A 130,596-nucleotide genomic window follows, 5' to 3' on the forward strand; every position below is an offset into this window, starting at 1 on the left:
GAGGCGGGATCTGAGCGGACTTGAAACGGATCCCGCCTCCTTCACTGACTGGCTGAGCAGACCTGAGACGTCACGTCTCGGGCCCACGTCAGACACCAGGGAGCAGCCAGCATCGGAGCGCCGCGATGTGGGACCCGCCACTGGAACCAGGGAGGTGAGTGGACGTCTTTTCCCTCAGCCACCTCCTCCCCGGTCCCAGCGAAAAAGTGCCCCCCCCCCGATGGAGTACCCCTTTAACTGTTAAATTCTGCAGAGCTGAACCAGGATGGGATTCGAGAAATGTGGTTCTATGGAGTGGAGTAATGCTTGACAAACAATGTTTTCCTGGGACACTTTCACTGTGTTAAATGGATGTAACATTGTAATGGCTTGTAATAACGTACATTTTAAAGAATTACGGTAAGTCCACTTAATTTCCGCAGTGTACATCTGGATGCAATTCTAGAGACATTTGCTTAATGTACATTGCAATGGTTAACAGTTCCACACCCCGGTACCATGACATCATCAGTGGATATGATCACAGTACAATGGCATTTTATAGTTTAAAACGTTTAACAAAATAGGAACAGATACTTTCTGTGTATGTGGGAAATTCTCAAGAAGAAATACTTCCAAGACAAATATTTTAGACATGAAACTATGCCTGTTCCTGGGAATGAGTCAGTTGCATTAAATTATACGGCCTGTGGTTTAAAGTATGACATTGATAGACTGGGGGGCATTATGTGTCCACATTTATCACTGTACAATAAAATTGGGCAACCTTCCAACATACCTTAAATCATTCAGTTTGTTGCTACTTCCTAGAAATCTACTTACTGTCAGAGAATGGAAATTATCTTATTTATTTGGTGGCTGAGAAACCTATTCTGACTGTTGTAGTTTGTTATAGTGAATCAGTCTGGGTAAGTAGTCTGGAGTCCCTAACAGGAGAGATAGACTTGTATTGCTATTGTGTTTGGCACGCAGTAGACTGGCTAGATATGTGTGAGCAGCACTAAGAATAGGTTCTTAAGATGGATTCACATTGCGTTTTTGCAATTTAGTTTTTTTCTATCCATTTTATGAAAATAGATTAAAAAAAACGGATGACAAAAACTCATGCATTTAGATATATTTTTCCATTGGATCAGTTTTTATCTTCAGGAAAACATCAGAAAATGCCTTCAGGAAATTACTTTAGGATTTTAAATTTAGTCTAGTATGTCAACATACATCACATGTACCCACATCGCCCCTTGTGTACCTCACCACTGTCTCCCCCTAGTGTACCATGCCACCCTCTCCCCTTCATGTACTGTGTCATCGTCTTATCTGTTGCAGAACCTCCCATTAGGAGGTGTAGCCCTGCATATTACCACACACCATGCTGGAAGATGTAGTTCTACAGCTTACTCTATACGCCATGCTGGGAGATGTAGTTCTACAGCTTACCCTATACGCCATGCTGGAAGATGTAGTTCTACAGCTTACTCTATACTCCATGCTGGGAGATGTAGTTCTACAGCTTGCTTGCCCTATATGACATGCTGGGAGATGTAGTTCTACAGCTTGCCCTATATGTCGGTGTACAGATTCCAGCAACATTCAAAAAGGGAAATAAATAAAAACTGTAGCACTCCAAAGGGTTGTAAAATAACAGTAGAGGTACTTTTATTCACCACCTACATGTGAAGTTTTAACCCTTAAAGGAGTTATCCAGGATTAGAAAAAGCACAGCTAAACTACCGTTCAAAAGTTTGGGGGTCACCCAAACAATTTTGTGTTTTCCATGAAAAGTCACACTTATTCACCACCATACGTTGTGAAATGAATAGAAAATAGAGTCCAGACATTGACAAGGTTAGAAATAATGATTCGTATTTGAAATAACATTGTTTTTACATCAAACTTTGCTTTCGTCAAAGAATCCTCCTTTTGCAGCAATTACAGCATTGCACACCTTTGGCATTCTAGCTATTAATCTGTTGAGGTAAGCTGGAGAAATTGCACCCCACGCTTCTAGAAGCAGCTCCCACTAGTTGGATTGGTTTGATGGGCACTTCTGGCGTACCATACGGTCAAGCTGCTCCCACAACAGCTCAATGGGGTTCAGATCTGGTGACTGCGCTGGCCACTCCATCCGATAGAATACCAGCTGCCTGCTTCTGCTGTAAATAGTTTTTGCACAATTTGGAGGTGTGTTTAGGGTCGTTGTCCTGTTGTAGGATGAAATTGGCTCCAATCAAACGCTGTCCACTGGGTATGGCATGGCGTTGCAAAATTGAGTGATAGCCTTCCTTATCCCTTTTACCCTGTACAAATCTCGCACCTTACCAGCACCAAAGCAACCCCAGACCATCACATTACCTCCACCATGCTTATCTTCTTGCTTAGTTGTGCAACGCGGCCTCCCACTTCTTTTTCTACTCTGGTTAGAGCCTGTTTGTGCTGTCCTCTGAAGGGAGTAGTACACACTGTTGTAGGAAATCTTCAATTTCTTAGCAATTTCTCGCATGGAATAGACTTCATTTCTAAGAACAAGAATAGACTGTCGAGTTTCAGATGAAAGTTCTCTTTTTCTGGCCATTTTGAGCATTTAATTGACCCCACAAATGTGATGCTCCAGAAACACAATCTGCTCAAAGGAAGGTCAGTTTTGTAGCTTCTGTAACGAGCTAGACCGTTTTCAGATGTGTGAACATGATTGCACAAGGGTTTTCTAATCATCAATTAGCCTTCTGAGCCAATGAGCAAACACATTGTACCATTAGAACACTGGAGTGATAGTTGCTGGAAATGGACCTCTATACACCTATGTAGATATTGCACCAAAAACCAGACATTTGCAGCTAGAATAGTCATTTACCACATTAGCAATGTATAGAGTGTATTTGTTTAAAGTTAAGACTAGTTTAAAGTTATCTTCATTGAAAATTACAGTGCTTTTCCTTCAAAAATAAGGACATTTCAATGTGACCCCAAACTTTTGAACGGTAGTGTATGTTCTTGCAAAAACAGCACCACCCCTGTGCCTAGGTTGTATGTGGTATCGCAATATCGCAAGTCTAGCGAAAATTATTATTAAAGTATTGTATTGCCCCTTAAAATGTAAAAAAAATCACTTAATACACTTTTTACGGGAAATGCACATAAAGTGCTTTTTTCCCTGCACTTACTACTGCATCAAGGCTTCACTTCCTGGATAACATGGTGATGTCACGACCCGACTCCCAGAGCTGTGCGGGCTGTGGGCGCTGGAGAGGATGATGGCAGAGGGATGCTCAGTGTCCCTCCAGTGCCCTGTGTCCCTCAGTGTCCCCCTGCCATCATCCTTTCCAGCAGCCACAGGCCGCACAGCTCTTGGAGTCGGGTCGTGACATCACCATTTTATCCAGAAAGTGAAGCCTTGATGCAGTAGTAAGTGCAGGGAAAAAAGCACTTTATAAGCATTTCCCGCAATAACTGTATATTGGTGATTTGTAAAACTTTTAGGAGGCAATACAATACTTTAAAAAAAACTTTTGCCAGACTTCTCCTTTAACTTTTAATGGAGCCACACCCAAACTGAGGACAGGAGAGTTTCTGATTCTGAAAGAAAGTGGACATGTTTTTCTAAGACTGGACAACACATTAATGTTTAAAAAGACCTTTAAGGGGTTAAAAGGTCACACATGTGGTGGTTAATAAAAGCACTGCACCAGCTCTTTTATAAATCATTATTCAGATTTGTGTAGATATTTTGACATGTAACACCTACCAAAACAATGGCCCAGATTTACTAAGGATGTTTGGTTTACAAAATCATGCCACAGTAGTCTTGTGCTATGCATATCTGTTTATTGTTGGGCTGGACATTCTGCGAGTGTAGGGCTAAACCTAAACTATCCATTGATTCTAAAGGTGGCTGATTCAAGCACAATCAGTTGGCAAACTTCAGAAGAGAAGGATTTAGGGGTAGTGGTTTCTAACAGTCTTTACCCCTTCAAGACCGGGCTAATTTTCGATTTTACGTTTTCATTTTTTCTTCCGCTTGCATTTTTCCCATACAATATGCTGTGAAACCAGAAAAAAATTATTTGTGCAGTAAAAAATTTTTAAAAAAAGGAATTTGTTTTAATTTTGGGGGGGTTGAATGTTAACGCCACTCGTTCCATTGTAAAACTGACATGTTATATAAGTTCTTCAAGTCAATATGATTACAATCAGGGATGAGTGAACCGAACTTTTATGAACCAGATTCGTTACGAACTTTGCAAAAGTTCGCAAACCGAACTTTGAGAAAGTTTGTTACGAATCTGGTAAAAATAACAACGGCGAAGCAAAATTGTACTTTTTTCACAGAATAGACCAGGATACAAGGGATTATTACTCCTATAATGCCTTGTATCCTGGTTTTCTGTGAATATCAAGATGTGTGCCCTTACCCCTGTTAGGGTGAGACCTTAAATTAGTCTCCTCAGATATACCTGGGTGCTGCCTAATCAAAAATGTCATGTGACAGCTGTCTGTGAGTATGAACCAAGACACATGAAAGCAACTTCAGTGTTCAACCTTATCGAATTTATTAAGGGAAAATCTCAGTTCATATCTTTACAATAAAGGATCAAAAAATAGGAGAACCCCGTTTTGCCGCAGCAAAAAAGTAAAAAAAAAATAACAGTCCAAAATAAACTCTCATCACTTTCCCAGAAAAAAAAAGTCCCATCACTGCACAGTTTTGAAGAAAAATGTTGGCAACTCATTGGGATTCTTGGTGTACAAGACCGTGCACCCCAGTGCTGATTTCTGGTCCTTTAATTATGGGCAAGGGCAGTACATGTCACCATTCCCCCAGAAGACCATCAGAAAGTAAGCCCATTCTTGCCCACTGTCACTTCCCCAGTGCTTTAGGGGGCCAGTTCTGCAAAAGTTATGCCTCCACCAGCTTGCAACCATCCACCGCTTTGACTGCAGTCCAACCTGCCCCGGTGTCTTACCAGCAATGTCAGGCCCGTCGCTCTCAGGCTGTCCTCTATTTTGTGAGCCTGGGTGAACGGAGCCACAGTGGGCAGGAACTCATCCGGACCATCAGGGAGGAGAGAAGATATATGAATGGCTGACCCCAGGTCAACTAACGGTGGGAAGTGTTGTACCCCACAAAGGGAGGAACATTGTCTCTGCAGTGCAGCAGGGAGGGCTGAGTCATATACCTTGTATGGCACATGTGATAAACCTCATAGTGCACAGGTTTGTTCGAACAGGTCCTGCCAATTGTTGATCCCTTTTGAGGACGCGACGCAGGCATGACTATGGGATCAAGACATCATCCCACTCGTCCGTGTTCTTGAAAGTGCGGTGAACGACATCATCAGCAAGGATTCCCAGGCCACCACTCCAAGGCTGAACATCCTCCTCCTCCTCTGTTCTCAACCATACTGGCCTGGGTGCAATCAGGTACTGCCTCCTCCTGCTTCTCAAATAGTCTGTTCTCAATCATACTGGGCTGGGTGCAATCAAGTGGTGCCGCCTCCTCCAATAGTCTCTTTTCAACCATACTGGGCTGGGTGCAATCAAGTGCTGCTGCCTCCTCCTCCTCTGTCAATTGTCTGTTCTCAACCACACTGGGTCCAATACAGTACTATTACTGCTGCTGGTTCCACTGTCAAATGTCTGTTTTCCACCCTACTTGGTCCAAGGATATTTGTGTCCTATGTCCCTTGTAATCACTTACACCTTGGCTAATTTTTTTTCACTATTTTTGTATTTTGATTTTTTCCACTTTTTTCATTGTAATAGCAACTGCAACTAAACAAAACTATACCCTATCAGACTCCCACTATTGTAGCTGCAATTATTCAGCCGTTATAGCAAGGTTCGTTTTAGGTTCAAAAGTTCACTCATCCCTAATTACAATGATATGTAATTTATATGACTTTTATTTTACATGACTGCTGTTAAAAAATTAAAACCTTTAAAAAAAAACTAAACATGTTTAAAATTGCCCTATTCTAATTCTTATAACGCTTTTATCCTTTTGTCTATGGGGCTGTGTGAGGTGTCATTTTTTTGCGTCATGTTCTGTTCTTTCTATAGGTACCTTTTTGATCCCTTTTTATTACAATTTTTCTGGATTTAATGTGGCAAGAAATCTGCAATTTTGCACTTTGGCTGGTTTTTCAGCTTACGCCGTTTACCGTCTGAGATCAGTAATGTGATAATTTAATAGTTTGGGAGATTACGCACACAGCAATACAAAATATGGTTTGTTTACTCATTTATTTATTTTTATTTATAAAATTGGAAAAGGGGGGTGATTTAAACTTTTATTAGGGGAGTTTTTTTTAATTAATAAAAACACTTTTTTTTAACTTTTAGTTTTTTTAGTTTTTTTTTTTAATTAATAAAAAAACTTTTTTTTTTAACTTTTAGTCTCTCTGGGGGACTTTTATTATTACTGCAGTGATCTCCCATAGAGATCACTGCAGTATACTTAATATTTAGAGATGAGTGAACCTCAAGCATGCTCGAGTCGATCTGAACCCAAACTTTCGGCATTTGATTAGCGGTGGCTGCTGAACTTGGATAAAGCCCTAAGGCTATGTGGAAATCATGGATATAGTCATTGACTATATCCATGTTTTCCAGACAACCTTAGAGCTTTATCCAAGTTCTGCAGCCCCCGCTAATCAAATACCGAACGTTCGAGTTTGGATCGACTCGAACCCTAACCCGGTTCGCTTATCTCTATTAATAATGCAGTATACTGTATTACTCTGGTCTGCAGAAGACCAGATATACAGATTGCTGAGCTGGAATCATCGTCAGTGCGACGCTGAGCCCTGACCTGGTAAGGAGAAGGAATCTCCCCTCTGCAATCGCATCGCTGGAGGGAGATCCCCCCACTAGACACCAGGGATAGGGGGAAATGATACATTTAAATGCAGCTCTCAGTTTTGACAGTTGCATTTAAATGTATAATTAGCGGGCTAAGTGATTGGGCCTCCGCCTGCTAATAGCCACAGTCCCGGGCTACAGATAGATCTAGTGGTCTAGTGGGACCACTTCTGGAATACTGTGTCCAGTTCTGGAGTACCCCCTACAAAAAGATATTGATAAAATAGAACAGGTCCAAAGACGGGCTACAAAAATGGTGAATGGTGTGAGGCAGAAAACATACCAGGAAAGAAAAACTAACTTGTTCCCTATCCACCGGATAGGGGAAAAGTAAGGGATTGCGGGGGTCTGGAATCTGTACCCTGTGGCGATCCCTATTTAGGCCCGCGGCTCCTTTGTTTTGAATAGAGTCGCAGGTACAGCTTGTGCTGTATTTAGTCCTCTTCAGTGGCTCCATTTATACTCCAAGGAGCCGCAGGAGAGCACCGAATCCAGCACTTGGCTCTTTCCGACTGCTCTATACGAATGAATAGAGCCACGGGTCATGTGGCGTTCCTGTGGCTCTATTCAAAACAAAGGAGGAGCGGGGTGCTATAAGGATCACAGGGAGGTACAGCGGCACAGAGGTCGGATCCCCTGCAATCTCTTAATTGGAATACCCCTTGAAGGTTCTAAATCTGTATAGTTTGGAGAAAAGAAGGGAAAAGGGGTCGCATGATTGAAACATTTAAATATGTTAAAGGGCTAAATAATGTTCAAGAGGAAAATGTTTTTAATAATAAAAAAAACTGAACACAAGAACAAGGGGGCACACTTTGAGATCAGAAATAGCACAATAAAATATTAATTTACTGAAAGAGTAGTAGATGCTTGGAACAAACTTCCAGGAGATGTGGTACGTAAATCCACAATAACTCAATGTAAACCTGCCTGGGATAAACATATATCTATTTACATATATATCCTAAGAAAGGAAATACTAAAAGGGCAGACAAGAAGGACCAAGTGGTCTTTTTCTGCCAACAATTTTCTATGTTTCTACCTCCAGAAGCAAATATTGTGAGGTTTATTTATTCATCACTGCATTACTCATACAAATCATATGTATTTGTTTGTGCTTGTACAGGTACTTAGTGCTTCTATCTTGCATCTACTGCTACAGCTTTATTTCTACTCCACCTTTACCTCAAGCTACTGTTGAGATTTCTACTGTTCCGTTTTTGTATTGCACTCAATATATTTTTCAAGTAAAGTTTAAGCTTCTTTAAGTAGGACACTGTCACCACACCCTGCACTTCTCACTAGTTCTAAAAAAGGCCTAGTGGCCTGTTCGGGGATGGCTATTATCACTCCTGGCCACTGTGACAAGTCTCCCCAAAGCACCAGAGCCCACCGGCTGGTTTAATACCAGTATCCAGCGCCATGGGCTACGGCACCCCGATCTCCAACACAGACACCTGATAACAAACACACTAACTGACTAGAGACCCACCAGTCACAGAAACACAAAGCCAAAACAAAGTAACTCTGAACCTGCCAGAGAACAAAGCTGGAGGACACTGTGTGGTGAAAACCTCTTAGTCACCACACATGAAGTGCTGGAATCAGTATTCAGACAAGGTTCAGACAAAATGCAAATAAAACATTTAAGTACAGATTCATGGAAAAAGCACAGCCTTGGTCATACCTTACAAACCAAAAACTGCGCCAAGGTCCCAACAGGCAATTCATAACGCAGTCCCTGCAAAGCAAAGTACAACACACTCTCCCCAGAACACTTACAGTATCAAGGTCTCCTCCAGTTTGCTGAGCCATAAATCAAGCCTTACACCTAAACATTTTCCAGTAGCATGCCAATAAGTCTACACTTCCTGTGAGAGAGCATCAAGCCCCTGGAAGAGCATTTTTGCCCTCTTCAAAACCTCTGAACCAATTTTTTTCCCTTTTTTTTAATTATTCGTACCAAATATAAACAACAATTTAAAATAATATACATTGTGATTGTTGCAGCTCAATTACTATTTCACAGTAATACTCAATTTGTAACAACTGAACCATACCATCAACATATATATTGAGAAAACAAAACAAAACAAGGGGCTTACAAAAAGAGAGGTCTCCGTTCACCTCCCCCCCCCTCCCTATTATCCTCTTTCTGATAGGGCGGGCGCGGGCAAGCAGGACACCATTACTAATTGCTATATTAAGGTAGACCCCACTCCACTACTAAACATTATCTTCTCCCTTAAACCTCTTCTAACCTCTTTCAACAACTAAGAGTACTATTACACGGAACGATAATCGATTTTATCGCCCCATGTAATAAAGACAACGATCAGCCGATGATCGTTGTCATCAGCTGATCCTTGATATAGGTTAGAACCTATATTTGTCAGGCGCTGACCGCGCACTGCTACGTGTAGTAGTGGTGCCCGGCCGGCGACTGACGATCTACATTACCTATCCATGCTCCTGGGCTGCTGCTGCGGTCCGCTTCTCTCCGGGTCCCGCAAGCTCTAGCCTCAGAGCGGCCTGTCAGCTGACAAGCCACTCAGCCAATCACAGGCCGAGACTGCCGCGGACCGCAGCAGCAGCCTTGGAGCATGGAGAGGTAATGTATACCATCTAAGCAAGGGCTGCAAGGACATCGGTAACGATGTCCTTGCAGCCCTTGTTAAACGATTATCGGGCCGTGTAATAGGCCCAGTAAAGTTTACAGTTGTTATCGGGCCCCCATCGGCCCGTCTAATAGTACCCTAAGGACGCCATCCCACACTGGATAACAACTCTTTAGACCTATATCCTCTCTGTTATACCTGGACCACCTCCCACTTCTTCCTTTACCTTCACTATCACCCCTAAGGTTTTCTCCCATATCCTATCAAGGATCAGGGGGAGAGAGAAGGCATCTAACTTGGTCGTCTTTAACTATTGTCTGCCCCCGTTGAGGCCATTTCCCCCTCTTGGCTCCCCCTTTTTAGGAAGATACCCTCAGGGTCACTACCCTCATCCGGGTTCAAACTCTTCTATCTTATAACATGAAAACCCTGAGGCCACCACCGAGCATGCAGTAGCCTTATATAAAGGTCACTCACACACTTCTCTGGTAGCCCCCGGTCACCCCTAAAAAACCCCCCAAATAAACAAAACTTTTTTTCTTTATTTTCTTAATTTTTTATTTTAAAAAGAAATCTAATACCCTTCATCTTTTCCTTCTCCATCTTTCCCCCTTCCATTCTCTTTCTATTTTGGGGGGCACACATAAAGTTCTTATTAATTATCGACCAAGGTACATCTGTCCATCCATACCACTTTATGCCCTATTCTCTCTCCATCCCAGAACCTGACAGGTCTTCCGTCCCATTAACTCTCTTTCCTATACAGAGGGAGATGACGTCCACTCCCTTTAAATTACTCCACCTTTACACCTCACACTAAATCCTGCCCGTCCGAACCCACCCTCCGGTTACATAAGGGGCAGGGGTCACCAGTTCAAAACCCCCCTCTTCCTTCCTCCATTCCATGGTCCTTTTCAAAATTAGCTGCTTAACCTTACTCCAGTTTGCCTCCCACCTAGTACAATACACCCTACTTTACTCCTATTACTACTGCCCCAAACCTCCCCCTACTCTACCCCCTGCCCCGTCCCCCAAAAAAACAAACAAAACAAAACCCTACTCCCCCCTCCCCCAGGGATCCCCTACCTCCTAAACACTTTGCCGATACAACCACTTGAGCTCATATTCCCTAATCTTATTTACAGAGCTTTAAAGTAACCCATCGATTTAGGACTCTTTATTTCCTTGCTCCAGTCTTCCACCGATGGTTCCTCCGGGGATATCCACTTTTTCAAAACACAAAGTCTGGCTGCAAACATTACACTACTTTTGTGCCCTTGTAAGCCCCACTCCACCTACTACACCCAACAATGCAAAGGCCGGGTCCATTTTCATATCTACCTTTACTCTATCCTTGATTTCCCCCAAAACTTTCCCCCAATGTCTCTTTATTTTGGGGCACCTCCACATCAAGTGAATCAAATCCCCTTTACTCCAACTACATCTAACACATAAATCTGTTGTGCGTAGTTTCATCTTAAATAACTTAACAGGTGAAGTGTAGCCTTCTTATTATAAAAATCTGTGACATTCTATGACTTATTCGCAAACGACATACTTTTATATTACTTGTGACCTTATCCCACTCAGTTTCCCTTGTACCCAAATCCTCTTCCTATTTAAAAGAGAATTTCCCCTCAAGTGTCTCATTTACTTTGTTCAATAATTTGTATAATTTACCCACTGTTCCTTTCTTTGATTTTAGTATACAGTGGTACCTTGGTTTAAGAGTAACTTGGTTTAAGAGCATTTTGGTTTAAGAGCTCACAGTTTTTCAAAATTGTGACTTGCTTTACGAGCATAGCTTTGGTTTAAGAGCTTCCTGTGCTGGGTGGGAGCGGGAGTGGGGGAGGGGCATGGCCTGCATAGCGGGGTCTACAGCCCTGTACTCTGACCTCGGAAGTCTCCCTCACCTTAGAAATCACAGCAGATCCACTTCAGGCTGGGGCTTACATCAGGGGACAGGACTGTGGAGGTGATTTCTCCATAGCTGTAACCCCTCTCTCCCCGGACAGAGCGCTGCTATACTGTGCCCACATCTGCCCTGCTCATTCCTTCATCCCATGTGTTTCCCATCCTCTCCATTACTGTACAGTAATTTATAATATCACATATTCAGCTGTGTCTATCTGTTTGTTTCGTTTGTTTTACATGTTATTCAAAATATAAAATCATTATTTTTGGGGTGTGGAACCAATTGTCTGAATTTCTATGATTTCTTATGGAAAACTTTGCTTTGGTATTAGAGTGGATTTGGATTACAAGCACGTAATGCTCGTAATCCAAGGCACCACTGTATTGTCATTAAATACAAAAAAATTTCTTCTACAAAAATATCCCTATCTTTTACTTCCATTACCACGTGTTTTAACTGAAAATACCGTAAAACATCTTATTCAACTAGCCCCCACTCATTAGCAAGAGTCTCAAAATCTTTTAGGTTACCTCCTTGGTCAAATAAATTACCTATTTTAGTAACCCCATGTTTGGCCCAAAACAACCAGTCTTGTATTTTACTAAAATGGGCAAGGTTTTTATTTTACCATACTGGTGTCAGTTGATTACCCTTCTTTAACCCCATCATTTTTTTACTGTTTGTCCATACCCTTCGATAGACACTATTAAGAGGTTTATTTCTCTCCCTTATTCTGCCCGCTTCACGCAATGATGGTAAGTCTGGACAACTAATATCTGTTTGCTCTTGCCAGCCCCCCAAAAAGCAAACTCCCTCGATCTCACTATATATAACAGCTGTGCTGCCAAAAAATACAGCTTGAAATTGGGGAGATTAATGCCTCCTTCCTCTCATTTTTTCGTCAACAGCTCATATTTCGTTCTTGGGGCTTTTTCCCCCAAATTAAGTTGTTACAGAAACCCCTTATCTCCCCAAGAGCTTTTTTCCCTAGCCACATTGGGCTGTTAGCCAGGATGTACAGGACCTGAGGCAATACAATCATCTTTACTAATGGTCCTTCTACATGGAACGATTTATCGTTCGAATTTGCACGATAACGATCGAATTCGAATGATAATCGTACATGTAAACGCAGCGAACAATCAAACGACGAGCGATAAATCGTTCATTTTGATCTTTAAACATGTTCTCAAATTATCGTTGGTCGTTTGCAAAAAATTCGCAGATCGTTCTGTGTAAACATTTTATGTGTGAGATAGGCTTAAGCGATCGCAAAACGATTGCATAACGATTTTTCCGTACGATGTATTGTTTCAGCTAAACGCTGATCGTTATAAAACAAACATTGTTCATTCAAAATCGTTAATCGTGCGAATCGGGCGAATTATTGCTCCATGTAAAAGTACCATAAGCCAATTCTATCTGCCACACTGAGGGGGAGTTTATAAGCCTCTGAACCTAATTTACTTCAACTACAAAAGTACCTACAAAAAGGTATAGAGAAGTATAGAGAATTATTAGCATCTTTATTGCCTCTGAACCTGATCGAGCACCAGCTACTCTACTACTAAGTTACCAAGTTACTCAACATCCCCTCCTGTACTATTTCTTAAAGAGAACCAACCACTTGGCTTTTTTATTCTTTCATTTAATTACTTATTACATATTTGTTTTTTTATAATTTTGATCATTTTTGTGGGACTGTTCAGTAGCCATATCAATTTTTCTATTTTTCTTTATGGGCCTGCGCTGGCTCTATTCAAAAGAGTTGTCGCGAGTCCGGAACTTCCCAGCATGTAGAGCGGTGGGAAGGCCTCCCATGATCCTTTTTCCCGACGATCCGTCAATACAAGATGATCTTGTGCTATGCAGTGCGAGATTGCTGTGTATTACTAAAACTAAAAGTCCCTGTACTTGTCCCTAAGTCTATTTATGAAGCTACAGACTGCCTTTGCAGTAACCCTGTGTCCTGGTGCTATAACATCGGGCACCAATGCTGGAATGCAGTGACATCACCAAGATGTTGCCACCCACTGTTACTGTTACGACATGAGACGTGCGTTCAGCTCGGCGTCCATAGCAGTCAGACTGCTTTTCATGTTTTTCTCAGCTCTGCTATCCCTGGATGTAGCAGTGTCCAGTGTTGCACTCCCTCTGCTGATCAGCACTAGGTGGTTGTTATCTCAGTGGTTTAAGCCTATTTTCGTTTTTGCGCTTTTGCTTATTCCATTTTAAGTTTAAAATTCCATAGCGCTTGCATTTTTTCACCTAGAGACGTATATGAGCGCTAATTTTTTGCGAAACCAATTGTACTTTGCAATGACAGGCATTATTTTTCCATAACATATGCTGCGAAACCGGAAAAAAATCATTTGCGCTGTCAAATTGAAAAAAAAAAGAATTTGTTTTGATTTCGGGGAGTTTTGCATTTACGCCGTCCGTCCTATGGTAAAACTGACTTGTTATGCATGTTCCTCAAGTCGTTACGATTACTATGATATATAACATGTATAACTTATATTGTATCGGATGGCCTGTAAAAAAATTCAAACCATTGTTAACAAATATACGTTCCTTAAAATCGCTCCATTCCCAGGCTTATAGCGCTTTTATCCTTTGGTCTATGGGGCTGTGTGAGGTGTCAGTTTTTGCGCCATGATGTGTTCTTTCTATCGGTACCTTGATTGCGCATATACGACTTTTTGATCGTTTTTTATTACATTTTTTCTGGATTTGATGCGACCAAAAATGCGCAATTTAGCACTTTGGAATTTTTTTGCGCTGACGCCGTTTACCGTGCGAGATCAGGAATGTGATTAATTAATAGTTCGGGTGATTACGCGCGCGGCGATACTAAATATGTTTATTTATTTATTTATTTATATTTATAAAATGGGAAAAGGGGGGTGATTTGGACTTTTATTAGGGGAGGGGATTTTTTATTAATAAAAACACTTTTTTACTTTTTTTTTTACTGTAACTAGAAGTCCCCCTGGGGGACTTGTATATAGACAGCACTGATCTCTCATAGAGATCAATGCTGTGTATATACACAGCAAAGATCGATTAGATCGGTCATAGATTACTATGGCCTGCTGCAGGCAATAGCAATCTATTGCCGAGCCGGGATCAGCGTCATTCCGACACTGAGGCCCGGCACGGGCAGAAGAACGGATCTCCCCCCCGCGATCGCTTCGCGGGGGGGAGATCCGTCCCACTAGACACCAGGGACGTGAGGTCTGAAGCCTCTAAGTGCAGCTGTCAGGTTTGACAGCTGCACTTAGAGGCTTAATTAGCCGGCGCGGCAACGGGACCCGCGCCGGCTAATAGAGGCACTGCCCGGCTGCACGTGTCAGCCGGGATCAGCGCCGCTCTGAACACCCCGAGCGGCACCATGACGTATCAGATACGTCATGGGTCGCTAAGGGGTTAACTGAGAGCCGACTCTCCCAGTCAGCTGTCGGTATCTGGGCTGAGCCTTCTAGTCCTCTAAGTACTCTCACTTGTCTCAAGTTCTTTGCCTGTGAAAGAGCCTAGTAACTCTAGTGTATGTTGAGCTAGCATTCCTCTGACCTCTGGACTGCTGACTACCTTTATTGTGTGTATTAGTCTTGTCTTGTGTGTCTCACTTTACTGCAGGTGAGGGAACGCCACCAAGTTGTCCGCTGCCACCTAGGGCAGAGTGTGGCAAGTAGGTAGGGACAGCTGGGCGTTGTCAGCAACAGGGACTGCACCATCTATTGTCTTCCCAGTCCCCGTCCTAACAGTTACAGCACTGGTACAGAGGATTAGGTAAAATATTAAATATAGACTGCAAAGGCAGTCTGTAGCTTCATAAATAGACTTAGGGACAAGTTAGAATTAGATGATAGGTTCTCTTTAAGGACAGATATGGTCTGTGTATGCAGTCAATCAAAGCAATGTGTAGAGCTCACTCCCCACCAAAATTGGCAAAGTCAGGTATCAGATCTTCCAAGGCTTTCTTGCAACATCTGAGATATGAATCTTTGTTGACTTAAGTTGGAGCGCCTTGTGGCGATATGTCACAACCATCTTTTCTGTATACAACCTTCATGGAACTTGACTGTGAGTAATGTCTTTTTCAGTACCTAAATCGTAGTTTGCTAAATCTGTGTTAATCCTTTACAGCAGGGTTTCTTAACCTGCGGTACACGTGTCACAGGGGGTAGGTGCCGCAGGTTGAAGGGGTATGCAGGAGGGCTGTCTAACTAGCTTCCTGCAGTAACAAACCTCCGAGACCCGCAACCTGCCAGCAGCCTCAGAGTAGAAGCCGTAGCTTATTAGGCACAGATGTCCTATATTTTGGTCTTTAACCTTATTGGCTCCTGTACTGATAACCTACCACCTCCATTCTGAGGCTGCTGGCAAGTTTGGGACTCAGGTGTGGGTCAAAGGTTTGTCAGTGCAAGACGTTAGAAAAATAGAATGTCCTGTGTTCTGGTCCTTAACCTTAACCCTTGCAGTACTGCAGCATGTAAGTGTCTCACAGCTGCAGGACAGAAAGTTAAAGACCAGGACACCTGAGCAGGGACATTTTAGGCACCTCACTAAGCAGTGATTGCACACAGAGCAGCTAACACAGACAAGGAGGGCAGACAGCTATTCCTGCTGGATGAGGACCGCTCTCCCTGGAGACTGGAGCTGCCAGTGAGCTGACAACACACTGAGCCCTGACACCGCAGCCTCAGGAGCCATATGGCTATATGTGAGGCTATATATGGCTGCAGGGCGACATTTATCTGGCCACAAGGGGGGTATAAGGCTAGAAGGGGACATATTTTTGGCTAAGCATGGGGGGAGGTATATGACTGACTATGGGGGGATTATTATTTGTCATTACTGACTGGGTTCTGCAGATCAGACACATTGTTATGGGAGGATCTGATCTGGGACTCAATTGCTGACAAAGATTTTATACGGAGTCTATGGCAGTAGTTTGATCGGCTGTGTTTCTAATCGACAAGCTGTCATATCTGAATTGCTGAGACTGTCAGTAAAGAATTCAATTTGTGTACGGGAATCATAGTGTCCAGATGCATCATTTCTGCACTTTGTATCAAGAGAATAGGCATCTTAAATGAGAAAATAATAAAGTAAACGTACCCATTCTTGTGCCACCGTATTGCCACTTCCGGGTCTTACTGCGGTTTGCCGGATGTTATTTTCACCTGGAATCCAGGTAGGTCACTGATTGGATGAGCAGGCAATCGATCACCGGGCAAAGAGCTATATGTGGTTCACGGGTGTCAACAGGACCTGGTAGCGGCGCTACGTTGCACAGAAACGGGTGACAATACTTAGTTTATCATTTTCTTGGACTTCTCCTTTAACAAAGAGTGTGGGTTACACAATGGCCCCCTTGTTTAACCTCCTGCTAGCCTGCAACATACCATCTGTTACCCTTCTCGGTTACGATATAGATAGATAGAGAGAGAGAGAGAGAGAGAAAGAGAGAGAGAGAGAGAGAGAGAGAGAAAACACACAACATACATATATGCAGTGGTACCTTGGTTTAAGAGTAACTTGGTTTAAGAGCGTTTTGGTTTAAGAGCTCACAGTTTTTCAAAATTGTGACTTGGTTTAAGAGCATTGCTTTGGTTTAAGAGCTCCCTGTACTGGGTGGGAGCGCAAGTGGTGGAGGGACATGGTCTGTATAGCGGGGTCTACAGCACTGTACTCTGACCCAGGAAGTCTCCCTCACCTTCAAATCATAGCAGATCAACTTCAGGCTGGGGCTTGCATCAGGGGACAGGACTGTGAAGGTAATCTCTTCATAGCTGTAACCCCTCTCTTCCCGGACAGTGAGTGCTGCATGTATGTGCCCACATCTGCCCTGCTCATTCCTTCATGCTCCCTGCAGTCTCTGTCAGTCCTTGTGTGCCCCATCCTCTCCATTCCTGTACAGTAACTTATAATATCACATATTCTGCTGTTTCTGAATGTTTGTTTAATTTGTTTTACATGTTATTCAGAATAATAAATCATTATTTTTGGGGTGTGGAACCAATTGTTTGCATTTGAATGATTTCTTATGGGAAAATTTGCTTTGGTTTAAGAGTGGATTTGGATTACAAGCACGGTCCCGGAACGAATTATGCTCGTAATCCAAGGCACCACTGTATAGGTAAATACAGTACACCACAACATACAGCCACATTTCATCTGTGTCTGCTTTTCTTCTTTGCTCCCTGCAGGCTACTGTCACCATGGCTTCATTTTCCAGGTCTGTCTTTTATGCTGGGTTTACACGGAATAATTATCGCTCAAATTTTCGCTATAACGATCGCATTTGAGCGATAATCGTTCCGTGTAAACACAGCAAACGATCAAGCGATGAGCGAAAAATCGTTCATTTTGATCTTTGAACATGTTCTCAAATCGTTGTACGTCGTTCTCTAAATATTCGCAGATCGCTTCGTGTAAACAGTCTTTCACCGATTCACCCTATGTAAAAGACGGGCTTAAACGATCTTAAAAACGATCGCAATAACGATTTTTCTTAAGAATCTTCTAATGATTTTTCTCCGTCTAAACACTGATCGTTATAAAAACCAAATTGTTGCTTCAAAATCGTTAATTGTTCGATTGGGCGAATTATCGTTCCGTGTAAACCCAGCATTAGTTCTACTTGTATCAGGGTATTGCAAGTTACTAGAGATGAGTGTAAAGAACTTCCCAAACTGAGATACATTCCATATTTTGTGAAAAAATTGATTTGGGAACTAACCAAATTTTTCGAATGACCGTCCTGAAGTTTGTCCAAAATGGTGGCTGCAAATAGTACATTACAATACAGAAAAAGCACAGGCGCAATGGTTATCCATAATCCCTTGCAGCCAGACCATGGGCTGCAAAGCCCCCTACCCTGCGACAGCACACTTTCTTCTTCACAATGTTTATAGTGTCAAGTAGCTCCTGTGCACTGATGAACTGAACAAATACATTTACACTAGCTAGAGAGAGATAGGTAGAGACATGGTTAGAGAGGCAGGCTTGGAGTTGTTTTAGAAAGTTCATTATATTTTAGGGACAAATGGAGGAAAAGTATGAGGGTAGTATTGTAAGCCATGTAGCCAGGGCCGATTCTAGGTTTTCTGCTGCCTGAGGCGAAACGTGAAATGGCATCCCCCCTCCCCAGCCTATTGAAAATCATAAAAATCTGCAGCTTATAGTAATAAGTGCCCACTGTATACACAATCCAGCTCCACAATAAATCACTCTGTGCCAGCATTACCTTCCATGCTTGGTGAGGGCAAGACAGAAAAAGTTCCAAAGTTTCCAATTCCCCCAGAGTGTAACCAATTCTTCAGGGGTTCTGACGTGTGAAGCATATAACAATACCTGCACAATGTCTGTAGTCCTGACTTCTTTGCATTCTACCTCTGTGTCCCGCTATCATCCGTGGGTCATGGGGTCAGTGAAGTCAGTGGTGTGTAGAAGACAGTATAATTTATGGCCACTCCATAAAATCTGACGCCCCTACAAACAACTGCAAAGCTGCCGCCCTGAGCAATAAACTCACTTTGCCTCATGGCAGAAGCAGCTCTGCATGTAGCTGTCAAATTGCTCCTGTCCTGTCACTTTGTGTGTCACTACACACTGTCCACAGCTCTCTTAGGCGAAGTTATCCCAGTGAGTCACTTGTCAAATTATCTCAGGTGGCCTGTTTAAAAATTGTGTCTGACAGCAGTGTAAATATAATTGCCAATTAATTATGCTGCTACCAGATAGGACTTTAGAACAGGCCACCCAGGAGAGCTTAGGCCAGCGATGTAACACTGGAGTACATTGACACCCTGATGAGGGTGAGAAAAACAGCTAGCAGGGAGACTAGGCATTACTAGGCATTATCATGCAACAGTGACTTTACAGGAACATCAGATACATTGGTTTACAGTCTGTTATTTGTGGAGTTCCTTCAAAATGGCCACTGGCCAGAGATGGGTCACTTCAGATGAGTCAATAAGTGCAAATTTCTCTCTTAAATACAACACATATACCTCATATTCAATATAACAGCATCATAGGTGAATATTCACAAATACTACATATCACAATAAAGATAAACATAACTTATAAAATAGGATGGACTTCTGCCCAATAGCAAACACTCTCAAAGTAATTAATAAGGCACATGTAAACAGCACTTGTAATCAGCGTCCATCAGGGTACAGAGTACACCTTTAATTTTTAAGAGTCACTTGACACAGCGTCCATATTAAAGTTATCCTATAGACACCTGTAAACAAAAGAGTCTGGTTACTGCTGTAGTGGGGACGACATGACAAAACACTTCTGCCACTGTAAATCTGTATAGTTTCCTTTGAAATAGAAGTCCCTGTTCATAGCTAGAGGTTATCTAGCACATAGGAAATAGTGTCCATTAGCGTCTCAGCATAAAATAGTCACCAAACATCATCAACACATCAACCCCCAGCAAAACTAACCCCCCCCCCCCCCATAACAATAGGCAGTATTCCTGTCACATACATGGTATAATGATCAGGCACTTTTCTTAAACAATACATGAAGAAGCCAACATGGCACAACTTAAATACTTTGCCTAACTAGGCATACATAACATAAACAACAACTGCCCAAAGGAGGAGCTGGTGAGGTGATACTGGCCACTGTGGAGATGTTATCTGCTCCTGTGGTCTGGGGAAGATGATTTCGAAGCAGTTGTGAATCATCCTCCGAGGGTTCTTTTAGGAAGCTCAAGCTACCATAACAGCCTCAGTGGGACTGCTGCATGCTCAGGAAAGCCAGATGTCCTCAGTATAACGGCTGCCCTGGTTCCATGGAGCGTCACTTACATTAGTGTCTGTGCTTCATGTTGACCCCGAGTATGATGATAGTGGTGGCAGATGTGGATGTTAAGTAATGCACTTCATGCCCATAGTTTTTACTACAAAAGAGTCCAATAGTCCCACTAGTGTAGCTGCCATAGTTCAGCTGTTTTAGTTCGGTTTGTTTAAAGAGTCACTGTCGTATTTTTTTTTTTTGTTGCAGAAATCAATAGTCCAGGCGATTTTAAGAAACTTTGTAATTGGGTTTATTAGCCAAATCTGCCATTATCTGCATGTAAAAAGCCTTTTCCCAGGTCCCCCCCTCCTTCCTCTTTTTCATCCACTCTGAAAAATCTGAAAATTGTGACTTGTTGCAGGAGTCGTACCCTGTCTGTTCTAGGGAGAGGGGAGGGGGGAGGAGGAGGGAGTTAGCCGGCAGCAGAAAGCAGATAACAGAGGATTACAGGCACAGAGCTGGGTGACAGCTGTAATCGGAGCTCAGACAGGTCACTGGTGACTGTCACAGGAGATATCCCGTGAGGGATTTGTAGATTAACTCTTTGTTGTCCTGTTTTGGTCTTTTCTTTAGCTCTCTCCATAGGAGAACAATGAAGACAGGGGGGAGAGCTTCAAACTGCTTTTTCATGATAAAAATGCATTTTTCGGATAATAAACCCAATTACAAAGTTTCTTAAAATCGCCTGGACTATTGATTTCTGCAAAAAAAAATTTCACGACAGTGACACTTTAAGGTTCAGTTCTGACAAACTCAAATTTTATGCCGAAAAAAATCACGAACCAACCGAACTTTTGAAAAGTTCCCTCATTTCTACAAATGACCATTTGTAAGACTGCAAAGCATCGGCTATCTAGAGAGTCATGACCTGAAGGTTTACTGCCACTGGGAAAGGCACAGTAGATGGTGGATAACAGGTGATGCTTTCTCATTGCAGGTAATTACCTAGTAAGGGGAAACGCTTATTAGTTAGGTGCATAGTACAAGTTTAAAAGCCCTAGACCTGAAGCTTTGAACAAAAGCACCATCACCACTTCCTGGACAACAAGCAGCCTCAGCACCACAGAGAAGATCAGACAACAGGCTCATAAGTATTATACTTTATTTCCCTTCACTATACTCTCTTCACTATCCTATAAGTAGATAGTGAAGGGAAGAGGGACTACTCCATGTGAGGGTGGGCCCAGATGTATGTGTATAAAAAAAGATTTTGAGGTTAGAACCTGAGTAGTGCCTGGTTTGGTAACTATTGAATTGCTTATCTGCTGAAACAAAACATGGTTAAAGAAACTAATAGAATACTATTCTCATGATTACTTTTTTTTTCTAACAGGACACTGTAATATACATTCTTATTTAGGAGAAAAACTCTTCCCCTTCAGTGTGTACAGCTGTAACCCTGAAATCTCCCTCTGCTCAGGGCCATGTGTTTAATTCTCCTCCTTGTGTCCTTCATGTTTTCTACAGCTCTATAAGAGAAGCCCCCTTGCCCTATGACCAACAGACACCATGTTGCTCTCTCGAAGGCTGTTTGTTCTTTCTTCTGCCTCTGGGCTGCACAACTACCACTCGGTGGTAAGTGAAGGCTCTGCAGTGGCCACTTCTCAGACATCAGCAGCTCCTTTGCCTTATGACCAACTACCTGGTGACTGGAAGAAAGGATTGAGTGGCTTGTACCACTTGTGGAAGAAGGGCGGATTCAACAATATTCATCATATCATGGCGGAAAATTACCAGCGCTTTGGACCTATATACAGGTATGAGGGAAAGATACCCGCTTTGGCCATTGCACCCTAAATTTGATACCAGTAAATTACAGGTAAAGAGCCTATAGATTTGCATGTTGTACATAACAGGAAAGCAAAACAAAAAAATTAACTTCAGCACATTTGTATTTGGGTATTTTGTAAATTGTGAAGAAACGGAACTTAAACTTGCATTAACTGGAAACATTAATACAAATTGAGATCATGTTGCTTACATAAAAAGCACGTCTAATATAAAAATTAACAAATGCTTTCACAGGAGGTTATGAAATATAGAAGATGATCAGGGATAATTTCTTTAGTGCTAGAAATGTGTGACAAAGGCAAAGAAGAACTGTTACGTATCACAAAGCACAATGACACATAACTCAGTATCTTATAGTGAAGGATATACAGATAGTGGGTAACTGTTTATATTACAGATGTCAGTGAAGAAAAGGGAGAGCTAGCTGTCCAGTTGATTTAAAAAAATCATTAGTTTATTTTGCATGACTAAAACTGCACAGGATATTCCACTTACTAAGAAGACTAAACCATCACAGTAATTGTACATGGAGTTTGCTTAATGCAACTTACATGTAACTACACAAAATTTGGTGCTGAAGCTTGGCCTTATTCCTGTAAATGACACAGCCGTAATAGTAAACTTGTTTCTACTATCTTACACTCCTATTTACTATATTAAAGATGGTCCTCCGAATTCGCATTGAATAGTATTCAAGCTTTCATAGTTTTCCTGAATGTTATACGAGGAAACCTATGGTTACACTTCAACGGTATAAATCCATGTCAATTCTGAGATTAGGAGTGCAGTGGTTAATCCTTATCAATGACTAATGCTGCGATAATACGCCCAATCGATAGTTTACCGATTTTGAAGCATTTGGTTTTTATAACAATCAGCATTTAGACGAATAAATCGTTATAAAAATCTTTAGAAAATTCGTAAGAAAAATCGTTATTGTGATCGTTTTTAAGATTGCTTAAGCCCATCTTTTACATAGGGTGAATCTTTAAAACACTGTTGATAGATCAAAATGAACAATTTTTCGCTCATCGCTTGATCGTTTGCTGTGTTTACACGGAACGATTATCGCTCAAATGCCATCCTTATTGCGAAAATTTGAACGATAATCGTTCTGTGTAAACGCAGCATATTAGGTATCTATTTATGCATGCTGTCATTGAGTGAGCCCATCCACTGGACTCCTAACCCCAGAATAAGCAGGGGCTTCAGTCAATAGTTTACTAGTGATACTGATTATTTTTACACAAAATAATAAATCAATTGTAGCTTCTCCTGTTCTTTAAGCTGATGCTGATAGATTGGGCTGCATGTCCTTTGTGTTAGGTGCCCCCTTAATATGATGAGCTTATATGTTCTGTGTTGTCTTTGTCCTCATTTTCTTTTCATCCTGTTTTTGTTACCGTTTTCTTGTCAGTGATTAAACCTGTGTCTCTCTGCTCAGTATGTGGTTGGTTTAGTATGTTTTATATATTTCACATAACAGTCAATTATCGTATATATCTGTAATTTCATTATTTTTCCCATAGGTATTACAGCTGTATATTGTTGTTTACTACTTGTGTTTTTCCTACAGAGAATCTCTGGGAACGTATGATAGTGTGTATATTCAGTATCCAGAGGATGCTGCTACATTATTTCTTGTGGAAGGAACATATCCTGAGCGCCTTCGGGTTCAGCCATGGTATGAGTATCGTGATTACCGCAATAAAAAATATGGAGTTCTTCTAAAGTGAGTTTTTTTTATAAGCTAATATTATATTACTTATATTAACATTAGTTTATTAGTATTTTCCATTCTCCACTATTACATAAGATAATTATTAGCAATGGGCATTGTGGACACCAACAAAGGCTGATGTCGCCAAGCAGTCAGTTGGACGGTCAGGGATCAAGTCACAGTCAATAAATTAAGCAATAATGGTCCGTGTAACCAAGTCCGCCAAGATAAGGCTTTTATGCCTAGCAAGTGATCACATCAAAACCTCTATTACTGTACCAACATCCAAGCTTGGTAAAGTAATAGAGGTTTTGATGTGGCCATCTGCTAGGCATAATAGCCTTATTTTGGCGGACTTGGTTACATGGACCATTATTGCTTAATTTATTGACTGTGACTTGATCCCTGACCGTCCAACTGACTGCTTGGCGACATCAGCCTTTTTTGGTGGTCTGGGGCTGTCTTTCATAACTGGTGCGAGTTTGCAGCGAAATCTGCTACGAATCCTAGTGTGAAATTCTATGGGATTACATATCTGCAGCGGAATTTTCATTCTGCTGCAGATATGTAACCCGGCCCCTTTAACACCCCCCCCCCCCGCCCCCCAGCCCCTGGCCCGGAGCATACATTACCTGCTTGGCGCCATGGCTGTGTGTGCGGCTTCCAGCTCCCCTTGGTCCCCATCAGCCAATCAGTGCACAGCAGCACTGATTGGCTGAAGGGGACCGACGTAAGCCTCACAAACAGCTGCGGTGCTGAGCAGGTAATGTATGCTCCGGGCCGGGGGCTGGGTTACATATCCGCAGCAGAATGAAATTAATTAACCCCATAGAACTTCAAACTACCAGGATTCGCAGCAGATTTTGTTGCAAACTCGCAGCGTGAAATCCGCTGCAAATCCGGTACGTGTAAATTTACCCGAAAGTATTTTTCTTCTTTATTATTTGTAAATAAAAGCTATGTTTTAAGCCTATCCTTTTCCTATACTTTATCTGTTTATGCAAAGGTATTTGTTGACCAAGGGGGTTTGTGTACTTGACCTACACTATCTTATATATAAAGATTCAATTTACAGCAAAGCCAACATTTTATGGTGATTTTTAAACTGGAACCAGGTACTTTTTGCTAAGAACCATAGACATAGGGGGAGATTTATCAAACTGGTGTAAAGTAGAATTGTCATAGTTCCCTTTAGTAACCAGTCAGATTCCACCTTTCATTCCTCACAGATTCTTTGAAAAATGATAGGTGGAATCTGATTGGTTGCTAGGGGCAACTAAGACTATTCTACTTTACACTATTTTGATAAATCCTCCCCCTAGTCTTCAAAAGGCTGTAACTTAGAGGGGGGATTTATTAAGGGTACGCCAGAGCCGTACGCCAGGGAGAAGGTGCAGATTCGCCCCTTCTCCCTGGCGTACGCCTCCCGTATGCCCGGCTTGCCTGATGCGCGGGCTGGCGGAGCTTGGGGGGCATGACAAGGCGGGGAGGAGGCGTGGCCTCCTCCCGCAACTCATTCATCATGATTTACGCCTGCTTGCAAGCTGGAAGCAGGTGTAGATTTGGTACGCCGGGCACAGATTCGGGCGCCCGGAGTCACTAAGAGGCGTACGCCACTTAGCGAATCCTGCCTGGAAAAAGGTGGGGGGGGGGGGGATTCATATAAGAAGGGTGTACTTGTATGCTGGTCTTCGTTAATCCCCCCCAGTGTGTTTACATTGTAAAGATGCAGTTGCAAATCAAAATGCATATAAATGCAAAGAGACATAAAACAATTTGTCATTTAAACCACATCAGGACTCATGTCTGTTGGTGTCACTGTGGATTAAATATTATAGAACAGTTTTTAGAATCTAGCTGCTACAGATATCACAGGTCCTTTTGACTAGTCTTGCCTTTATGCCAACTTTTGAATAGTATTAGAAACAAATACGCAACTCTTTAACCCAATATGGTGTGTGTACTCAGGAAGAAGGTCATTCCCATTTTGGCCTTACCTATAGGAGCCCTTTGTTGCCAGACCGAACCTATCACACTCATATTTAATCCACTGTGCCTCAAGACTGAACCAACCAGACCACATCACTGGCCCCAGGGCAGCTATCCTGACAATACACACAAAACAGCAACACTGTCAAGCTGATTTCTCTGTGCTACCTACTTCAAGAATAAACAGCAGAATCTGGGCAACTATATAACCACCATATAATTCATAAAATATCTGGATATTTCATGCCATGATAAGACATTGTGAATTCTTTCAGGATCATGTTGCAAATTTTGCTTCTCGATCCAGACAAAATCCACAACAAATCCTTGATTAGCTTTCCCTATTGCCTGGCTGTACTGGTGCATTTTGAGGCTATGTTTACATAACATCTTTTTTTTTTTTGTAAAATAATGGCCGTTGTTTGATGATGACACCCATAAATAATGTTCATGTATTTTTAAAACAACAGTGGTTATTTTGCAAAAAAAGAAGTGTGAACATAGCAAAGGGCCCATTCACACTACAGAATCGGCGCGAGATTCCGCAAATTCTGCCTTCTATCTGTCTGAATGGGAGAGCTAGGGCATCTCTGCTTTCCGCGCCTCTCTGCTCAAAGAATTGGCATGTCAGCTCTTTGAGTGGAGAAGCACGAAGAGCGGAGGTGCGCAAGCCCTCTCATTCAAACAGATAGAAGGCAGGATTCAGCGAGGGTCCCGCATGGAATCCTGGTGCCGATTCTGGAGTGTGAATGGGGCCTTAGAGTGTCAGAAATCATTACCCCTAAATCTTTCTCTTCTAAAGTCTTCACTAACAAAAAACTGCCAATTCCATACTTGGATAGGGGATTGATGGCAATCTGCAAAAAAAATCAGAATTTCAGTTGATGAGTTGCAGAAAGTTTGCCAAGTGCAAATCTTTACAATGCTTTATGCTTTAATGAACTCAAACAGGTACCTCGGCACTACTTGTGCTGATTCGTGCAGTGTTAGTGTTACTCCTAGAATGACCCGTGGATCATGTGGTGCTTTAAACATCCGTGATCATCAACTCCAAAAGAATACACTTGCAAACAGAAGTATAAAGGATGAAGCACTCACCAGTCCATATAATCCTTGATTTTTATTTCATATTCCACGGGTGGTTTAGGACGCGGTCAGAAAATGGTGAACGGGCGACAGCCTGTTTCGCGTGATGACGTACACGCTTCCTCTCGGCCCTGACGTCACCTCGTAACCTTGCCCTCTTAAGCTACGTGCTCATTAACATTAACACACTTAAAACATGTTATTAAAAACACAAAAAGGTACAAGTACGTTTCTTATCCAAGCTGCAAGTACACTACATTAGCATATTTCTACTTTGTTTTATATCCATGCAGATCTGAGCGATCATTTAACCCTAAAGGTCCTAATGCATCCGTTCTAATAATTATCTCTGTTTCTCATGCCTGGCATGATAGACTGTTGAAAAGAGAAACAGAGATAATTATTAGAACGGATGCATTAGGACCTTTAGGGTTAAATGATCGCTCAGATCTGCATGGATATAAAACAAAGTAGAAATATGCTAATGTAGTGTACTTGCAGCTTGGATAAGAAACGTACTTGTACCTTTTTGTGTTTTTAATAACATGTTTTAAGTGTGTTAATGTTAATGAGCACGTAGCTTAAGAGGGCAAGGTTACGAGGTGACGTCAGGGCCGAGAGGAAGCGTGTACGTCATCACGCGAAACAGGCTGTAGCCCGTTCACCATTTTCTGACCGCGTCCTAAACCACCCGTGGAATATGAAATAAAAATCAAGGATTATATGGACTGGTGAGTGCTTCATCCTTTATACTTCTGTTTGCAAGTGTATTCTTTATGCTTTAATCTTTACATAGCTTTATGGAGGCAGAAATTAAAGGAAGTCATAATTTGGACAGGAACTTCTTACTTAATGTAGTTATAGTCTATGTCTGTGGGGTGGGGGTCAATGTAACCTAAATGATGCTGCTGCAGGAGGAAGTGAGATGGAGCTGAGCCCTACATCATAGTGTTATTAGGTAGGGAGGGGATAGTAGTGGGACCTGGGAAAAGACAGGAGGAATGTGAAGTGCAGTAGTTACCACTTGTAGTGCCAACATGGCTTGCTTAAGGTGTCAATGAGTAGCCTGCCTGCTTGCAGCTGCCATGAGACAAGATATTGAGCTGATAGCAAGAGACTTCTACATTTGTAGTTAAGATCTGTAAATGATAGTGGTGTAGGTGCCACAAGGAGCCATAGAGGTATGAAGCAAATTCAATAACATGTGATTGGTGTAACCATATGTTGTGCCCATATAACCTCTCCCATCTAGGTGAAGAGACTGCCCAGGAAGGCAGTGCCACTTGTTAATAAGGTTCTTATATAGCTCACTAATTGCCACCTATATAATATCACTGTTACATAGAACCTGTTAGGAACTGGTCGCTCAGACAGACAAGATGGCGGACACAAACAGTGGACCCTAAGCTCAGCCCCGCCCACTGTTCCTACCTACTTGCCACAATCCGCCCTGAGATGGTGGCAAGCAACTGGGCGGCGGTCCATGCACTGGCTAGGTGGGACACAAAGACAAGACAGACATACAAAACATAATAAAGAATGGTCGTCAATCCGGGTAAACAACAATCGGGCAGCGCAGTACAAAAACACAATCCAAAAAGCAAGGTAAATAAACAGCCAATATGGTCAGGGGCAGGCAGCAAGCAGGGATAGTCAGAATACAAGGCAAAATATTTAGAATAACACAGAGCTTAACAGAGGCAGAAGCAGGCTGAGACAAGCTCAATAACCGGCACCAGAAAGAGCCTCAGGCAAATAATTATAGGCTACCAGGAGACAGTTCCAGACCCCTATTGGCCAGGGCTCCTGGCTCCAAACCAAATCACCTGTGGATCAGAACTGGCAGCAGTGTAACTCCTTAATAGCCAAAGCACACAGCAGACGGGTGGGGCTGAACATGATGCTAGAAATAGGCCAGTGTTCAGGATACTGCACAAGACATACAAAAACACTGAATATCAGCGCCATCTAAGCCGCGCAGCACGAGCTGAGGGGCGCATGGAGTTCATCCCAGGCACATTCATGACAGAACCTCTATTACACAACACCCAGCCACAGAAGGACATACACCAACGAACAGATGTACAGTCAGGAATGTATTTAAATGTGGAGAGCCGTTACTCTACCAGTGGTCAGTTTTCTCAGCCGCTGTGGATTCACTCACCACCACTAGTCCTTCAGGCCTTCGGGTCTGGCCTAATGGAGCAGCTTGAAACATGGAGTGCAGATTTGGCACCTAAAAGGGGTTTGCGTGAGCAGGGGGACACTGAGGGACACAGGGCACTGGAGGGACACTGAGCATCCCTCTGCCATCATCCTCTCCAGCAGCCACAGCCTGCACAGCTCTGGGAGTCGGGTCGTGACATCACCATTTTATCCAGGAAGTGAAGCCTTGATGCAGTAGTAAGTGCAGGGAAAAAAAAGCACTTTATAAGCATTTCCCATAAAATAAGTGTATTGGTAATTAGTATAACTTTTGAAGTGCAATACAATACTTTCATTAAAATTTTTGCTGGACTTCTCCTTTACATACAACATTTGTAAAGAACTATTTAAATTATAGGGAAACCTTGAATTATGGGCATAATTCATTCTTGTAATGTGCTTGTAATCCAAACCACTGGTATATCAAAGCAAATTTTCCCATAAGAAATAATTGGAAATGCAGATAATTTGTTTTACAACCCAAAATAAGGTAGGTTCTGTACTAATAAAGAACACTGTGTCAGTAAAGAAGGGGTTAATCAGTTAGCTCGCTCCCCACAGACAACTCCCCAGGTTTCTTCAAACCTGTTGGTACTAGTGCTGGCTGCCTGAAGCAGATATTGGTGAAGGTGTTAATTCCGGGGTCAGACACTACCCAGCCCCACATGTAGGCAAGATGGCAGGGACAGTGGTGGGAGATGTCTGGTCGAGGCAGTGGTAGTTGAAGCACTCAACTCTTAGGTTGTGTCTGTGCACGCAGAAGCTAGGCTGCTGAAATACCAGCCTCACTCATACTCAGTCCTTTGGCAGCAGGGAGAGGAGATAAGGACGAACTGTTAGCTTCCACAGGAGGATCTCTACAGTTCTACAGGGTCCCTGATGGGGATGGGCACTGGAGAAAAGCAGAGTAGCAGTGGGTTAAAATGAGAAGGCTTTCTACCCAGTACAGTGTCAGGATGGGGACACAAGGGGGAGGGGGCTCATATTATGAAATCTTGCTCGTTTACCGAGTTACATTTGTAAAAAAATTGTTAGTTTATCTTGGAATGCAAGCAGTGGCGGTCTTTGGCACCAAGCACCCCAAGCGATCGCTTGGGGCCCCCAACATCCAAGGGGGCCCCCACGCCCCGCTCTTGTGGACAGGGCCGCTGCCCCGCTCGCTGCTGCCATCTGAACTGTAACTATGAGCACTCGTAATGAGCGCTCACAGTTACATGCAGCAGCACTGACAGGGCGGGAGCCATTGGCTCCCTACCTGTCAGTCACTCTTGTGGCTGCAGAAAGTGTTTTTCCTGCGGTCACAAGTGGCCGCTTTGTCCTTGTGGTGCCGGCGCTCCAGTGACATCACTGGAGCATCGGCACCAGGACAAGGGGAGTGCGGCCTCTTGTGATCGCAGGGAAACTGGAGGAGCACACAGGAGGTCTATATCCAAGTGGGGGAGCACACAGGAGGTCTATATCCAAGTGGGGGAGCACACAGGGGGCTAAATACCCCTGAAGGAGCACACAGGGGGGCTATATACTAGTGGGGGAGCACACAGGGGGTATATACAACTGAGGGCAGCACACAGTGGGTATATACGACTAAGGGCAGCACACAGGGGGTCTATATACAACTGGGGCAGCACACAGTTCTATATACTTCTGGGGGAGCACACGGGGGGCTATATATAACTGAGGGAAAACACAGGGGGCTATATACTACTGGGGGAAGCACACAAGGAGTATATACTACTGGGGGGCAGGACACAAGAGGTATATACTATTGGGGGCAGCACATGAAGAGTATATATTACTGGCAGTAGTGCACAAGGGGTATATACTACTGGGGGCAGCACACAGCGGTCTTTTGTTGTGGAGCGCGTGTTGAGGGGGGGGCCAAGACATAACTTCGCTTGGGGCCCCCAGAAATGCCAAGACCGCCCCTGAATGCAAGCTATAGATTCATAGATATAGTGCTAACCTTACAACCCAATAGTTAATAGTAACATTTTGTTAAATCCAGCATGACAGTACATGGACGGGGGTTTACATGGACTGGCATATAAAATTTCCCCCAATAAGTTCAGTAAGTTGTAGTAACACTTCAGAAAATTCGTAGCAGGAATTGTTTGACATGTGTCTGTATTAATATTTGTTGTGATTAGGGATATATTGTATATAACTATATACTACTATATAGCTTATATGCTTTTTTCTTATCACAAGTGTTACTGTGTTCTGTGTTATGTTTCCTCTTGAATACAGTGTCTTGCAATGTTATTTTTAGTTCACTGGGTCTGATCATTGCTTTCCAAATGACATTGGATAGAGATGTTGAGTTGAATGATAGTTAATATCGTAATTGAACTAAATGAATTTGTTGCACTACTATGCCTTAATATTGTTACAACCTAGTTTAAAGATCTCATTTCATGCCACTGAGTGTCACTGTTTCCTTCCGCATTTCTTTGTGACTCAGGTTATGTAGTAAGCTTTCCACATGGCATACTTTCAGAATCAGTTATGAAGACCCATTTTACAACCTGACCTTGCCAGACATATACAGCACTTACTTGTCATTGTTTTCTGTTATCAGCCATTCCCACAACCTGTCCTTTATAGGCATCCAATCTATGAAGAGTTTGGCCTTAAATTTGCAGCATAAAAGAAATTTTTGACCTTCTATTATCAGCCATTATCACAGGTTTGTATGCAGATGATCTGTACTGTATCTAAAGCTTACAGATTTATCAAAAGTGTCCAGAATAAAAACTGGCTGGCAGAAAGCTGAGGCAGGAGACAGTACAAGACAGTGGGCCCTGAAGCTAGACCCACTCACTGTCCCCGTCTACTTGCCACAGACGGCCCTAAACGGCCACAGACAACCACAGCGATGGTCCCTACTCTATGTATGTGCAACACAAAACGCAAACAAACAAACACAATATAGAGAAGTAAACAAGCCAAGTCAGCAACAACAATCAGCAAGGTACAAAATCAGAAAGAGAATGGATAGTCAGTGGTCAGGCAAGAGGTCAGGTAACAGGCAGAACAACAGCAGGGGAGGCTAGGGCAGGAAACGTTGGGATAGAGACAAGGGGAGCTGGGACTAGTATACACTAATAGCCAGCAAGGAAAAATTGGCTCTGCTTTCAAGTATGAGGATCACGAGCCCGGTCCGGATCCCCATTGGACCGGCGCTCTGATCCTCAAGGTTCCGGAAAGGCAGAGGCATCTGTCAATTAAAAAACACAGCTCAGCTGCAGCGATCAAGGCTAGCAGTGAGCAGTGTAAGGGCCCTATTACACCAACAGATTATCTGACATATGTTTTTAAGCCAAAGCCAGGAATGAATTTGAAAAGGGGAGGAATCTCAGTCCTTCCTTTATGACCTGTTCTCTGTTTATAGTCCATTCCTGGCTTTGGTTTAAAAAAATCAGTCAGATAATCTGTTGGTGTAATAGGGCCCTAACTCCTGCATTGCCAGGAGGCTGAAAGGAAAATGGGTGCGTCAGACAAAAGGTAAAAACAGGCCCAGTTCACACCAGGCTCACTGCATATTCCTGACAGGTTGCAAAGGGCAAAAAATAATTTAGTCTCAGACCGGTTTAATAAATCTACCGTGAGTAACTACTTGCGTAGATGGGCATGGATTGGCACACAGTCAGACTGACACTTATATATGTGGCAAGCACTGGTTGATTCTTGTATTTTCTTTAGGGAATTCTCATCTGCCAGATATACCACTTTTCATTCTCCAACTCTGCTTTCACTTCCAGTCATTGGCAGTTCTGGCCAGCAGCACTGTGCTCTGCATTCTGCTGTTCTGTTCAACTCTGCTATTCCAGGTCCCATTCTAACAGCTCCACAGGCTGGGAGCTATCAGTTTGAAGATGGATTACTACAAATAAGGTGATTGAGCAGGGGAGCCGTGTTTCAAAATCCCGACCACCCCGCCCTTCAGAGCAGAGCAGTGAGGGAGTGAGTCATCAGCCCGGTCAACCCTGATAACCTTGAGAGGTGGTGGCCTAATGAGACTGGATACAATTGTAGAAAACTGTTTTATGTTTGTATGGGTTGTGGTCAGTGTTACAGGTCAACTGTAAACATACTGTTCAAAAGCTTAGTTATGGTTCTGTATGTTTGTTTCTTTTTTTCTGCCACTTCCTCAAATCATAAACAGACTATGGGTAACAAAACCTAGAAGCCATGTACCGTTAAGAATTTATTTGTGTTTAAAAATACTTTTTGTCTTTATGTAATTATGAATATGACAAACTATTTAAAAGCACTTTATGTATCAATTTTGTATGTGAAATTTCCCTGGCATAGGTCCTGTTATTTTGCCAAGCTCCAAGGTCCGTCCATCATGATAATAATTACTCATTGCATATTCAATGTCATGTTGCCTCATTTCTCCTTGGTCCTTTAGTTGGGGCAAGGGCATCACAAACATGACATTACAAAGCATAATGCTTTGTGCTACATGCCCAGTGCTCTTAAAAGTGCTTTTAAAGTGGTATTATTATTTTAGAAATTTAGCCCCTACTTACCAGATAGGGGATAACTAGCAGATTGGGAGGGGAAGAGCACTCAGACCTCCGCCCACGGGCGTAGCTAGGATTCATGGGGCCCATAGCAGAAAAAAATCCTGTACGTCCCCACCCCCCATAGATAGCCAACCCTCACACACACAATGACGCACATATATACAAACACAGAGGCACCATTAACATATATATACAAATACACCACTGCCATATACACATTTACACTGGAATGTGATTACACTAGTGATAACATATACACCATGAATATTCCATATACAGGGAAATCATCTCCCAAGTGTAATAAGAACCAAAAATATTATCTGCAGCATTTTCGTTTAGTGGTGGGTTCTTTTATTAGAGCCCAGCATTAATAGAAACTGCTGCAGAACATCTTTGAGAGCAAACCTGTCAATCACTTGAGACACTGCTGACATACACACACACACACACACACACGCATATATACCAGTGTTACAGACACTACAGTATATACATATATAGCCACAGATACATGCACACACTGACATATACATATACCCACAGATACATACATACACTCTCTGACATATACATATATATACAGACACATGTACACACACTGACATATACATATATACACAGACACATATGTACACACACTGACACACATACACAGCACTTACAGCTCCAGGGTAGAAACTAGAATGGAGTGTCCAGAAGGAGGTGTAATGGACCTTTGAGGACGTCATGCCCATCCTTACGCAGAGGTATTAAGGACCTTTGGGTCATGTGACAAGGTCCTTCATCCCTCTCCTTCTGTGCATACAGGACCTGGCAGGTCCTGCTCCTCTGTCCCTCTACTTCTGATGTGCAGCCTGCTCACCCTGCACTACAGTAAGCCGGCTGAAGAGTACAGTGGCGGGTTCTTCCTAATTAAGGTAACGCTGTCTCATATCACATATTTGGTCATTAAACTGTAAAGAATACCCGACCTGTTGTACACTTTGAACTATCCCCTCTTGATTTATAAGATTTTAGTTGGATAGCAGCGTTTTCCTGACTTTCTTAGGTTGGTGCCATCTCATGAAAATAAGTTTACAGAGGTTACTTCACCCTCTTTAGTGTATTAATAAACACTAAGGCCTGCAGAAAGCTTTTACACAGTTCATTTGGATGGCAAAACAACTGTACATAGTGTTAGCTAAACTGGTGTAATGCAAAGTAAAAGGGAGACTTCAAAATCTGACCTGTCTCACTTTATGCGATTATAGCTCACTGATGCTCTAACGTATGCTAGCGATTCTGAGATAGTTTTTTCGTAACATATGGTACTTTATGTTAGTGGCAAAATTTGGTCACTGTCTTGTGTGTTTTTTTGTGAAAAACATCAAAATATCATGAAAAATGTGAAAAATTTGCACTTTACAAACTTTGAAATTCTATGCTTCTAAAAAAAGAAAGTCACATGACAAAAATTAGTTAGTAAGTCACATTATCAATATGTCCTCTTTACTCTGATTTCATTTCGTAAACATATTTCCCTTTTTTAGGGTGTTACGGGGCTTAGAAATGTATCAGCAAATTGTCAAATTATCATGAAATTTCCAAAACTGATTTTTTTTAGGGACCAGTTCTTTTTTTAGGTTGATTTAGGAGGCTTGTATACTGGAAATCCCATAAGTGACCCCATTTTGGAAACTAGACACCTTAAAGAATTAATATATAATATAATGAGCATTTTGACCCTACAGTGGCTGGAGGAAAGTATTCACAATTAGGCCGGAGAAAAATGGAAAATAGAAATTTTCCAATAATATATTTGTTAAGATTAAAGTATCTCATTTTCATAATAAACATAAGAGAAAATGCACCCCAAATTTTGTAACGCAGGTTCTCCTGAGTACAACGGTACCCCATATGTGGGCGTAAACCACTGTATAGGCAAATAGCAGGGGTCAGAACGGAAGGAGCGCCTATTAGCATTTCCAGTTCAGATTTTGCTGAAGAAGTTTCTGAGCGCCAGGTGCGTTTGCAGAGCCCCTGTAGTGTCAGCAGAATAGAACCCCCCCCCAAAAGTCACCCCATTTTGGAAAGTACACCCCTCAAAGAATACATCTTGGGGTGTGGTGACCATTTTGACCTCACAGGTATTAGAGGAATGTATTCAAAAGAAGACAGTAAAAATGAAAAAATAGAATTTTTCCAATAATATATGTTTGTTGTGTTTAAAATTTCTTAATTTCACGAGGAACAAGGGAGAAAACTCACCCCAATATATGTAAGCCAGTTTCTCCTGTGTAGAACGGTACCCCATATAAGGGCATAAACCACTGTATGGGCACACAGCGGGGCTCAGAACAGAAGGAGTGCCTATTAGCATTTCCAGTTCAGATTTTGCTGAAGAAGTTTCTGAGCACCAGGTGCGTTTGCAGCACCCCTGTAGTGTCAGCAGAATAGAACCCCCCCAAAAGTGACCCTATTTTGGAAAGTACACCCCTCAAAGAATACATCTTGGGGTGTGGTGACCATTTTGACCCCACAGGTATTAGAGGAAAGTATTCAAAAGAAGACAGTAAAAATGAAAGAATTGAATTTTTCCAATAATTTGTTAGTTTAGTTTGAAATTTTTCAATTTCATGAGAAACAGGGGAAAAAACTCACCCCAATATATGTAACGCAGGTTCTCCTGAGTAAAACGGTACCCCATATGTGGGCATAATCCACTGTATACGCACACAGCAGGCCTCAGAAGGAAGGGAGCGCCAATTAGCATTTTCAGTGCATGATTTTTATGAAGAAGTTTCTGAGCACCAGGTGCGTTTGCAGTGCCCCTGTAATGTATACAGAATAGAAGCCCCCTAAAAGTCCCCCCATTTTGGAAAGTACACCCCTCAAAGAATTCATCTTGGGGTGTGGTGACCGTTTTGACCCCACAGGTATTAGAGGAATGTATTCAAAATAAGACAGTAAAAATGAAAGAATTGAATTTTTCCAATAATTTGTTAGTTTAGTTTGAAATTTCTCAATTTCACGAGGAACAGGGCAAAAAACTCACCCCAATATATGTAACGCAGGTTCTCCTGAGTAAAACGGTACCCCATATGTGGGCATAATCCACTGTATAGGCACACAGCAGGCCTCAGAAGGAAGAGGGCGCCTATTAGCATTTTCAGTGCATGATTTTTTTGAAGAAGTTTCCGAGCACCAGGTGCGTTTGCAGTGCCCCTGTAGTGTCTGCAGAATAGAACCCCCCAAAAGTCACCCCATTCAGGAAAGTGAACCCCTCAAAGAATTCATCATGGGGTGTGGTGAGCATTTTGACCCCACAGGTATTGGAGGAAAGTATTCAAAACTAGACCATAAAAATGAAAATAATTAAATTTTTCCAATAACATGCTTGTTTAGTTTAAAATTTCTTAATTTCACTAGGAACAGGGGAGAAAAAGCACCCCAAAATTTGTAACTGAGGTTCCCCTGAGTACAATGGTACCCCATATGTGGACATAAACCACTGTATGGGCACACAGCCGGGCTCAGAAGGAGTGAAGGAGTGTCATTTTAGTTACAGGCAATATTTTTACTGGCTATCTGGGGTGGTAATGGACAATCTAAGGGTGTTTACTGGCTATCTTAGGTGGCGACAGGCAATCTGGTGTGGTTATAGGCAATCTGGGGTGGTTACGAGCAATCTGTGCCAATCGGGGGTGATTATGGGCAATCTGGGGTGATTACTGGCAATCTGGGGGTGTTTACTGGCTATATGGGGTGGTTACGGGCAATCTGGGGGTGTTTACTGGCTATCTGGGGTGGTGTTGGGCAATCTGGGGGTGTTTACTGGCTATCTGGGGTGGTGTTGGGCAATCTGGGGGTGTTCACTGGCTATCTGAGGTGGTGTTGGGCAATCTGGGGTGGTGTTGGGCAATCTGGTGGTGTTCACTGGCTATCTGGGGTGGTGACGGGCAATCTGGGGTGGTGACGGGCAATCTGGGGTGGTTACGGGCTATCTGGGGTGGTTACGGGCTGTCTGGGGTGGTTACGGGCTATCTGGGGAGGTTACAGGCAATCTGAGGTGGTTAAAGGCAATCTGGGGTGGTGACGGGCAATCTGGGGTGGTGACGGGCAATCTGGGGTGATGACGGGCAATCTGGGGTGGTAACGGGTAATCTGGGGTGGTTACAGGTAATCTGGGGTGGTTACAGGCAATCTGGGGTCGGTACGAGCAATCTGTGCCAATCTGGGGTGGTTATGGGCAATCTGGGGTGGTTACGGGCAAATTGGGGCGATTACAGGCAATCTGGGGTGTTTACTGGCTATCTGGGGTGGTGTTGGGCAATCTGGGGGTGTTTACTGGCTATCTGGGGTGGTGTTGGGCAATCTGGGAGTGTTAACTGGCTATCTGGGGTGGTGTTCACTGGCTATCTGGGGTGGTGACGGGCAATCTGGGGTGGTGACGGGCAATCTGGGGAGGTGACAGGCAATCTGGGGAGGTGACAGGCAATCTGGGGTGGTTACAGGCAATGTGGGGTAGCTATGGGCAGTCTGAGGCAATCTGGGGTGGTTACAGGCAATCTGGGGTGGTTACGGGCAATCTGGGGTGGTTACAGGCTATCTGGGGAGGTTACAGGCAATCTGAGGGGGTTAAAGACAATCTGGGGTGATGACGGGCAATCTGGGGTGGTTACGGGTAATCTGGGGTGGTTACAGGTAATCTGGGGTGGTTACAGGTAATCTGGGGTGGTTACAGGCAATCTGGGGTGGTGACGGGCAATCTGGGGTGATGACGGGCAATCTGGGGTGGTTACGGGTAATCTGGGGTGGTTACAGGTAATCCGGGGCACTTGACTTTGGTGACAGGGGTAAAAAAGTGCCGGCACCATTTGGAACAAGCGATCAGCGGTATATAGTATATACCGCTGATCGCTTGTACTGGGACCACACCGGGTGGTCCCCGATCATTGCCCCATGCTCTCCGCGACCTCCGGTGGTGGAGAGAATGGAGCTTTGATCATTTTTAGGAATCCATCACTGTGAACAGAGTCTGTTCACAGTGATGGCGGTGGCCATCTTTGATCAGATGGCCGCGCAGGCTGGGGGAGGGTCAGTGACCAGGTCACTAGGGTTAATTCTGGGGACAGGGGGGGACATGTTCTTATCTCCTCTCACCATGGATTCACGGTGAGAAGAGATGAAAGCGTTCAGCTGCGCTGGCAATGCCCGTTACCCGTGGCCGCTGTTATACTGTTAATAACGGCGATCGACGGTGAGGAGGCTGGCCGGGACTGACTCCACATTCTGCCCCAACCCCTCAGCTACCTCCGGCGCCGCTGCACTATTCTGCACCATCGCCATTAAGAGCTGATGGCAGCAGAATAGAGCCCATTAGTGATCACCGTAAAAATCTGTATCAGTAATAACATAATACATGTATTCTCTGAGTCACTATGGTTACGGCGATACCACATTTGTATAGGTTTTTTTTAACTATTACCACTTTGGCACAATAGAAACTATCTTCCTAGCAAAACCCCACAAAACTGTCGCCACAGTGCAAGATCCATAGCGTTCTTATCTTTTGCGCCACAGAGCTCGTTTTGGGCTTATTTTTTGCGGGAAGTTCTGTAGTTTTTATTGATACCAAGTTTAATATGTATATGACTTTTTGATCTCTTTTATGACGTATTTTCTAAAACGGATTGAAAAAATACAGCTATTTTGGTACTGTTTTTTTATTTATTTTTTTTTACAGCGTGTGTTGTGCGATATAATTATTGATATAGTTTAGGATGTATAGGATTTGTGTTGTGCTTGGTGCACGTTTTTTTTTAACTTGTTTTTACTTTTACACTAGTGTACATTACTGTACATTTGTGTAAAAATACTTAGATCACTGATACAATACACTGCAGTACCTAATGTACTGCAATGTATAGTATCATGCCTCATGCTGACAGGCATTCAGCACGGCCACCCCTGTCAGCATGAGGCATCTCCATGGTGACCCCGGGGGCCTTCATTAGGACCCCGGGATCACCATGGAGACATCGGAGGACCGGACGGCGCCGTGGGACATAGCGATTGGGTAAATGACCCGCGGCGCCCACCGGGACCCATTAGATGCCTCTGTCATGGTTTGACAGCGGCATTTAACGTGTCATACTGCCCGCAGCAGAGAATCCTCGCATCGGAATAAACCCCATTTGTAACCGCCATTAAAAGGCAGCTTGGCGGTCACTAAGGGGTTAAAGGGGTTGTCCAGCAAAAATCTTTTTCTTTCAAATCAACTTGTTTCAGGAAGTTATATAGATTTGCCATTTGCTTCTATTCAAAAATCTTAAGTCTTCCCATACTTGTCAGCTGCTGTATGTCCTGCAGGAAATGTTTTCTTTTCGGTCTGACACAGTTCTCTATGCTGACTTCTCTGTCGGAGACAGGAACTGTCCAGAGCAGGAAAAGGTTTTATATGGGGATTTGTTATCGCTCTGGACAGTTCCTGTTTCAGAGTATGTGCACACTGAGAAATTCAGACGGAACCTCCCAGCTCGCGCCTGCTCGCAGTCTGCAGCGGGCGCGCGTCTCCGCTCATGTCATCGACCCCATTCTATGCACAGGCGGATTCCTTTCTCCGTCCAAAGAATGAACTTGATCATTCTTTGGAAGGAGGGCGGAATCCGCCCGTGCACAGAATGGAGTCTATGACACGGTAGGAGACACGCCCGCCCACCGCTATCCGCGAGCGGGCGTGAGGGACGGATTACGCGACGGACTTTCCGTCTAAATTACTCAGTGTGCACATACCCTCAGACAGTGATGTCAGCTGAAAGTACTGTGTCAGACTGAATAGAAAACAACATTTCTTGCTGGACATACAGTAGCTGATAAGTATGGGAAAACTTGAGGTTTTTAAATAGAAGTACATTACTAATCTTTATAACTTTCTGAAACTAGTTGATTTAAAATAAGAAGATTTTCGCTGGTTAACCTCTTTATTTTTTCTTTTGTAAAGTAGTAAAGTAGTTTGTTTCTTCCATGGACTGGCTTCATGGGTTCCAATTTTATTCTAATTTATCTTTGAAAAGTGTGTTATGTCATCCTGGGATTTAGAAGCTTTATTGTACACTGCATTTGGGAATTTCCCAATCATTTTAAGGCCTCTTCACTTTTAAAGGATACTGTGGTTGCCTGGAAGTAGACCTACACTTTTTCCATCTCCCATTTCTTTATCTAAGTGTCTGCCTTTGGTCACCTGGAGTCACTACTTTGGGGATAGATATAATGGTATAATGCAAATAGTGCATATAATTCTTGTGGTGGCTCCTAGAGGTATTTTTGCTCATTGGCTCGATGGGCGTAAACCCAAACTTTCCACAGTAATACCACAACACAATGTTTATTTTGGTGTTTATAAGCTTGGTACTGATTAAAGGACATGATAAAGTTCACAAGTTCAGGTCATTCATTGCAATTATTGAATACAAAGCCAGGAATGGATTAAAAAAAAAATCCTTAAATCCCCTATTACACGGGGCTATGGAGAGGAGCAAACGAGTGCTGCCGAGGCTCACTTTCTCCCAGCTCCCCGCTCGCTGCCACCGGGGGGAGGGTGTCGATGGGCGCTGGGCACTGTGGGGAGGCTGCCGGGTCATCGCTGGATCGTCTGGGCCCGGAGAAGATAGCAGTGATCTGCTGCCGCCGTTCCTGTTCCACAGATTGACTGTTCATGTCAGCTGATCGTTGTCTTACAATATTGGCCGATAATCATTTCGTGTAATAGGGCCTTTTGTCTTTTCCTTATACATATAATACATTTATGATTTGTTTCTGGCTTTGGTTTTATGTTTTTAACTACAAATAAAACTTCAAAGTTTAAGTACATCCACAACAATTCTGCTATTAAATACAGTATTCCTATTCTTATAGCAACAGACAGATACGGGCACTCACCCATATTACTGGATCTTTATTCAGGCACTGTGTTCAGCAGGGAAGGGAGGAAAGGTGGAGGTGCAGTTGCACGCTACCCCAGGACAGCTGTTTCATGGCTGATTGCCGCTTCCTCAAGCTAGGGTATCACGTGACTGCAGAAAGGGGAGGGTGTTTATATAACAAATCGTGACACTAATTGAAAGGGAAAAACAATAGTGGAACATAATGTTAAAAACAACTCTACAGGCAGGCATTGAAATACATTTTTGGCACATATGGGAGGTAGGCTTATTTTTTCATCTTGCAACCCTTTTGCTATCAATATCAAAGCATTTTTACGGTACAGTAATGAAGTGTTTGTAATATGGGAGGGTTCAGAGACATTATTTTTGGATTTTGTTAGCCATTTGAATACCCAAAATGGAGTTAATATGGCCTTTACCCACAAGTTTGGGGGCTCACAAATTGAGTTCCTAGACGTGTGGGTGGAGGTGATAGACGGTTTGCTTAATACTTCCATATTTAGGAAGCCAACAGCATGTAACTCTCTACTTCACTACCAGAGTTCTAAGCCTCCCCAAGTGAGAAACGCTGTTCCCTATGGACAAATGGTGAGAATTAAGAGGGTTAACACCTCAAAAAAGGGCTTTATTAAACAGCTCAATGAGCTAGAAGGAATGTCTAAAACAGAGAGGTTATCCACAAAAAATCATTCAAGAGAATCGGTCTAGAATAATGACCAAGAGTAGCAATGAACCTCCTTCATAGCCAACCTAAAGACATACAGAATAGGGAAAAGAGATACTCCTTTGCTTTCCAAAACTCCCCAGTTAATCATGTAATCGCCGAGGCCATTAGGAAGAATTGGTCCCTACTCAGTGCAGACCCGGATCTTAGTGAAATGACTGCGCAATACCCTTTGATTACATTTCCCCAAAATAAGACTTTTTAAGACGAAGTAGCTAGAAAAAACAGTAATCTCCTGCCGCAAACCAATTGGTTGCAAAAGCCGCTACCTCAGGGTAACAGGAAATGCAAACAATGTGGCTACTGTGACCAATTGATAGATAAAGCGTACTTTACTTTAAATGGCACAGAATGTAGAGTTTCTCATTTTATTACTTGTAAGAAAACTTTCGTGATTTATGTTATAATTTCCCCCTGCGCAAGATTCTACGTAGGAAAGACTAAAAGGTGCATGTGAGTGCGATTAAAAGAGCACATGTATTCAGTGAAAACTGGCAAAGGTGTACCCCGTTTCATAGAGCACATACGACAAGCCCATGGGGGAGACACCAAGTGCATGAGTTTTTTTGGTCTGCAAAGAGTTAATACCCCTCCGGGGGGAGGAGACAGACATAAGATATTGCTGGCCAAAGAAGTGTTCTGGATCTCAAAACTCTGCGCCACAAGTCCATTAGGACTAAACGAGCGCAACGATTTCAATGCCTGCCTGTAGAGTTGTTGTTTTTTTAACATTATGTTACACTATTGTTTTTCCCTTTCACTTAGTGTCACGATTTGTTATATAAACACCTTCCCCTTCCTGCAGTCACATGACACCCTAGCTTGAGGAAGCGGCAATCCTGGGGTATCGTGCGCCCGCACCTCCACCTGTCCTTCCTTCCTCGCTGTGAAGGACACAGTGCCTGAATAAAGAATCCAGTAATATTGGTGAGTGCCCGTATCTGTCTCTTCTGTTGCTATTGCATTGATCCTTCTCTTGTACGGAGCAAGACCTAATCGACTGTCTTTGCTTAATTTTTCTTATTGTATGCTTGTGGTGCCGACCGCTATCTTGTTTTTGGAACTATTCCTATTATTATATTGCAATTACCATGTAACTTAAGCTGTTACCATAGAAACTACTTTTACAGGAAGAAAAAAAGAAATGGTGTTTACTGAACTATACACTATACGTGGAGACGTAAGAAATGTTGACTTTAGTACACATATATCATTTACATGGAGTTTCAAGTGCTTATAATCTATTAGTCTAATGCTTATAATCTAGTAGTAATCTTTTAAAAAATGGTGCTGTATTTGCTAAACCTGGAGAACATAACTAAGTACTATGGTCTTTTAGGAGTGGAGAAGAATGGCGCTGTCAAAGACTAATATTGAATAAAGAGGTCCTTTCTGTAGCAGGGATGAATCGCTTCCTGCCTCTCCTGGACAATGTTGGACAGGACTTTGTTCGGCGAGTATACACTCAGGTGGAAAGAAGTGGTCGGGGAAAATGGACAGCTGACCTGACCAATGACCTCTTTCGATTTGCATTGGAGTGTGAGTATAAGAACAATGCTGTTTTACTCCACCTTTCTAACATAAGTTTAGGGCTACTAACTTAAGTTATCCAGTGTCTTCAAAAGATTTTGACAATTTATATGAATTTATCTTTAAGTAAGCATTAATATGAGCATGTTTTAGGGTCAATGTTATGCCTGTAATATCCAGGACCTCTGGCGGTTGACTTAAATTAGAGTACTATTGGATCCTGTGGTTTTCTGAGTTTGTTCAGTAGAGCCAGGAAAAGCCCAGGTATTGTGGCCATGATGAGGTCACCAAAATGCATCCATTATATGGCAATGGACTGTAAGGCTATGTTCACATTACGTAAAACTACGGCCGTTGTGGCCGATGGCAACAACGGCCGTAGTTTTTGTGCAGCGGAACACAGCCTATTAAGCAATGGGATCCCGGCCGGAGCGTACACACATCATATACGCTCTGGCCGGGATCTGTGCGGCCCCGCAAATAACTGACATGTCAGACCTGTCAGTTCACACAGTAAAGCGAGCGGCTCTGGCCGCTTGCTTCACTGTGGGCTATGGGAAGCTCTGATGCGGGCGCGCGCTGATGCGCCCGCATCAGAGCTCAGCTGCCCGAAAGATCATCCGTCCGGTACTTAAGTACCGGCCGAGATGATCCGGACAGAGGCTGGCCGTTCCGTGACCCGGCCGGGGTCACGGAACGGCCGGTCTCATACGTAGTGCGAACATAGCCTAAATGTGGATTAATATAAAGAAAGGTTGTGTTTCCAGTAATACAAGTCTGTTGCTGTTGCAAAGGCAAGACATGCCTGATACATATTCATGTCTCTGCTTTTCTCTTTATATTCCTATTGTAGGTTAAATTCTAATTCTATTTATGATTGATAGGTCATAGGGAACAATAATTTGTATCTATATCAGTGAAGTCAAACAAAAATATAAATACTTTCAGCACTCCCGGCATCATAATAATAAATGTCTGTGATTCCACTGCTCAGCTTCACTGTCTGCAGCTTCTATAATTCATGGAACATGTGCATTTTATGGAATTATTTTCTAGGCATGCTCTATGACCTATGCAGAAATCACTTTGCAGGGAATGGGTGGCTGTGACCATCTCCTGTTATCAGTGGTTAATCCAGTTATGCAGTTTTGCAATTTTTTAACCCTTTGAGGACCAGACCCAAAATTACCCAGTGGACCGCACCAATTTTCATTTTGGCATTTTTGTTCTTTCCTCCTTCCCTTCTAAGAGCTCTAGCACTTTCATTTTTCTATCTACAGGGCCATGTAAGGCCTTGTTTTTTTCTGGGAATAGCTGTAGTATGTAATGGCATCTTTCATTTTACCATAACATGTATGACAGAACCCCAAAATATTATTTATGAAAATATAAATAGGTGAAATCAGAAAAAAGAATGCAATATTGTAACTTTTGGGGAGTTCCTGTGTCTACGCAATGCACTATATGGTAACAGCAACATGATACCATTATTCTATAGGTCAGTCCGAACACACCTACAGGGCTGTATGGGGTGTAATTTTTTGCGCCATGATCTCTAGTTTTTAGTAATACCATATGTGTGTAGCTCAGACGTTTTGATCACTTTTTATTAATTGTTTTATATATATAATGTAACAAAAAATTAGCAATTCTGACGCTTTTTCCCCACTTTTTGTTTACGCCGTACAGGATGACGATTGTTATATTTTAATAGATCGGACAATTATGCACGCTACGGTATATTATATGTTTATTTATTTATTTTTACATGTTTTATTTGTATAATGGGAAAGGGGGGTGGTTTTAACTATTCTTTTGACATGTCTTGGAGTCATGTAAAAAGTTTTGAATGGTCAGGTCTGAATGTTCAGACCCCCACCAGATGTTCAATAGAGCTTGGAGAAGTGATTGGGACAGGTGTCAAACATGCAGCCCTCCAGGTATTGCAAAACTACAATTCCCATCATGCTTGGACTGCCAAAGCTTTGAATTTGACTGTCCAGGCATGATGGAAATTGTAGTTGTATTGTTTGCAATACCTAGAGAGCCACGAGTTTGACACTCCTGGGCCTAGTGCTTCACTCGCTGGCTTTCTGCTCTATAGACTTAGAGTAGAGACAGTTTCCTGTAGTGAGGCAGAAAAGGAAGTAAGATAGGGAGTGAACCATTTAGTCCAGAGCTGCTCTTGGCTCTATTTAAAGATCAATGGGGGTCTAAACACGTTTATAGTGCATATCCACAGTACCCATATAAGGCATTACTCACTACTTTACTACCTTACTACTCCCAATTTTCAATCCACAGCATACTCATACTTGTACATATTACACAGGCAAAATATGCAGCAGAATATACAGGTTTTACCTGGACCTAAATACAGCCTAAATTTTAATGTGTAGGGTACCAACTCTAATGTAACAGGACTATGCTGGTGGTAGGCTTATATTTACTTGTCCCCGTAATATTTGACAGGTATACTATGTTCTTGTTACAGCTGTTTCCTATGTGATTTATGGACAACGTCTTGGCTTGCTTCAAGATTACATAAACCTTGAATCTCAAGAATTCATAGATTCTGTAACTGTCATGTTTAACACCACCAGCCCCATGCTTTATCTTCCTCCACGACTCCTGAGGTTAATCAACTCCTCCATTTGGAAAAACCATGTGAAGGCTTGGGATTCAATTTTTATCCATGGTAAGTACAGGGCCATATTACCAGCTGCTGCTGCCCTAGGCACTGAACCTGAAGACGCCCCATCTTCACTTACTAATTAGCATCAGGATTGGTAGATTGGTAGGTAATAGCTCCAGGCGTCACATTTACCACCGCCACACCAGACGTGAACAACACCGCCATACTGTGACGGGATAACACTGCCATACCAGACCTGACCAATACCGCCATACCTTGACGGGATAACACCCCCATACCAGACCTGACCAATACCAACATCCTGTGACTGGGTAACACCACCCACCACACTAGACCGACCTGAACAATACTACCACCCCAGCCCCCCCCCCCCCCCACACACACACACACACTCGAAAAGACAACAGGTTTACTGGGAAGTCTGAACAGAAGGTGGGAGACTAAAAAAATAAAAAAAATAAAAAAAAATGTTATCCTCTCCCTTCTCCCTGGTGCTGCCCCCCTGAAAGGTGCTGCCCTAGGCACCGGACCACGGGTGCCTAGTGGTAAATACGGCTCTGGGTAAGTAGATATACTATAGCTGAAAGTGCTTTCTGTTATCAAAGTACACTCACCGGCCACTTTATTAGGTACACCATGCTAGTAACGGGTTGGACCCCCTTTTGCCTTCATAACTGCCTCAATTCTTCGTGGCATAGATTCAACAAGGTGCTGGAAGCATTCCTCAGAGATTTTGGTCCATATTGACATGATGGCATCACACAGTTGCCGCAGATTTGTCGGCTGCACATCCATGATGCGAATCTCCCGTTCCACCACATCCCAAAGATGCTCTATTGGATTGAGATCTGGTGACTGTGGAGGCCATTTCAGTACAGTGAACTCATTGTCATGTTCAAGAAACCAGTCTGAGATGATTCTAGCTTTATGACATGGCGCATTATCCTGCTGAAAGTAGCCATCAGATGTTGGGTACATTGTGGTCATAAAGGGATGGACATGGTCAGCAACAATACTCAGGTAGGCTGTGGCGTTGCAACGATGCTCAATTGGTACCAAGGGGCCCAAAGAGTGCCAAGAAAATATTCCTCACACCATGACACCACCACCACCAGCCTGAACCGTTGATACAAGGCAGGATGGATCCATGCTTTCATGTTGTTGACGCCAAATTCTGACCCTACCATCCGAATGTTGCAGCAGAAATTGAGACTCATCAGACCAGGCAACGTTTTTCCAATCTTCTACTGTCCAATTTCGATGAGTTTGTGCAAATTGTAGCCTCAGTTTCCTGTTCTTAGCTGAAAGGAGTGGCACCCGGTGTGGTCTTCTGCTGCTGTAGCTTATCTGCCTCAAAGTTGGACGTACTGTGCGTTCAGAGATGCTCTTCTGCCTACCTTGGTTGTAACGGTTGGCTATTTGAGTCACTGTTGCCTTTCTATCAGCTCGAACCAGTCTGCCCATTCTCCTCTGACCTCTGGCATCAACAAGGCATTTCCGCCCACAGAACTGCCGCTCACTGGATGTTTTTTCTTTTTCGGACCATTCTCTGTAAACCCTAGAGATGGTTGTGCGTGAAAATCCCGGTAGATCAGCAGTTTCTGAAATACTCAGACCAGCCCTTCTGGCACCAACAACCATGCCACGTTCAAAGGCACTCAAATCACCTTTCTTCCCCATACTGATGCTCGGTTTGAACTGCAGGAGATTGTCTTGACCATGTCTACATGCCTAAATGCACTGAGTTGCCGCCATGTGATTGGCTGATTAGAAATTAAGTGGTAACGTGCAGTTGGACAGGTGTACCTAATAAAGTGGCCGGTGAGTGTATATTATATATTTTAAGTATAATGAATTCACCACAGTTTTGTATTCACCACAGTTTTATATAAAGGAGGATGGGCTAGGTGCACAAGAGATAGGATAAACATAACCTAAAACAATTGACCACAGCTTTTCCCTCTCACTTGTGTTGAGATCTTATAATCTGATCTAAAAAGATGTGCAAGAATACAGATCTGAGCTTGACGTGAACATGGCATTAATTGTAACACTTGTGATTATTTATTCCTGTAATGTTAAGTGCTTGTTCAAGTCTCATTAAGTATTGAATAACTGGATTATAGGCAGACATTCTGGCTGGGATTTATTGATTTTTTTTTTGCCTCAACCTCAGTGGTTTCACAGAACACATTTGGAAACAGATTTCAATGTATTTTTGGATGTAGAATCTTAGTCAAAGTTATAAAGTAACATCTATAAATTAGCTCTGAAACTCTGTGCTATAGGAATATCCTCATCTTCCCACAGGTGTCCATAAAATGGCAACACAAAGATTAACATTAAGTCAGGGATAAGGTAGTGCATCATTTCCAAACACACGGAGTATCATATTTTATGTTATATGTTTACACCCAGGCCAATCCTTGGGAATCAAGCTGCACCATTGTTAACTTGTTTCCTGATAACATTTTGCATGTATCTACAGTTAGAGTTCTTCCATCAGAGTGTCCTGCAGATTTGTTTCACTGTGTGTCCACTAATGCACTAATGTGACTATCTATTCCAGCTGATCGCTGTATACAGAGCATCTACGGTTCTTTAAGGCAGCACTCAGACAATACATATTCAGGAGTCCTTTCCAGTCTCCTCCTTCAGGATAAACTTCCACTTGAGGACATTAAGGCTAGCATTACTGAGCTGATGGCAGGAGGCGTGGACACGGTGAGACATTGACTTTATTGGTTCCTATCAAATCCAGCATTGCTGTCTTAATTTTGAAAGTATATTGATGTGTGAAAGTCTGGGAAAATTAGAGACTTTGTAGAAAGTGCCATTATTTTAAAAATTACGGCTGTTGTTTTAAAATAACAGCAATAATTTGGGAGTGAAATAATGGCTGTCCCCAAAAAATGGCCATCAAATGGGCAAAAAAAGACCTTGTATTGTTGTGGCCTTAGAACGTTTTTGAGATACAGTGATTACTATAACACTGTTCAACTGTGTAGACTCCTTCTCCCACTGCAGTGGCCCAATGACAGTCTTTCTTTCCTAAGGCCTACTGTATATTTCACTACAGTACCAACTACTTTAGAATAAATTAAGGATCTCTTAACTCCCAGACTGAAGGTATTTATGCAGATATTTTTGGGTTCTTTTTATTGTAAGAAAACATAATTTTTTCTGTTGCAACTCTTCTTTACTTACACAGTGTCATGTCGACCCCCTCCCTTCTTTGGTGTGGCACCGTTAAAATCTATGGAGCCGCGTCACAGAGGGGAGGGCAGGCCTGCCCCAAGTGCTTTATGCTGGGCAGGTGCTTGGGAATATACCACCCCTGTACCCAGGAGCCGGGTGGGGGTTCAAAAAAAGGACCGCGGCACCGGCAACCCCACGCTGGTGCTGGTCTGTTAATGTGAAAAATACAAAGCGATGTATCTAGTGGTATATTAATTTTAAGGAACTCAATGCAGTATAGGAAGAAGACAAACTGGGCAGGAAGCAAGGGGGGGTTCTGTTCAGCTGCACCCTAAATAAAAAACTTAATTCCTTGAAACACCTCTTTAGGCAGGTGCTTTTCAAGACTGGGACTAGCGGCGTAGCGACTGCGGTCGCCGCCGCGACCGGGCCGCCACCAAGGGGGGTCACCACACTGCCCCCTTCCTCTTGTGACTGCATGCAGTGTTTTGCTTGCGGTCACAAGAGGCTTGTCCCCCCGACTGACGAGCGGCTCCCGGCTCCCCGGCTTTGTCCCATCCCTGGCAGCGCACACATCAGTGAGGTCTTTGTATGCTGGGGAAGTACTTCCGGCACAGGGGGCATCTATAACAATTGCCCCATGTGCCGGAAGTAATATCCCCGGCGTACACAGAGCTCACTGATGTGTGTGTGCTGCCGGGGATGGGCCGTGGAGGGGACCAAGCCTGCAGGAGAGAGACACGGCGGGGGAGTGGGTTGCATGGGGGGCATCTATAAGTGGGATAACAGGAGGGGCATCTATAAGGGGGATACATGGGAGGCATCTATACGGGGGATAACATGGGGGGCATCTATAAGAGGGATAACAGGAAGGGCATCTATAAGGGGGATACATGGGGGCCATCTATAAAGGGGATAACAGAAGGGTCATCTATAAGGGGGATACATGGGGGAATCTATAAGGGGAATAATATGGAGGCCAACTATAAGGGGGATACATGGGGGCAATCTATAAGGGGGATAACAGGAGGGGCATCTATAAGGGTGGTACATGGGGGGCATCTATAAGGGGGATAACAGGAGGGGCATCTATAAGGGGGATACATGGGGGGCATCTATAAGGGGGATAACATGGGGGGCCATCTGTAAGGGGGATAACAGGGGGCATCTATAAGGGGGATAACATGGGGGGCATCTATAAGGGGGACAACACAGAGGGGGCATTCTATAAGGGGGAAACATTAGGGGCCATCTATAAGGGGGATAACACAAGGGGGGCCATCTATAAAGGGGATAGCACAAGGGGGGCATCTATAAGGGGGATAACATTGGGGGCCATCTATAAGGGGCACTAAACGGCAGGGGGCGTATACAATAGGGCATGCACAGAAGGATGCATGTACTATAGTGGTCTACACAGAGGGGGGTATATAGTATTAGCGGGGGTCACATAGTCAGTCTACCAACCAAACGAGAGTGTAAAGGGGACAATACAGATGTGCAGTTTGTAGAGAGATGAGGATGGTGCGGAGTGAGGAGCCTAATATGTCTGCCTGGCAGATTCTGTGGATTCGTGGCTTGGAGAAGTTCTCATAATGGCCCAGGACGGATGGAGAAGAAGAAAATGAAAAGGGAAGAACTCCGATCAGAGAAGACGTCTCCTGTCAGTCACTAAATATAACTGCACTGTAATGTATATAGTGTTCAGAGCCTGTGTAGAGCTGGGTACCTCTATATGACTGGATGAGGTGATATGTGTACAGTGGATTATTCAGTAACAGTGGTGGTATTAGTCAGTTTGTGGCGGTGTTGGTCAGTATGTGGCAGGGTTATTTATTGCTTGTAATCTGGTACTGTGTTTTATTGGATTTAGTATACTGGATTTGATCAGTAACAATGTGGTGAAGATGGTAGTGGTGGTAATATTTGCCCCTTGTACCCTTGGCGGTAATATGTATGGTGATAATATTACCTATATACTGGTATTATTGGTAATATCGGTCTTGAGATATACCAATAGTATCGCTTGGTCGAGGAAGGGGGGGCCGAAGTTGACCTCTTGAACCAGGGCCCAAGAGACTTTAGCTATGCCCCTGACTGGGACCCACATAAAGAGGTTGCACCCACATCAGATTTCAGTGAATTATTGAATAGAGTTTAAAATCTTAACTCAGATCAGTTGTATAACTCATTGAGAACAAAATGATGTATCAACAGTAAATGGAAACCAAGAGCATCAACATCAAGGCCTAGATGCCAAATCACTCCAAAAATGTAAGTAAAATAATGGAAATCACTGGCAGATCCAATTTGCTCATGACTGAGCAGTATATATGGCCCCACATGCCTGCATCTATTCCTAGCAATGTCTGGGCGATGGATGGTGTCCTGCGGTGAGAAGGCAAAAGCATCTTTCATGTGATTAGCTCACAGTTTTGACATGGTGCTATAAACATTTGCTTGCACTATTTTCTAGGTTGCTGTTGGTCATAGCACACATAGCTCAAAGGTAGACACACCCTAAATGCAGTTCTATTGTGAACTGAAATTATAAAACCCCTTTTGTTTTATATAGAACAGTTTTATAAAGGCATATGATAAAGGCTTTCAAAAGTGACAGTACTGCCATTTCTTGTATCTTTTCTAAGTGCATTCTGAATATTGAACAATATATTGTTCCTCTGAACTATAAATGTATTTTTGTACATAACCTACAGCTATGTAATGACATTCACACAGCACAACATGTCCAATCTCAGTTACTATGGAAGCAGCTCATGGAATACAAAAATGCCTCTTTTCTTGCATTATTATTATTATTATAGCTCCTGCTGTTTCTGAATAGGGCAAAATGCACGCTGGGATAAATGAGTCTAAGCTGTATGTATAAAAGTGTAAAACAATAGCAGTACAGCCCACACAGACTGTATTGCCTATGTGTATTCTAATAAACTTATTACTACTATGAATATATATTTAGCGTGCATCTACTGTATCCAGCTTGTTACTATGTATCTGATTTTAGGTAAGCAGGATCAGCCACAATACTGGTTGTAATAATCAACAGTGATGATGGCATCAACATAGTGATGATAATAGTATCCATCAAATTACAGTAGAGGTTAACACTAATACTAATAGTGGTAGTAGTATTCAACAATGATGACAGAAGTAGTATTCAGAATGTTGCAGCATATGTTGACACCAATAGCAACAATAATAATAGTAGTGGTAGTATTTAAACTGCTGACACTGTTATAAAATGTCAGAGAGGCGTTGCGGCTCTCCGGCCATGCCGTATTCTGTCACTCCTCTTCCTTGGTTCCACCTCCTTCTTCTCAATAATAATTTCTTATCGGCCTCCAGTTCCCTGCCGCTAATGAGGCGCACGTCTTGCGTTCTAAACTCATTCTAGCGCCATAGCCAGGAAGAGCAGCATTTGTGTGCTAAGCAGTGAAGCTTTCTTCTGTCAATGTGTGTGCACTGCTTTTCCTGGTTACATATATATGGCTATGTTCACACTACGTATATTTCAGTCAGTATATGTATTTTTCAGTCAGTATATTTCAGTCAGTATTGCAACCAAAACCAGGAGTGGATTAAAAACACAGAAAGGATCTGTTCACACAATGTTGAAATTGAGTGGATGGCCGCCATTTAATGGCAAATATTTGCTGTTATTTTAAAACAACGGCTGTTGTATTGAAATAATGGCAGTTATTTACTGTTATATGGCAGCCATCCACTCAATTTCACCATTGTGTGAACAGATCCTTTCTGTGTTTTTAATCCACTCCTGGTTTTGGTTGCAATATGAGGACCACAATACTGACTGAAATATACCTAGTGTGAACCCAGCCTCAAAGGTTTTGATCATGTCCCCTTTTATCTTCTTTACTCCAGACTATACAGATTCAAATCCTTAAGTGTTTCCTGATATGTTTTATGCCTGATATCCTCCACTAATATATATATATATATATATATATATATATATATATATATATATATATATATATACACGGCATATTACACATATAATCATCCACATTGTTGTACATAATCCAGAGGAATACACATAGTAGCTCACTTAGGAGGGATAACCGGTATGATATTCACAGTATTAATCGATTTACTTATACCTATGCCTTTTTGACTTTATGTAGCAGTTAGCTTTGCACCATATGCTAGGATAGCCATGTTTGTTTGTTTTTTAATAATGTATGTATTACAACATGATTATACACTCCTGTTCCAGACTTCAATGACTCTTCAGTGGGCCATGTATGAGCTGGCACGTGCCCCAATTGTCCAGGAGAAACTTAGGTCTGAAATCCTAGCCGCCAGGGCAGCTTCTGGAAATGACTTGGAAACACTGCTAAAGCGCATCCCATTGGTCAAAGCTGCTGTGAAAGAAACTCTCAGGTATAAAACAGGAATAAACAATAATACATACTGTATACAGTATACTTTTGGGCTTGGTGGACATGCTTTTCTCATTGTTTATTACAGGCTTCACCCTGTCGCTATCTCATTACAGAGATATACTCAGAGGGATACAGTTATCCACAACTACATAATCCCAAAGGGGGTAAGTAAATTTACATGAAAAGGTTACAGAAAAGGGCTTGACCAGGGAGTAACTCTCATTTTGCATGTCCCCAGTGATCAATTGTTGTCTCTTGAGAATACTTGGTTGTTCTGCTGCCTCACTGCAGAGAGACAAATGATTTTAGAGTACTGTCATGGTTTCCAGCTATGGACCCCCTGTTAATTCAGTTTCTTAGAAGCTAATAGCACAACTGTTATTGATTGAACATGCTGGCAGAACAACTGCGTACCATCAGATGCTAAGCCGCAAATTCAAAGATAAGTGAATCCCCGAAAAGTTTAGATTTTTGATTTATTTAGAATTTGTTTTAACCCTGCTCCTTTACACTGAGTGACTTGGAGGAAAGCTCCTCTTACTACATTCATTGGGCCAAGTGCTGTGCACCAAGCCCAGCCTCTCAGTGTCCTGTACAGGAGAAGGGACTCCTACCTTGGATGGGAGTCTCTGCTCTTCTACATACTTAGCATGAGAAATCAGGATATTTATGAATCTTGATCCAAATATGAAACAAAACTGATAAATCTGTCATATTCTCCAAATTGGACCGAAATGAATCTTGGGAGATTCCCTCATATTAAGTGGCAACTAGAGATGAGCGAACCGGGTTGCTGAACTTGGATAAAGCTCCAAGGTTGTCTGGAAAACATGGATACAGCCAATGACTATATCCATGATTTCCACATAGCCTTAGGGATTTAGCCAAGTTCAGCAGCCACCGCTAATCAAATGCCGAAAGTTCGGGTTTGGATCGACTCGAGCATGCTCAAGGTTTGCTTATCTCTAGTGGCAACCAATATGGAACTCTAGTCATCAGTCATCAGACTGTTACTAGGGATATACCACCAAATGTCTGTCTTGTATGACACAACTTACAAGATGGCAGCAGAACCATCAGTGTTTTCTAAGTGTTACTGAATATCTTTTCTCCTTCCTTGTAGACGTTGGTGCAAGTTGGACTGTATGCAATGGGGCGAAATCCAGATATCTTTCCTTTTCCTGAAAGGTTTTCTCCTGAACGCTGGCTAGGAGAAGAATCAACTCATTTCAAAGCCCTAAGCTTTGGTTTTGGGCCTCGACAGTGTGTTGGCAGAAGGATAGCAGAAATGGAGATGCATCTTTTCCTTATCCATGTATGTAACATTTTCAGGAATGAAAGGATGTTAACTATTGAAGCTAGCAACTACATTTTCTTGCATACACTTTGGGGCTACGTTCACACTACGTAAGTTTCCGGCCGTAGCGCGTTCCGTGAATAAGCGGCCGGAAACTTACGTAGTTTGCGTACAATGGAAAGTATACGATCTACGGGCGCACAGTTCACACTACGTACGAACTTACGCCCGGATCGTATGCGGCGCCGTAAAAAATGAACCAGACCATTGTTTCCGGACGGAAATGCCGTAACTTACGCCCGTAGCGTAACATGCGGTCCCGTACGTAGTGGTGATTTCTTCATTTTGCCAGCTTTTTGTTCCGATCCAAAAGGTTCTGTGGGGTGTCCGGGGCTAGGCGAAGATTTCCAAGTAAAAGACCGCTGTTAGATCGCTACGAAGAGCGCTCGGGAAGCGTAAGTACGCTACGGGCGTAAGTTCGCGGTCCGTACGTATCCGGCCGCAACTTGCGTAAAGTCCCGGCCGGAGTTTCATACGTATACGTCCGGCCGCGTAAAATATGCGGCCGGACATATACGTAGTGTGAACCTAGCCTAAAGAACTAATGTTGAGCAACTTTCATAAACCAGACTTGAAATGAAAATTCACAATGACAATATTCCCTGCAGGGTGAAATTCTTCAATCCGGATGTTAAAGAAGTTGTCCACCCAACACTAACATGTCCCTTCTCTACAGGGGGGTCTGACCTTTGTACCCCCACTGATCTTGGCTCCTTTATTATGAATAGAGCCGCGGGGTACGGTATGTGATCAGCGGCTCTATTCTTTCCTATGGAGCCGCCGGAAAGACCCAACAGCTATACTCAGCTCTCTCCGGCAGGAGCCAGGGTGGGTGGGGCGATCTGGAGATCGGCAGGGGGTACAAAAGTCATACAACCGCCCCCCACAACGTTTTACATGTCCCCCTAGGGGACAAGTTAATTTTGGGTGGACAACCTCTTTAAGTCTGTTGGTTTTCAGTTTTCTAGGTACATTGTAGAAGCTAGGAGGAACTGAGAAGGGAAAGACGTACATGTACATGTTTAAATTCTGTAGGGGAGTGGAAATGCTTTTTAATTAAGCAAATTGAATTTAAAGTCCTCTTATTCATTAAGAAGGATTAACTCCAAAAATGATAATCCTTTAAGTGACTATAAATATGCAAAGGCTGACTTATAGAAGAGATGGGCGCAGCTATATAATTTACCTTATACAAGGACATACATGCAAGCTTTCCATTTCATAGGACACAAATGTATTGATCAGTATGTTTTTGTAGTGTGGGGAAATTCACAGAAACATCAGCAGTACACGCACTAGGGTCAGCACATTGCACTCTATAGATATCACTGATACTGATCACTGTATAACAGCCTGATACTAATAATACCAACACCATACAATCAGCTAGATCACAAATAGCTGACACATCTATAAGCCATATCCCTGGAACTTAAAGGATATCGAGCTGGCACTGTGGATGATGTTCAAAAATGTACAATGTAAAAAACTGAAGAACAAGCAAGTATGAATAGGCTGCACATCATGATCATTAATAGAGAAATATGTAACAGATGTGACAGATTTGCTTTAACTTGTTTCTCTTCACAACACAGACTACATCATGTAGAGCTAGGACTAGATGAGACAGAAGTGGATAGAGTAGTACTCTATCCACTTCTACATTTAAAAACTCATAAGTCATTGTTCACAGATTTGTTCTTTCAAATACCTGGGCTGAATTTCAGTCCCAGTCTAGCCTTAGACATACCGTTATAGTAGCAGTTTGTACAATAGTTGATGTGTGTGTGTGTGTGTGTGTGTGTGTGTGTGTCTGTAAAAATAGTAATAATAGTTTCCTTTATTTTTCAGATTCTGGAGAATTTCAAGATAGAGACTAATCGAATGGTTGATGTGGGAACAACCTTTAACCTCATTCTCTACCCTTCCAGACCCATTCAACTAACCTTGTCCCCTTTGTCAGTAAACAGTTCTGAAAGACACTTCTAAAGATTTCTTTTTAATGGACATACTGATGTATATAATTTCACAATAAGAGATATTATTCAGAGGACCTGGACAACGAAAAGGAAGAAAAAAGATCTGTCAGTATAATTATAAGTTAAAGCGACTCTGTACCCACAATCTGACCCCCCCAAACCGCTTGTACCTTCGCATAGCTGCTTTTAATCCAAGATCTGTCCTAAAAAACAACTTTTAAACTGGCAGCCCTGTGCCAAACGGCCGTGGCTTAGATTGTGTATGCATTAGGCTGGGACAACCTCTCTGTCCCTCCTCCCCGCCCTCCTCATCATTAGAAATGCTCCAGACAGATTGCCTCCTATTCCCCACCTGTGTCAGCCCGGCACATGGGCTGGATTGTTAAGGCACCTGTGCAATGTTCAGACAGGAAAAAATGTTCCAGTGGCATTCCTAATGATGGAGAGGGTGGGCAGGAGGGACAGAGGAGTGGTGCAAAGTTAGGGCACAGATACTCCCGTTTGGCACATTTGCAAGTTTAAAAGTTGTTTTTTTAGGTCAATAACTGCATCACCTGCCAAACGGATCCCAGGACAGATTAAAAGCAGCTATCCGAAGGTACAAGTGGTTTGGGGGGGTCAGATTGTGGGTACAGAGTCGCTTTAACATGAAATATAGTGACCACTATCTGCCTTATAAAATGTAACTTAACCTGCTATTGTATCTTTGAATAGATAAAGTAATTTTAATCTATATCCATGTGCAGAAACATTTGTATGCTACTGTAGACACTATAATTTCATGTACATTCTGACCTGTAAGAATGACGCCTGATAACAGAAGGTAAACTAGACTGGAATGGACAACTGTAAATCTGCATAACCCAGTGCGCTCTGCTGTTATCACTAAATGTCCACAAGGCAACTTCCTTTAGATGATGTACAGTAAGGGCTGTATTAGCCCAATGCATGATCTAAGTGAGTGCTAATCTACTAAAATGGCACTTGCTTACAGAGCCTATTGCACGGCTCGATTATCATGCGGCAAGGACTGCACGGACATTGTTTATGATGTCCATGCAGCTCTTGCTTTATGTACAAAATGATAAATGTTACTAAACTATTCACGCTCCCTTAGTGTCCTCCTGGCTTGTTTCCCCACTGACTGCAGCCATCTCTGACACTTCTAAACCATTCTCTGGCCAATCACTGGCCAAGACAAGACAGCACCACTGCCAGCGATTGGCGGCCTGTCACTTCATGGATGAGTTCCAAAGGGTTCAGGTTGTGGTGAGCGGGGAATCCCAGAAACAAGCCAGGAGGGAGCATAGATGGACAAGAACGCATATATCTTTATTATTTTCTTTACCCTCTCATCAGCTGTTGGCAGTGCATGACCATTACACATAGCAATGCGCAGCCGGGGTCCAATGATTTTATAACATATTGGAACACAACGATCAGCTGATGACTGATTGCACAGAGTGATATTTACACTGGGCAGATAATCGCCCCGTATGATAGGGCCCTAAGTCTATTCTCATACTCCACTGCTACAGTTTCCCGATATGTTCACACTGTCTATGACACGCTGTTTGCAGCTGCACAAGATACAGCACACAGAATCTCATTCTGCATCTTAGGCCTTATTCAGACACCCAGTGATTTTTAGGGACCGCAATTTAGTCCTGCTAGCTAGATCCGTGATCGGTGGAAAACCATCCGTGATTGCATCCATGTTTACATCCGTGTCTGTGTTTTCCACTGATGTGCATCACATCACCTCAATATGTATTCCACCATGTGTAGGCATCATGCTGAGCCTTGTTGTCTCCACCCTTGTCATATTGAGCCTTGTAATCCCCTCTATAGCATGCTAGGTCTTGTAGTCCCCCTCAATGCGGCATGCTGGACCTTGTAGTCCCCCTGTATATGGTATGCTGGGCCTTGTTTTCCACTCTCCCCGCCCACAGACAGCTGCTAGCAGCACATCCCACGAGTTCGAACCCCCCTCCCAGACAGCTGCTGGCAGCGCAGCCCTCGAGTCCAGTCTACCCCCCCCCCCATAATCCAACCCCAGCCGTCACCCCTCTCTCTAGCAGCAGAGATGATATGGCAGCACATAATCTAACATCCCCGCCAGCAGCAGAGATGAGATAGCAGAGCATAATCAAACTATAAGACTAAAAAGTTTAAGGCTATGTTCACACAACGTATTGAGACCGGGTCACAGAACGGCCGGTCTCTGCCCGGATCATCCCGGCCGGTACTTAGGCACCGGCCAGATGATCTGTCCGGCCGCAGAGCTCTGATGTGGGTGCATCAGTGCGTGCCCGCATCAGAGCTTCCCCCTGCACACAGTGAAGCAAGCGGCCGGAGCCGCTCGCTTTACTGTGTGAACTGACAGGGTTTCTTACGGCCACAATTCATTGAATTGCGGCCGCAGAAAACTGACATGTCAGTTATTTGCGGGGCCGCACAGGATCCCAGCCGGAGCGTATACGATGTGTATATGCTCCGGCCAGGATCCCATTGATACTAAGGCATTGTTCCACCCCGCAAAAACAACGGCCGTAGTTTTACGTAGTGTGAACATAGCCTAAAACAATAAAATATAAACCCTGGGCTGTTCCACAAACTACCCCCAAACCCTTTCCCCACCCCAGCCCTGTCACCCCGTGTCTATATTCAGCACCACGGCTCAGACTCTGCTCTCTGCAGCCTTGTAAAACTGCAAAGACCATTTCATGGGACCAGGGGCATAACTAGGATTCATGGGTCCCCATAGCAAAAAACTGTAAGGGGCCCCCCTCCCCTATGCACAACAAAAATAAATAAAATCTCTTGTGGCCAGAGGCAGAATCCTGCCTGCAGCCACAAGAGTGACTGGCAGGGCAAAGAGCCAATGGCAGCTTGCTTTCTCAGTCCACAGTTTTTAACTATATGGGCCCATTAAAAGCCCTTATGGTTAAAAACATAGGTGCAGGAGCAGAATACCTTCAGCTTAATCCCTTATGTGCTGCAGTGTGTAAGTGACCCAAAGTTCAGAAGACAATAAGGTATCTGCTTTACTGCTGGTGAACTGATAACCCCTGACCTCTGCGCGGAGCTCTGCACATTTTCCTACTTGATTGCAGCAGGTGGAGAACAGAGGTCAGGGGTTATCAGAGCAGAGGCAGAGATCTCTTTTTCTTCTGCACGTTAACTCTTTTTTTTGTGTGGCAGCATGTAAGTGAACACTGGGTCACTTACCGTATTTTTCGGACTATAAGGCGCACCGGACTATAAGTCGCACCCTGGAGTTTAGCCTGCTAAGCCATCTAGGTTCATATATAAGGCGCACCGGACTATAAGGCGCACCGGACTATAAGGGGCACCGCATTATAGTGTATAAGTTTGAACGAACGAAAAACGATCATACGAACGAAAAAACAATTATGGCAATAATGTGCATCTGATGCTGATTCCCTTTAAATGAAACAAAACTCAGACCGTAAATCATACCGTACTTTATTTAACTTTTTAACAATAACTGACAACTTGTTTAGTTGTAACTGTAAATCAGTACACTTGCGGTATATTCTCAATTCATTCCTCCACTACAAATCCATCAAATTCTTCATCTTCAGTGTCAGAGTTTAACAGTTGGGCAATTTCGGCATCAAGCATGCTCTGGTCCCCCTCATCATCATCTGAGTCGGTCTCGTTGCTGCTTAGCTCTTCAGTGATGATTCTAGCCTTCCTGAAAGCTTGGGTGACACTGGAGACTGATACCTTCTCCCAGGCATCCACGATCCATTTGCACATAGTAGCATAATTTGCCCGGCGTTGCCTCCCTGTGTTGGTGAATGTGTGGTCACCTTCCGTCATCCAATGCTCCCATGCAGCTCGCAATTTAACTTTAAATGACCTATTAATGCCGATATCTAGCGGCTTGAGCTCTTTGGTTAATCCACCTGGAATGACGGCAAGCTCCGAGTTAGTTTTCTTCACTTGGGCTTTGACAGCATCGGTCACATGGGCGCGCATGGAGTCACAGACCAATAGGGATGGGGATTTGTGAAAAAAGCCATCCGGTCTCTTGAAGTAGACCTCCTTCAGCCACTCAGTCATCTTCTCCTCGTCCATCCAGCCCTTTGGGTTAGCCTTGACGATGACACCAGCAGGAAGCTTTTCTTTTGGCAAAGTCTTCCTCTTGAAAATGACCATGGGTGGTAACTTCTGGCCATTAGCCTGACAGGCGAGGACTACAGTGAAAGAAGACTTCTCGTGTCCTGTGGTACGTATAGATACTGTACTGGTCCCTGTTCTCTCAACAGTACGTTGTACAGGGATGTCGAAAGTGAGGGGTACCTCATCCATGTTAGTGATGTGTTCTGGTTGGATATTTTTTTCATTTCTTTTGGTTTTGCAGTAGGTGCGGAACATGGCCAGCTTCTCTTCATAATCCTTTGGCAGTTGCTGGCAGACAGTTGTTCTGGTGCGGATGGAGAGATTACGCCTTTTCACAAAACGAAAGCACCATGAAGGACCTCCTTGAAAGTCCTTGATCTCCATGTCGCGTGCAAACGCTGTGGCTTTGAGTCGGATAGAGACAGTGGAGACACTTCTCCCTGCGGTTCTTTGTTCGATAACCCACTGTTCTACTTTATCCTCCAAATGTTGCCATCTTGCTTTGTGTCCTCTGAAACTCAGTGTGCTCTTCTTTACCTGGCATAGGGCATCTTTTTGTTTCCTCCAGTTACGCACCATAGATTCGTTAATGTTAAATTCCCTTGCAGCTGCTCTATTTCCATGCTCTGCTGCATAGCTTATTGCTTTAGGGTACAAACACACACAGCAGATACGCAGCAGATTTGATACTGTGTTCAGTTATTTAGATCTAATCTGCTGCGTATCGCATCAGTAAATACGCAGCGTATATGCCGTGTGTGTTTGTACCCTAAAGCTTAAAATCAGCATTATAAGCATGTCTTTTAACAGGAGGCATTTTTGGGGTCTGCTGTAAGTTACCTGTCACCTGTCACAGTACTTACTGAAGCTCCTTATGTCACAGTACTGAGGCTCCTAACTATGATGGCCCTAATGCACCATGCAAGATAGGCAGAATTCTGCCAGCGAATCCCGTTGTCAGAATTCTGCATGGAGCACTGTGACCACCATAGTTAGGAGCCTCAGGGAGCAGGGAGAGCGGGACAGTGGGAGAGAGGGGGCGTGGTTTAGCCACTGTGGAGAGCTGTGTCCTGGCCGAGCTCCCGCTAGGAACGGTGATATACTACACAGAAAGACTTTATTTTACTCTTTACTCTTTACTATTAACTTCCTTGGACTCTGAACTGAATGAATTGAGAACTACCGGTACATCCAGGCGAGCGGCGGCGGCAGCACAGAGAAAGCTGGAAGCCTCTCTCCCCTGTGCCCGGTCAAAGCAACATGGTGCCGTAGTCCCTGCGGCTCCCCCTCCCTCCTGCTCATATGCCGGCGGCGGAGCAGTGTTGCAGACTGCTCCGTCACACACAGCATCAGCGGGGACACGCAGGGAGCCCATGGCAGCCCGTACTCTTCCCTAAGAGCAGCGCTCAGCCCCTCTTCTGCATCCATCACAACAGTGTGTCCTGAGTGCGTCCCGGAGTACAGGTGAGGGAGCACTGCGCTTTTCTATGTGGCGGGGAGATGCGGGCCTATGTGCGCCATGTAGGCCGGAGCTGTCCCGGTCCACATATAAGGCGCACCAGACTATAAGGCGCACTTACAATTTCTTAGAAAAGTATAGTATTTTAAGTGTGCCTTATAGTCCAAAAAATACGGTACACACTGGAACACATAAGAGGTTAAGCTGAAGGACACAGGGCAGCTCTTACCTTCTCCCCCTGGGCCCCCCTGCTGCACAGGCCCCATAGCAGCTGCCTATCCTGCCTCTATGGTAGCTACGCTACTGCATGGGACCAGGGGCGTAGCTAATGTCTCATGGGCCCTGGTGCCAGAGGTGAGCTTGGGCCCCCAACCCCCACACACCGTGCCATGCGACTTCAAAACCGCAACCCAAACAATAACAGTAAACCGGAAACAAATACTCTCACAACATAAACCCTAAGCCAAGGAATGACATGGAGCACTGACCCCCCTCTCCAGTATACAGGGAAAAAATATGCCCACTATACATACACTACCATTCAAAAGTTTGGGGTCACATTGAAATGTCCTTATTTTTGAAGCAAAAGCACTGTACTTTTCAATATAGATAACTTTAAACTAGTCCTAACTTTAAAAGAATACACTCTATACATTGCTAATGTGGTAAATGACTTTTCTAGCTGCAAATGTCTGGTTTTTTGTGTAATATCTACATAGGTGTATAGAGGCCCATTTCCAGCAACTATCACTCCAGTGTTCTAATGGTACAATGTGTTTGCTCATTGGCTCAGAAGGCTAATTGATGATTAGAAAACCCTTGATCTGAAAACAGTCTAGCTCGTTACAGAAGCTACAAAACTGACCTTCCTTTGAGCAGAATGTGTTTCTGGAGCATCACATTTGTGGGGTCAATTAAACGCTCAAAATGGCCAGAAAAAGAGAACTTTCATCTGAAACTCGACAGTCTATTCTTGTTCTTAGACCGGTAATGTGTTAGACGCCATCTGTTAAGCATGGTGGAGGTAATGTGATGGTCTGGGGTTGCTTTGGTGCTGGTAAGGTGGGAGATTTGTACAGGGTAAAAGGGATTCTGAATAAGGAAGGCTATGACTCAATTTTGCACCGCCATGCCATACCCAGTGGACAGCGCTTGATTGGAGCCAATTTCATCCTACGACAGGACAATGACCCTAAACACACCTCCAAATTGTGCAAGAACTATTTACAGCAGAAGCAGGCAGCTGGTATTCTATCGGATGGAGTGGCCAGCGCAGTCACCAGATCTGAACCCCATTGAGCTGTTGTGGGAGCAGCTTGACCGTATGGTACGCCAGAAGTGCCCATCAAACCAATCCAACTAGTGGGAGCTGCTTCTAGAAGCGTGGGGTGCAATTTCTCCAGCTTACCTCAACAGATTAATAGCTAGAATGCCAAAGGTGTGCAATGCTGTAATTGCTGCAAAAGGAGGATTCTTTGACGAAAGCAAAGTTTGATGTAAAAACAATGTTATTTCAAATACAAATCATTATTTCTAACCTTGTCAATGTCTTGACTCTATTTTCTATTCATTTCACAACGTATGGTGGTAAATAAGTGTGACTTTTCATGGAAAACACAAAATTGTTTGGGTGGCCCCAAACTTTTGAACGGTAGTGTATTATGGCTTAGGGTGTGTTTACACAGAGAGATTTATCTGACAGATTTTTGAAGCCAAAGCCAGGAATAGATCTGAAAAGAGGAGTCTTTCCTTTATGACCTGATCTCTGTGTATAGTCTGTTTCTGGCTTTGGATTAAAAAATCAGATAAATCTGTCTGTGTAAACGTAGTGTTGCCCAACCTTTTCCATCCCGGGGCACCCCTTCCCAATGTTCTACAAAATAAAAATAAAAAAATCATTCTGCTGTTTGGTGTCAAGTGCAGTAGCGTTAGTAGGCATGTGGATTGCCCCCATATAGTAATAATGCCCCCTGCCCTGCTGTACCTCCATATAGTTATAATGTACTCTGCTGTCCCCCATATAGTATTAATGCCCCCTGCTGTGCCCCCTATAGTAATAATGCCCCCTGCCCTGCTGTACCTCCATATAGTTATAATGCCCCCTGCTGTCCCCATATAGTGATAATGCACCCTGCTGTCCCCCATATGGTAATAATGCCCCCTGCTGTCCCCCATATAGTAATAATGTCCCTGCTGTGCCCATATAGTAATAATGCCTCCTGCTGTGCCTCAATATACAGTAGTAATAATGTCTCCTGCTGTGCTCTCATATAGTAATAATGCCCCCTTCCCTGCTGTACCTCCATATAGTTATAATGTCCTCTGCTGTCCCCATATAGTAATAATGCCCCCTGCTGTGCCCCCTATAGTAATAATGCCCCCTGCCCTGCTGTACCTCCATATAGTTATAATGCCCCCTGCTGTCCCCATATAGTGATAATGCCCCCTGCTGTCCCCCATATGGTAATAATGCCTCCTGCTGTCCCCCATATAGTAATAATGTCCCTGCTGTGCCCTCCATATAGTAATAATGCCCCCTGCTTCTGGCTGATATTCACTAATTTAGCAGGACGCAATAGCACTGTATACAGCACTACTGACTCCAGGTAAATTAGTATATATCAATGGAGAGTGTCCCAAACAATCACTAGCTGACTACATTATGGCAAGTGAAGTGAATGGGGCCTGCTGCACTATACCACACTATTTGTCAGCATTAGAGATGAGCGAACCGGGTTCGGGTTCGAGTCATTTGATTAGCTGGGGCTGCTGAACTTGGATAAAGCTCTAAGGTTTTCTGGAAAACATGGATACAGCTAATGACTATATCCATGATTTCCACATAGCCTTAGGGCTTTATCCAAGTTCTGCAGCCACCGCTAATCAAATGCCAAAAGTTCGGGTTCGGATCGACTCGAGCATGCTCCAGGTTCACTCATCTCTAGTCAGCATCTCTTTTGTGGTGGGATGCTGAAAGTGTACCTGTCATTAAAAAAACTTCTGACATTTCATAGAGACTTCATGGAGACATGTCAAAAGTTTGTTTTTATAATGACAGGTACACTTAAAGGCTAGCTATGATGTGCTCCTCTCACATGTGTATGGTGTATTAAAGGGAACCAATCATCCCAACCGGGCTGATATGGTTCCCTGAACTGCTGTATACAGCTCAAGCAGCAGCTGCTGCACGTACTGGCCGCAGTTGCAGCAGAAGGTGTATAACTGAGAAAAAGCAGTTTAATCCCCTGGGTGTGTGACAGGCAGCGGCGGGGAAGTAATCATCTGGGCGGCTCCCTGCCCATATCTAGTCATCGCGCTCTGCCTGTCAGCGCGCTCGGAGGGGATAAATGACAGGCAGAGCGGTCCCTTACTGGCGCTAACAGGCAGAGAGCGGTGACTAGATATGAGTGGGGAGCAGCCCAGATGACTATTTCCACGCCGCTGCCTGTCACATGCTCGGGGATTAAAGTCCTTTTTTTCGGGTATACAGCTACTGCTGCAGCCGCGGCCGGTATGTGCTATGGCTGCTGCAGGAGCTGTATACAGCAGTTCAGGGAGCCATATCAGCCTGATTGGGCTTACTCTGGCTCCAGTCTCCTCGAGCCAGTAGGTAACCCTGCTTAGGCGCTTGCAGTTTAGCAGCGGCCTGCATGATGGGTCTGTGTGACCCATGGATGCAAGCCGCTTTGCTAAACAACTCAGGAATTTAAACAGGTGGCAAGGGGAGGGGGGGAGGGGCAGGTCGCAACTGCGACCTTTGCGACCGCTGTAGCTACGCCACTGCATGGGACTTTCTGTGTGCAGCTCTTTCTGCAGGTCCTGCACACTTTTTATGCCATAGATGATTGCACAAGTTTTGTTGTGGTTTTTGATAGTAAAAAATAATAATAAATAAAACTAACTTATGAAATCTGTGGGGATATATGGGTCTTTTTGTGCCTTGGTGAGTGCCCAATTAACCTACTCAGCCTCTGGCTCCGTCATTTCTGAAATTAGCTGATGATGTTCCCCAGTGTTCAGCACCCCCCCCCCCCCCCTCTATCTATGTGTGCGTGTGTGAAAGAACTATTAATGAAGTAAGAATAACTTTAAATACATGTTTTTATTACAAATGTACAATTCTTTAGCAATATTCCAAAAATATATATTTTAAATGACAAATTTAGGATATCAGTTTTTTAAGAACATTTTGATTGTAATTATTAAAATAACATACATAATTAACTGATTGGGCAAATGTATAAAGTGTGTCAATTTGTCAGCAGATGTATCTTTGTCATCATATCATAATTATTTCCTTCCCAGAGTGTGCAATTGGCCCAAGTTGTAATTTATTATATATTATATTACAACTAAGGTATAAATAAGGGAGATCATATATGTGCCCCATTGTCAGGTATCAGTAGGCAACTCAAAAAATGTGTCATCAGAAAATTACCTACTGTTTAAATCAGGTTTTTTGAAAAAAAAATTCTATTTTATTGTCCATATTATAAATTTTTCCTAAAATCTTGAAGTTTTCATTCTCACCACTAGGTCTAAAACTAAGCTGAGACTTCCTGTTCTGTCTGTGGTAATAAGAGGAGCTGTGATCCGTACCGCATTTCAGCGATAGGTTACACCAGTAGATACAGTAGATAGCATCAGTATAAGGGTGCCTTTACACAAAGAAATTTTTCTGACAGATTTATGAAGCAATAGCCAGGAATGGATTTGGAAGAGGAACAATCTTAGTCTTTCCTTTATGACCTGTTCCCTGTTTATAGTCCATTCCTGGTTTTGGCTTCAGAGTCTGTCAGATAAATCTCTCTGTGTAAAGCAGGGGCGGGCTGGGCCGGGGGGCAGGGGGGAACATGCCCCCCGGGCCGGTCTTCCCCCAGCTGTCAGGGCCGCATGGCTGCTGACAGCTGGCTGGAGTCCTCAGTGCCTCCCCTGCTTACAGCCCCGGCCCTCTTCAGTCATATTTACCTGTGGCTGTGCTGTGGATCCGGATTGTGCTGGAAGCGGCTGCTGAAGCCCCGCCCCCATGACGGTAAGCCCCGCCCCTTTATGGCCATTATGCTTTCTATAAGCCTATGAGGCTTATGGTAAAAAGCAAACTGCTGTACGCAGTATCTTCCTCCGGCCACCAGAGGCCGCTCTCTCCTCCCAGCTGGTTCTCCTGTGTCTGGGCTAGAAGAGCCTGAAGACAGAGAAGATGGTGTCTGCAGGAAGCCAGGTACCTACACAGGGGGAGATCTACACAGCAGGCCATAGGGCAGGGGGAGGGAACCAAGGCCCTCCAGCTGTTGCAAAACTACTACTCCCATCATACCTGGGCAGCCATAGGCTGTCCATGCATGATGGGAGTTTTAGTTTTGCAACAGCTGAAGAGCCAAGGTTCCCTATCCCTGACATAGAGGATACATATACACAGGAGACCTACACAGGAGGATACATATATACAGGAGACCTACACAGGAGGATACATATATACAGGAGACCTACACAGGAGGATACATATATACAGGAGACCTACACAGGAGGATACATATATACAGGAGGAGACATACAGAGGAGTATATAGAGGATACATATATACAGGAGGAGACATATATACAGGGGTACATGGAGGATACATATATACAAGAGGAGACATACAGAGGAATTAGGGCTGGGTGAGTAAACAAATTAATTCGCCCAGAAGGTTAGAATCGATTAGATTTTTTGTGAAAATCTTAAATTAAATTTTCACAAAAAATCATTGCAGGCGGAGCAGCATGGATTGTTGGGTTGGCGGCCGGGCAAGAGGTGCAGGTCAAGCGGGCGGCGCGGAGGTGAGGTGCATGGCGGGCTTATGGCGGTGCGTGGAGTGTTGGGCCGGAGATGAGGTGCAGGGCGGTCGGGCAGTCCGCCTAACAGAGCTGCGACTGACCTGCCCGAGCTATAAATATCACGTCCTGCTCCCCTCCTGGCCACACGTGCAGGTCCCCGGTCTCTGGAGCAGGCCGCAGGGACTGTAGTGGTGATATCACCACTACAGTCCCTGTGGCCTCCTTCAAAGACTGGGGACCTGCATGTGTGGCCGGGAGGGGAACTTGTGTGCCAGGGTGAGAGGAAGAGGAGGAGGGCTATGTGCACTCCTGCCCCAATCACCCCCAGCTGCCCCAGTCCCCCTAGAGTCACCCCCAGTCTGCCTCAGTGCCCCTCAATCACCCCCAGTCTGCCCCAGTCCCCCTCAGTCACCCCCAGTCTTTCCCATTTCCCCTCCGTCATCCCCAGTGTGCTCCAGTCCCCCTTCAGTCAACTCCAACCGTCCCCAGTCCCCCTTCAGTCAACCCCAGTTTGACCCATACACCCCCAGCTCTCCCAGTCACCCCCAGTTTGCCCCATACACCCCCAGCTCCCCCAGTTTGCCCCGTACACCCCCAGCTCTCCCAGTCTCCCCCAGCTGCCCCAGTTTCCCCCAGTGACCCCTCAGCTATACCCGTATTACTACTACTAATGCCCCTCATCTGTATTACTAATACCCTCCATATCTATACCTGTACTACCTCACCCCTAATCTTTACCTGTACTACTACACCCCTTATTCACTATACCTCCACTACTACACCCTACCTAGATGGAGGCACCAGTGGTATGGTGGTATAAGTAACTATGTGGTGAAGGAGTGGTGATAATATTTGTTACTTATATAATGGTAATAGATGATGTGGCTATGGGGTCATACAGCGCAGTTATGGGCGTGGCTATGTCCCTCTTTCCCCCCAGTAAAAGTTGGGGGGTATGCATATATACAGGAGTACATAGAGAAGACATATATACAGAAGTATATAGATGATACATATATACAGGAGTACATAGAGGATACATCATATATCCTCTATGTACTCCTGTATATATGCATCCTCTATGTACTGCTGTATATATGTCTCCTCTGTACTGCTGTATATATGTCTGCTCTATGTACTGCTGTATATATGTCTCCTCTATTTACTCCTGTATATATGCATCCTCTATGTACTGCTGTGTAGGTCTCCTCCTGTGTGTATATATATATATATATATATATATATATATATATATATATATATATATATATATATGTATGTTTATTTACACTGATCCAAATTTTCCTGCATTGCATATTCCCTCGTGAATATATATATATACACGCACACACAGGAGGAGACCTACACAGCAGTACATAGAGGATAAATATATACAGCAGTACATACAGAGGATACATATATACAGGAGGAGACATACACAGCAGTACATAGAGGATACATATATACAGGAGTAGACATACACAGCAGTACATAGAGGATACATATATACAGGAGTAGACATACACAGCAGTACATAGAGGGGACATATATACAGGAGGAGACATATACAGGAGTACATAGAGGATACATATAAGTATGTGTGTTTGTTGTTTTGTTTATTATTATTTTTACTAATGGGGGGTGCACACACGAGGGGGGTGTTCTAAAAAGAGGAATGCCTATACCCACAGGACCACAGAAGTGATATAAACTATTGTAAAAAAAAAATACAGAAACCCCAGCTTTCCCAGCATCTTGTATTTGTAGTCAGTATAATGGAGGTCACCCAGCTTTTCCACCATCTTATACTCAGTATGATGGAGGTCACCCAGCTTTCCCAGCATCTTATAGTCAGTAGGATGGAGGTCACCTAGCTTTCTCACCATCCTATACTCAGTATGATGGAGGTCACCCAGCTTTCCCAGCATCTTATAGTCAGTAGGATGGAGGTCACCCAGCTTTCCAGAATCTTATACTCAGTTTGATGAAGGTCAACCAGCTTTCCAGCATCATATACTCAGTACGATAGAGGTCACCCAGCATTCCTAGCATATGTCTATGGGTACGTTCCGTGTCATCGCTGAGCCGCCCCATAGACTTATACAGGAAAGTGACTTCTGATCCCTTCACAGGGCACAGTAGGATATTTGGTCACAAATGACGAAGATGTTATAGGTAAGGGCCAGAGTGGTCCTTAAAGGATGGGCCGCCAGCCTGCTACTTATGGGCCAGTGCTGTGTGCTTGCCCCCCGGGCTAAAATTTGCCAGCCAGCCCCTGGTGTAAAGGCACCCTAAGACAATAGCAGCTGCCTGTGGAATGATCTCTTCATGGGTCACATAGCATGCTCAATAACGTGTTACATTCATCTGAAAAGAACACACTCTGTCTATATTTTCATATATTTCCATAAGGCTTGCCATAAAGCATGTCACTAAATGCTGTTAAAAATAGCTTAGGCAAGATGGCAGTTCCCATAACAGTGTACAAAAAGTGAAATAAATAAAATTATAATTAGAAAATAAAAAAAACAGATTAGAAAAATAGCCCGTTTTAGTATCTAGCTCTTATCAGAAAAGAAATCTAAGCAATACATTCCCTTTATGGAAAGTACTAATTGTTTGCTTTATTACACTGCTTTGTTACTTGATCTACAAATACAATGTTGTGGTCTCAAAGCAGTTTTAAGTTCTTGTCTGAATTATCCCTGGTTTTTAATTTTACATCTCACTTATATTAACAAAAATTTGAAACATTTTGTAATACATGTGTTATATAGATTAGGTCTACAATATTATTTCCAAACATAGTGACACAGTTCTTTACAAACTCTAGACAGTAATCTCTATAGCTGGAAGACACTGAACCATGTAATGAGTTCTGTCAGTACACTAGACAAGATTACATAGTAATCCAATTTAAAAATAATTTCAACATTGCTATATGGTCTCTTATAAAGTGGTCATAACAAAGGATCTAGCTTGGTGAGTCTCCTGGTAGGTAGCTCTGGTTCCTTCTGCAAAGACAAGAAGTACAAACAAAGTGAAATGTGTCTTTATGGGGTATATATAATGGTATTCCATAAAATCCATGAACAGTTTCATACAGATGTATTTTTCTAGAAATATATCTTTAATGGCGATCTCTAACAAACACATATTCAGATGGTAAAATTTGTATGTCTCATCAATGTCTAAACGACATTACCAACCAAGTTGTGGATTTTAGAACCTTTGTATCTTTTTCTTGGTGCCATAAATATAATAAACAGTTTATATTGGTGTTGTCTTGCTCATACTGTTAGAGCAATTTCGACTGAGCCCATCCAAATCCGAACGATTGGCATTTGATTAGCTGGGGCTGCTGAAGTTGGATAAAGCTCTAAGGTTGACTGGAAAACATGGATACAGCTAATGACTATATCCATGTTTTCCACATAGCCTTAGGGCTTTATCCAACTTCAGCAGCCACCGCTAATCAAATGCCGAAAGTTTGGGTTCGGATGGACTCCAGCATGCCCGAGGTTCGCTCATCTCTAGTCATTATCAATTATAGATCCTTAGTAACCTAAATACCAGAAGGGTAATGACCAATATAAAGGCCTTATATCTGTAAGTTATAATGTCTATCATTCATTATTTGTTCCATTTCAGTTAGCCATAACAAGTTAATCATTGTCATTATTTCGTAATGTACCACACGTAATATAATAAGGAGTACTAGTTTTCTAGAATCATTGGTTCTTATAAAATCTATACACAAATCTATATAAAATCAATAACCAATGGCAGTCAGAAGGTGATGGGCTGGATTTAGTTGGCTATGTATATGACCTAATCTCTATTTTTAACCAAGTACTTAATCTGCCAGTTTAGTTTGATATGTTAAGGTTACAAACACACTTGCCGGATCTGCAGCGAGTCCCCTTGCTGCGTATTTGCAGTGAGACTCGCTGCGGATCTGGCCCCTATTCTTTCAATGAAAGACAAAATCGCAGCAGGGATGTACATCCCTGCTGCGATTTTGTCTGCAGCCCACCCCATTAAACCGACGGCCGCCGGACATGATACATTATCGGGTCCCCGTTCCTGCTTGCTTCGGGGCTCCCGGTGTCTTCACAGCCCGCCCGGACAATCAGTGCGCTGCGGCGGGGCAGCGCACTGATTGGCCGGGCGGAAAGTGCCGGGAGCCGCCGAAGCAAGCAGGAGCCGGGATCAGGTAATGTATATCCTGCCCACCCCCCTGCAGCCCCGATCGCCCCCAGCCTCCGGCTGCACCATTGCCACCAGCCCCCGGCCGCACGATCGCCCCGCAGCCCCCGGACGCACGATCGCCGCCAGCCCCGCAGTCCCCGGCCGCACGATCGCCCCCAGCCCCCGGCCGCACAATCACCCCGCAGCCCCCCTGCAGCCCCGATTGCCCTGCAGCCCCCGGCCGCACCATTGCCACCAGCCCCTGGCCGCACGATCGCCCCCAGTCCCCGGCCGCACAATCGCCCCCAGCCCCGCAGCCCCCGGCCGCACAATCACCCCGCAGCCCCCGGCCGCTCGATCGCCCCGCAGCCCCCGGACGCACGATCGCCCCCGGCTGCACGATCGCACCGCAGCCAACAGCCGCTGGGGGCGATCGTGCGGCCAGGGGCTGCGGGGCGATCGTGCGGCCGGGGGCTGCGGGGCGATCGTGCGGCCGGGAGCTGCGGGCGATCGTGCGGCCGGGGGCTGGTGGCAATGGTGCGGCCAGGGGCTGCGGGGCAATCGGGGCTGCAGGGGGGCTGCGGGGTGATTGTGCGGCTGGGGGCGATCTTGCGGCCGGGGGCTGGTGGCAATGGTGCAGCCGGGGGCTGCAGGGCGATCGGGGCTGCAGGGGGGCGGGCAGGATATACATTACCTGATCCCGGCTCCTGCTTGCTTCGGCGGCTCCTGGCACGTTCTGCCCCGCAGCGCACTGATTGGCCGGGCGGGCCGTGAAGACACCGGGAGCCCCGAAGCAAGCAGGAACGGGGACCCGGTAATGTATAATGTCTGGCGGCCGGGGGGGGGGGGGGGGTTAATGGGGCGGGCTGCAGACAAAATCACAGCAGGGAGGTACATCCCTGCTGCGAGTTTCTCTGCTATTGAAAGTATAGGGCCGGGATCTGCAGCGAGTCTCGCTGCAAAAATGCAGCAAGGAGACTCACTGCAGATCCGGCAAGTGGGTTTGTACCCTAATAGTTGGAATCATTTTTTTTTATATAAATGATTGGTCATATGTCTTGATTGATCAAAATCTAATGTATATGTATAGCTTTAGTAGAGTAGTCATTGATGCATTGCTGGGGCATTTTCTACAGCATGTGCATAGTTTTCTTAAGGTGTCACTGTTGTTATAACTTTTAAATCTAAATCAACAGTAGATGTGATATAAAACAAGTTTGCAATATACGTTCATTATTTTTTTCCCCTTATCATGGTGTAAAACAAAGTTATACTTACCAGAAATCCAGGTCCAGTCTCCTGAAGGCAGATTTTTAGTCTTGTGCTGGTTGAAAAAAACAGACTAAACACAGGAATTCCGGCCAGTACAGAGAGTCAGGGCTCAATGTGTCCATCAATCACATGACTGCCTTCTCTCTGTGAGCGCTCTGATGGCCTGGGATACACATGACTTGTTGTGTTTAGACTCTTTTTTTCCCCAAGAGTCTAAACATAGGAAGTGCTAAAAATAATGAATGTAAATTGCAAACTGGCTTTATTTCACATCTACTGTTGATTTAGATTTTGAAAGTTATAATGCCAGGCACACTTTAAGTGAATGGGACAGTTGCATAAAATAGTAACACTTTGTGTCTCTATAGCTCTGTTGTCACTCTGATATGGAATCAGTTCAATGTTTGAAGCAGGTAAAGAGCTTTAATAGCAGCACTTGCTATAGCAACAGCATACATATTCAGCTATACCTGCAAGGAAAGAAAATTGTTGTTTGTGCTGTTTATCTTCTTTCTCTTTTGCCATGAAAATTAATGATAATGCTATGAAAAACATATATTAAAATGTATGGTAGTTGTACGGTATGGTAGTCAGAATCTAGTGAGAATAGGAAGAAATGATAACAATTACATCAAAATGTTCTGTTGATTAAATAAAAATAGATATCAGTAGAAAAAGGAAAAACAGAAGCACTAAGTACATTGGTAATGGACTAGATGTACTTGTTGTTATTCTTAAAAGGGATTACCTACTTCTACTTGGGTGGATGTCCATGGACTGTGCTCTCACTGATATTCATAATGAAAGGGGCTGATAATGTGCATTATCAAGCACATTATCAGCACCTGGGTAACAGGCTGTATCCCTGTTTTCCAGGCGGTACTCGGGCTGTCTCCACCTTTTCCACGGAACGGGTAACAGGCTGTATACCTGTTTTTCCCTGTTTTCCAGGCGGTACTCGGGCTGTCTGCACGTTTTCCACGGAACGAGAAGGCAGTGGGAATAAAAGCTGGAGGTTCGAGTTCAAACGAACCTAAAAATTCCCAATGTTCGATCATTTCCACTGACCATTGGTCTTTTTACATGGGGTGATTATCGGCAATAAACATTACTGTTAAATGGTAACTGGCTTGTGTAAAAGGGCCCTTATACCAGTACCAAAAAGCATTCTAATAAATATCCATAAAGCACCTTCACAGGAAATCTTTGATTCCTACTGACTACAGACATTGATGAAACAATGCAAAAATTTAATTTGAGAATGCTGCAGTCTTAAAGAGGATGTACCACCTGGTACATCCTCTTTAACCTGAACCCACGGATCGATCAGTGCTGGCACGGGAAAGCCGATGCCGGGGTCCGTTTTTTCGGACCGCCGCCCGGTTTCCGTGCACGGCGCCGTTCGATCCAGCAGTACCGGCCGGTGCTGAAGCACTGGAGGTCGGCTGGGCCGTCCCCAGTGGGAGGGGATTCCCTCCCCTGTATGACGCGGCTCGCTTAGAATAAACGGACTGCGGCACCGGCTTCCCCGTGCCGGCGCCGATAGATCCGTGGGTTCAGGTTAAAGAGGATGTACAGGCTGGTACATCCTCTTTAAATTACTTAGTTGACCAAAAGCAGAGAATCCTTATAAGCATATAACATGGAGGTTCCAATCCATTCTTAGCAGAACCTGCTCCTTACTGTAGGAAAATGATGGAGAATAGTTGTGTGGGTACGGCTGAATCCCATCTGCTGTTCAGAAAGTTGAGTTAGGAGCTGCTGTTTCTCCCGGCCCCATCGACGAGCAGCCTCCTCCAGCTGGCAAGGAAAGTTGCAAAGTTTTGTGTAAGAACCTACTAAGACTCAGAGTACTATATTTACAAATGCCACATAGGGTTTACAGTCACCTCTCTCTCCAGGCTCTGTACTCTAGCTTGTGATTTTTCCAGTTTACTAAGCAAGGAAAGCTTCTCGCTATCAGTAAACATTTCGTGGACCTGGAAAAAAAAACAAGCAGATATTACATATTCAATTTAATAGAAGAAGTCTAAATAAATATAACAGATGGCTATTTATTGTGTTTTTAGTGGCTGTTATTGGCCATAAACAGATGACACAAAGGATTATACATTTAATTTTAAGGCCATAAAAATTATGGCCATAAAATGAATACAGGTGCGAACAAGGGACCATCTTAAGGCTACGTTCCCAATACAAGAACCTGCTGTCCTATATCAGGGAAAGGCAGCCCTCTATTGATGACGGCGGCTAATAATGATTATGATTAGAGATAAGGAAGGGAGTCTGCTCTTTTGAGTACAGTATTTGTTGGGCCATCGGGGTAATCAAAAGTACTCTATACTCGAATGAGTACTCAAGTAAAATATAAAGTCTCCTCCCCGCATGTTTGGTGGCTTTAATTAGCCAATAACCATCCAGGGAAGGGGCTAGCATATCCTGCTATGCTGCTGACATGTTAGCTGCTGGCTTAGCAGTGATTGGCCGTTCGCATCAGGTGATCTTGGATCAGTATATAGACCCAGGTCACCTGGTGCTCGGCTCACTTGAATTCTGTTAGCTGACAGGGAGAGATGCTGGAGCAGGGACAGAGCAAGTATAGGGCTAAGTTTTATTAGGAAGATAGGTGATAAGTGTAAAAAAAAAACAACAGTCCTTTTCAGGACTAGTAATCTCACAGTGTGACAGAAAAAAACATCTTTCGAACAATATACCAGTATTATATGAAATACTGACACTAGTATGCAGCTAGTATAAGCACAACTACCCAAACGTTTTTTTGGGGATGAGTGTTATCCCAGTGTGACACAGAAAAAAAAAGCATGTGACTGGTATAGTATACCAGTATTATACGGTGGTACAGTTTAGTGTTGCACAGTGAGTAAACACTGTTGGAAACTGTGCTACTGTACATGGAAGTGCCTCCCTCCTTCACATTTTTGGCAGCCCTTGCACTTGGTGCAAAGGCTTGATGAGTCTACAAGTCCATCCTTCAAAATTTAATCAGGATGGGTTTGACTATGTCCCACACACACAATGACAGCTTGATTCCCCCATCATCTATGGCATGTATGGTTGTCAGAAATGACAGGAACTAAGGTAAGATATTGGCCAGATTTTAAGGGGTGTAAGTTTTTTCTCTACAAATAAATGTGCAAGAAAGAATGTTTTCTAAATTTTTCCTTGGGATGGGTGCACATTATTGTTAGTTTGTAAGGGTACCATTACACAGAACGATAATCGACCGAATCTGCCCGATTATTGTTCTGTGTAATAAAGACAACGATCCGCCGATGATCGTTGTCATCGGCTGATCGTTGATATAGGTTCAGACCTATAATTGTCGGCCACCGACTGCGCACCGCTACGTGTAATTGCGGTGCGCGGCCAGCGACTGACTATATATATTACCTGTCCAGGTTGCAGGGCACCGATCTAGCACCAATCTAGCACCGATCTAGCAGAACGACGCTCGTTTACATTTATTATTGGGCCCCCATCGGTCCGTCTAATAGTACCCTAAAAGTGTCAAAATGCAGTGACCTGAGGGTCTTTCATGAATGCTCCCCCTGCAGTTCCTGTTCTATTTCTGTGGTGTTTCCATCACTTTTTGAGGTTTTCAGGGGCAGCAGACACCCTCCCCTCTGCCGAATAGGAGGCGCCTGGAAAAATGCTCAAGTCTCCAATTGACTTTAATAGGATACATTAATCAAGTTGAACACTTGAGTATTGAGTGAAGAGCACTCAAACATTTTAGTACTTGCTAAACCCTAACCATGATCACTATTTAAGACAATATTAACAGATGGTCGGCTTTTCTCACTATGATCCGTAGTGGGAACATAGCCTAATACTGAATTCTATAGCGGCCAAAAAGTATGGTCATTAATGGACCACTTATTTTTTTTACCCATAAAACAGGTAAAAAAACCCTTACTTTCTAGTGTGAATAATGTCATTGTCTCAAAATTGCAAATTGATAGCACTTTTACAGTCATTGCTTTTTTAAATTCTCGCCTCCCAACTTTTGTAAGATTTTATCTATTTTTTACTCACAGGAACTTGCTGTGGTAATACTGTTGTAGACATTCGAGCTCTCTCTAGTTCTTCTCTTAGCCGTGAATTCTCTGCCAGCAATGTAGCATATACCTCTCCTTGAAGAGTGTCTGATCGAACCCCTAGGAATTCAAAAATGAAAAAGTATAAAACAGGAATAAATAATCTGTATTTGGCCTTTTGTTGATATGTTTAAAAATGCACTAAACATCCCTTAATCGATCCCTTTTTCCCTTAATCGATTGGCGCCAGGAAGCCAGTGGCGCTGTCCTTTTTTTCAATTACTTCACAGTTCCCGCACTCAGAGCTGGTCTTTTCCTGAGCACTGGCTTGCCCTGGAGCACTAGGCTCAGACTCACCGCTCCCCAGTGTGGCGATATATATCCTTCCCTCTGTGACACTGCTCCATTGATTCTGAAGAGGAGAGGATATCGCCACACTGGGGGGTGGTGAGCCTGAGCCCAATGCTCCAGGGCGGGCCAGTGCTCAGGAAAAGACCAGCGCCTTGTGCAGGAACTGGGCGGCAATTGAAAAAAAGGACTGTGCCAATGGCATTCCTACGCTGGTGACAATTGGTTAAGGTAAAAAAATAGCAGCGATGTACCTGATGGTACATTCACTTATTTATGTTACTAAATATGGGGAAAAATGCAGATTTCTATTACAGATTTCACCTTTTTAATAGGGTAAAATCTGCAGTAAGATTCACAGCAAAACCAAATGACACTCATGTGAATGTGGCTGCTGAATAACCCTGGATCTGCAGCAGAAGTTTTCTACCACCTGTAGCATATTCTACCGCTTGTAGCATATTCTTGTCACAGCATGTATCTTGTTTTCATCATAGTTATAAGCTATGGATTAGTTATATATATAAATGTATACTAAAAGGATACCTGTTTTACTGCTACACTGCTGATAACACAAGCCCCTCTCCCCTTATCCTATATAACACACACAATTCTTCCCTTATCCTATATGTTACAGCTCACATAGTGAACTACTGAGTAAGACAGCAGATCCAAGGAGTTAATAGTAACTGCCTAATATTGTATACTTAGAAGAAAAAAATGATTTCAGTCAGGCATGCATTTAAAGTGATTTATTCAATGTTTCCTTGCTAAACATGTGCACTAATGGTCTCACTTACAGCTGTCAGTCCGTGGGCTCGCTTTCATTTGTATTACCCCTATTATAGAGTTATTACTTATATAGCTCCATCACTCCCTGCTTTGAGATTAATACCACCTCTCACCCAGTTATAGAAAATCATATATCATGGAGAAGAACAGCTGCTTCCTCCATAAAACAGAATGAGCATATTTCAGAACAGTTACAGTCAAGAAACTGCACACAGAATGAACAGAATCATATGTATTAACACGTGTAGTTCACAACTAATATAGATGTTTGATTTTGTTGTTAGCAAACACCTAAAAGCTACGTTATATCACAGCAGCAAGTGGCCTTCCCTGTATATACTGTGAGGGGGTGTTTACAGCTTCATATTGTGGACAGTGTGGATACATTAGACCTTTGTCATATTACCGCCACAAGCTATGTTCCCACTACAGGAACATGCCATATTTACTGGGAAAAGGTGACCATGATTATTATTTGCGTCCGTCATTATCCATAGATTTTTGCCTTTTCCCGATAAATTACAGCATGTTCCCGTAGTGGGAACATAGCCTTGATCTGGAAATACTGCATGCATCAGTTCCTATTTCCTCTACTACAAATAAGGCCATTTTCTGACATGTACAGGTATACAGACAAATGTAAATGTCTTCACAAATAGAGATCACTCGTACTATGCACAGTATTTGTATACATTTAGTGCCATATACAGCAAACACACCTGTATGGAACGAAAACCTATTGGTTTCAAGGACAATGCCATCAGCATAAAATAAAGTAACATACCTGTATGCTTAACAAAAAGTCTAAATCAGTAGCTTGGCATCACAGTGCTGCTGCTGCTCCCCCCGCCCCCATGTGGCATTAGTTTAGTACCAAAATATGTTAGTATTAAAACATGATTAATATCTAAAAGCTAATGCTTTATACTCAAGGTTACCTCTATCTCCTCTGTCCATACGACTCCTCTTCTCATCTTTTAGTTTACTATCCAGCAGTTTCTCCATCTTCTCAATTACCTGTATGAACATAAATCAATCGTCAAATGTAGCAATATTTAAGAGGCAGTTCTTCATCTTCGTAGGGTTTACAGTCATTGGGAAAAGAAAGCACACCTATTTGGTTTTACACATCATAAAAAAATATTTAGTTCTTAGAAGGGCTTAAAATTAAGTAAATTACAACCTCAGGTGAATAACAACATCCAGCAGATTCCACCATGGGGCTATTTATTTAACACAAAGACTAAATGGAAAAGCAAAGTGTGAAATACTAAGTACATCCCATGAATCACTAGCTTGTAACACCTTTAGCAGCAGGGACTCAAAGTAATGGTTTCTGTATGACTTTATCAGTCTCTCACGATGTTCTAGAGGAATTCTGTCCCACTCTTCAGTTGCTTCAGTTTATTGAGGTCAGTGGGCATTTGTTTGTGCACAGCTCTTCTAAGGTCCAATCACAGAAGTTTACTTAGTCAGGGGACTGGACTGGGCACTGCAACGTCTTGTGTCTTTTCTTTTTTAGCCATTATGTTGTAGATTTTCTAATGTTCTTGGGCTGACTGTCCTGTTGCATGACCTAGTTTTGGCCATGCTTTATCTGGTAGATAAATGGTCTCATGTTTGACTCTAGAATAATTTTGTATGCATAATTAATAATTGACTCAATGACTGCTAAGCTCTCTTGTCTTGTGGCTTGAAGGCAAGCCCAAATTTTCACCTCCTCCACCAAAGTAGGCAGTCGGTATGAGATGTTAGTGCTAGTTTGCTGTGTATGGCTGTGTATTATAGCCAAGCATTTCCACTTTGGTCCTTACTGTCAAAAGAACAGTCTTGTGGTGTATTCAGATAAAACTTACATAGGCACTGTCCTTTCAACAAGTAGAGGCAAATGTAAGAAACTGAGTCATGTATCTTATAAGACAAACATGCTCCTTTTTCTTCTTGTTAAGCTTCTTTCTTATGGACCTGCTGCTCACTCAAGGCCACTTATATTCTGCCAATACAAGTTTATGAAGAGGGGATTGGTGAGGAGTGAGACTGTTGAAAAGGGATCTATACAGAACAGGATGTGTCAGCTTACTGCTAGGCCTATTGGAAATCAAAAAATAAACAAAAACACCAAAAATATGTTTCACATAAAAACTTGATTTAAATAACAGATTTAAACACATTTCCTTTAAAGTGTCGTTTTTGGGTTGTTGTTTTTTGCAGAAATCAGGAGTTCAGGCGATTTTAAGAAACTTTGTAATTGGTTTATTAGGCAAATATGCCATTATCTGCTTTAAAAAAAAGACTTTCCCCAGGTCCCCCCCCCCCCTTCTTCTCTCTCTCACTGCTCATTATCAGGAAATCTCTACTCTTTTACATCAGTCCGGCCCTGTCTGTTCTATGAAGAGGGAAAGGGGGAGGAGGAAGATTAGTCGCCAGTAGAGAGCAGAGAACAAAGGATTACACAGTGGGAGCTGTATGAAAGCCGGTATTCATAGGTCAGAGAGGTCAGTGCTGACTTCAGAGGAGATAGACCAGTGATGTACCTGTAAATTAACTCTTTGTTGTCCAGTTTTGGTGCCTCATCTCCCTCCACCCCTCCCCTCTCCATAGAAAACCATGAAGACGGGGGAGGGGCTTCAAACGGCTTTTTCATGATAAAAATGCATTTTTCAACTAATAAACCCAATTACAAAGTTTCTTAAAATCGCCTGTATTATTGATTTCTGCAAAAAAAATTAAATGACAATGACATTTTAAGCTCCAGAACAGATGAGAAAAAAGTTGGTATGCATAAGAACCATTATGGTTAAACATTAAAGAGAACTCCTGTTGGATCCATGTAAGAAAGGATGAGGGGCATCGAGCAGTCCTTACATACATAGATTATCAGTGGTATGCCTATACCCTGCTCTATGTACTAGCTTAGAACTCTACAACAAACAAAAAGAAAATCAGAGAATTAAAAAAGAGTACAAATTCAGAGCTCATCCTGATGGACAAATAATATACTCTTGAAGCCATTTAGAATAATATTGTATGGACAGATAGGTCATGTAGTAAGTGAAAGCCATACATAAGGAAGAACTACTGTGTAGGGTAAAGCAAATACAGCATTCTATTGTAAAAGAACTTTAGAACTTCATAATATCAGTTAACCATGATGGTGGTATTATGATACTAAGAAAAGAGGTTCTTTCATCATCCTTTTGTTTTTAAATATAGATTGCATGTACTGTATATACATTATTATAAAAATACACAAGTCTGCCACTAATTTTAGCTCTTATGGACCAGTAGTTGATGAGTGAAGAAAACAATTCTTATAACCAAACATGAAAAATCTTTAGCTTATTGAGGGGAAAACAGATTGAGTCTTATCGTCACTTTGTCAAAGTTCTGAAACTTAAACAATAAAATATAGATGGTATGGTTGGACCTGAAACATCAAACTCATACCTTTACATGCTGTATTTATGCAATGAGCTCATAGGAGTAAGTGTCTCACCTTCTCCTGCTTTCGCACTGTGTCTTGCAAGGTTTTTGCCCGACTAAGTCTCTGATGGTACTGGCTGAGCACAGTTTGCTGCTGTTGGTGTGCTCTCTGCAGGAGAAGTAGCTCCTTCTCACGATCATTTCTCTGGAAAATCATTAAGAAGCTATAACACTAAGAAAGCTTGCTGGTATGGATCAATATACTGAATAACATATGAGTACCATCTCCTGACACGTGAATGTACTGCATTATTTATAATGAAATTGTTATTGACTGGTGTTGGTGTATTAACTGGGTATAGGCTAGGAGAAAACAATGCTGAAATACTCATAAACTATATGGTAGATAAGAAAATGTGTCACTTGCCTCTATTATTTCAGGACTGTTTATTGCTGATAACACTATGTGACTGCTCTATTGAGTCAGCACAAAAATAAACTTCTTAGAAATTAGATACCTTGGTGGATACAATGGAGAAAATAATCAAAGCTGTCTAAAAGAGAATAAATGGAGCCTTTCCATGGCTCAATAATTTTATGGTACGCGCCACAAGAGTTCTGTTTTTCTTTTGCATCTTGTCTGCTCATGTCATTCTTATGTATATTTCCATTGTTATTTGTGCTACTCTTAATGCAGTTCTTTGATTTATACTATACTATACTATACTGTACTGAGCATAATGCAAAAACATCATTGGGACTGCCTAAAGCCAACAAAACAACCCTCTGCCTACAAATACACACTGGTCTGTGTCTGCCATGCATTATTTTTTTTTATTTAAAGGACAAAGTAGTCAATCCGTTTCCAGCAAATAATATGGACTAGCCAGCCAGATTACCAGAGGACCCAGACTTCCGCACACTATTGGGCTCTAAGGGTATGTGCACACTACAGAATCCCGGCAGATCACTCACTCATTCTTTGGACGGATGGCAAAATCTGGCAAACCATAGAATGAAGCCTATGGGTCCAACGGAGATGCGCGTATCCGCCAGCATCCACGAGCTGGGGCGAGCTGTGGAATCCACGGTGGCGGATTAGCCGAGATTCTGCAGTGTGCACATAACTTTAGGATTACCCCTTACCAATAAGTGCTAGGTTACCACAACATCTTTTTTTACATGAAAAACATCTGTATTTTAATAAAGATGATGTTTTTAATAATCATTTAAAACATCTATCTTTAGCAAAAGACAGATGTTTTTTTTTACATAAAAAAGACACGGGAACATAGCCAAGGTCTATATCTTATCAGTGGATTTAAAAATATTCTATTAGACCTTATTGATACCATATCCTATATGTACAATGATAACCAAAATCACAGATATAAGGTAAAAAGTACATTCGTATAAAATGAATAATCTGAATAATTTCTTCCAGTGGCCTCAAGAATCCCCGGTCTTACAGATGTGGGTGTAAGTCCTGTACCATAGTACTCACCCTTACTAATTCATTCTGCAACTGCTGGATCCGGTCCCTCATACTGCGGAGCTCTGATGTTTCACTTGCCAATTTTTGCTTGACAGTCACTATGGGAGGAGACAATAGGAACGCTTGTTGCATAGAATTGGTTGTTGCATAGAACTGAAATGTTGCAATGAACACTTCTTTGATATTGTATGTTGCTGTTCATGAAACTATTTGGGTGGCTTTATCCCATCATATAGACAGGCATATCACATTAATATCAACACTTTCTACTTTTGACATTGGCAGCACATAACTCATAAAGGAAGTATATAGAATGTGTGATAGGCTGTCTGCACACACATCCCTTGTATCCCTTCTATGCCAAGTGACGGTTTCTGCCATATTAAGTGGATGAAGGGGAATGTTACTGTAGCATTCTCTGCATCCACTTATCCATGTGGAAGTCACCCACAAATGTTTTGGGTATGAATCCATCCTTGCAGATCACATACACCCATACATGCTGATAGTATTTACAGGGCGGATGGGATCTTTGAATAAAACAATGTTACATAGCTAGAAATATCTGCAATGATCAAGACTTCCAAGTACAACCCTGGCCCACTAATTCACCAGACTTGAGCCCAATTGAGCATCTGCGGGACCACTTTGATCGTCATATTCACTGTATATCCTCCCTACACCCTCCAGCACCTGTGGTACTGCAGTCAGCATGGCTCCAGATACATGTAACAAGCTACTAGGACCTTATTGAGTCACTCTCAACCTGTCTAGCTGTTGTCTGTGCTGGTGGTTACTCTAAATATTGGCCGGTGATCAAAATAATGTGAACGACTGTGTATTAACATAATTTGTTTCCTTGTTCATGTCCTGAGACCTGTTGAGGCACAGATGCGGGATCAGGGATGTGTTGTTTTGGTTGGTAAATGGAATTAATTTTCTCACCAAGTCGGTCTGCAAGCTCAGCCTTGGTCATGACGTCAATGTCTTCATCGCTTAGTAGACTGCGGCCTGCATCCTGATTAAGACTACGTTCACTACGAAGAGCACTGTTTTCTGCTTCCAGTCCACTCATCTGGTGCCGTAGAGCAATGATGTCATCTGCCATGCGCTGCATGGCAAGACGGTAGTTTGCCAGCTCCTTTTGATGCACAAAAAAAGAAAATATTTAAAAAACCGTGTGGGTAATTTACTTAATGCAATTTGTGATTTAATTTCCACATAATTTTGAGCTTGCTTTGTAAATCTCCTCCATAAACTTAGATAGCAGTTTATGCACGCTAACAGAATGGCAATGTACAGATCTGTTAAACTTGAAAATGAAAAACAAAAACTTTTTTGATCACCACCTGAGGATCCTCAGGGTTGAAAGCAAAGCTTAAGTCTATTGTAGGTTCTAAGACACTGCTTAATCCAAGAAAGCCCACCTAGACAGGGAAGCTGCCACCTCTTTTTCTCACAAATATTGAAGAAGAAAAAAATAAACATTTTAATTTTAGGGCATAGCGTCTAGTCTCAACTACTTGACAATTAGAGGAATACCCTGCTTAACATACAGTGCATGGTACTTTACATATTCGCATATTAGTTTAGGGGAGCCATTCATTGGTTTCCCTGAGACATCTATCAGATGCCCTGATGGCTCTAAATTAAGAGCTATCAGGGCATCTGACAGATGTCTCTGGGACTGATTTATTTAAAATAGATAAAACACACAACCACTCCCCTATTTTTATTTTTTTTACCAGCTTAACATATAAAAATAAATGGGTACACAGTTATTGCTTCTAGGTAAGAATATGCAACTCATCTAAGCTTTATAAAAAGCATACTGGGTAGAATAACCAGGACTTCATATATCCAGGAGCAGAATATAATGTGAAAAAGACTGCAGTGCCAATGGAGGCCAGAAGAGGGTGATCTATACTATACATTTGCCATGCATACTATTAGGAGTCATGAAAGTCTATTATTCACATAAATGAAATAAGATAAATTGTAAAAAGTGAGTGAATTGTACAAAACAGTTGCCTTACAATAACAGCCCTAATATTGCCTTTTATTTATCATATATCACACATAAAAAAAAAAATACAATTTGTATAGAAAACCAATACTATGTTTTCCTGTGCCCCTTGAAATAAATGGGAGGAAATCTATGCGTCTTGTATGCAGACATTTGATATCATCAGTGATGCATTTAATGATAATATGCAGACTTACTTGCTCCTGATGCTCCTTCACAGAGTCCTCAGGCACTTCCGCATTATTGCTAGAAGGAATCAAAAATATTTCAGCTTTGTGTTCCCGGCGGGTGTATCAGTATTATTATTTCCATTTTTTAATTAGAAATTGGACTGATTCTTCATTCATTGGCAAATGCATTGCACTCCTGGTTAGGTGGTATGATATAACATTGGGGTTATAGATCTTACCTCAGGTATTGGGGGGCCAGGTTTGTGTTCGACTGTTTTGGAAGCTCCACCGGATCAGGGGGCCTTTGTTTTCTTGCTGTGTGTTGGACCCATGGGTCCGGAAGAATATCAGCCAGAGCATTGTAGGAGGGTAAAGGCGGCACATCTTTGTTGAGCTAAAAAAAGAAAAAGAGCAGGGCCAGGTAATAAAATAAATGTATAACATTTCCAATTATTGACTCTGAAATGCACAACCAATAGTCATACTTACAGAGGAAGAGTATGGTCTATAAAAGCTATCCATCCATGAGAATTAGGAGTCCCTCTGAATAACTGACCTATGCCTAAACCAATGTATCAGAATTTGCCAGCTAAATGTAGTCCATATAAGTAGCTGTGTATATGTTACTAGTCCCTGTGTATGCCCTTGTATATGTTACTAGTTTAAAGACATTGTCTTCATAATAGCTCCTCTGCTGTGATACATTACATAGACTATAGCTGTGCACCTAACCCTATACAGGTGGGAGATAACAGCACCTAATCTGTCCAGTCTCCTAGAGAGATAAATGTTGCAGTTACTAACCCAAACACACACCCTCCGCCCGTCACCAAATAGCAACCACAGCTTCAGCTCTCATATAGTACTCACCTTTTGTAAGGTAGCCAGTGTGGCGGACAGTCCCTAGGCTTAGGGCACACTTGGAATGCAGCTGAACATCCACACCCTGGCCACTTCCTTGTTTACTCACAATTCCTTCCCTCCTTACACAGTACCAGGCTCCTTCCCTATATGTATCTATGAGGATTTGGGCTGTATAGGCGTCTTCTTCTAAAAATTCTTTCCTTTCACCAATGCGACATTACCTATCATCAAAACTGGATTTCACTAAATATCATTTATCCCCTTACACTTTGTTCATTGACACTTAGCTGTGCATGCAGGTTGTCACAACAGTAGATCTCCTTGGAAACTGTCACTAAGAAGAAGAGGGCAGGACTTCGACACTAGTCTGTCTGGAGACAATGTAACTAATCCTAGGCAATGTTTCTAATGCATCGGACACAATTTCATCAATTTCATGCAGACATATGATCATCAGGGATGAGGATGAGATTATAACTATGTGATCTGTCTAAGTAAGACTATCACTCATTCTTATACATTGTCTGGAATTATAGAAGAAAAGAAAATGAACAGTTTAAAAAAATAAGAATTCAAATAAGCTAAAAAGTAAACAAAAACCCAGAGCACTAATCATTTCATGGCTAATATGTATACTGGATTTTCTAAACCATAAAACAAACCTAACTATAGGAGGCGCCTCTGGTTTAGATAACTGAAAATGGGGGGAAATATTTTAAGCTTGCCTCTTCCGACTGCCTGTGACTGGCAGCCCAACATAGAATGCAGAAAATGAGGGCAGAAAAATCTCAGGGCGGGGGGGTTGCAGAAGGTGGGGGACTGTATAAGTGCCTATATACAGTTACATCTAGTGACTCACAGGGGGCAACTTCACTGATCAGAATTGTTCATGTTTCCGTGTTTCCTTTCCCTCGTTATTCTGGGCCATCATAGAGACTTATCCTATCCACAGCTTGTATCCACAAATCTGCCAAATAGGCTTCTTGCTCCAACATCATCCACACACATATGTATTGCCCCACGTACAGTACTAATAGTACCCACTTTGTCTCCTCATATAGTAGTAGAACCTCTCTATTTCTCCCTTTAGTTATTTGCCAGCATACTGTTCCCCCTGTAGATGTGGCAACACACTGTGCCCCTGTAGTTGTGGCAGCACATGTACCCCCTGTAGTTGTGCCAGCATACTGTGCCCCCTGTAGATGTGCCAGCATACTGTTCCCCCTGTAGATGTGCCAGCATACTGTGCCCCCTGTAGATGTGGCAGCACATGTACCCCCTGTAGTTGTGCCAGCATACTGTGCCCCCTGTAGATGTGGCAGCAGGCTGTGCCCCCTGTAGACATGGCAGAACACTGTGCCTTTGAAAATTTGCCAGCACACTGCTCCATGTGCAGATGTGCAGCCTAATATATTGCCTATAAATGTGGCAGCACAATGTCCCTCCTGTAGATGGGCCAGCACACTGTGCCCTCATGGGATAGCAGGCCCCTCTTTGCCACCTTATAGGGAAAAAAACTCACTTCTATCACTACTTCTATCACTACTACAACTCCTCTGTCCTCCCAGCAATCCGTTCCCTTCTCTGAGACTTTTGGAACAGGCAGCATTGCCCTGTTGCTAGCTCTAAGAGTCCTAGATGCTTCATTGCATCGCTTGTCCAACTGTGTGCTACCTAAAGAGGAACATGCAGTCTAAACGTGTGTCCTGTATGTCCTGCTCTGTGGTGATTCTGTCTATAAAATAGTTGACATGGAGTAACATGTGACCATACTCCCCCCCCAGTGTTCTCCACTGAGCCTGTGTATTCCTATGGAGGACACAGGGGGTTGGGGATGGTCACATGTTCCTCCATCTCACCATCTTATGGACAGAATCACCACAGGGCAGGAAAGCACAGCCTGGAGGAGGGGAGTCTGATATTATCTCTTTGGGGCACACAGGGAGCTGCTGACTTTGACACAGATCCAGATCAAATTCAATGTGGAGTTTAACCTGTGTGACTATGTCCTAACAGAAAGGAACCTCTCCATTGACATTCACTGGCAGTAAAATACTTTCATCCAGTGTCACAATAACCTTGCACAAATTGCATCCGCAGTGTCATTTTCCCCATTATATGCTGATATGGGGAGATTTATCAAACTAATGTAAAGTGGAGCTGGCTCGGTTGCCCCTTGCAACCTATTAGATTCCACTTTTTATTCCCCACAGATCCCATGGAAAATGAAAGATGGAATCTGATTGGTTGCTAGGGGCAACTAAACCAGTGCTACTTTACACCATGTTTGAAAAGTCTCCCCCATATGCTCCTGGATGTATTACTGCATGAGACAACAGCGCTGAATCTCCCTAAATTGTCTGCATATAGCCAGTATATCGCTGTGCAGTCACAACAGGATGCTGCCTAAGTGCAATGATCTAATCTCACATTATCAGTGGTATACCCGTGACTAGTAGTTACAATATAGGTTTAGTTTTTCAGTTTTCCACCATGCAATGTTTAGTGTTCTGAAATGCATTAAAGTGTGCATAACAGGTAACCTTCACAGTACATTAAACCATACCATTCCATTCAAGATGTATGCCCCAGACATAAACAACTGATTCCCATTAATAAATGGAAACTTTTTTCTTACAGTTATATTGAAGCATACTCAAACAAAGGATGAATTAAGTCATAGATAACAACTTCTAGTGGCCCCAAGAGATCTGGGCCCGGCCCTGACCAATTTCAGCTTGATGTAATGAGTTTCTGTCTCTTTTCTTATGGGCATGTAATTATCACCGGCTTGCTTAGTAGCCACATGAGATTGTCTAATTCAGAAATCCCCTATAAGGCATACAATGTCAGTCAAAACCTATACACAAAGAGGAAATCAATAGGAATAGGAAATGTAAGGACAACTGTATTGCTTCCCAGGACATAACATAGTTATCAGATTGTGTTACACATTATACTTTATGCAGAAATATTGTAATATTTTGTTTAATAAATAAATATAACAAGTGCTGGTGTCCTGCTGTAAATAAAGTGAATAAGAGCTCTACCACACAGCCAAACTAGGCCAGATATGAATGCCCATCTCCTGCAGCTGTCAGATCTTCCAGTTCCTGTTCCTAGGCTGTTCATGTTTCTTCTGAGGACTTGCCGATCCCCCTCTTTACTATGTGATTAGCTGAGCAAGGAGTGGGGCACCATCGGATTGGCGACCAGAAGATCTGAGAGGTGCAAAGTTTGGCGATCGGAGGGTAAGAAAAGAGTACGTATGGGTTCTTTTTATGTTTTATGGCAGAGGGAGGCACATAGTAAACTATTAGGTTTCCCTAGAAAACTCCTTTAAACATGTCAAAAGCCATGTCTGACTAATGATTGTTTGCTGGTCCTATTATATAGGATGATTGTAAGACTGTTGGCCAAAAATCTTCTATGTAATGGGGCCACTAAGACTGTAAAGTGCATGGCGATGTATACAATGTATGCAACACCATTTGCTCATGTACATACATGTACATACATTTGGTATCATGCTATGCCAATTGCTTAGTGTGCTACATATAGGAGCACAAAATTTTGACATAATGTAAACTAACTATTACGCTATGTTCACACACCAAAAAATAACAGCTGTTTTGCTTTTGGGGACGTCTGTCATTTAATGACAAATAATGACAAATAATAATAATAGAGAGCATTCTTACATTGAAAATACGGCCATATTTTTACCTGAGAAATACAGCCGGGCAATTGTCAGATTACAGACTACACGGAGCGACGGCAGCAGATCGTTGCTAGGCTGATCGTTGGTGTTTCAGCCTGTTGAAAGACAACAATCAGCCGACATCATGCATGTCGGCTGATCATTGTCTTCTATTACACAAATCGATTATTGGCTGTAACGGTGATCGCTTCATATAATAGGGCCTTTACACTTGGCAGACCTAAGACATCTTTCTTGTCTCTGGACTGAATTATTTGATCAGTAAATGGTAGAACTTAATGGACTTGTATCTTGTGTAACAGCTTAGCTACTTTTTAATGCATCACATTTATCACCAGTAAAATATTTGGCATACTGGGGCTTAAGAAAATAGGATTCTAGACATCATTAAACCAACATTGGCAAGTTCTTGGATAATAACATTTAATGTTGAGTGAAAAAACAGTTTTGAGGTTATATAAAAGCCATTTCTTATAAAAATACATGTATTATAAGACTTTGAGCTTTTTAGGAACAGTATTTATACTATCTGATACAAAGAAAGGAATTGTCTTTTTTTCCGCCACTCCACGCCCTTGTCTAGAAATATTGAAACATTCTCTTCTTCTTGGAACCATCTCCACTTTCCCATATGAATCAGATGTTATAAAAATATAGCATAGCATATTCAATGCCCTAAACACCTCAGAAAAGGAAAGTTTCCAGGCAGACAAACCTTTACAAAACCTACAAATCACCTCATTGTGCTTTCTTAAATATATAAAACTATAAAATCTTCAGAGAAAGAGAAAATAGAGGCCTATATTTAATAAGCCAGGGAAAAGCTTGATCCAATCCTGGGAAACTGGGAAAAGTTTCCCAGGATTGGATCCAGCTTTTCCTGGCATCCTGGGAGGAGTGGAGCAGCGCTGAAAGGCCAGCAGCTTGATAAGCAGAGCGCTGATCAAATGGAGCATTGATGAAAGTGCTTCGCTTTGCTTTGTTTAGATGAATGATTCGCTCATCTCTAATCAGCACCATATAAACTACAGTGACCTGGCTCACATCCTCAATCCCCATCAACTTCATTAAAGGTATTCTTCTTGTCAATGGCTGAAGGACTGGGGAGTGGCTCAGAAGTAGGCAGAAGCATGGCCAAGAAAAAGGAGACCATAAAATAGAACTAGGGGACCCCAGGAATGGGTCCAGGACTCGCTTCAGGTAAGAAATGATGAGATACCAGCAGCATCCAGGGAAAGGAGCACAGGGAGCAGCAACATGAGACAGACCTTGGGTAGATCAGGGGGTACCAAGGACAGCAGCCAGAAGCATAGTTTGTTCCATTTGGCTCAAATAATAATCCTGTATGGCAAGTGATTTTAGGTGATGTTTGCTCAGAAATGGATTCAATGTTTGTCTTATAATAATTGAGCGTGTATGTCTGCACCTTGAATTTAGATATCATTCTGAATGTTATGCAGGAGAACAAGGCAAGGTACTATAGAACAGTAAGAGACAATTTTGCTTGTGTCCTTTAAAGGTTTTAGTATTAACAATTGTCTGTTATCTGAGGAAAATCATAGCAGCATGAACACTAAGCAGCCAATAAAAAAAAGATTGTCTTATTCCTGATTTAATACATCAAATGTAAGAAACAGAAAATTAGATAATGAAGGCAGAAAAGAAAAAGATGAATCAATTTAATTATGAGCTGAGGCAAAAAAGAATTAAATACAAAAGGATCCTTACATGGAAAAAACTGAGAATCGATTTCCAAAGAATATGTGCTACACAGATGTCTATTGTTATGATTTCCTCATCTGATATAAAAACAGTGGCCTTCTAGTCTTTAGCAGCTATACAGGAATCTGGCCTTCACTGCTGAAATCCCAAGGTCGCACTGGAAGAGCAGATGCCAATTGGTGAAGCAAGCAGGAAGGCCAATAGAAGACAATAACATGCGGTGTGAGGCTAAGGGTCCTATTACACGGATCGATTTTTAACGACTAATGATAAACGATCGCAAACGAGATTGTTTATCGTTAACCTGAAATCGTTCATCATATTACACAGAACAATAATCGTTAGTTACGATCGTTACTATGATCGTTTATTCCTTCTAATCCCAGCAAAACAATGAACAATGTGCAATTACACTGAACGATTAGTGAAAAAATGCGGAACTTGAGCGAACGAATGTGGAATTACAGCGAACGATTAACGATAATTTTAGGTTCAGATCTAAATAAACTATCAACGACATATGAACGATTTTTCGATCATTGCCTGCAATTACACAGAACGATTATCGTTTATATTCGAACGATATGACGATTTTTCACACAATAATTGTCCCCAGTGTAATAGGGCCCTAAGTCAGGCATTCAAAAAATTAATAGAGAACTCAAATGCAGGGTCAAGGAGTACAACAGATCCCAAAATGTCAGGAAACTGGAAAGTCAAGCAATTTATTGGTCAGGAAAGGTATTCAAACAGATTAAAGTGGACCTGTCAGCAAGATTTTAGTGTATAAACTAATGAAATTAGTACAATAGAGCGTCTTACCTCGATTTCATAAATACCTTTCTTATGGAAATTGGCCCCTTTAGCTCCAAGATATCCTTCTTTTAATTCTTATTTGAATTAGCTCTAGAGGCCCATGGGGCATTCCCCTGGACTGCAAACACCCAACAAGGTCCAGCTGGCCACTGAATAGGAGTGTCCCTGTTCCATGTGTAAATGCCTCTATTGTAGTTTCATCTCCACAGCCTACATGAAATCTGGTGCAAGAGCATTGCAACTGATGCCCAGCATATGCATGGTAATGGAAGCTTTCTCCGAGCTGCCTCAAAGCCTGATCTGCACCTGCACAATTTTCACAGCAAATATCAGCACTGCAGATTGCAATGCTCTAGCACAAGATTTCAAGCAAACAGCAGAGATGAAACGGCAGGCTTCTGGCTGTCAATCAAACCAGTGGAAGTGTTTATAAGTGGGTCGTTGGTATTACCATTCAAGGAAAGTGTCAAACCAAGAGAATCCCTTTTTTTTTTAAGTTAATTTGCATATAGATTAAAACAAGTATATCTTGGTAGTGGAATGGGTTAGTTTGCATAAAAGGTATCTACAGAATAAGGGTAAGAAGCCTTATTGTGCCCTTAAGGTCACCATATACTTAAACTATAGCCAGTTGTACCCCCTCCCTATGAGAGGGACAGGCGGTGGGCTTGAGACATAACTGATGGTTAAACAATCTATAACAAAATACAGACAAAAGAATAGAAAAAACAAGCGTAGTGCTCATGGTCAGCACTGTCCAAGAAGATGTGCTCCAGAGACGTTCAATAAGCAAAATGGTTTATTGTAGAAGGCATAAAAACAGGACTTGTCTTAGGGGTTTGCACCCCCTTCATCAGACATAAACAATCACATATGACATGGGCCCCTGTTTGGAGTATCCCATTTTAGTGGTGCAGTCAGCTGGGCAGTCCATCAGTGTGCTCCTCCATCCAGCAAGTTGGACCTGACAACAGGACAGTTTGGACCCCTAAACTCAGGGGTCCAAGGGGCTATTAGGTGAGCACCCTCTTCACCTTCTCTAGTATCCCTGTTTCCCTTGGTAATACACAAGGCGCCTGTGCCTGGTTTTGTTTCTTTTCTATTTATCTAATTGTTAACACAGGCCGGCAGGAACATTCATTGATGATATTTGGCCCATGTAAAAGAGCCAGCAATCAGCTGATGAACAATAAATCATTCAATAAAGTTGGCTGATCGCATGTTTTGTGCAGGCATTCAAATGATTGCTAATCGGCCGCACATCTTAGGCTGGGTTCACAGTACGTTTTTGCAAACGGTTGAAGAATGGATTGCAAAAAACGGATGCATCTGTGTGCATCCATTATGATCAGTTTTTCCATTGACTTCCATTATAAATAAAAAAAAAACGTTTGTTTTTTGACGGACGCAAAATGTGGTCGACCTCATATTTGTGTCCGTAAAAAAAAACCAAAAACGGATTTGTTAAATGGATTGCAAAAACGTAGTGTGAACCCAGCCTCACCGTGTAAACTGGAGTGGTCCGCCAACTATGGAGAAGTTAGTATGTAAAGCCCCTTCCCACTTAACCAAACGCTGCCTAGCTAACCGTTACCTGCCCGTGCTCCGGCCTGCTTCTCAGGCTTCCGACTCTGCAAGCTGCACAGTAGCTCTATACTGTGCTGCAGGGAACCATATCAGCACAATCATGCTGATTTCCTCCCTTTAAAGAATCTAACGCTTATGTTTGCAGCAATGTTACTTTGTGAATTACAGTATTGTCTTCTAGGAGCAATGCTTCTACAGAAGAATAACTCTACGACAATAAACATGAAAGATGTCAAAATTTTTTTAGAAACTCTTACAGATGGTAGACGAAGAAAAAAAGGTCTCTGTATGCATGTGGTGCCTGTGTGTACAATTTGATGTATATAAAGTTAGAGAATTCTCTGCACATCATATAATGCAACAGTACTAAACAGATTAGTAATATAGGTATGTGCATGAGATGAGGCGGCTGCATGTTACTTGCACTATATATACAACCTTTACCTCCATGGAGACAGATTTATGTGTTTTATGGGTGCCTGCTTGTCTGCAGTTGTCATTGTTAATGGTTTGGAACATATATGAATTGCTTGGACTTGGTATAGATGCCCTTAAAATAATGATTATGATGTATAACTCCCAGCATGGACCTAAGACCACAGACAAAGAAGTCAGTTTAGAATTGATGTGGTTTCAGCTTTTTCTCTGGTGACCTGGGCACACAGTGTGAACATCACGTTACACGATGGGACCTTATGAGCAAGCATAATGTTTGCTGAGAGGGAGCAGCAGGATGGAAAAATGTATGAATATATTATTTAACAAGGCAGAGTAATTTAAACTTTGCCTAGGGCTTATCAACTTCATAAAATGCTCCCATTTCAGTAATAAGAGATACGGAAAGAAATAAATCCCAATTACCCATAAAAGTAGAATTTATATCATGAAAAGCTTTAAAATGTGAGAGTGAAATCAAAGCAATAATAAAAGGAAATACAAGCACATAGAATATTTATCACAAAGTATCTGCATAGTACATTTTTGGGTGGAATATTCGTGAAAATTTTCAAAATGCATATTGTTTGGGTTCCATAAGGAATTCAATGGAAAAATGGTTGAAAAGAAAACAAAAACTTTGAAGTGTATTGTATGTTTTGGATTAAAAATTGCCAGGCAGAAAAGCAAACTCGGCATTTGAAAAAACAGGCACACAGAATGTTCTTCCATAGGATACTGTATTCTCTGCAGAACGATAATACTCTATAATTGTAGCATAAATGCCCCTTCTACCCAATTTGTAAGCCTGACCTAAAGTTCTTTATATAAACCCTATTCTCTCTATCACTCTTGCTTACTTTTTATTTTCCCTCTCCTCTTGACTTCCCCTCCCCAGAAATCCTATAAATCTTTCTCTTTCATTATTCTCTTTTGTGTTTACAAACTAGGAATCAGCTTTTAATCAGTTTCCCCCCAAGGAGCCATAAATCTGTCCTGGAGACAAGCTTGTTACACTCTTCATGCAGGCATAGTATCCGATTTATGGAAGACCCCTCTGCCCTATAGTTTGTATACTATATGCATTACTCTCTATTCTACTCTCATATTTTACACATATAAGCACACATGTCTATATGAAAAAGATTTACCCTTTCTGTTTAAAGAATTCTGTGGTCACTTTAAGGAAAGCATCAATATAATATGTCCTATCCAGCATTTCCAATTATTGAATGTATTATTCAGTGGATGAATGTATGGATTTCTAATATGAGCAGGGTTTTTTGTTATCTCAAGTATAGGCTACATTCACACGTTATTTTGAGTACCAAATAACGGCCATTGTTTAACATGCTATGGCACACCTGTCATAGCAACAATGGCTGTTGGTAAGGTAAAGTGGTTATCCAGCGCTACAAAACAATGGCCACTTTTCCCCCTACTGTTGTCTCCAGTTCAGGTGCGGTTTGCAATTAAGCTCCATTTACTTCAATGAAACTGAGTTTCAAAACCCCACCCAAACTGGAGACAACAGTAGGGGGAAAGTGGCCATGTTTTTGTAGCGCTGGATAACCCCTTTAAGTTTGGGATGAATGACGGCCGCTTTCAACACCCTTTAGAGTGTGGCTTTTTTAAAAGGTGCATTAAATTTTATTGAAAAATTGGTGTAAGGACAGGTATCTCTTGAACATTAATTTGATGTCCGCTGCCCACAATGGCTGCTATGGCGCTATTGTGTGAACTAACAGCCATTGTTTCCATAGACTTTAGTGGAAATAATTGAGAACTGAAAATAATGGCCATTATTTTGAGTATCAAATAACAGATGTTATTTTACTGAAAAAGACAGTGTGTGAACATGGCCTTATACAAGTAAAATCATCCCCTTATGACCCTTTCACTTGTATGCTGTATCCTTGTCCCCAGGATTTGGATAGAGTTGAATGCTTGGCTCATCTACCCACCAGCGTCCTGCCCTGCCATGCTTAAAGACCAAAAGCCATTTTTTTTATCCACTGGATCCACTTTATTCTCTGGAGACTATTTTAAAGGGGAATTATCAGCAGGTTAGGGGTGGCTGGCCAGGGGTGGGCCGGATCACACTCTGGGGGCAGGCAGTGCTCCAAACGGCCTGACTGGACAGAGGACTACATTAAAACTGCATGGGAACGTCGCCAAGGATGACGGTGAGAGACACACTTTCATCCTGAGCGCCCCATGCATAATAGGGAGCTATCAGCAGGTTAGACAAATAAAGTAGTTCGCCTTTATAAATATTCAGCAGGATCCTGGAGACAGGGGGAGGCTTTTGCATTGAAAAATGACTTTGTATTCATTTATTTATTTTTAACGGATACATTAAATTAACTTTTTCCTATCCTTTTAAAGAAATCTGTCTTGTGCATCATCGGTTGGGAAGTTTGATTCTCCCTAATTGTTTTTCATGCAAAAAATGCTTCTCTAATATATTTTATTAAAAAAAAATATCACAATTATAATCTAAGAATAATAAATATAAAATATATTTAAAATTTTTACTGAAGTACCCCTTTAATCTTTCTTCTTTAGAATTTGTTCCTAAAGGGACAGCCACCTAACAATTTAGATTCAATTCAACATTTAGCTACCTAAGAGGCTCTTACTCCTACATTTTCTAGTTTTAAAGCCCCCAGATATTTGTGGGGCTTTTCCATTGTGTTTTAGGAAATGAGCTGATAAAATATGTAAAACAACTCTATTCTCTATATTATTTACATGTTCTCATATGTGTGGCCAACATGGGCACTTCAAAATATAGACCAACACTAGCATTATTACAATCTATGAATGGGGGGATTGACATTTATTATCATCTGGTACTACACACTAATTCCTGTTTTTTTTTTTTTTTGGTGTACACTTTGCATTTTTCTCCCCTAGTTAAGCAAACTTGTTCCTGACAATTTGGTAGGAGGATGCTGTCCTCTAAAAACTAGCCTACCACTATGTTCCCACAATGTAAAAATAAGGGCAAATAATAGCCCTGTTAAAGAAAATTAACTAAAGAACAAGGGGACAGTCAGAGGTAAGTTTTAGGAAAGATCAAAAGCAGTATTGAGAAAATGAAAATCATCTCTTCATTGACTGGGTTTTTTTAAATTGTTTTAATGGCCACTAAAAACAAATGTACATAAGTTCACTTCCCTTATTCCACTGAAAAACCGACCATGAATCTACCAGAAAATCTGCACCAAATTTTGCTGGATTTGTTGCATAATTTCCACATAACAACCACACAGAGGACGACATGTCACTAGAAGGGGCCAGTAAAGCAAGACCAGCTAAGTGGCCAGGGAATTTAGATGTTGGGCAAGCAGATGACTTGGAAAGTTAAGCATACAACTTTTTTTTTCTTTTAAACAAATTTTACACACACTAGAGATGGTCCGAACCTGCCGAACTCTCGGCAATGATTCCCGCTGTCTGCCCGCTCCGTGAAGCGGGTGGATACAACGGGGGGACAGCCTGGAAAACTGGGATACAACCATAGCCATAGGCTGTATCCCAGTTTTCCAGGTGTTCCTCCTGCTGAGTGGCCAGACAGGGGGAATCTGATGCCGAGTGTTCGGGTTCATACGAACCCGAACCTCGGCAGGTTCGGACCATCCTTAACACACACCCACATGGTCAGTTTTATTTTCAACAAAAACCAGTACACAACAAAAACACAGACGCTGTGCAAATTTTTCCATTATAATTTTGCCCTGTCAGTTCCACCCCTGATTTTCATTGAAAAAATACTGACAAAAAAAATGGACGGAAATACTATGTGTGAATATAGCCACACAAAATATGGTCAAATCAAAAACAAATCTACATCATAGTTGGTAGCTGCGGCTACAGATTTACAGGAAAGATTTAGCATCAGTTCTGACCCATGTTGATTTAACCAAAGAGAAAAAAGTGATAGTTTCTACCAGGCCACAGAATGGTGGCAGCAGCTACCCCGGATCGGTGTGCAGTTGCTTCTGCTGATGAAATATCAGGTAGCCATGGATAGGATCACGCCAGGTGAGTTCCGTGCACAAGCCCTATTAGATCACAATGGGGCTTATGCATGTAACACACCTGGTGTGGTTGTTTCCATAGTTAGGCAATCTTTCAGTGGCAGAAGCAACTGCACATTGATCGGTGGGAGAAAACATCAGGACAGATACCCTTGTTGTCCCCTTCAACCCTGGCACAGGCCTTTAGGTGTCTAGTGGCAAATATTGCTGTGGATTTAAGGTAGGCAAAAAAAATGTAAACAATTTTTGCAGTTTTTATTTATTTTTTAAAATGTTCTTTCATAAATTAAACATATATCATCAAACAAAATGTTACACTAAGCTAACATCTATCCAGACAATGCCATTGACAGCTAAAACAATCATTCTTGTTTAACTTTAACCAGATAAACTTTTGTTATGGCTAAAACTGTCCATTTTTATCAACTTTAGTCTAATGTGTATGGGAATGCTTAGTCCTGGTGTCATAAAAGTGAAACTGATACCGTAGTTCTTATTATTTTAATTGTGTGTATTGGATCCCAGAAAAGCATATGTAGCTACTTATTGGGATGAACTTGATCTGTTGCAGGGATGAACAATTATGCATTCCAAGAAGGGCATTCATATGTGTAACAGTACGTAATTCAGCGAGACGCTCTATCCATAGGGAGTGATAGTACACAGATGCTGGATTACAAAACAAAGTTAAACGGCCCCAGAAGAGAAGGCTCAGCAGTTTCCTCCAACACACAGGAAAAGATGAGAAGCCTCAGCACATATACAGTTTACACTCTGGACACCAGAGATAAGCAGAAAAGCCTCTGTTTGCCTTTCATCGCTCACTCTTTCATCCTTTTTTTTGTGGAATAATCCATCTGTACAGACACGCCGAGGAAGGGAGCAAAAGTGTGTATACCACAATTACTGTCTCCATCTTTTCCAGTTCATCCCTCTATCATGCCTTCTCTCACCACCCTACTTTCTAATCCACAGTGATAATTTCCTGTGCACTTTGTCTCTGTCAGTGGAAATCTGTTAAGCACACAAAACTGAACATCAACATCTATTTTTTTCATAAACAACTCTATTTCAGTCTTTATCACTAAGACATACACTATAAACTTAGTAGATAGTAATTGCTGCTAAAGAAAATATCTTTATACTCAATAAAGAGCAGTGCAACACAATATATCTCCGAACTTTAAAGACACAGTGAAAAAAAAAACAGAATAGATTTAGCAGATGAGACTATCGATAAATCTGTATATGACACACTCAGCTTTCCAGAGAAAGCATTGGAGAGCTCAGCAGAAATGAATTGGTACAGTGCTCAACTGTGTATTTTTGCCTCTTTGAGTTATAAATCAGTCTGGGTCTCCCCACCTTGACCCCTACCCACTATTTAAAACCTCTAATATGTCCTCATGACATGTCAGAAGTTTGTCTACAGCACAGGTACTTTGAGGCTATGTTCATACACAGTAAAATAAAAGCAAAATAAAACAGTAAGGCTATGTTCATACATGTAGGTATAAAACGTGCCTGTATTTTTATTCTAATAATGTTCCAATTTTAAAATAGAGCCATGTTTTATACCTATTTTATTGTTGTATTTTGCTTTTATTTTACTGTGTGTAAATATAGCCTTAAAGTCCAGCCATAGTGTTGCCCACACTGGGGCAAAAGATTGCCTTGAGCTGAAGCCTAAAAGGGAATACGTCACCATGAAAGTGCTTTCTGATCTATCAACATCATGTTATAGAGCAGGAGGAGCAGAGATTGATATATATATATATATATATATATATATATATATATATATATATATATTAGTGGGAAAAGATGCGGCATAACTTGTCATTTATCAACTGGAATCCCTGCTCTTTCTAGTTTAGTGAACACTGTAACTTAATGTTTGGATTCCCCATGTAGATGTAATGAAAGTTGTCTTTTTGGGAAAAGTAGTGTGTTGGCAGTTGGTACACATACCACACCTATGGAATCCTGCACTGTGTAGCCAAGTAGTTATTGAGTTGCTATAGGGTTCCTGATTTAAGGGGCGACTTTGAGGTTTGGAGCCTTAGTGTACAAGATTGGGGGTTTGTGGGGAATTGAGCACCCAAAATCTTCTCTTCTCTTTATAGATGCCAATGCTGTTGTATTACTCTTTCCATTTTTTTATAATCCTGATTATATGGGAGGATGATCTTTATGTCAGTATGCTCTCTGGTGACTGACTGAGTGGATTCGAAGAAGGACTTCCTGTCCTGATTTTGTAATTTGTAAATTTTTTCTTACATTTTTTTTATTCAGTTGATTGGCTTCTTATTCAGATTGGTCATTGTTAAAGCAATTTCGATTAAGCCATCTATAGTGCCTTGTGGGGACGTTCAACAGCCATCTTGGCAGGTGGCTGCGGGTAAACAAGATATAGCTGTTACGTGAAGTGGATTTATATGTTAGCCATTCTAATGTGGATTCTGATGCTGGTCCAGGAATTTGTCTGAGTGTCTGCTAAAGTTTGGGGTAAAGTGTGGGTTATATTCATTTACAGTATGTTCAGATAGCCTATAAATTCATTAAGATCAGTCAGGGGTTTATCCCATATTAGGATAATGTCATCGATATACTGCTTCCAGAGCACCAGGCCCATGTCCAGCCTGAGTAAGATGGTCACCTCCTCCCAGCCCGCCACGAAGAGATTGATGAAACTGGGCATGAAACTGGTGCCCATCCCAGTTTCGACCTGCTGTAAAATGTGAGTCCTCGAAATTAAAATCGGTCTATGTATTAGGATAAATTGGAAGTTAAAAACCAGATCCCTGATATTATGGGATGGCCGGGGGGATGTTAACTGGATCTTTATGATTTTTTGGCAGGCAATAGAAAATTGGTATTCTGTTAGACTTTGAGGGCTGATACATCTTCCTCTTTTTTCTTTTGACACATTGTGCAACGGGTGGGGCAAATCAGTTAACCTCAGTATACTTATCCCTTACTGGTGAACTACACCCATCAGTATCCTCTTTCTGGAGATCGTAATAAGGAAGTGTTATAGGTAGAGATGAGTGGATCCAAACTGCAAAGTTTGGGTCCAAGCATGAATCCATGTGTTTGGGTTGCTAAAGTCCATGTACGAGTCAGCATTCAGACACCAGCAATGGAAAGGTTAAGTGACCCTCTTCCTTGCTAGGGAGGGAGCAGTGTGTGTGTGTGTGTGGTGGAGTGGTGGTTCAATTTTCATACTCACGATCCAATGTCTTCACTAGACCCGACACACTGAGGTTGCTGTGTGACAAGTTGTCTCTCCTGCAGTGTCTGATTGGCTGAGTGGACACTGCGGACAACTTCCTTACTGGCACAGGTGCAGTGAGAGATCAGTCTGACCCCCGCAGCATCCCCACACTTGACCTTAATGGGGGCCATACTGTTTTCTATTTGCTGAGATCACTGTGCCCACCCTAGCACGAAAGGGGTTAAATTACTTAACCCCATTTCTTGCGGGGCAGGTGCAGTGTGCTCAGCACTTTATATTTGGGGTTAAGTGGGGATGCATAATATTCCCACTTAACCCACTGGGGGCCCGACTGTGCTCTGTTGGGATGCGGGTGTTGAACGTGCGCCTCTCAGGCGGAGCAATGCTGCAGCCACTGATTGGCTGATTGATTACAGAACAAAGAAGATAGAGGACACCACACACTGGGAGGGTAAGTTCCCCCCCCCCCCAACAAAGCACATTAAAGACAAACTAAACTCCCTGGGGGCCAGACTGTAACTTTTGGGCTTTGAGTTCAGTCTGGGTTCTTGAATCAGATTTTTTTCCAGTTTGGCCGGCTGGGTCACGGAGTGGCCGGTCTCTTACAGAATGTGAACATAGCCTAATAGTGTATTTTTCATCTAAGATAATGGCACATGTAGCGACTCTGCTTTCTCTTTTTCTCTCTTTATCATACTGGTAAGATGTAGCATATTTATGCAAATCAAACTTTTTTTTTGCCAGTCGCCATATATCTGTTCAGTTTTACTGTTTCCTGCCTATTGAGGCTAAGAGTCTTATTTGTTTGTGTCTGCCAATGGTTGGAAGCCTATTTCTCCGATAAAAATTTTGTGCTGCCAAACCATCTCTTTAAACCACCCTAATAAAATTTGACATATTTATGCAGATCATATGTTTTTTTGTTACTCACCTTATCTTTGTTGGGAGTTCCTGCTTCCTTTCTATTGAGGCTAAGAACCTTACTTGCTTGTGTCTGTCTATCACTGGATACCTGTACCTCTGATGGTTTCAAAAAGAATTCTGGCCGCTGAAGAAAGAAAAATCGTGTACAGATAATCTCGGAAGACAACCATGCTAAAATTGATTAAAATATTCAGAATGCATATTGTTCTAAGCATCTGTGTATGTGTCTGGCTCATAAGAAGACAACAACACTGTGAAATGACCAGTCTTAGCTCTTTATAACTCCGTGATACTCTTCAAAATGGAAGCATTAGCTTGTAATAGAAGTTAATGATAGACATCTGTGCGCAGGATATAGAGTGTGTCTGCATGAGCTTTACTCATTAGGCTGTGATTAACAGTGGAGCCCACTAAAGACTTACAAATCACAGGCCAAAGCATGGAAAACCAACATTTACACACATACATTTCCATTTCATCCCTACCATTCTTTTCCCGTCTGCAGCTCTTTAATTAAACACTTTAAGAGACCGTATAATACGATGTTGGCACGTTTATCTGTCACCATTGCCAGATCTTCTTTTCCATCACCTGTCTCCTTTCTGAGAGCTAAATGGTGACCTTACTATTAGCAGCATAAAATGATATTAACATCCAACCAGCTAACCTTCCTTGCATGCCCTGTCATTTGTTTCAATATCCCACATGTAAGCACAAATCTTTACAGGCTCTCGTTTTATGTCTCCCTTTGGTAGGCATGGGGTTTAAGTGATGAGTCTCAGAATTAATTCAGTGCCTGCCATGAGAGGAGGAGGGCGGTTATTTATTGCAGCTCAAGGGTAAGAAAGCCCTGAATTATGCAAAAGGTCCCCTCCTCTTTTTTCTGTTCTGTCCCATGGGGGAAATTAAGCAGAAGCTTCTCCTTGTCCACCTCCCACTAGCCCTGAGGGGTGATATGAAAAGATATCGACAGCTTGTTAGTTCAGATTATAAATGAGCGAAGAAAGAAAAGTAAAGAAACGTGATTCGGGGTAAAGCAGTGATGGACAGACAACGGCATTTTATATTGTCTTCCTACGTTCAGACACTTGTGATAAATGTTCTTGTGTATTTATAAGATCTAAGTAAAAAGTTACCCAATCACCCAGCAGGCACTACATTAGGTTGCACAAAAGACTTGTGCCAGGGGTGAAATGAACACAATGCAGATACGGAAGATTTTGAAGGAAAAAAAAAAACTAAAATAAAGTACAGAAAGAAGCCCAAGCAGAAAAACACAGGGAAAGTAAACCAATGACATATGAGGAAAAAATGACAATGTCACCACTTACCTCCGTTTTCAGTAGCAGCAGCTGTAATGACACGCTTGGAGGTGCACCAGAACTGGTCTTCATCTCTGTACCCTAAGGAAAAAAACAAAGGGCTAATTTGCCAAGTTCAGATCCCTGTACAAGGAACACACTTCCAGAATCCTAATGATTCCATCGATTGTCATGATGAGTGAAATGGTTCATTCCCACCCTCTGATAATGTCAGTGAATTTATTATCATTTCACCACTGCTTCTGAATTTACCTGAATTGGTATACCAGTTAGAGTGAGGGCCTTATTGCTAGTACTGTGCATCAGCTGGTGATAGACTTCCATATCCAAAGGGACAACTGAAAATCCAGAGTGGTCTGACATGTGCCATGGGACACGCCATGAATCTATAAAAAAAAAAATTGATAGTATATATGACATCACATTTTCAAACACTTGGCTCTTTGGCACCATTAACCTCAAACCACAATCAGATCCATCTAGACATTGATTTTGTGCTGAATAAGGTTATTTACAGTTGACCTTTAATTACCCTTTCATTCCCAGTTGCAGAACTATAAAATAACAGCTTAGGGAGATTTCTTGCATATGTGTCCCCATAGTATATCATTAGCAATATGGATAAAGAAGCAGGATGCCTAAACAAGAAATGAAAGAATTTAAATGGGTATCCAGCTAATGTAAAATACAAGTTGAATCAGCACCGCTCCTGTAAACTAAGAATTTGTTCCATACTTGTTATCCTCTTTTCAGTCTCCCTGTCCCAGTTCTGAGCCTGCTGCTTTCTGCTGAAGACACAGAAAACAGTATCTGAGCTCTTTACTCCATTCCACTCTGAACTCCTTCCTCCACCCTCCCTTCCGAGACAGCTCATGTAAACAGTATCCCTAGGTGGCTGTCTCTGCACTCTGTAATGCTGGGAGGGTTAATCTGAAGGCAAGTAGCTGTTGACCTCATTCTGATTAACGCTCCTGGCATTAAAGAGCGCAGTAACAGCCAGCCAGGGACCCTGTTTACATAGGCAGTCTGGGAAGGGAGGGGGAAATCAAAGTGGGGACAGAGAGAACAGCTCACACACAGTTTTCTGTGTCTTCAGCAGAAAGCAGCAGGTTTAAAACTGGGGGAAGGAGACAAAAAAAACAAAAACAAATATGAAATGAATTGTTAGTATCCAAGAGGGGGGATGGTTTAACATACATTGGTACCTTGGTTTAAGAGTAATTTGGATTGAGAGCGTTTTGCAAGAAGAGCTCACAGTTTTTCAAAATTTTAACTTGGTTTAAAAGCATTGCTTTGGTTTAAGAGCTCCCTGTACTGGGTGGGAAGGCGAGTGGGGGAGGGGTATTCCCTGCATAGTGGGGTCTACAGCACTGTACTCTGACCCAGTTATACCCCCTAACCCTAGCAGATCCACTTCAGGCTGGGGCTTGCATCAGGGGACAAGATTGTGGAGGTAATCTCTCCATAGCTGTAAGCTCTCTCTTTCTGGACAGAGAGTGCTGCTATACTGTGCTCACCCTACACCCTGCTTATTCCTTGCTGCAGTCTCAGCCAGCCCTTGCATTTTCCATCCTCTCCATTCCTGCTATAATGTGCCTGCACTTACACCATTTCCACTGCTGTAAAGAAAGTTTGTATCACTGTCCTCCTGCACAGCTCTGTGATACTCACTTCCTGAAAAAAAATCATTATTTTTGGGGTGTGGAACCAATTGTCTCCATTTCAATGATTTTCTATAAGAAAATTTGCTTTGGTTTAAGTGTAATTTGGATTACAGGCATGGTCCCAGAACAATTTTTAATTAAGCGGAATACCCCTTTAAAGCTAATTTTCTTGGAACATTTAGAATGTCAAATTAAAGACAGTATCCAAGATATGAAACTAGCATGTGGTAAGGTTGTGGAAATTGCCTTCTGATATTTTATCTGTTATAAAAAGATTGCAGTGTTATTTAACTACTTGAAGTGAAGTTGAAGTTAGTGAAGTTAGTGAAGTTAGTTCTACTCTTTCTTTACTCTCTCTTTACTTTTTTTCCCTGTTAGGATGTATATCTTCTCAATGGACCTGGGAGATTTCTAAAATATACATGTAAAACAATTTACTGTATTTACCAAAAGAGATTTTTATCCCAGAAAAAAATACCTAAAAAATAAATTGCTGTCCATTGCCTTTTAGAGGAATTCCATGTCTAGCAGCAGAGAGACCAAGACAGAATGCCAGAAGAGACAATTGCACTTAGGGTCCTATTAGACAAAGCAATTTTTCATTTCCACCAATTAACTTAAACTTTCTTTATATTTTTAGCCTTTGCTACATGAGTATACTCATTTCATGAATACCAAAAAGACAATTGTGTACCCTAGCATACCTCACATTATCCAGTAAGGATTTACCTGCAGTGACAGGGTAATACTCTAAGACAAGTGCTGCTCCTTCGCTGAATAGAGTCACCCCATCTCTTCCTTGAAAGAGATAGGAGTAATTCCATATAGGCTGTGAGGGTGGAAGCCCATGAAAGGAGATCTGTAAGAATAGGAAACAAGAAGAGCTCAATGAATGAGCAATTGAGCATACATATAAAACCGATTTTAAGACATTTAGTATTTCCTGCGTAATGTCTGTTAAAAGTTAATCAAACTGAATGTTAAGGCTATGTTCACGCAAAGTCAAAAATAGAGAAAAGGTGGGCAATTTTGATATATAAAAAAATGTGCGTTATTGCCGAGACTGCAATGGCAATGACTGCAATGGCAATGCATTGAAGTAAATGGAAAGACGGACGTCTAATGCACACAATGTATTGAATAAAGGACGTCAAAATAATGAACATGAACGTCTTTTGCAAACAGCGGACGTTTATTATTAGTTGTTCACACACATTTTTTTTTTCACTGCTCTTTCTCAGTTTTTACTGGTAAATTTTATGGACTTTTCAATTAAGACACACCCAAAGGCCAACTAGTAATCCCAAACTAGAATAATGTACAAACACCAGTTATTGCACGTCATTGCAAGGGAAGGCTAGACAGTTAAATGACGTCCGTTATTGTAGACTCAAAAAGACCGACGTCATTTTAAACAGAGCTGAAAAAACGTTGTGTGAACATAGCCTAAATGTGTCTGTGTTTTAAAATTGTGAATAGTCTTTTTATGTGTTACAGTTATTGTAGATTGATTAGAATGTCACAAAAAATGTCACATTTAATGACTGAAAAGTAAAAAGTTAAATATATTGTAAAAGCCACAGGGGCACATGTGCGCCCCTGGCATATGCCACGGAAAAGGCACTAATTTAATCTTTTACATGGCATACACCAGGGGTAAGCCCCTCTCACCTGATGGAAAAGGGGGTGCAAAGGTGGGCAGGAGATGTGGCCTCCTTCTGTGCCTAAAGACTCTATTACACCTAATAATTATCGGCTATACTTGGGCAATAACCGGCTGTTCCGGGCAATAGCCATTTGGTGTAATAGGACATGTTAAAAGAACATGATCAGTTAACGTGCAAAATCATGATTAGTGCAGCAGTGGTCTGCTGCCCATTGCTCCGTGGAACAGGAGCTTCTGCAGCAGACCGCTGCTGACTTGAGTGGGCAACCTGGACGATCGAAGGTTTATCTGGGCCGCTCCTCCCGCAGCTCCCCACAGTCCCCAGGCAGCAAGCGGGGACCGAGGAAGAAGAGAGCACTGACCTCACCATTTTTGAGTTAGGAACTGCAAGGCTGGGAGGAGGCTTGGCCATGCCTAATTTGTCATGGTTTACGCCTGGAAACAGGCTTAAGCCATGGCAGAAATCAACACCGGCTCCGTAACAGGTGTAGATTTTGCACCCACCATGCAACATGGGCAGGTCCTGACGGATTTACTAATCTGTGTGCACTTCATATTATATTTGGCAGGGTTAATAGGAGCGGGTCTTTATGTAAGACTGGCATACAAGTGCTTTGGTTTTGAAAAATCTCCCCCATAGAGTGTACAGTATATCAATAGAATATTCAACATTACATGCATTTTATTCAATAATTTTGGTTACTGTATGTATTTGCTTTAAAAGGGTATTCTAGAGGGAAAATAAAATTAATAAAATGGTATTACTGTAATATAATTTCATATTTAATATATATATATATATATATATATATATATATATATATATATATATATATATGTGTGTGTGTGTGTGTGTGTGTGTGTGTTTTGTGTGTGTGTGTGTGTGTGTGATATACTTTTACGCATTGGGTAACAGCATTAAAGGGGTTATCCAGCGTTAGAAAAACATGGCCACTTTCTTCCAGAGACAGCAATTAAGCTCCATTCCCTTCAAAGGAACTGAACTGCAAAACTCAACCCAAACTGGAGAAAAGAGTCATGCTCTCTCTGTAAGAAAGTGACCATGTTTTTCTAACACTGGATAACCCCCTTTAAGAGCCAACATGGACTCTCTGCTGTCACCAATGTTTGAGATGGGAACTGCAAAATTGCCCATGCCCATCCCTACTTGCCCACTGTGCTCAAGTACTGCTGTCAACACAGAGCTACAGACACAGTACAGAACAACTGTCATACATAAAACATTCATACACTGTGGCCCAGATTTATAAAAGGGTGTAAAATATACACAGGTGTAAACTGCACACAGCAACCAATCACAGCTCAGCTTTCATTTTTCAAGAGCTGAAAGCTGAGCTGTAATTGGTTGCTACAAGCATTTTACACCAGTCTATATTTTACACCCTTTGATAAATCTCCCTCCCCCTCCCTGTATGTTTACCTTGGGCTGCCCCTGTGTAGCTCTTTTTGGTATCTGGAAACAAGATGGAGAAGGTGCTGGGAAAGTCACTGTGACCTGTGACACTCCAGGAATACAAGGAGGCTGAACTGTCTGTCTATAGGACACACAATATATTTGCACACAGTTAGCTAAAGCCTAAAATAATAATTGGGAAATCTTTGCATTTTAAAGTCTTTAATGGAATTTATATATAAAATAAATTTTAAACTTGTAACTAATAACTATTAATACAATAAGAGAAAGGCCATAACTAATGCAGACTAATATGACTGAGATTCTAACATATCAAGAATTCACAGACTTTTCTTAGATAAATTTTCATACAGACAAGCTAAAAGAAATGAATGGTAATCAAACAAACATGATATATGATTCTGTGGGGCACAATACTGCTATAAACACATTAGCAACATTTACTGGTACAATAATATTGAATACATCAACATGCATACACTGTGAACATTCTGCCATCTTTACAGGTTGCCCATGAATTTATAGACAGCTGGCAACCCTGGATCTAATATCACTGGAGACACAAGATTACAGTAGTTTATCAGACAAAAGGAGGGTTGTCACAAATAATAAAATGTTGCTGAATGGTTATATTCTGCACTGACATTTTATATGTATAATAACACCACTAGCAGCTAGTAAAGTCTCAGGGACAATCATGATGACGGATGACAGCATTACTTTGCAATACTGTTTGCCATTGATGGCAATAGGAATAAGAAGCAATCTCCACATACTCTTTTGGGCATCAGAATAGAAAATTTTTAAAATTGAATATACATAATATATAAAATCAAAGCTAGGTAAAGTAATGATAATATAATATAACAGAGAGATTTGGAGAAGCTGGAGGCTTGGGCAGAGAAATGTTAAGTTTTGCACTTGGGCAGTGGAAATAATAAGTACAATTATGTGCTAAATAATAAAACACTGGGTAAAGCTGCTTCTGAAAAAGATCTGGGGGTATTGGTGGACAGAAAACTTAACTTTAGTCATCAGTGCCAGGCAGTGGCTGACAAGGTTAATACATTAATTGGATGCATCAAAAGAGGTATAGATGCTAAAGATGAGAACATAGTTTTGCCTAGTCAGACTACACATGGAATACTGTGTACAGTTTTGGGCACCGGTATATAAGCAGGACATTGCTGAACTGGAGCGGGTGCAGAGGAGGGCGACCAAGGTAATTAAGGGAATTGGTGGGTTACAGTACCAAGACAGATAGTCAAGATTGGGGCTTTTTAGTTTAGAAAAAAAGACGTCTTAGTGGCAATCTGATCACAATGTACAAATATATGAATGGACAGTACTGAGATTTTTGGAGTGATCTTTTTACTACTAGGTCGTAACCATGACAAGGGGGCATCCTCTTCGTCTAGAAGAAAGAAGGTTTCACTATCAGTACAGACGTTGATTCTTTACTGTACGAGCAGTGAGACTATGGAACTCTCTGCAAAAAGATGTTGTCATGGCTGATTTATTAAATACATTAAGGGAGGCCTGGATGCTTTTCTTGAAAAATAAATATGCAAAAGAAGAATCCGTGGAGCCTCATCTAAAAGTCTCAAAACACAAGACTTTCCCGATACGTAATGACAAAGGAAAACCAAGGCCAGGTTACCTGGCCATGTTTCCCAGGAAGCAATGCACCTAGGATTTCACTGCATTGAGCGCTTTAACTAGCAGCCAGCGGTGTTATCTTTGGCTGGTCTCCGTGAGATCAACAATCTGTTTCTTGAAAAATATAATATTACAAGTTATGGACATTAGATTTCATGTGATAGAATGTTGATCCAGGGATTATTCGGATTGCTATAGGGAAACAGGAAGGGATTTTCTCCCTGTGATGGGGCAATTGGCATCTGCCTAATAAAGGTTTTTTGCCTTCCTCTGGGTCAGCACAGTATGGTTTATGTGGGTTGAACTTGATGAACTCTTGTCTTTTTTAAACCTTATTAACTATGTAAAGCAAATTGGTTCTTATTGTTGATTAAACACAAACTGAAGAAATATTGGGTACAACAGTTATATTTGCTTTGCACAAATATACCTGTAATCATTGCAGTTGGGGACAATCCGGGCTAGGGCCCAAAGAGGATAGGCTGGATCTTGAAGAGGACTCTCCACACCAACCAGTAGAACCTGTAAAGATAAGCCATATTAACACTATATGTGGATGTACAGCAAAATCAGACCTTCAGGGCACCTACACAGTAACTTACCTGTAAAGCACTGTAAGTAAATCCATTCTGCTGTGCAATGGAGCTTGTTCTCCTCTCAATGCTAGCGTATAGGTGACATCCACCAGGAGCCTGATCATGTGGCTTATAGATATAAAAACACATACAAGTTAAGGCTGCGTTCACACTACGTATATTTCAGTCAGTATATGTATATTTCAGTCAGTATATTTCAGTCAGTATTGCAACCAAAACCAGGAGCGGATTAAAAACACAGAAAGGATCTGTTCACACAATGTTGAAATTGAGTGGATGGCCGCCATTTAATGGCAAATATTTGCTGTTATTTTAGAACAACGGCTGTTATATTGAAATAATGGCAGTTATTTACTGTTATATGGCAGCCATCCACTCAATTTCAACATTGTGTCAACAGATCCTTTCTGTGTTTTTCTGTGTAGGCCTAAGATGGTAAATTATAAATTAGTCACTTTTTTATTTAATAACTGACAGTTCAATACTATTTTTCTATATCATATAAAGTTTGTATACAGGCTTACAGATTATGATGCTCAAAGTAAATGTGAATTTCCCTCTTTTAACACCAAACAATGCTTAAAGGGGGACTCTGGTAAAAAAATATTTTCAAATCAACTAATAAAACTAGGAAAGTTATACAGATTTGTAAATTACTTCTATTTAAAATGTATGTCAGTACTAGGGATGGTCCGAACCTGCCGAGGTTCGGGTTCGTATGAACGCGAATGCTCAGCAGCAGATTTCTGCTGTCTGCCCGCTCCGTGGAGCGGGCGAATACAGCGGGAGTAATGCCCTGAAAACTGGGATACAGCCTATGGCTATGGCTGTATCCCAGTTTTCCAAGCGGTCCTCCCGCTGGATCCACCCGCTCCACGGCGCGGGCAGACAGCGGGAATCATTACCGAGGGTTCGGCTTTGTACGAACCCGAACTAAACTCGGTTCGGACCATCCCTAGTCAGTACTTATCAACTGTTGTATGTCCTGCAGGAAGTTTTGTTTTCTTTCCAGTCTGACACAGTGCTCTTTGCTGCCACCTCTGTAAGGAGACACAAACTGTCTAGAGTAGTAAAAAAAATCCCTATAGAAAACCTTTCCCACTCTAGACATTTCCTGTCATGGAACAGTTCCTGTCCTGTATCTCTGGATAGATATCAATAAAAGCATTCAGAACATACCTTTGGTGCCTTTGTCTGTGTTTTTATAATAAAAAAAAACTCTATGTGTGGGACCTAAGGTTCCCTGGGCCCTAGGACCAATGCACCTCACTGTTCTCTATGTGTTTTTGTATAAGCACTGACAGCATTGTTTATACAGCACAGTGAGGGTAGCAGTGCTAGGATCCAGAAAATCATAGGCCCCGCCTCATTGAAACAGCCTGATTAAAAAAAAAATCTAATTAAGATAAAAACATGTTCCGAATGCTTTTATTGGAAAAGAAACATGGGCCTAAAAGTTTCAAGTTAAATCTCCAAAAATGTATGCCTATTGAGGAAAATGTGCACTGAATTAAAAATGCGTTCTACCATATTTACTGACAACTCTGTCTTCTTTATAGCTCATTGAATGGAGTCAGGTTAGATGGGACTTGTAACTTATGGAAGTGAATTATACTTATACATACTATCATCATATACACTACAGCACTGATGAAACCTAGCCTTGAGATAAAGGATGCATTACTTACTTAAAGAGTCTCATGTTACCATGATATACAGTATATTTATCATGTACAATGGGTTGTATCTGTGAGCCCTCCCGTACCCATCTACTACCTGGACCATGCACAGATGATAAGGATGAAAGGGCTCCAGAGCATGTATAGGCAGTCTGTATTCCAGCAGAAAGTCCTGGGAGGGATTATCAGCCACAGTCAGGATAAGCTCTACAATTATAAAAAAAAACACACACACAATGTTTGAAAACCAGAACATCCCAAAAAACAATAACATAGTATTATTCTCCTTTATTTTAACCTTCCATGTTACATATTGTCTTAAATTTTCGCTTTTCAGCAACAGTGACCGGATCAGGAGTGCGGCAGCTTCATCACATATATAAATGGATGTCCAGAATTTCTGCTGACAGTATCTTGGACCAGGCTGTAAAACAAATGGCCGCTTCTCTAATAGTGTAAAATGAACTGTCTGAAGCAGCCAGTTAGACAGCACCAGATAATTCAAGCCTGCTTTTTACTTCCATTAAGATGTTCTGTCACACTCGCTGAATGTGACTGTGAATATACTCAATGCGAATTAGGAAAGAACAAGCATCTACACATTCCTTTTCAGCTGAAGACTTATTAATCTGGGCTGCTAAACAAACTCTCTGGATGCAACTAAGAAATAAGGAGCTACAGCAGGGGTTATTGATCAATAATCACGCTATGGAACTATAGTTTACCATATGCATTTCCCACAATTCTATGCTCTGCAACAATTTCTTACACTCTTCTGTCAGGGCTGGACATACAGTATGGCACTGCTCATCCTAAGCTCCCTGTTGCAGGAATAGAATGACAGTACTTCAATGAACACAGACAAACTTGTAGGGAAGACGCATTTTATTGTCTGCCATTACTGGTGGATACCCAAGCTTTGTTTTTATGTCAGAGATCCCTCCTGTTTGGATATATGCAAGTATCCACATATCTCTGTTTTACAGAACCAAGTAAAAGTCATTGTATAGAGTGGCATAAAATGGGTCATCTTTGGTAATTATATATGTCTGATAGTAGGAATATTGATACATTTGCAATAACAATACACTGCTATTTACAGTCGCCCTTAATTTGACTGTAATAACAGTAAATTCTACAGAAAATGCATACTGATGCTGTTATCCTTGCTGTATGTAACCAATAACAGCATTTATGTATGAATGTTTCATTTACAGGTGAGAAGTGCATTGCACGGTTATGTCTGTACCTTCCTTTTCTGCCTCCTCCTCATTCACCGTCATGGTCAGTGTTTCGCCCCAGACTGGGCTGGTAGTTGGAGATTGTGTAGCATGAGAGATGCTTTGTGCTCCACTTTCTTTTCTCTCATCCATGCTGCTCATTCTGCAAAAAAGATTTGTAACCAATACCAGTAAGAAAGCAATCCAGCCATATAACTCTTACCACAGACATTGATGTAATGAACTGGTAATAATATGAGATAGATAGAGAGATAGATAGATCGATAGATAGATAGGAGATAGATAGATAGATAGATAGATAGATAGATAGGAGATAGATAGATAGATAGATAGATAGATAGGAGGTATGTGTCAGCAGCAACCTGGGGAAACTCTTCAACAACATCCTGAACCAGAGAATCCTCAGCTTCCTCACCCAGCACAATGTCCTCAGCAAAAGCCAAGCAGGGTTCATGCCGAACCACCGCACCACGGACCATGTCTATACCCTGCACCGCCTCATCCAGAGCCACGTCCACAACACAAAGAAAGGAAAAATATACGCCTGTTTTGTGGACTTCAAAAAGGCTTTCGATTCGGTGTGGCACCCAGGATTGCTTCTAAAATTGCTGGAGAGTGGAATAGGGGGAAAGACCTATGATGTTATCAAAAGTTCCTACACTGGGAACCAATGCTGCGTGAAGGTAAATGGGAAGAGAACGGCTTACTTCGAGCAGAGCCGAGGAGTCAGGCAGGGCTGCTGCCTCAGCCCAACACTCTTCAACATTTACATCAATGAGCTAGCAGTAGCCCTGGAGTCCTCCCCAACACCAGGTCTCACCCTCCATGACACCGAGGTGAAATTCCTTCTGTATGCGGATGACCTTCTCCTCCTATCATCATCTGAGAAAGGTCTCCAAGACCAGCTAGCCATCCTGGAGAAGTTCAGCACCACATGGGCTCTACCCATCAACCTCAAAAAGACCAACACTGTGGTGTTCCAGAGAAGGAAAACAAAGTCAGCCGGGTCCCCTACCTTCACGCTACACAACCAGCCCCTTACAGCCACCAGCAGCTACACGTACCTGGGCCTGATGATAGAACAGACGGGGAGCTTCAAATCTGCCATCGAGATGCTGAGAGACAAAGCCTGCAAAACCTTCTAAACCATCAGAAAACAATTCTACCACCTTAAACCACCTGTCAGGGTTTGGCTTAAAATCTTTGACTCCATTATTGCACCAATTATCCTGTACGGCAGCGAGGTCTGGGGTCCTCACACATACCCCGACTGGTCAAAATGGGATTCCAGCCCAACGGAAATCTTCCATCTGAAGTTCTGTAAGCATCTCCTCCAGGTCCATCGGAGCACCTCCAACTGCGCCTGTAGAGCAGAGCTGGGAAGATTCCCCCTGCACCTAACTATCCAGAAGAGGGCGCTGTCATTCTGGGGCCACCTACATGGTAGTAGTGAAGGTTCCTATCACCATAAAGCCTTGCTACACCAAGGGGCCCCAGGCAAAGCAGAGCCCCAAAACATACCCTCTGGAACCCCATACAACCTCACAAAAGCCAGGATCATGAAAACCATAACCAGGAGACAAGAAGAATACATCCAAGAATGGAGGGAGGAGGTCAGAGCATCCCAGAAGCTGGCCGTGTACCAGAGCCTGCAGAGGGAGTATAGACTGGCCCCATATCTGGAGGAGCTTCCCAACCCCAGAGACTGGAAGATCCTGAGCCGCTACAGACTGAACGCCCACAACCTGGCCATTGAAACTGGGCGGCACCGACAGAGCTACATCCCCAGGGAGAGCCGACTGTGCCAGCAGTGCGACCAGGAGGCCGTGGAGGATAAGGCCCACTTCCTACTACACTGCCCCAAATACTCAGCAGTGAGGGACACTCACTATAGGAGACTCTCCAACCTCTTCCCAGGCTTCTCCACCATGGAGGAGGAAGAGAAACTACCCATCCTGCTGGGGGAAGAAAAGACCACAGCAACTATAGCGGCACAATACGTCACTGCCTGCCATAGACTGAGAGGAGCGTGATACGTCATGGACTCCAATACCCCAACCCCGATAGGTCATGGACTCCGATACCCCGACCCTGAATGTATCCCCCTCCCCCCACCATGATGCATCATGAACCCCTGTACACCGACCCTGGGTGAATCCCATTTCCTCAACCCCCTATTTTCCCCATGCTTTGGCAATGCTAATGTGTAACTTGGACCTGCCAATAAAGCTTATTTGATTTGATTTGATAGATAGATAGATAGATAGATAGATAGATAGATAGATAGGAGATAGATAGATAGATAGATAGATAGATAGATAGATAGGAGATAGATAGATAGATAGATAGATAGGAGATAGATAGATAGATAGATAGAAGATAGATAACAGATAGATAGATAAATAGATAGATAAATAGATAGATAGAGTGATAGAGAGATAGATAGAGTGATAGAGAGATAGATAGATAGATAGATAGATAGATAGATAGAAGATAGATAACAGATAGATAAATAGATAGATAAATAGATAGATAGAGTGATAGATAGAGTGATAGAGAGATAGATAGATAGATAGATAGATAGATAGATAGATAGATAGGAGATAGAAGATAGATAGATAGATGATGGATGGACAGATAGATTGATAGATAGATAGATAGATAGATAGATAGATAGATCATATTTATAAATATCTTGCATGTATTGATACTGTCAGTCATGAACCTATGACTGACAAATTGATGTGGAAGGTACTGAATGGGGGTTGTAGTCATGTGATCTGTCAGCTCTGAACCAAGGTGATGAAATATTAATGCCAATCGAACCCCCTGAGAAGACAAGGAGGGGCAGCAATATCCCATTAGCAGTTCAACAAAAACAATTTTCAGACTGGATTAGCAGCTCTTAAAGCAAAAGTGTTTTGAGGCCTCGGGCCCTCAGATCATTACTGGGCTTGAGAGAATAGAATAACAAGTCTGGCAGGTTTGGTTAAAATGTGGAAATAAAAAAATCTTTGAGGAGGAACGGGGGCCTGGAGAGCAGTAAAATCCATTGCTTGAGCCACAGACATAGATCACGTTTTGTTAATATAAAATGCGGCTCATACATAGAGGTGTTGTGTATCCTCTCATATTGCTATAGCATATTTTCAGTAAGCCTAATATAACACATATGGACAGGTAATGTTGTTCAAGAGCACAGAATGGCATAATAATGAAGTCCCATGGCTCGGCCCTCTATGTGGTAAATCACAGAAAGGAAGAAATGGAGCAGTATTGTGCAAGCATCAGGGGAAAAAATCAACAAAATAGCAATACATTGGTCAAAATATTCTTTATAGCCTTAAAGTAATAAACTTTATCAGATACTGTATTTAATTACAGATCAGGCTTTTTTTCTAAATACAACTGAGGCTTGTGGTGAAAGATAGCAATTGTGTTGTTGTTGTTGTTAATATTATTATTATTATTATTCATTACAGATTCGTATATCTCTGATGGTTATACACCTCAGCACTCCTGGGCATTATAAGACATCAGATATTATAAAATGCCAAGCTGATTCTGGAGTCTTTTGTGCATAAAGAGTGCAACATAATGATCACATCCAATGCAGAGCAGGTCTGTACACTAGTATACAAAAGGAAAAAGCATGAAACTATGTAAGTTAAAAGAGCCTAGTAAGGAAATAAAACAATAGACTGCATCATACCTATAAAATTAATGTAAAAGTGACCTTCAAACTTTCTCAAATGACTTGCCCTAGATATAGCACACTCAGCTGAGACATTTTTTAGTTGTTAAACCTATTTAATGCAAATTGGACATTATTTTAGAATATTGCCCTATGTAGTCGTGCTGGCAAGTGGTTGCTAAAAACAGCAGGCTTACTGGCTAACTCATGTGGGCATTTATTACTACATGTGTCTGTGGTTTCTGGCTGCATTTACTGCATGTGGGACCATATCCAAGGCTTCTATTAGACCTTCTCAGAGGTTCCCAAGAACGAACGCTGATCTGGGAGATTGTCACTCATTTACATGGCTCCACCATTTGCACACAGGGCCATATGAACAATTACCAAATCATTTGTGCAGCCCTTTTTCTTTCATTTATCGCTGTACATCCCCTATTACAATGTGTGTCCGATAAATGACTGTTCACTTGTCTATTAAATGAAGCAATATAAGCCTGTTTAGACAATAATCACCCTGTTTAAAGTACGATTTGTTTGCCTCAAAGCAAGTAAGGGCCTGTTCACACTGAGCAAATTCGGCTGCGATGGCAATGCATTGAAGTCAATGGGAAGACGGACATCCAATGCACACAGTGTTACTGAATAACAGACTTTCTGCCGCGGGCATCAAAATAATGAACACGATCATTATTTTCGGACATCTTTTGCAAACAGCGGACGTTTTTTATAAGTAGTTCACACACAGTTTTTCTTTTTACACTGTTCTTTCTCCGTTCTTACTATTTAATTCAATAGACTTTTCAATTAAGCCACACCCAAAGGCCAATTAGTAACCCCAAACTAGAAGAATGTACAAACACCAGTCATTGCAACAAGGGGAGGCCAGACAGCTAAATAACGTCCATTATTTTAGACTCAAAATGACGGACGTAATTTTAAATGGAGCTGAAAAAACGTTGTGTGAACTTAGCCTTAGGATGACAGTAAAAGGTGACACCAATAGATAAAATGACTCCTGGACAGGTAAAGAATATCTCTAAATACTGTTAAAGCTTAGGCAACATGGCAGCATTGTCATCTTTTCTGTGACATTCTCATACAGTAGAACAGGGAATATGGCTGCAGAGCTCAAGCATTGGCAGCTCATCAGGGATGCTGGTTACCTTTTTAGGCTATGTTCACACTACGTATGAGACCGGCCGTTCCGTGACCCGCATCAGAACTTGCCACTGCACACAATAAAGCAAGCGGCCGGAGCCGCTCGCTTCATCGTGTGAACTGACATGGGTTTCTACTGCCGCAATTCACTGAATTGCGGCCGCAAAAAACTGACATGTCAGTTATTTGCGGCCACGTACAGGATCCCGGCCGGAGCGTATACAATGTATATACGCTCCGGCCGGGATCATATAGAAGATAGACTATGTTATACACTGTACAAAGTACAGCCGTTGTTGCCGATGGCAACAACTGCCGTACTTTTACGCAGTGTGAACATAGCCTTAAGCTGTATACCCACTTGTTGCCATCCAAGATTATCCCTATAGCATATAGGGTGCATTTTACATGCTTTGCATACCACAAAATATCATAGACACGAGTCTATGAAATAGTCCTACTTCCACCAACCTTGGCACACCCAGCTGCATGGCCTTGACTATGTCTAGCAGTTTAAAAGAAAATTCCTAGTGTATCTTGGAGATGGTCTTGAGATTGGAGGTGATAATGTACAATAACCCAATTCGTCAAACTATTAACAAAATCAATGACTCTCTCCACTAATGGATTAAAATGGCTTGTTAAAAGAATGGTCCCTTCAATGCAATTCAATTTATCCAATCACGTGTAATTTCTCCAGTGACCACTTCCATCTTTTCTTTATACGTCTTGAGTTGATAAGGTCAGAATAAGAAATCCGAGGAAAACAATCTGCTTTACATTTCCACTCTGCAGCTTGATTCACATTGCCATATGAATAATCTGTGTGGCCTTGAATGAAGCCTCTAAATTATACTTACAAGCATATGAAAGGGGTAGGGAGAGATCCAGCTGTATTTAAAGGGATAGAAGTAGCTGAGTGAAGGGTCACAACAATTTTCTCAGTTCCAGGAAGAGGTAAGAGTTTCTTCCCTATTTCAGCACCTTCTACTGGGTCGCCTTGAGCTGGTGCCTTCTCTGCAACCTGAGGATGACAGAATACAATAAGTGTGAAGAATGACTGATGTAACATGGGAGTTACTTCTCTACCTCACATGGTTTTCCTTTAATTGAAGACAGGGACAAATAAATACAATAAGAGCAACTTAAGACTTCACGCACTGTTGCATAGAAATCTTTATGGATATAATTCTTAAAAGGCACAAAGCTTAGTGGTTACACAAGGTGGAGCTACTACTTGAGCATTTCTAAAAATACAGCACAACAATATTCAATTGCATAAAAACAGTTTCAGGCGTCTGTTCTCTTTACAGGAGCCTGATCCAAGTCTCCCTCTTTAAGACCCTGGTCTAAACAGCTCGGACCTCTGCATAGTTTTTACTGGCAAAACAGTAGGCTATTTCCCACCATTTATGCCACTAGGCCCATATTCACATCAGCACAGAATAGACTTTTTTATGTGCCCCACTCCTAGGTAACCTGCCTCACTATTCCTTCCACTAAACCCCACTATCTATATCTATATCTCTGGAGCACTGTATAAAGCTCATGTGCAGCTCGCAGCACGTACCAGCTGCGGCTGCAACAGCAGCTTTATACAGGAGAAAATTAAGTTTAATCCCCGCCTGGCATGCAGCAGGGGGAGGGGCAGCAGGTAGTCATCTGGGCGGCTCCAATAATGCTCCTTTTACTGATTTGAATAACATCTTTTATTGATAAACTTGAACAGAAGCAAAGAATACATCAGTACAGAGCCAACCTATGAATCCACCTCATTCCTCCAGCACTGGCCTTACCTTCTCTAATCCCACCATAGTATGTTACTATGTAAAATTTACATCATACTGTATTATAAGCACATGTTCTGAACACCTGACCATACACTTAAGATATTTGATTGTGTAACAAATAATCCCTACAGTATCCTTTTGTTATACTTAATATTGATTCTAGGTGACATTCAATAATGTTTGTACCAACTAATCTTCTGTCAATAATTATGTATTATGTAACTGCATAATCTATGTATTTATACTTGTATTGCTCAAACTTTCTTGTAGGGTTACATTCACATCTGCGTTTCAGCTCCTGTCCAATACAGACCCTGTCATGTTGTTGAATGGATCTGTATCTGTATGATAAACTAATGCAAATTGATTATCTGTCCGCATTGATTTCAATAGAAAATTTGTTATGTTTGTTCATGGTTGATTTTTTTTTCAGAGGAAAAATTTGTGCATGCACACATTTTTCCTCCATTTATAAAATTGACCAAGGACGCAACAGAAACAGACGGGTGGCAAACTGAGAACTTTTGTGTCCCACTGAAATCAACGGAACAGGTTTGTTTTTTCCACCCCAATCTGCACAGGACACAATTGGCATTATATCTGTTTTCGTTTTCAAATTTAATTAAATGATTGAATATTGATTGAAGTGATAGAAACAAACAAAATAAATTACTTTGTAATAAAAATCTATAGTTTTTTTTATTTATATATGCACTTTTATTCACTGGCAGCAGTAAGGAGCTGTGGTCGGCAGCCTCTGCAGAGGGACCTGTGACTTCTATCACCATCTAGCTTGTAGCACAGTGAGTGGGGATAGCAATCGGAGGCTGTAGAAAGGCTGGTGTACACACCGATAGTATCGGGCAGCCCCAGCTCAGCATAGCGCTGTCTGCACCATCTTATAAGCCATATACTGGAGGTGTTACACTTCGATTTCACTTATTTAAACAAATGAGATGTCTTCCGTTTCCTCTTTCTCCTAAAAATTCTTAGAAAGAGGCTTAAATAAAATTGCACTCACGTGAGTCTTCCTGATGGTTGCTGGTGTTTTTGGAGGAGATGGAAGACGTAGTGGAGCATCATGAGGTAAACTCTTATGTACGTGGGGCAAAATGGAACGAGGTGGTAGTTTATCAGCTTCATTTTCAAGATCATCCTGAAAGAGAAATGTGGTTGACAGGCAAAGACAATGATATCAGGAAAATTTCATAGTAAGAATAAAGCTGTCCATTTCTTTATATTGGTTGTTGTGAGGGATTATAAAGCCTTTCATAGCAATAATAGGGAAACTGTACTAAAGCACCTGAATACATATCATACAAATAAGCTTTGGGTAATTTATCATTAGTTATAAACGTAGCATTAAAAGAAATTGTCATGTCAACCTTTAACTGTCCTCCCATTTCTAATCCAACTCACTTTTGAACATCTTTGGCCTATGTTTACACAACGTATCTTCAATGCAATGTATCTTTTCTGTTAATCACGGCTGTTGTTGCAATGTCCGTGATTAATAGAAAAGATACATTGCATTGAAGTCAAAGTAAATCCCGGCCAGAGTGTATACACATAGTACAACACTGACAGTACACAATGAAAAGTGCGGCTCCAGCTGCACTTTCCATTGTGAGCTATGGTGAATTGGGATGCAGACGCACCGGTCATTCTGTGACATACAGCCATTGTGTCGTTGTGTGTCATACAGCGTGTGAACCTGGCCTTAATCTAGTTTGCATCCTCACCATTCTACTGAAACAGCCTTAACCAAGATGGCCAATGATATGCTGACCCCCAAAGCCTTATGCTTATACTCTGTGCTCCTTCTTCTTGACCTCTCCTCTACCTTTGTCACAGTTGACCCTGGATCACCTTATGCCTCACTAACTGTACATTCAGTGTATCCAACTCTGTACCCTCACAGATCACCTCGCCATCTAACTGTTGGAGCCCCCCTCCCAGGGCCTCTACACTTCTCCGCATACAGTACAGACCAAAAGTTTGGACACACCTTCTCATTAAAAGAGTTTTCTGTATTTTCATGACTATGAAAATTGTAGATTCACACTCAAGGCATCAAAACTATGAATTAACACATGTGGAATTATATACTTATCAAAAAAGTGTGAAACAATTGAAAATATGTCTTATATTCTAGGTTCTTCAAAGTAGCCACCTTTTGCTTTGATTATTGCTTCGCACTCTTGGCATTCTCTTGATGAGCTTCAAGCGGTAGTCACTGGAAATGGTCTTCCAACAGTCTTGAAGGAGTTCCCAGAGATGCTTAGCACTTGTTGGTCCTTTTGCCTTTACTCTGCGGTCTAGCTCACCCAAACCATCTCGTAGCACCCCATCACTTTCCTTCTTGGTCAAATAGCCCTTACACAGCCTGTAGGTATGTTTGGGTTCATTGTCTTGTTGAAAAATAAATGATGGTCCAACTAAATGCAAACCGGTTGGAATGGCATGCAGCTGCAAGATGCTGTGGTAGCCATGCTGGTTCAGTATGCCCTCAATTTTGAACAAATCCATAACAATGTCACCAGCAAAGCACCCCCACACCATCACACCTCCTCCTCCATGCTTCACAGTGGCTACCAGGCCCGTAGAGTCCATCCGTTCACCTTTTCTGCGTCGCACAAAGACACGGTGGTTGGAACCAAAGATCTCATATTTGGACTCATCAGACCAAAGCACAGATTTCCACTGGTCTAATGTCCATTCCTTGTGTTCTTTTAGCCAAAACAGGTCTCTTCTGCTTGTTGCCTGTCCTTAGCAGTGGTTTCCTAGCAGCTATTTTAGCCATGAAGGCTGCTGCACACAGTCTCCTCTTAACAGTTGTTGTAGAGATGTGTTTGCTGCTAGAACTCTGTGTGCCGGCATTGACCTGGTCTCTAATCTGAGCTGCTGGTAACTTGTGATTTCTGAGGCTGGTGACTCGGATGAACTTCTCCTCCGCAGCAGAGGTGACTCTTGGTCTTCCTTTCCTAGGGCGTTCCTCATGTCAGCCAGTTTCTTTGTAGCGCTTGATGGTTTTTGCAACTGCACTTGGGGACACTTTCACAGTTTTCCCAATTTTTTCGGACTGACTGACCTTTATTTCTTAGAGTAATGATGGCCTATCGTTTTTCTTTACTTAGCTGCTTTTTTCTTGCCATAATTCAAGTTCTAACAGTCTATTCAGTAGAACTATCAGCTGTGTATCCACCTGACTTCTGCACAACACAACTGATGGTCCCAACCCCATTTATAGGGCAAGAAATCCCACTTTTTAATCCTGACAGGACATACCTGTGAAGTGAAAAACATTTCTGGTGACTATTGCTTGAAGCTCAAGAGAATGCCAAGAGTGTGCAAAGCAGGAATCAAAGCAAAAGGTGGCTACTTTGAAGAACCAAGAATATAAGACATATTTTTTAACTGTTTCACACTTTTTTATAAGTATATAATTGCACATGTGTTAATTCATAGTTTTGATGCCTTGAGTGAGAATCTACAATTTTCATAGTCATGAAAATACAGAAAACTCTTTTAATGAGAAGGTGTATCCAAACTTTTGGTCTGTACTGTATATTGTTATACTTAAATCTACCTCTCTGGTCCATTTGTCCCTCTTCTCCAGGATACCAGAGTGTCTATGAGCTATAACCTTCTTCTCCTACCACTTTCTAAAACTCAACATGGAAAAGACAGAAATGATTATCTTTCCCCCATCTCACTACCCCCCCCCCCCCCCTTCTATCGATTACAGTTAATGGGCCCCATTCGCTGCCCAGTCCCACGTCTGTCACCTCGGGGTCACCTTTGATTCTGTTTTATTTCACAGCACATCCACAGCCCTTTACCAGCCCACGTCTCCTCTACGTTTTAAATCCATTCTTTTATAAACTTTGACTCAACTGAACTACTAGTACATGCTCATTGTCCACTTGAACTACTGCAACATCCTCCTAGAAAAATGTTGATTACAATGACATATAAAAAGTAGAATGTAGAGTCATGAACCATTTTTACACTATGGGAGAGATTTATCAAACATGGTGTAAAGTGAAATTGGCTCAGTTGCCCCAGCAACCAATCAGATTCCACCTTTCATTTTCCAAAGAGTCCGTGAGGAATGAAAAGTGGAATCTGATTGGTTGCTAGGGGCAACTGAGCCAGTTTTACTTTACACCATGTGTGATAAATCTCCCCCTATATTTTTAGAGGAACCTTTACTGATTGAACTGTAAGGTGGTCCAGTGTTACACACTGATAATTGTATGTGTGTTTAAGGTGGCATTAGTAATTTATCATTAGTCCTGTGACAATTTTTTTTAATGGACCTCTTCAATTCGGCTTACTGTATTTATTATGTATTCAAGCCGTCTTTGGATGCTTTGGAAAATACGTTAACAATATGAGTTATTTAGGGCATTTGATACCAGCATCATGTTCACACTATGTAAAAATAACAGCCGTATTTTTTTTTAAATGGCCGTTGTTGTGTAAACAACGGCCGTTGTTTTTACATAGCGTAAACATAGCCTAAAGGAAAAAGCAGAAGCTTGAAGAGTGGAGTAAAAGCATAAACACAAAAGGGGCAGATTTGTAATTTAAGTGCTATGTAGTATTCTATTAATGCCCACACAATGATTTAATGGAAAATAAATGTCAGATATGAAAAGATAGCAATAGGGCAGCCTTCTTAGTGAAGATCTGACAAGCCTACTGTACCTCCATTAACACTGCAATCAATATTGAGTTATAGAAGTATATTCTAGTAGGATTACAGGCCTCTTACATAAGGTGAATAATAATAATTTCTTTCCCTGTGTAAAAGACCCAGAAATCAGCTGATGAACGAGCAAACGCTCATTTGTGAGCTTATCATTAGAATTGTGCGGCACTAAAAAATTGTCACAATGTAAGGGCTGCACAAACAATCCATTTGTGATCATTTTTGCGGGCCTTCACTTAAAATCATTGACTCATACAAATTTTCCTTTAAGTGGTACCATGATATAGTGGTAATCTGGCATTTTTAGGAAATGTATATACTGCTGGGGTCATTGAAAAATAGAAAATTCACTACAACTCCTGGTCCGTTGCAGGTCCTGCTGCAGCTCCTGTTCAGTTCCTTTCAGTCCCCTGCTGTTCAACTCCTCTGCCTGCTTCCAAGGTTAGAGCTTGGAGCAGGACCTGTCTGCTCATTCAATCACTGGCTGAGATGGAACACTGGTGTGGCCAGTGATTGACTGAGTGATAACGTGCAGGTCCTGCTATAAGCTCCTGCTAGTCTCAGAAATAAGTAGAAAAGATGAGAGGCTGGGGCCCAGAAGCAGCTGAATAAGAGCTGCACTGGGACCTGCAGTGTGAGGAAACATTATTTTACGGAAATAGTAATAGGTACTTGGACCACCAGATATGGTTGGTACATCCACAGTAAATGAATGTAAACATGCTCGGGATAAACATATAGCTGTCCTTGCATTAGCGACTTGCACTATTTGTATGGCTCAAAGGTTGAAAATGTATCAGAGTTTATAGGGCATCATGTTTTCATTAAACTTACACCAAACGCCACAATGAACAGCAGATGGGCCATAAATCCTGCAATTACCTTTGGGCCACCAGATGGCACTAAACATCTCATGACTAGTTTGTAAGGCTTCTCTAATAAAAGGTAAAAAGCCGTTTTTGGTACAGAATTGTTAAATCTTACTTATTTTAGCCCTGTACAGTATCTTGAATATGTGACACACAATCTTTTTTTTCTGTCTGAAAATTATAACCCACACATTGAAAAAACAAAATGTTGCCAATAAATATGGAACTTTAGAAATGATTCCTTATCAGTAGCCCCTCTCCCTGCAGAACTATGGGGTCCTTACAACTCTTTAACAAAAAGAACACATAAGCATTCCATGTTAGGCCAGGGTTCACTCTATGTATAACACTTTGGGGGACATGTATAAAAAGGCGTAAATGCCTTTTTTAGGCGCAGATAGGGCAGATCGGCGTAAAATATTCGCAAATGGTATTTTTGCAAATATTTTTTTCGCATCTGCCCCATCTTTGCCAGTGGGGCGGAGAGGGGGCGTTATGGGGGGGGGGGGGGCAGCACGCAGAGGGGGCATGGCCTCTGCGTGCGCTGCATTTATAATTTTCCGTTGAACAAAATGATACTGAAACCTACGCCACCTCTGAGCTGGCGTAGGTTTCAAATTATTCGCATGGACGAACTCTGTGCGCTTATAGAAGAACATTTGGACCCCTTAGACTTCTATGGGTAGCATATTGCATTTTGGTTCACAGGACTTAAAGTTGGTGGGGGCCCCTCCACATCTGGGACAACATAGACTCCACCTAGCTCCTGTTGAAGCAATGAGCCATGCATGTAGCAGGCCACAGGAGGCAGGGGCATATTTCCCTAATTTGGACCGCACATTTCTACCACATACAGTAGATTGGCAAAAAGTTGGCACCATTCTAGTATCTACTTAACATTTTCATTATACTAAGGGCCCTATTCCACCGGACGATTATCGTTCAGATTATCGTTAAATCGTTCGAATCTAAACGATAATCGTTTAGTTAAAATGCAGTTAACGACCGAACGAGAAATTGTTGATCGCTTTATAATGCCCCTATTCCACAAGTCGTTTGGAGGAGCAAACGAGCGCTATTAGCGCTCGTTTGCTCCTCGTTCCCCGTTCGCTGCCGCCGCTATTCGACGCGGCTGCAGCGAGCGGGTGAGTGCGGGAGGGGCTGCTCGGAGGATCGCTGATCGTCCGGGCAGCCCATAGGATATAGCAGCATCTGCTGCCGACGCTCCTATTCAACGGAGCGACGGCAGCAGATCGCTGCTATATCAGTCGCTTGTTTTTCAACATGTTGAAAAACAAGCGACTGCAACGATCAGCCGACATGAACGATGTCGGCTGGTTGTTGCACTCTATTCCACGGGACGAATATCGTTCGTAGCGGCCGATATCGGCCGAATACAAACGATATTGCTCCTTTAAACGACCCGTGGAATAGGGGCTTAAGACCTGGACCTATTTTTATCGTTGCTCGTTCGCAAAACGTTCGCAAATCGTTTGCATTGAATAAGACATCGTTCGGTCGTTTGCAATAGATACGAACGCAATAGCGAATAAATAGCGAAGAAAAAACGATCGCAATTACGATCATAAGTAACGATTATCGTTCCATGGAAATGACTGAACGTTTTCAGGTCTTTCGCAATAGCGGTCGTTTGAAATCGTTAATCGTTAACGATTATGCAAACGATAATCGTCCGGTGGAATAGGGCCCTAACAGTCAAGCAGTCGAAGTCCTTACCTGATCTTGCAAGGAGTCAAGCTCTGGTGAGGACATCCTTTCTCCCTTATCTGCATCTTCTTCATCTTCGTTTTCACCTTCATTAGCTGAAGACTCATAGCGTGTTAGGCGTTGGTTTTCAGAAGTTTCATGCTGTGTTCTTGGAGTGGGTGTGTTAAGATAATTCGGACCAGATTTAATGGTTTCTGGATATGAGATGTAAGATGTATTTGGTGTGTTTTGCTTAAGGGTGTCAGGTCTTGGAGTAGTAGGCTGAGAGTTGCCTGGTTTCAGTGGTATAGGAGAGGCTGGTTTGGAAATATCTACAGCCTTTGGGGGGTTGTATTCTCGAAAGCAGACGTTGTATGCAAGTCGTCCACAGTGCATTGCCATAGGATCTCCTGCAACTCGCAAAAGTGCCAACACTCCTTGATAATTGTAGAGGGGCTCAAAGGGGGCAGCTCGGAGGTTAATGCGAGGTTGATTAGGACGTGGATAAATTGCAAATAGGGCTTGTCCCACTTTTTTCCCTCCTTTAAGAGTGCCAGACCCAAACTTTAAGACATCTATGCCCAGACGTACATCATGGTGTTTATCATTTTTACATAGTCCTGGGTAGAACAAGAAATAATAAGAATTACCAGATGCAAAGAAAAAAAGTTAGCAGGGTTTAAGGGAAGTTCAATAGTTTTTTTTTTATAGTTTGGGCTCATAAAACATCTAATATTCTAATGTTATATTACAATCTAATTTGACAAATGATTATAGAACATAATACACATTCTGTGCCATCCCACATTCTACTACATGGTGGGAAAGAGGAAAACGTTAACTATTTACCCCCTTTAACAAGGTTAAGCATAAAATTGTATTTGAAAGTTACCTTTTGGCAATATAAACAAAAAGTTATTTTTTTCAAAAGCCAATGTATCTGTAAGATCCTCTTGCTCTGCAATGTCAGTCTCAGCCTCACAACTCGGAACCATCTCTCCATGGTTGACCCTCACTGTGACACCTTCCAATGAATCATCAAGCAGAGGATTTTCTACCCGCAGCAGCAGTTTATACTTTCCCGGTTCATTAAACTGAGCATCCAAAAGAAGGAACTCTAAAGACAAAACTTTGTCTTCTAACCGCAAGCGAGGTGGTCCTGGTGGAACACCCTTGGGTGCTGCTGGAGCTGGCATGGTGAAATTGTCAATATGAATGCTTATTTTATATCCACATGCTGTACTCTACGGTCTGCTGTTTCTGTTCCTTTGCTGGTGTCTGTATGTTCTCTCATGCTTTCCTCACTTGTATTCCTCCTCTTCCTTGTCTTTCATCACTATGCTTATATACCTGAAGGGAGTGGTGGTGACAGAAGGATCACATTCACCTGGCTGCCGTTTGTTTGAGACAAACCAGGTTACCTGGTGACTTGAGGAGAGTCAATGACTGACTTAACCTGTCCCCGGCAGAAATGTAATCACTGTCCCACATTAAGGAACATTATACTT

The 130,596-nt window shown here is 42.2% G+C and overlaps 3 protein-coding genes across 3 annotated transcripts; 1 reads left to right on the forward strand and 2 right to left on the reverse strand.

The window, feature by feature from the left end:
• The first annotated feature begins 21,721 nt into the window (after positions 1–21,721).
• On the forward strand, positions 21,722–58,069 carry CYP11A1 (cytochrome P450 family 11 subfamily A member 1). Its single transcript, XM_069981154.1, has 9 exons — positions 21,722–21,974; positions 23,585–23,740; positions 43,529–43,728; positions 46,214–46,417; positions 48,945–49,099; positions 53,832–53,998; positions 54,086–54,164; positions 55,124–55,315; positions 57,209–58,069. Exons 1-9 carry the CDS (start codon positions 21,727–21,729, stop codon positions 57,344–57,346), a joined length of 1,539 nt encoding a protein of 512 aa, XP_069837255.1. The 5' UTR covers positions 21,722–21,726; the 3' UTR covers positions 57,347–58,069.
• A 12,975-nt stretch (positions 58,070–71,044) lies between these two features.
• Positions 71,045–87,057, reverse strand: CCDC33 (coiled-coil domain containing 33). Its single transcript, XM_069958033.1, has 11 exons — positions 87,025–87,057; positions 86,775–86,929; positions 86,563–86,611; positions 85,285–85,480; positions 84,349–84,437; positions 82,918–83,049; positions 80,360–80,438; positions 78,280–78,401; positions 76,113–76,202; positions 75,907–76,023; positions 71,045–71,774 (listed from the first exon to the last, which is right to left on the reverse strand). Exons 1-11 carry the CDS (start codon positions 87,055–87,057, stop codon positions 71,721–71,723), a joined length of 1,116 nt encoding a protein of 371 aa, XP_069814134.1. The 3' UTR covers positions 71,045–71,720.
• Positions 87,058–100,667: 13,610 nt separating this feature from the next.
• On the reverse strand, positions 100,668–112,359 carry LOC138783381 (coiled-coil domain-containing protein 33-like). Its single transcript, XM_069958046.1, has 8 exons — positions 112,237–112,359; positions 112,065–112,156; positions 109,982–110,096; positions 107,604–107,733; positions 105,463–105,596; positions 105,220–105,291; positions 103,896–104,012; positions 100,668–100,740 (listed from the first exon to the last, which is right to left on the reverse strand). Exons 1-8 carry the CDS (start codon positions 112,357–112,359, stop codon positions 100,684–100,686), a joined length of 840 nt encoding a protein of 279 aa, XP_069814147.1. The 3' UTR covers positions 100,668–100,683.
• Positions 112,360–130,596: the final 18,237 nt, after the last annotated feature.

Source organism: Dendropsophus ebraccatus, chromosome 1 (genome assembly GCF_027789765.1).
Source record: "Dendropsophus ebraccatus isolate aDenEbr1 chromosome 1, aDenEbr1.pat, whole genome shotgun sequence".
Classification (NCBI taxonomy): domain Eukaryota; kingdom Metazoa; phylum Chordata; class Amphibia; order Anura; family Hylidae; genus Dendropsophus; species Dendropsophus ebraccatus.

Coding starts and splice junctions, on each gene's coding strand:
- CCDC33 (XM_069958033.1), bottom strand. CDS start 87,057: ATGGATAGCTTTTATAGACCATACTCTTCCTCT. Junction 86,930..87,024: donor ATAGACCATACTCTTCCTCT/GTAAGTATGACT, acceptor TTCTTTTTTTAG/CTCAACAAAGATGTGCCGCC. Junction 86,612..86,774: donor CTGGCCCCCCAATACCTGAG/GTAAGATCTATA, acceptor GATTCCTTCTAG/CAATAATGCGGAAGTGCCTG.
- CYP11A1 (XM_069981154.1), top strand. CDS start 21,727: ATGTTGCTCTCTCGAAGGCTGTTTGTTCTTTCTTCTGCCTCTGGGCTG. Junction 43,729..46,213: donor CTTTCGATTTGCATTGGAGT/GTGAGTATAAGA, acceptor TTCTTGTTACAG/CTGTTTCCTATGTGATTTAT. Junction 55,316..57,208: donor TGCATCTTTTCCTTATCCAT/GTATGTAACATT, acceptor TTTATTTTTCAG/ATTCTGGAGAATTTCAAGAT.
- LOC138783381 (XM_069958046.1), bottom strand. CDS start 112,359: ATGTGTTTTTATATCTATAAGCCACATGATCAGGCTCCTGGTGGATGT. Junction 110,097..112,064: donor CCCAACTGCAATGATTACAG/GTATATTTGTGC, acceptor TGTGTCCTATAG/ACAGACAGTTCAGCCTCCTT. Junction 104,013..105,219: donor TGCTGCTACTGAAAACGGAG/GTAAGTGGTGAC, acceptor TTCTTTCTTCAG/CGGCCAGAATTCTTTTTGAA.